Source organism: Lissotriton vulgaris, chromosome 3_1 (assembly GCF_964263255.1).
Source record: "Lissotriton vulgaris chromosome 3_1, aLisVul1.2, whole genome shotgun sequence".
Classification (NCBI taxonomy): Eukaryota; Metazoa; Chordata; class Amphibia; order Caudata; family Salamandridae; genus Lissotriton; species Lissotriton vulgaris.
The window spans coordinates 419,026,342-419,170,520 of record NC_141689.1 but is presented as its reverse complement, the minus strand read 5'-3'; the positions used below and the strand labels follow the sequence as shown (position 1 = coordinate 419,170,520).

The 144,179-nt window shown below is 44.8% G+C and overlaps 1 protein-coding gene across 1 annotated transcript; it reads right to left on the bottom strand.

Annotated features, from left to right (window-relative positions):
* Nucleotides 1-28,889: 28,889 nt before the first annotated feature.
* Nucleotides 28,890-131,161, bottom strand: LOC147726529 (granzyme A-like). The gene is made up of 5 exons (XM_086962947.1): nucleotides 131,093-131,161; nucleotides 127,082-127,226; nucleotides 105,554-105,698; nucleotides 29,954-30,226; nucleotides 28,890-29,574 (listed from the first exon to the last, which is right to left on the bottom strand). Exons 1-5 carry the CDS (start codon nucleotides 131,154-131,156, stop codon nucleotides 29,419-29,421), a joined length of 783 nt encoding a protein of 260 aa, XP_086819073.1. The 5' UTR covers nucleotides 131,157-131,161; the 3' UTR covers nucleotides 28,890-29,418.
* Nucleotides 131,162-144,179: the final 13,018 nt, after the last annotated feature.

The window sequence follows — 144,179 nt, the reverse complement described above, 5'->3', positions numbered from 1 at the left end:
AAGCTGAAAATGAAAGCATCGCTTCACAATTTACGTGCATTAAACACACCTGCCCATGTGGGCGTGGGACTCCCACTGCCTGATGGTGCCTGTAGTCTTGTAACCCCAAGTGGGGGCGATGTGATCTCCTTCCATTCAGCGAACAATGTTATTCTCCAAGTGGAATGATGCTCTGCTTCCGAGGGCCAGACCACCCCGCTTTACAGTGCTCGATGGCAAACTCTGCGCACAATTCAGTCCTGAGTTGCACTGTGCGTCGCTGTCTCTGATTCTTCATGGCTTCGCACGAAGCCATGTCAGACCCGCATGGTCGCGGTGGATCTTCCTTGTTAGCCGTGCAGGCTCCAAAAATCCATCAAACCAGGAAGCACAAATAAGGAAGACCGCAGTCAGCTTAACTTGAGTTTTATTCATAATTCGAACACTTGCCAGCTGTCTTTAATCCTTAGGGCAGGCATCTTTGTTAATTTTCATCGGCCAGACGCGTTTCTGGAATACAACATTCCTTCATCAGTGGCATTAAACTGAAAATGAAAGCATTGCTTCACAATTTACGTGCATTAAACACACCTGCCCATGTGAGCGTGGCACTCCCACTGCCTGATGGTGCCTGTAGTCTTGTAACCCCAAGTGGGGGCGATGTGATCTCCTTCCATTCAGCGAACAATGTTATTCTCCAAATGGAATGATGCTCTGCTTCCGAGGCCCAGACCACCCCGCTTTACAGTGCTCGATGGCAAACTCTGCGCACAATTCAGTCCTGAGTTGCACTGTGCGTCGCTGTCTCTGATTGTTCATGGCTTCGCACGAAGCCATGCCAGACTCGCATGGTCGCGGTGGATCTTCCTTGTTAGCCGTGCAGGCTCCAAAAATCCATCAAACCAGGAAGCACAAATAAGGAAGACCGCAGTCAGCTTAACTTGAGTTTTATTCATAATTCGAACACTTGCCAGCAGTCTTTAATCCTCAGGGCAGGCATCTTTGTTAATTTTCATCGGCCAGACGCGTTTCTGGAATACAACATTCCTTCATCAGTGGCATTAAGCTGAAAATGAAAGCATCGCTTCACAATTTACGTGCATTAAACACACCTGCCCATGTGGGCGTGGCACTCCCACTGCCTGATCTCGTTGTACACCAACATAGACAATGAGATGGGCCTCAACGCCTGCAAACATTTCCTTAAAGAACGGAACATTCATTACCAAAGCCATAATGACATGTTAATGGAAATGATAAACCACCCATTGACCAATAACATCTTCATGTTTGGAGACTCATTATACCGACAAAAAAACGGGGCTGCCATGGGGGTTTCCTTCAGTCCTAACTATGCTTGTACAGCAATGGGATGGTGGGAAGAAACAACAGCATGGAATGACAAATACCAAACGTACACACAACACATCATAGTCTGGAAAAGATTTATCGATGATCTTTTCATAGTGTGGAACGGAGGCAAAGAAAAATTCTTGGAATATTTCCAAATATTGAACAATAGCATGCCATGCATAACATTCACTCACACCATCAGCCAAAACAGAGCTATTTTCCTTGATACAGAGGTGTACATAAATAACAATCACGTGGAAACCACACTCCACCGGAAAAGCACTGCAACTAATGCAACCTTGGAGGCCACGAGTTTCCACCAACAGTCCCTGATATCAAGTATCCCCTATGGGGAATTTCTTCGCTTAAGAAGAATTTGCAGTGAAGAACAAGAATGGCACAAGCGAAGTAAAAATTCAATGAAACGTTTCCAAAAAAGGAAATATAACCATCGCATCATACAACAATGCCGGGAGAGGGCTAATCAAACAACAAGAACAGATTGTTTAGAGCAAAAAGAGGTTTCACCCCCCACAACAGATGAACCAATCAGGTTAATTCTGAACTACAGTAAAGAATCCAAACAAATAAACCAAATGTTGAGAAAAAACTGGAAAATCTTGCAATTAGACCCAATCATAGGCAAAAAAAATGGGCAACCACCCTGTAATAACATACAGAAGGGCCAGAAACTTACGGGACCAATTAGTCCACAGTCACTTTAAAAAAACTACAAAAAAGAAACAATGGTTACAAACAAAAGGTTTTATAAAATGCTACAACTGCAAAGTGTGCGAAATTGCTAAGCCTACAACTGAAATACCTATGCCGAATAACAAGATCTGGCAAATTAAAGAATGCGTAACATGCAATAGCAGGTATACTATATACATGGTTGAATGCCCATGTAAATTGAGGTACATCGGCAGCACCATTTGTGAGCTGAAAAAGCGCATTCTGGAACATGTACGAGCAACGGTACACAAGGACAGGGGCAATGCAGTTGCCAAGCACATGGAAGCAAATCACAACGGTGACTGGAAACAACTACGCTTCTGGGGCATGGAAACAATGAACCTATCAGCAAGGGGTGGTCACAATGAAAAACTCCTTAGACGCAAAGAGTCCAGACACATATTGAACTTCAGGACTATGACTCCGTATGGATTAAACCAATCTGAAGAATTGTATATACATCTTTGAGAATTAACATGACTTAGACTAAAACTTGATTTCCCTATATCATCCTGCTTGCCATATGAATTAATTTTAAATTTATGTACCCTTTAAGTTTTCACCCCTACCACCCTTTCTCACTTGTGATATGCTCACAACTTAAAGAATTTAATCAAGCCATGAATTGGTTAAAATCGCCCACTGGAGGGCAGTACCTCTTGTTTTCGCCCACTGGAGGGCAGTACTTTTTGTTAAAAGTGGACAGCAGTTTCAAACATTTCAGATCGCATTGCAAAGGTTTCTAATGAATTGTTATTCGAATGCAAACAAACTTGCTTAAAAATTGTTTTTTCTTGATTGACCATATGTAAAACTACAACTCCCAGAATTCCGATCATTATCACGATATACCATGTGACCTGTAAAATGCTTTGAACACACCCACAAGGGTGTAGCTATTATTGTTTAGTTTTGTTCCTTTAAAAACTTGTGAGCTTTTGAGCACAAACTAACCGTGATCAAGACAGCGGACGCTGTCAAAACGCGTTGGTTGTTTTTGTTTTGATACCCCCTGGATTGATGGAATAAAAGAAACACTTTCACTATAACAAGCGAACGATTCCAATTCTTTGCGACTCCACGCCTCCCCGAGATCGGGGAACTTTGTTGAAATTGTCAGCAGTTGGGCTCAACTGCAGGAGTAACGCGGCCAGAAAGCAAGCAGCACCTAACGGGAGAGGAAGGGAGCTGGATGGTAAATGACAAATGCAGGCTTCAGGTGTGTGTTTTGTGTGCCCAGGAAGAAGGGGCTGAGAGCCCTGAAACACGTAGGCAGTGTTACTTTGTACACGAAGGAAGCAAGCAGGCTGCATGGTGAGGCCGGAGGGCAGAGCGAGGTCGAGTTCATTCCCAAAGCTACAGGGCTAATTTGTGGATTATATATATATATATATATATATATATATATATATATATATATATATATATATATATATATATATATATATATATATCGCATAACTTCCCTCCACAACAGAAGAAAAGGAGGCCAGAGGGGGTTAACAGGTAATACCAAGCTTTATTCAGCAGCATTCAGTACTGGCGGCGAATGCATTTCGGCTCCTGGCCTTCCTCAGCGCCCTGCCATGCACAGTAAGTCCTCCACTCAATGTCCCAATCCTGCAACCCTGTAATGAAATGTCCGGAAACTCCTCCCCCAGCTGATTGTTCTCACCTGTTGGTGTCCGGAATAGAATAGCGGACTCCAACTGCCAGAATGCACCCTGGGTGTGCAACTGGGTCGGCGATATGGGTAGTGCCTCTTGATGGATAAATGGCTTTGTCTGGATTGCGCAAGAGGGTAGTGGGGGTCCCCAAGGAGCGATGCCGAAGTCTTCAAGGCCTCCCTGTGTCCCCTCGGTCCGCAGCACCGCGGCGTCCACAGAGGAAATATCAGCAAGGACAGCCATTGCGCACAGCGTCCTAAAGGAGGCAAGTGCCTCCAACCGCCTCATACCTCCTGGACAGTGAGGCGGACACCAGACGTCTCGGTCCCCCGAGTGTTTGAAATCGCTGAATTAACAACAACGTTTGCCAAATAAAGTCCGGATCTCTTGGTGCTGCAGGGCCATCCTGACTGCCCCCTTGGCTGGAGCAGAAAACATCGCATAACTTCCCCCCCCAAGCAGAAGAAAAGGAGGCCAGATGGGGTTAACAGGTAATGTAAAGCATTATTCAGCAGCATTCAGTACTGGCGGCGAATGCATTTCGGCTCCTGGCCTTCCTCAGCGCCCTGCCATGCACAGTAAGTCCTCCACTCAATGTCCCAATCCTGCAACCCTGTAATGAAAGGTCCGGAAACTCCTCCCCCAGCTGATTGTTCTCACCTGTTGGCGTCCGGAATAGAACAGCGGACTCCAACTCCCAGAATGCACCCTGGGTGTGCATCTGGGTCGGCGGTATGGGTAGTGCCTCTTGGTGGATAAATGGCTTTGTCCGGATTGTGCAAGAGGGTAGTGGGGGTCCCCAAGGAGCGCTGCCAAAGTCTTCAAGGCCTCCCTGTGTCCCCTCGGTCCGCAGCTACCTCGGGGTCCACGGAGGAAATATCAGCAGGGACAGCCATTGCGCATAGCGTCCTAACGGAGGCAAGTGCCTCCAAACGCCTGATTCCTCCTGGACAGTGAGGCGGACACCAGACGTCTCGGTACCCCGAGTGTTTGAAATCTCTGAATTAACAACGACGTTTGCCAAATAAAGTCTGGGGGCCCGATGTAGGTACCAAATACCGGTCGGAAACGGCCGATTTCGGCCGTTTCCGACCGGTATTTGGCCTACTGAGATGTAGGGGACCTTTTTTTGTCCGATTTGGTATTTTACCGATTCGGTAAAATTACCGAATCGCAAAAATACCGAATCAGTAATTTTACCGATTTTTTTAATTTGGGATGTAGGTGGGACTACTTTCAGTCCCACAGGCCCTTCAAATTCGGTATTTTAACACCCAATCCAATTGGGTGTTAAAATACCGAATCCAGGTGTGCATGCACATGTGTGCATGCACACCTATGCCATGTGACAGACAGACATGCCCTTAGGGCATGTCTGTGTGCCACATGGCTCACATGCCTTTTTTTGGGGTGCTGGAGGCTGTCAAAGTGACACCCCCTGCACCCTTGCACAAATCGGTAATTACCGAATCGGTAATGCCCATTGATTCCTATGGGCTTCAAGGCCCATAGGAAGCAATGGGGGATACCGAATCGGTATTTACAGAATCGGTAAATACCGAATCTTACAGATTCGGTATTTACCGAATCTGAAATACCTACATCTCCCCCCCTCTAATTTACCACTTCATAAATATCGATTCGGTATGATTCGGTATTTATGAAGTGGTAAATGTAGATTTACCTACATCGGGCCCTGGGTCTCTTGGTGCTGCAGGGCCATCCTGACTGCCCCCTTGGCTGGAGCAGAAAACATCGCATAACTTCCCTCCACAACAGAAGAAAAGGAGGCCAGAGGGGGTTAACAGGTAATACCAAGCTTTATTCAGCAGCATTCAGTACTGGCGGCGAATGCATTTCGGCTCCTGGCCTTCCTCAGCGCCCTGCCATGCACAGTAAGTCCTCCACTCAATGTCCCAATCCTGCAACCCTGTAATGAAAGGTCCGGAAACTCCTCCCCCAGCTGATTGTTCTCACCTGTTGGTGTCCGGAATAGAACAGAGGACTCCATCTCCCAGAATGCACCCTGGGTGTGCATCTGGGTCGGCGGTATGGGTAGTGCCTCTTGGTGGATAAATGGTTTTGTCCGGATTGTGCAAGAGGGTAGTGGGGGTCCCCAAGGAGCGCTGCCAAAGTCTTCAAGGCCTCCCTGTGTCCCCTCGGTCTGCAGCTAACTCGGCGTCCACGGAGGAAATATCAGCAGGGACAGCCATTGCGCATAGTTTCATAACGGAGGCAAGTGCCTCTAACCGCCTGATACCTCCTGGACAGTGAGGCGGACACCAGACGTCTCGGTCCCCCGAGTGTTTGAAATCGCTGAATTAACAACGACGTTTGCCAAAAAAAGTCTGGGTCTCTTGGTGCTGCAGGGCCATCCTGACTGCCCCCTTGGCTGGAGCAGAAAAAATCGCATAACTTCCCTCCACAACAGAAGAAAAGGAGGCCAGAGGGGGTTAACAGGTAATACCAAGCTTTATTCAGCAGCATTCAGTACTGGCGGCGAATGCATTTCGCCTCCTGGCCTTCCTCAGCGCCCTGCCATGCACAGTAAGTCCTCCACTCAATGTCCCAATCCTGCAACCCTGTAATGAAAGGTCCGGAAACTCCTCCCCCAGATGATTGTTCTCACCTGTTGGTGTCCAGGACGAGATACACGGGGTTATCAATTGTTTTGTTTGCTAACTATGCAATTTACAAGTATAGATAGCGGGTGGGCTATCGAAGGCATTTGATCTTTATAAAGTATATGCTTTACTGTAAAGTACTCCACTACAAGATGTTGGTACCTTTTACAGACATGAAATTATGTACACACGTTCACTTTTAAGTTACCTCTTTTATGTTTACATTTTGTGTATAACAAGCCAAACTTACCTGGGTGGTTCACGTGTGATCAAGACACATGGTGTGTTGAAACGCGTAGCGTGTAAACTGAAAATCAACCATATCTGCTGAAAATAGATTCCCGAGTGCGCAATTTTTTGCTTTGAAGCAAACGTTGGATTTAAACTTTAATTCGGCTTGTGTGGTCCGCCGATTTGTGTGCGCCACCTGACTCGGGAGGAAGGATCCCAGAAGGACCCTGTTTTGCCTCTTTGCATATATATATATATATATATTACCTACTGGCGGTCGCCAGTAGGTAGTTATAGTTAGGACCTAGTTTCCATAGGAAATCCTCAACATTCTATTTGGAATAACTTTGGCCCTGGTTGAAGAATCTTAGCGAATTTCTCAAAGAAGATGGCTCGGTCCGCTGCGGCGCTCCTTCCCTAAAAGTTTGGGGGGGATTGGTCAAGTGGGGGCTGAGATAAAAGGGGGGTCCCAAAACGTGTTTTCGCCATGTTATTTTCCATAGGACCTTTAGACTCGGCTACAGGTCGAACGGGTGAATGGATTTATAAGAAATTTGGCAAAACTGTACAGTCCGGCTCGCAGATTACGCTTTTTTTGGAATGGTGTAAATCCGTTCAGTAGTTGCTGAGGAAATTAAAGTTAAAGTCAATTATATATCTATACGCGCGCACATGTGCGCGCACCCAAACGGCTGCGCGCGCGAGCGGAATTTTGTTGCGTGACGTCTGTTAACGTTCGATTCGAAGGAAATCAGGAAGTGTTGACCGCCATTTTGTCATTGCGAGTAAATATATTGTTGATTTCAAAGCGTTGGAATATGGAAAGGGGAGAAGGTAGAGATTGTTTTGCTGCGTAGGTTTTCTCAGGGTGTGCAGTAAGGCCCTTAAAGGCGAAAATATATATATATATATTTTTTTAAAGTTGCGTGGTGCGCGCACTCGGTCGCGCACACCTTTTTACAAGAGTGTGAAAATGGAGATAAATCAGAAGTTTGAGTGCTTAGATATAAGGTGGCTCTGAAAAGAGCCATTGTGTTAATTGAGTGTTTTCTGCATTTATAAGTAAGTACCGATGCAGAGCCTGATGTTGCAGAGGAAGATTCTGTTTCCCTCATTCGTGAAATGAACACCGTCTCTCCTATAGACGTCTTGCATGTGGTAACGCAAGTTGTTGTGGTAAATAGAACCCATGCTATAATCTCTGAGGAACGCAGAAACAGATTTATTTACATGTCTCCTTGCTTTCTCAAATTGTGCACAATGGTGATTGGACCAATTCCATTTCTGTCTTTGGCATATATTGGAATATACCAAGGCAGATCTAGGAAAAAGTGTCATCAATTGTCGAAAGGTGTCTTTTAGAAGCATTTCCAGACCTACCCCAGTGATTGTGCCTAGATCGTTCCCACCACAGTGCACAATTATAAGGTCTGGTTCTGGGAGATGCATAAAAGTTTTCACCAATGGAATCAATTGGTGACTTTCAATCCTCTTTTGGAAATCCATGTTATGTGTACATTTGGTAAGCTGAGGTTGCAAATTCGTCTGCTTACTGCATATTTTTCACTCCAGTGAATATAACTGTGTCCTATTAGCCAGACCTTCATTTTCAAGGGATTTGTAGTCGTCCTCCGATCAGTTCTGGAAGTGGAATGGTAGTTAGAAGTTGAAATTCTAAATAAAGAAAAAGGAAGAGGCTGGGTGTGGTTTAAAAAATAAAAATGATTGGTTGATTGTAAGAAGTGGAGATTGAACAGTACGTTGCATGTTAATGTTTATGTTAAACGAAAAGTACTATTGGGTGTGAAAAAAAAGACATGTAACAGAGCTGTGGATTGGCAGGTGTTTCTGGAGGGAAAACAGTGTTGTTACTTTGCTGTAGAACGTTGAGATATGAACTTTTGACCTGTGCCTTCAGCCAGGTGCAGAATGAGGTGTTACCATGGAAACAGCCAGAGATGGCAGTGGGTGATGGGTGACTTTTATGTGACATTGAAAATATTGTGAGGGAGAACCAACTGAAATGTAATTGCTTACGTTACGCGCTCCGCATTGCTTCCGGGAAGCTGCGCTTCGCGCCTCGCGCACCGGAGCACTTCCGGGTGCGCTAACGCGGCGCGTCATATGACGGATTACGCAAGAACGCGATACGTCATTGGGGCTCCACCGGAACTGATCGAATTGGTAGTCTACAGTGTTTCTGGATGTTTCAGACTGAAGCTGGCGTCAGCATGAGAGCACCCCGTGGCTACGTCGTGGCCATTCCGCAAGCAATCATGGCAGTCGCTCCCCACCGGAAGTCTGCAGGAGTCCGGGGCCTCGGTTACTCTTGTAGAATCTTCAAGGCTGACGGGACGCTTTTGGGAATGGGGCTCATGCCCTAGCAGTCAAGCGTCCGAGTTCCAGGGTTGCCCAGAGCCATCCTTGCAGGCCAGGCCCAAGTCTGTGGAGCCGACCGCCATTTCCTGAGCTCCGTGGCAGCCGCCTGTCACTGTATCGGAAGAGTGGGTGCAATTCAGCCGGATGGCGGGTGAGACGGTGTAAATGTGATGGTTGGACCAGGGCACCGCAGGACGTGTCTTCAGGTCAAATGGATTGTGGGACAAGGTCCAGAATGGAAGAGGCATCAAAAGGCAAGAAGTTCCGCCTGACCCCGGGAGCCGGCCGCCTATGTCAGGGGCGATCTTAGGCCATACCAGGGGAACAAGACTTGGGGAGGGGGCAGGAGCCAAGCGCCCCCTCCGAGTCCGCGTTTCTTGGACCCTGAAGTATGGCACTCAACATTCAGAACTTATGACATTTGTGCAAGGCAGGGACATCGAAGCCTCTCAGGGACCAAGTATATCGAGAGTCCTTCCTACAGAAGGTGGTGGGGGTGGCGGCATTAGCAAGGCATCCCCCCACACAACTTGTCGGACCCTGAAGTATGGCTCTCAACATCCAGAACTTATGACATTTGTGCAAGGCAGGGACATCGAAGCCTCTCAGGGACCAAGGATATCCAGAGTCCTTCCTACAGAAGGTGGTGGGGGTGGCGGCATTAGCAAGGCATCCCCCCACACAACTTGTCGGACATGACCTCTGGATGTACTGGGTGTTCAATTTCAGAATTGAAACTACTAAGAAGCAATTAGAAGTGTTGTTTTCATGTTGCAGTAGGTTCCATGTAAATAGTTATTTAATAAAACGTTTTATCCTGTTACTTTGCTGGTGTGTTGTATATATTTATAATATTTGCATAGTGTTTGTCGTTATTTTGGGCGGGGTGGGTGGCGGAGCCGAGCTGTCTTGCAGCCATCATGGCGTCGAGCTCGGTTCCTCTCTCTAGTTTCATGTTTTTTCTAACGATTTATATGTTATAGTTTGCTAGCACGATACAGCGGATAGTCCGCATTTTATATATATGTCCTTTTTATTAGGGGAGTCCTCCGGTGGAGTCGGACGATCTACCTCTAATAAACGGTCCGGGTTGCACCAACTACCAACAAACGGGGCAGAGATAGGCATGACGGGTTACAAAGGGGACAAAAGTGTGCACTACCTATCCTTCACTATCTGCAAAAACTAAATAGAGTATTGCGACTTTATGCTTATTTGTGAACAGAGAATGACCCAAAGAGAACCAATTTCGAACAATCATAGGCTATTGGCAGTGGGCAGAGAGGCCATGACACAGAAAATGGCTGTTACTTACGTGCATGATGGGGCCTAAAAGGGACTAGATGGCGTGGCCACTGTTTCGCGACTTTCACTTTACTTTTAACAATGGCTGTGGTGAACATAAATGAACGCCGCTTATGTATACCTAATTTTAGTCATTTTCCACAAAAAAGCTTTTGATATTTGCTATTAAAAAACCAAAGAAAATCACTGAAAAAACCATAGGTTATAGACCATATATAGTTAAATATCTGAAGTCCATCTCTGCACTCCATGGAGATACAGGTCGTCGATCAGAAGATGTGCTGGCCACCTCTAATGGTAATAGCGTGGCCAGGGCTCTTGTCGTTGCCTCTGCAAATTGCAGAGGGTGCACTTGTTTGACAAGCCGCACCATGGTATGTATGGAAAAGAAATATTTTTTTGCTGGATTTCTTCTTGAGAGAACCAAGTCACATATCGTGCAGGTTACTTTTGGTGCATTCACTTTCTTTTGATCTTCAGGATAAGTGAAAAATTGCCAGATGAAAGATTTATTTTTTCTTATTAAAGGTAGTCGATCATTTTGGTCAGATTCGGAAGATGAATGAGATACGGTAGCCATTTCACCAAAGTTTTCCGAAAGATGTAGGACGTTGTTGTCTCTTGAGAGTAGAAAAGATAGTGAGGGAAGTGGGTGGAGTGCTGCGTGTAAATTCCAGAATTGAAACTATTAAGAACCAATTGAAAGTGTTGTTTTCATGTTGCAGTAGGCTGCCATGTAAATAGTTATTTAATAAAACGTTTTACCCTGTTACTTTGCTGGTGTGTTGTGTATCTTTATAATATTTGTCGTTATTTTGGGTGGGGTGGGCGGCGGAGCCGAGCTGTCTTGCAGCCATCATGGCGTCAAGCTCGGTTTCTCTCACTAGTTTCATATTTCTCATGAGGGGTTGTTCCTAATTTTTCTATTTTAGCGAGGTCAAAAAAAGATCTCATCAGTGGCCTACTGATTTTGCTCGATTCCTTTTGTTTTTTCTAACGATTTATATGTTATAGTTTGCTAGCACGATACAGCGGCTAGTCGGCATTTTATATATATGTCTTTTTTATTAGGGGTGTCTTCCGGTGGAGTCGGACGATCTACCTCTAATAAACGGTCCGGGTTGAACCAACTACCATCCTGATTTTGTATATCTTCTGAGCTGGATTTAAGCACACAATTGTTAAAGTATGAAACGTTTTATATTTCTAAAAAAAATACCAAGGTGTGTACATCCGGTAACGCACGAAAGTTTAAAAAGACATTCGGCTCCATTTACTGAAAAGTTTCATAAGAATAAAAAAGAAGTCTAGGTACAGTCTCTTTGACGTACTATAAGTTCTTTGAGGGGTGTATGAAGAAATTCAATAAGTTCAAATCGCAAGGTTTTTACGAAATATATAGGCCTGTGCGCGCACTCGGTCGCGCACGAAAGCCTGGAAATGCGATATCCATTTTATTGACAACTGTTGCCGAGAGTGCGCACACCGGGTCGCGCACGAAAGTTTAGTAAGGCTATTTTTATTTACAGACAAATTTTAATGTGTTTAAAAAAAGGCAAGGTACAGACTTTCGAATTCTGTATTGCTTTACAAGGAGTCTCTATGCAACTTGAACAGTGAAGAAAACGGCTTGTTTTCGAAAAAAATATTGCCAGAACTTTATTGCCAAAAGTATAGGTTGCATACACGACATTTTTCTGAATTAGCATTTTAAAAACCAATGAAATTCACAGAAAAAACCATAGGTTTTACACACGTTATAGTTAGGAAGTAGCATTTAAAAAACCTATGAAATTCACTGAGAAAACCATAGGTTTGACACATATTATAGTTAGCTGGAAATTTTACTGACATAAAACCAATGAAATTCCACGTTATAGTTAGTTGGACTCACTATAACTTGCGCGTGCAATGCACTGCTGATGACGTCACATATTACATCACTCATGACATGGTCAGTGACATCACTGATGACACCATCCTTGTGACATAGTGACAGACCTCCTTTCACTGTAATGTAACTCTTGAAACACATATTCAAAAATAGAAACTGAAATTTAAAAAAAAATGCAGATACCCATATCAGTTACAACAAGTAATTCAGTAATTCCACCATCTATATACACATCCACTCATACATATACTCACTCATCATATGAAATGATACACCTATACATCCTGTTACACACCGACAATCATCGAAAAGTTACTCACAGACATACTCACACGTGCAAATAAACTATTGAACATCCATTTATTTGAATATAGAGTTATACACACACTTCCACCTTACTTCTATTGAAAATTACACATATTTATTCTCTTAAACAATCACTTATAGAAACACATACTTATTTAAACAGGAACTCTTTCAATCTCTTACTCTCACATATACTCACTTATATACATCAATATTCACATATACTAGATTAAAACATATGTCGTTACTGATAAAGACACTAGTGAGACAGTCATTCACTCACTAACAAACACATATACACACTCATCCACCCATACAGTCCTGCACATATGCTGTCTTCAAAACACATACAAACAGAGAGTCAGTCACTCATGCATCTATGTGCTAAGTAATACCCCCACCAAACCATATAGACTCACCGTGGAGAGGTGTGGCTCACTGGTTAGAGGCGGCAGACCTGTAAGCAGAGAACGGCCTGGGACCAGGGTTCAATTCCCGACGCGGCAGGGTTGTGGGCCAGGGGTCAACGGACTTGATAATTCTCGCCTCAGTGCCTACTCTAACCTGGGAACACACTCGGTAACTCTGGGCATTAAGCTTGCCTCATCTCTACAACGGCCCCCCACAGACGCCAGGGATGCCTGGTTTCGCCCTGGAGATACCCAGTAAGGGACCATCTCCCAGGGAAAACCAGGACGGGTTCCCCAGCGGTCTACAGCGCCAGGACACTCGGGTAGAGTAACAGTGCGCTTTACAAATATCCCACATTTACATTTACATACTGATACTAAGAGAAACATCTAATAACCCATATACATACGCATGTAGCTACTTACCAACACATGTAGCCACTTATACACAAAGTGAAACACTAATATATATATTTAAATATTTAAACATTACTCACTAATATTTATTTTTCAGAAAGACACATATTCACTGGATGGTGTCATCAGTGATGTCATGAGTGATGTCACTGACCATGTCATGAGTGATGTAATATGTGACGTCATCAGCAGTGCATTGCACGCGCAAGTTATAGTGAGTCCAACTAACTATAACGTGAAATTTCATTGGTTTTATGTCAGTAAAATTTCCAGCTAACTATAACATGTGTCAAACCTATGGTTTTTTCAGTGAATATATATATATATATATATATATATATCACCTACTGGCGGTCGCCAGTAGGTATATATAGTTAGGATTTTTTCTCTATGGGATTTTTGAAAATTCTATGTCTAATAACTTTGGCGTTTGTGGACGGAATTGGCTCAAATTTTCTGGAAAATGGAACATTTTGTTTCTGAGCAGCCCCTGACAATTTGGGGTGGTTTCATCAAGGGGGGGCCGAGAAAAAAGGGGGGTCCCAAAACACATTTTTCCCATGTTAATTTCCATAGGGCGGTTGGCCTCACTTTTAGCTCGAACGGCTGAATGGATTTGCACGAAACTTGGCAAAATTGTAGGGACTGTTAGCCCGATGTGCCTTTGCTAGGTCTCAATATATGTGCTCCAGTGGATTTTGAGTAATTTAGGTTCAAAAAAAGATATATATCTGGGCGGAGCCTAACCACACATCTGATCTGATTGGCTGTCAGCACTTCATCCAAGAAGTGTTGGCAGCCATCTTGGGACCAATATACATGATAGCACCTCATTAAAAAGCATTGTAGTTAATAGAGGGTTTTAGGACTTTAGTTACATTATAAATCATTTGTTGATGGTACCATACTCGTTTTAGGAATTGTGGTGGGTTCTAAGGTGATTTTACCATGTGAAAAAACCTTCTGCTGTGATATCATGAATATTGTTTGAAAGAAAACTAATATCTCATGATTTTCCCACAGTGGTTTGGAAGGGGATCTATAAGCTAAACTGAAAGCATATTTTCTGTAAATTCACATTATCTTTCTCAGTCATGTGAAAATGAAGTCTGACATTCTCAGTAAAACATGTACATCCAACAAGGACAGAGACTGTCAGTTGATTCCTTTGTGTTCTACTGCAGCCTCCTAGAATGTTCTAAAGAACAACTAGAGCGCTAACAGTCCTACTTATTACAAAGGTATGGCACACCTGAAGCCATCTTGATTGGAATAAAGTGGTAACTCTTAAAACATTTAATTTAAAAAGAAACAACATGAGGGGGTATATTTTGCCATAGAAAGTATGATTAGTGCTGCAGAATGAAAAATTAGGGCACATTTTGAGTGACTTCTCAAATCCTTTTCTATTTCATTAAAACATTCTGACATGCAGTCTCCCAAAATGGCCACCAGAGACAAAAGAGCCCAAATGTAGCCCAAATATCACCCAGATGTAGCCCAAGTATAGCCCAATGACAGAATGTCCCAGAGTGTTCTAAAGAACAACTAGAGCGCTAACAGTCCTACTTATTACAAAGGTATGGCACACCTGAAGCCATCTTGATTGGAATAAAGTGGTAACTCTTAAAACATTTAATTTAAAAAGAAACAACATGAGGGGGTATATTTTGCCATAGAAAGTATGATTAGTGCTGCAGAATGAAAAATTAGGGCACATTTTGAGTGACTTCTCAAATCCTTTTCTATTTCATTAAAACATTCTGACATGCAGTCTCCCAAAATGGCCACCAGAGACAAAAGAGCCCAAATGTAGCCCAAATATCACCCAGATGTAGCCCAAGTATAGCCCAATGACAGAATGTCCCAGAGTGTTCTAAAGAACAACTAGAGCGCTAACAGTCCTACTTATTACAAAGGTATAGCACACCTGGAGTCATCGTGATTGGAATAAAGTGGTAATTCTTAAAACATTTAATTTAAAAAGGAACAAAATGAGGGGGTATATTATGCAATAGAAGGTATTATTAGTGCTGCAGAAAGAAAAATTAGGGCACATTTTGAGTGACTTTTCAAATCCTCTTCTATTTCATTAAAAAAATTCTGACATGCAGTCTCCCAAAATGGCCACCAGAGACAAAAGAGCCCAAATGTAGCCCAAATATCACCCAGATGTAGCCCAAGTATAGCCCAATGACAGAATGTCCCAGAGTGTTCTAAAGAACAACTAGAGCGCTAACAGTCCTACTTATTACAAAGGTATGGCACACCTGAAGCCATCTTGATTGGAATAAAGTGGTAACTCTTAAAACATTTAATTTAAAAAGGAACAAAATGAGGGGGTATATTTTGCCATATGAATTATGATTAGTGCTGCAGAAAGAAAAATTAGGGCACATTTTGAGTGACTTCTCAAACCCTCTTCAATTTCATTAAAAAATTCTGACATACAGTCTCCCAAGATGGCCACCAGAGACAAAAGAGCCTAAATGTAGCCCAAATATCACCCAGATGTATCCCAAGTATAGCCCAATGACAGAATGTCCCAGAGTGTTCTAAAGAACAACTAGAGCGCTAACAGTCTTACTTATGACAAAAGTATGGCACACCAGAAGCCATCTTGATTGGAATGAAGTGGTAAGTCTGAAAACACTCAATTTAAAAAGGAACAACATGAGGGGGTTAATTTTGCCATAGAAAGTATGATTAGTGCTTCAGAAAGAAAAATTAGGGATCATTTTGAGTGACTTCTCAAATCCTCTTCTATTTCATTAAAAAAATTCTGACATGCAGACTGAAACATGCACTTTGAATACCAGCAGCAGACGTCCCTGGTGAGCAGTAGCTTTACTACAGTGATCTAATGTGCAACTAGAGTGCTAACATTCAGAATTTATGGCAAATGTGTGACACATCTGAATGCCTTCTTGATGGAACCAAAGTAAACAAGCATTGAAAATGCAATAGATCTCGCCCTCGTTTAAGTTAAAGCCATTCTGTTTGTAATGAGGTGGCTTTTTAGCTTTGCTTTTATTAGTGTTTTTTCAACTTTCATGTAAATAACATGCATCTGTATGCATATAAGTATATGTATGCATGCATTTATGTTTGTATTTATATAGATATACAGATGATATATGTTTATATATGTATGTATATATATATATATATTCACTGAAAAAACCATAGGCTATAGACCATATATAGTTAGGAATTCGCATTTACAAAACCTTGAAAATTCACTGAAAAAACCATAGGTTATAGACCATATATAGTTAGGAATTAGCATTTACAAAACCTTGAAAATTCACTGAAAAAACCATAGGTTATAGACCATATATAGTTAGGAATTCGCATTTACAAAACCTTATTTTACTCACACAAAACCATTGAAATTCCATATATAGTTAGTTGCACTAACTATATATCGCGCACCCGCAATCCACTGCTGATGATGTCACATATTACATCATTCATGACATGGTCAGTGACATCACTGATGACATCACTGATGACATCTCAAATGACATCACTGATGACATCACTGATGACAACATCCAGTGACTGTATGTTTCTGTAAAGTTAAAATATGTCTTACATATTGAAGAATGAGTGGATGTATAAGTGTCTGGATGAAGGATTTAGTAGGTGCATGACTGACTGTATGAGTGAGTGATTAAATGTGTCTCACTGAGTGCATGGGTGAGTGACTAAACTGTCTTAATTTGTGCATCATTATGTCTGTTGTTCTGTAAACTGTTGCATGTGTTGATGAGTAGCTATATGAGTAACTATATGGGTTATTGATTGGTTGCCCAAGTATTTGTATGGGAGACTGAGTGTGTGTGTGGGTGGCTGGGAGGTGTATGACTCTGTGCATAGATGTGTGAGCAGTTGATTCACTAGATGTATGGTTTCAAAAGTGCATGTGGAAACAGCTGTATGGGCGGTTGACTGTGTGCATGAGTGTATTGGTGAGTGAATGGATATCTCAGTGCTACATGTCAAAGTAAGTACATATGTAAAACACAGTACATGTGAGAGTTGACATATAAAAATAACTGTGCATAAGAGCCAGTGAATGTGTGAGTGGCTGTATGGATCATTGTGAACTTGTATCAGGGATTGTATAAGAGAGTAAATATGTGTTAGTATATGTTTGAATAAGTAAAGTTTGTATAACTGTATAGTTGAGGAAACTGAGGTGTGATTGATTCTTTGCATGACTGACTAGGTGTGTGAGTAACTCCATGGATGAGTGACAGTCTGTGAGTGTCTGTTTACACTGATTGTATCTAAGGTTATATTAGAGTCTGAAGAGGTTCATCGTATTATCACATGAATGATATCATCAGTGATGTGATCAGTAATGTCAAATGAGATGTCATCAGTGATGTCATCAGTGATGTCATTTGAGATGTCATCAGTGATGTCATTTGAGATGTCATCAGTGATGTCATCAGTGATGTCACTGACCATGTCATGAATGATGTAATATGTGACATCATCAGCAGTGGATTGCGGGTGCGCGATATATAGTTAGTGCAACTAACTATATATGGAATTTCAATGGTTTTGTGTGAGTAAAATAAGGTTTTGTAAATGCGAATTCCTAACTATATATGGTCTATAACCTATGGTTTTTTCAGTGAATATATATATATATATATATATATATATATGGAAGAAAGAGTTGCCCCTAGGTGGGAATGCACTTACAGGTAGGAATGAATGCCAACGCAAGGGCGCGAGCCGCGAACAAAGTCCTTTTCCTGCCAGACGCGTTTCGGGCCAACTCTTTCTTCCATTTGTTAGCGGCCAGCCCGGTCGCGGGTTTGCACTACCGCTGACAAACTGCGGGTCCACAGCTACCTCATTTGTGCAGCTTACTGTGGTACGGGAGGTGCCTTTTACTTGCGGGGTGCTTGCGGGGACATTGGCAATCCTTTTAATACTTTTTACATGTGAATGGCGGCGGCGACCCACTTGGGTTTTACTAAACCACCAGTCCCAGAAAGCTTTGCTTCAGGTGTTACACCTGTGTATAATTGCTGTGGGTATTTACTGGTGCTTGCAGCTTGCCGTCATGTCACATGGTCTGCCACTGAAGAGGGCGTTGGCCCGAAACGCGTCTGGCAGGAAAAGGACTTTGTTCGCAGCTCGCGCCCTTGCGTTGGCATTAATTCCTACCTGTAAGTACCTTCCCACCTAGGTGGCAACTTTTCCTTCCACACACACATATATATATATATATATATATATATATATATATATATATATATATATATATATATATATATATATATATATATATATATATATATATATATATATTTATTTTACCCACTGGCCAGTAGGTAGCTATAGTTAGGATCTACTTTCCATAGCAAATCCACAACATTCTATTGGGAATAACTTTGGCGCCGGTGGACGAATCTTTGCGAATTTCTCAAAGTTCGTGGCCCGCTCTGCTCCGCTCCTTCCCTGGAAATGTGGGGGGGATTCGTCAAGCGGGGGCCGAGATAAAAGGGGGGTCCCAAAACGTGTTTTCCCCATGTTAATTTCCATAGGGCGGTTGGCCTCACTTTTAGCCCGAACGGCTGAATGGATTTTCACCAAACTTGGCAACATTGTAGGGACTGGTAGCCCGATGTGCCTTTGCTATGTCTAAAGATATGTGCTACAGTGGATTTTGAGTAATTTAGGTTCAAAAAAATATATATATCTATAAGCGCGCCCCAGTACGCGCACCGCGGAGCACACCGGGCGCGTCACGCGACTTGTGCACGGAAAGCTGATTGGCTCTCAGGTGTCTGTAAACATTCCAAACAGTCTGGAGCAGCCGCCATCTTGTGTCTCGGTAAAATCGAGACAAAAGAGGGGGCAAAAACAAAGGGGGAAATGACCATAAGGGGGCAGAGTAGACCCCCCCTGACCCCCTAGATTTTATGTGGGGGCCATAAAAGGGCCCTGCGGGGCAAAAAAAAAATTCCTTTTTTCGATTTGCGCGGGGGGAGCGCCCGGCACGCGCACCGGGGAGTGTACCGGGGAGCGTACCATAGGGAAAAAAGAATGACAGAGTTTTCAAATAATGTAGCTTTTTTTATAAATTGGAGGTAGTTCTAAAAAGAACTGTTTTTTATTCTTTTTGTTGTTTTATATGTTTTTATTGTTTTTTGGAACATTTTTTACCTTTTTGGGCTTTTCCTGACACTTTTATATTTTTTTTGTATTTTTTATGGGGAGAAACAAAAAAACAGGGAATTGTAAATGGCTCAACTGGAGCAAAAAAAAAAATCAGGAACATTTAGGGTTTTCTTGGACACTCATGGTTATCACCAGCAACCATGATAAGTTCGATACTTTGCTCACCATAGCAAAGTGTCTTGTTACAATATTTGCACACGATTTTGTAATCGGCCAACTTAGGGTGAATAGTAGCCAATGTGTCTCTTGCCCCCGGACCCGATGGAGTGGGTTGTTTTGATGTTGAGGGTCTAGACGTTGATGGGGGTAGCTTACTGCAGAGGTCCCTTGACTCTGCATTAGAATAATTGTTTGGATGCAAACGCATCATGTGGCGAATCATTGCATGATTCCCGAAGGAATACTTTTTGTTAGGGTTCACCCTGGACAACTCAGCACCACAAATTAAACAAGTCACCTTTGCAGCGTTTACTTTTTTAAAACCCCTTGGGATTTTGTAGAACTCCCAAATAAAGTGCTCTTTTGGTTGGTAGGGCTGTTTATTTTCAGGCAGGAATTCCCTTCTCTGTTCCTCTTCATCATTCTCCTCCTCATCCTCTTGTAATCTTCTGGTGGTCTTTTAGATGGTGGTGGTGGTGGGGCAGATCCTCCAGCTGCTGCTGCTAATGTTGCCATTTCAAACTAGTAAGGAGTAGAGATAGAACTCCAAAAAGGTCTTCCTCAGTCAAAAGACTTTGGGGCAGATTTATGTTAACTGGCGCATCCCCAGGGATGCTCCAGTTAACGTGCGCCACAGCTCCGCCACCCATGGTGCGCCGCATTTATAATGCGGCGCACCATGGTGCAAAAATGGCACAGATGCGTGATGCATCTGTGCCGGAAATGTGGCGCATTGCTGGAGTTGCGTCGCAAGCGCGACGCAGCTCCAGCAAGGCTCGGGGGTGCCGCATCTACACAATGCTGCATCAAGACCTACGCCTGCTTCAAGCAGGCGCAGGGTTTTGACGCAGCATTGGCCTGAAAGTGACTGAGTGAAATCTCATAGATTTCACTCAGCCACTTTCAGGAGGCGTTCCTGCACAGGAACGCCCCCCCCGCGCAGGAACGCCTCCTTATGGCGCAGGGCTTTACAACGTGATGCATCTCCTAGATGCGTCAAATTGTAAATAGGGCGCATTGTTTGCGCCGCAGTTGCGTCAAATAAAGTGACGCAATTGCGGCACAAGGGCATCATAAATCTGCCCCAAAGTCAGAATAAGGAAAAAAGGTGGGGGCTTTCATCATTTGGAAAACAAAACTGTTCTGGACCAATGAAAAGTGTTATTTTCAAGTCACATGACCCAGGCTTTCATCATTTGGAAAGCAAAACTGATCTGCACCAATGAAAAGTGTTATTTTCAGATCACATGACCTGACGCGCTTACGTTACGCGCCACGGGGCGCGCACCGGGGCGCGCGGCGTAAGCGCGTCGAGACGTTGTGCGATCGGTTGTGATCGCGTGCTTCCGGGTGCGCTTACGCAGTTCGTCATATGACGCATCACGCGACTGCGCGAAACGTCACAATGTTGTTTTCATTCGCGGCAATAGCGCTAACGGGACGCTCCCCGGTACGCGCCGCAAAATTGCGCTCCGGGGCAAAAAAATAAAAAAAAGTTTAAAAAAATAAAAATATAAAAAATATTATTACATAATTATGCAATATAAAATTCGTTATAAAAAATAATACTTTTCATACCTATAGAGATTTGCTATTAAAAAAACATTGAAATTCACTGAAAAAACCATAGGTTTCACACCAGTTATAGTTATCTGGAAATTTTACTTGCATAAAACCATTTGAAATTCCCATGTTATAGTTAGTTGGACTCACTATAACTTGTGCGTGCAATGGACTGCTGATGACGTCACATATTACATCACTCATGACATGGTCAGTGACATCACTCATGACATCACTGATGAACTTTGCAAGTATGATATACAATATGCATATGTAAATTGCAATCTTCATTTATGTTTTGTACTTTTGTGAAGCCCTTAATGTGTAAAAAGTTCTCTTATAAGCATCTAATCCTAACAACAAGCAAGCACACACCGGTTCTTTGAATAAGTTCCAAAATATGGGCAAAAATATCCAATCTTTCATAACTTAATCATTAGAGTAGAATAATATAATCTACATCAAGTCATAGATTATTCTACAAGGATCAAAGAAAGGGCGCAGGAAAGGGCTGTAAACTGAAATGCTTTCTGACCTACACAGTGACTGGTTGTGCAGCTGGGCCACCAATTGTTTTGAAACTATGACAATCTTCTTTATGGTTTGGGTGAACGACCAGCCCCATTTCTTGAATTCGGGCAGTTTCTGTCCACCATGCCGTTCTCTTTCTCACACTATTCCCCCAGATGGTAAACAAACTCTACTGATTGCCTCTATGGTAGCCTGCTAGCGGAGGAACTCTTGATTCTTCCCTCGAATTTAATATAGTGTCTACCTTTATTTTGAAACTGTTAGTTAGCCTCTGTTTTTGATTTTAAAATTGAATGTGCTTATAATTGTGGTTTTAAATTTCTTTGGCACATATTCTTATTGCACTCACTCTCTGTGTTCTGTGTACCGACCTTTGTTCAATGCTCGTGGGGGGTCTTTAACGCACAGTCGTTCCCGCTTTGGTGGGCATTTTTGGTCAGCGTTCTAGTAGCTGAAACCCAACCTAAGAGATAAAAAGACCAATGAAGCGACCGCGCAGTTGATGCGCGCAGCGGGCGCACCGTTGGCGCAGCGGGTGCACCACTGGCGCAGCGGGCGCACCACTGGCGCGCCTAAGGCAAGCCTGCCTGCGACGGTCCCTGGTCCCTCTGCCCCAGTAAGGTACTGTTACAGCCCGGCTCAAATATCTCTCTATAACTTTATCCCTGAGATGAACTGCCTTCACTCCCTTGAACCCTACAGCTCCATCTCGACTTGCCAGCATTGCCCGTTTGGGCTACGGATATCTCTTCCCCCTCCAACCTTTGTGGAATTGCCCGTAAAAACATTCAAGATTCTTTTACTTAATTGTAGATCTCTACCTAAGCATCCCACCGAGCTGCACATATCATTGAATACTGAAAATCCAGATATTTTATTTCTCACTGAAACCTGGACTAATTTCTAACTCTGGCTCTGACATCATTCAAACTCTTTCTCCCGACTACCTAATACAAAGGTTGGACAGGATGACAGGGGTTGGAGGTGGAGTAGCCATTATTTATAAAAACTATTTGACGTGTCGAACTTTTGGAAGTCCTTTGAATGAGTGTGAGAACCTCCATTTCTCTGTAGGTTGCACCCCTCTGTTCTCTCTCTCAGGTATCCTCATATACCGCCCCCTGGACCTTCGGCCCAGTTCTCATCTTCCTTACCCAAAGCAATAACTAATTTAGCCAGTATGGCCTCCAATTTCGTTATCCTAGGGGATTTGAATATCCACTTTGATGACTTGACATCTAAAAGTGCTGTAGAATTCTCCACCAATCTCGCAGATCTCCAACTCTTGCAGAGAGTACTTAATGTTACTCACGTGAAAGGACACCTGCTTGATCCTGTCTTTTCAAATCTGCAGGAGCTGCACTGCTTGAAGAACACACCTGTAAAGAAAATTACCCGCTGCTGGCAGAAACTACAGCTAAAAGAAGGGGTCCTCTCCTTAGATTGTAGTGTACCTTTAATGAACCCAGATACACAAGTAGCCAACAACCAATTTAAAAACTGGATGAAAGACACTTTAAAAAAAGACCTATAAAGTGAATGTAGGCCCCAATAAAATCTGCCTGGTACGCTCCTTTGTTACGTAAATTAAAACAGATTTGTAAAAAAGTGGAAAGAACGTGATGGAAAAATTTCTCCCCCTCTAGGAAAAAGAATATAGAGACACTGTCAAAGCTTACAGAACTGAAATTAAAAAAGTCCAAGTTTGCTATTATAGCGAAAAAATCTCTTGTGCAGCCAACTCACTCTGTGAAACCTTCTGTATTGTTAAGGAACTCACACAAGGCATAGTTGCCTCTGACGTCCACGAGCTAACTGATGAACCTTGTAACAAGCTTGCGTATCACTTCCATAACAAAATTCAATCTATTTGAATTCTGTTCACAGAACCTGACTTAAACTTCTTTTCTGAAGTAACTACTAGCAGGAGGGAGATTCACCTACTGGAAGCATTTCCTTCCCTAAACAAAGAAACATGCCTTACTATCTCTGCCCTGGTCAAGAGTGGATCCCTTCTAGATCCTGTTCCCCCTAAAATTCTGAGATCCGTAGCTGGCTCGGTGGGTCCTTTCCTCATAGATATGATCAATTCCCCATTGTCTTCTGGCAGGGTCCCTTCCTCATGGAAGAAGGCATTGGTAAAGGCCTTGTTCAAGAAGTCGAGCCTAGACCCCGACTGTCTTGCAAACTATCGCCCGATATCTCTCCCACCTTGGGTCAGCAAAATTGCTGAGAAGTTTGTCAACATGGTTCTCTCTAAGAACCTGGAAGTGGGTAAACTCCTACACCCATCCCAACCCGGGTTTCCTCCCTTGCAAGGGACTGATACGGCTCGATTGGCTGTCGTAGAGGACTCAAGAAGAATCCTCGATGCAGGTGGCTCTTTAGCCGTGATACTGTTAGACCTCAGCGCTGCATTTGATATGGTGGGTCACCATATTTTAATTCACCGATTTAAGGAGTTGGGTGTAACAGGAACAGCCCTGGATTGGTTGTGTTCCTTCCTGGAGGATAGATCCTACCGGGTTTTTGGGGGTGAGGCCATCTCAAGTCCGATACTTCTGCATTGTGGAGTGTCTCAGGGGTAATCCCTGAGCTCCACTCTTTTAATGTCTATATGGCCCCCTTTGCAGAGACTGTTTCACCATTTGGGGTACATATAATCACGTATGCCGATGATACCCAATTGGTGGTGGCATTCAATCATAAAAGCGGTCCTACAACCTTCCTGGGCCCTAGCCGCGAGGAGGTGATAAGATGGATGCGCCCTCAGATCCTTGCATTACTTCCTATCCAGGAAAGGGTTCATTTTAAAGCACAGTGCACCACCCAAAAGATGCTTGGAGGTAAGGGACCGGATATCATTTCATCTTTTGTCCAAACCCTGCACAGCCCACAGACAGTTTCGCTCAAATGACCTTCATTTGGAATCTGTTCTCAGAATTAGGAGGTCCAGAAGTGGCGGCTGGCTTTTTTCCTATAATGCCTCCAAACTTCTGCATAAAGAATAAGACCATTCCATTTTCCATAAGAAGCTTAAGACCTGGCTTTTCCACACTGACTGCTACAGTTTATTGCTGTTTGGCTCTAGCGCTGGGATGCCTCCGGGTAACCTGGCACTTTATAAATGCTTTTTCATTTAATTTCATATGGTATGAGCACAGGCATCTGGATGGCCCTCATTGTTATATTCTGATAATGAATTTCTTACTAATGCATACGTTTAAAACATTAACACTTGAACGAACAGATGAGGGGGCATATTTTCAGGCCCCTATCACCACCACAGCGTCAATTTCAGTGACGTTGTGATCGTAATAGGGACTTCTCCTCATTTACCTGGCAGTGTTAAGCCACTTAATGTGGCTTAACAGAGCCTTCTAAATAAGGCACCCTTTCACGCTGTACTTAGCATGAAAGGTGAAGGCTATGGGTGTTGTGGTGGGCGTTCCACCGCAAAACCCATTGATTTTGACACTGCCCCCTTTTTACAAGGGTGGCATAAATAGGAGGCTGCAAAAAAAAATGAAGACCAGGAAAATCTTGTTGTTGCTGTTTTCATGTGTGCTGTATTTGGCAGCACATATATAAACACCAAAACAACAATGATTGTTTATGTGGAGGAATAGACCATTTTCAAAAACTGACGTTTTGCAACTTTTAAGCAGCACACATTAAAGTTACAAAACGCCATTTAAAGATTGTTTATGTGCAGAAGGGAGACCTTCCTGCACATAAACAATCACTCCCATCAACTTAGGCACCCTTGCAACATAGTGCAAGGTTGCCTGCATTGGTGCTAGGCAGCTAAACTTGGCACCAGCGCAGGGGGAAATACTGAGCTGCACCATATTCTTGTGGGCAGCCCTGCGTTTCTAAAGCGATGGACCTTGTTCTTAGCCTTGTAGGCTTCCCAACACACTCCGCCACTGTTTCTGTAAATATGCCCCTTGTTTTTTTATTATTTAATGGGGCACCATGTAGTAACAATTGTATACCCAGTTATGTTACTCTAACCCAACTTTGTTCCTTTGTATATACACACCCATACTCACTTTATATTATTAACTGGGTATCATTGGGGGCACTGAGCACCTGATCTACAGTCTAGTTGAATGCACTGATTCTCTCTTTTGATTTCCCAAAGCATCAGTGTGTACTACTCTCCATATTGAAAATAAGTTCCTCTGTCATGGCTTCCCACAAGCATCACGTGCTGTAGAGAAAATAAACAGCATGAGCAAACTTAAAGTTGCCAAGGCGTGTCCCTCCACAAATCTTAAGTGGCCTGATGCACTTCTTCTTGTTCTTATGAGAAGTAAAAGTACTCCACACAAAAAGATTGGTCTCTTCCCCCTGAAATCTTAATGGGCAGACCCATGAAAGTAGCATTCATACCTTCTGCAACACTTGTATCAAAATCTGATGACATTCTATTAGATTACTTTAAAGGTGTGGCTGATGTGGTAAAATCTGTCAGGTTACTTTGGCAACAATACGGACGAAAAAACACAGTGCCACACAAAATTAAATTAGGTAGCTGGATTTTTATCAAGAAGCACATGAGCAAGAACTGCCTAGAGCCGAGAGGGAGGCTGCCACATCAAATTGGGCTGGTGACTCACTGTGCTATAAAGACTGTCAGAATCCCACAGTGGAATTAGAGTGAGGTAATGCAAAGTCTTGTGTAACAAGAGGAAACAATCTGATCTAGTTTGTGAAAAAGCTAAATTAAAAATTCAAGCCTTGCGAGTGACGCATCTAGGTAGATGCGACACTTTTTAAACCCCTGCGCCACATTATACCTGCGTCAGGTATAATGTATGCAGAGGGGGCGTTCCCCCGCAAAAAGCCTCGTAATAGTGATGCAGTGAAATCTATGAGATTTCACTGCATCACTTTTAGGACGCTGTTGCGTCAAAATCTTGCGCCTGCCTCACAGCAGGCGTAAGACTGATGCAAGCCCTTTCATATGGGGCTTTCCCATGTGAAAGGACGCATTGCTGGAGTTGCGTCACTTTTGTGACACACTCCAGCACTGCGTCACTTTTGCGCTTACAGATACGTCAGAAATACTGACGCATCTGTAACTCCTTGCGAAATGATACGTCATGCATTAAATATGACGCATCAGGAATGTCGCAAGGAGTGCGCAGTGAAAAGTGACGCATCGCTGTTTTCACGCAGCGATGCGTCACTTTTCATAAATGAGGCCCCAGCAACTGAAGAGCTGGTCCCAGAGTCTTAAAAAACCTATAGGCAAAGGGAATATGCTGGAAGAGCAATTGGTACTGAGGCCGGCAGGGAAGAAAGAAGTATCTTTCTTTCATTGGTCTATTGAGAAGGTTATTGAAGGGGATTTTAGACTGGTTGAAGAATTGTGGGGAGCTTCCATACCAGATATAGACTGGGTATATCTGTGGCAAACCTCTTTTAATACCTTATTTACAGTTGTAAAGCCAGCCTGGTTTAGGAGAAACAACTACTTTACTACACACAGGGCTTACCTGTCTCCGGCTAGACTCTCTAAAATAGCTAAGGGGCCTCCTGTCAGTTGTATGAAATGTGGCATGGTGAATGTCTCTGACATACATATGTTTTGGGACTGTCCAATCATCTCTGAATTCTGGGAGAGAGTAGGGACTACTCTAGCTGATATTTCGGGCACCCCAGTTCATATCACTCTCGGCCTCATCATTTTTGGTGTAGCAAGTGGAGTTACAGGCTTGATCAGGGGTTTCTGATTTTAACGCTATTTTGCTGGTTAGACGAGAAATATGTAGGAGATGGGTTGTCGCTACACCCCCCACATATTCATACTGGTTGTCCTCCTTCTACAAAACCTCCAAGACCGACCTGGCCAGATTGAAGAGTAATAGAAAGAAAGCCATTCATGATTGTTGGATAAATTGGTCTTGTTTTTAATCACCAATTATTTTTCTTTAATGGGATTAGGTGGGTGCACTATCATTTTGAAATATACTCCTTGATCCTATGATTATGCCTATCGGGAAGCTCTCTGACTGTAATAGGCCTCGCCTTTCTTTGGCTCCCAGCTCCGATTTCGGGTGGGCCTTCAGCAACAGTCATCGGTTACGATCAATCAGAAGAGAGTGCAACCACCCTCTCCTTGACAACGAGAGGTCAGCAACATGAAGTGGGTTTGTTTGCTACCGGTAGGCGAGCAAAATCCTCTGGGTTTCACCTCAATGGCCTACGTCTCCAGAAAAAAAGCAACAGCAACGACATCCTATTCTTCTAGTTGTCTGGGGTCGGAGACAAATGAAGATAAAAATAAAACAGAAAATAAAGATTGAGAATTGAGAATGGGAGATAAGATGAATAATGTTTGATGTCTATAGGACTTAAGTCTAAGAAGTTTGTTGTAAATTGTGAGTGTGAAAGGAGGTATATCGTTAGTGGTTAATTTCTGGTTGGTGAGGAGCCAATACATAGAGAAATCGATTATGTGTGTGAATAAACTGCTTATTTTAACCTGCCTTGTAATTGGGTGGGCCCTTACTACCTTGCTATGGTTTTCTCAAGGGTATACCATGTGTAAGAAATGAGTGGTGATGCTGGTCTGAAGATAGTGTAACAAGGATTCAGATAAATTGTGTTGGATGTGTTAGAAACTATGATTTCCTCTATTGCAGTAGCTATAAATGATGTGAAATTTAAAAGATTATCTACACTTGTAGATTGCCTTTCTACTAGCACTGCTGGTGTATCTATACTGAAAGCTACCTTGGATCTCCAAGCCCCCATTAAGGCACTCAGGTCTTTTGCCTGTATGTGGCCATGGAACTCCTCCTTGACTGTCAATAGCGTTGTAATGTACAGGTGAGCCTGCATTAGCCAATATATACAGACATCATTTACCAGCTGTAATAAGAAAGTTACAGTTACTCTACCATAATAACAAATTATAGTTGTGTTGTGATCTTACAATGGCAACTGCCAGAGCCTGCAGACAGACTGAAATATAGACGCCTCAGCTAAATACAACTTCTTCTTACATAAACAAATGGAAGATTCAGATTTTCTATCCCGTTCTTGTTAAGTTTTTCCTTGGAAACTCACTTCCATTAACCACTGAAGAAAATATTTATGAGAGTATGCTGTTTTATTGTACAAAAAGCAAGAATCTATCTATACATTATTACATGTGCTAACCTATATCTGTTTGCGACTTACATTGGAATGCTTTACACATGTCTGCAACAAGTTACACAATGCAGGTTATTTTATTTTATTTTCAACATAAAAACAGCTAAATGATGTCTTAAATAAGGAGAAGTATGACACCAAGAATTTTAATGTCAATTTGAAGGAAGGTAATAGTGTGGGCTAGCATGTACTATAAGGAATAAAACACCCCCTGTGATACTTAAAAATGACATTGTAAGTCACATCAGTGTTCCACTACCTTAAAAAGGAAATTTGCATTTGACCTTGCTCATCTATAATATGTGAGAACTCCTCAGACACTTGCAATATCCTTATATCTTAGAATATAGGTCATTTTTCCCATATATTCACCAAAAATTCATGTTTTCAGTTTTTGAAATCATCTACATGATATGTAGGTATTGATATACCCTTAGATGCACACTACCTCACTTACACCTTAGTACTAATTCAGAACAAAATTAACATTACAAATCTCCTCCGGTCATTTTTCTTATCCAGTTCAGATAGTCATCTGTGAGAAGTGTGTACACAGCGGGCTTCCAAAGGCCACATCGTAGAGGGCCAAATGAGGTGATGCCTCTGAGTTCCCTATTGCAGATCAATGGGCCGCCGGAGTCTCCCTATGAAGAAAAATGTAAATTGCTGAATGATGTAGAAAGACTTAGTAACATTCTAAAAGACCTGCTTTTCTTTAAGTCAATCATTTGTCAACATTTAGAGTTGCTTAATGTGGAAAATTACTCAACCTATCTGCAGTGAAGATAAGTTTTGCTTTTGGATGTTTGGTGTGTGTGTATGTATGAATATAAGCATGTGTATTTGAGTGAGTGTTGTGAATGGGTCTGTGTGTGTGTGTGCATGTGTGTGAATACATGGATGTGAGTGAGTGTGTAAATGTGTGTGTGACCCCCCACCATGCTAAAGTTACTGTCTGCCACTGATTTGAAGTGTTTTATTTGATTGTTTTATGGTGACATAACATTGAATTAAATTACTTACAGCACATGTGTCTTTCCCACCCTTCTTGTCACCTGCGCACAGCATGTTTGTTGTTATTTTCGGCTTTGAATTGTAGTGTTTCCGGTCATTGCAGGTGGCTCTGCTTACGACAGTGACATTGACTACCATTAGCACTTTAGAAGGATTTTGATCCACATTGTTTCTCAGGCCCCATCCTGCTGCTTCACACACTGTCCCTTCCTTGACATCATCACCTCTGCTTGGAGGTGGATATGGAGATACAGCTTTTTTGCGCTTCACTTTCTTATTCAGCTGTAATAAAAAACCCATAAAATTTAAATGTGGTTATGAAAAACTGTTGAGTTTCGCTGTTTTAAATTTATAGAGTAATTTACATTATATGGACTGTGTACTTTTAACTTCATTTTCTTTTAAGAGGTAGAGATTTGCGTTTTTTGCAAAACTACAACCCCTAGATTTATTGGAGTCATCCTATAACTTCTTTGTAGCTCTGGATTGAACCTTTTAAGAGGTTAAAGTCACCTGTTGCAGAAAAAAGAATTACCAACAACCTTTTGAAAGCTGCACAGTGCCTTGCAATGCATCCCTCGCAGCAGCTGCTGTGCAACTGGCAATGCTTATATGTTTGCTTTTTGCTGATGAAGATGTGTTAGTGAGTTGATTAGTAGCCATATTCCCGAAATTTCGTATACCTGAGAATGCATAAAAAGCTTATGCCTACCCAGGGGAGATGAAGGGAGGCACAACAACGAGAAATATCTTTATTTCCCCTTGTTTTTCCTTTTTCTTTTTTTAGGTTATTATAGTTAGTACCAAAGATTCCATAGGAAAAGTTTATTTTGTCTTGCCAATAACTTTGGGACAAGCAGCACACAGTGCCCACACCACAATTACTCAATGCGTATTTTGAAGGGTAAGAAACCAATTTATTGTCGCTTCCCTAGACCACATTACTTTGTGTTCATTATTTTATACCTTTTTCAAGTTTTCAAAAAATTCATAGCAGAAAAAGACAATGAATTCAAATATTTACAAGGCTAATTAAACTTTCTACAAACATTAAAAGACAAACATTATTTACACATTAGAAAACATTTTGACATCAAGCATTTACAACAAAATTACAAAAAAATGATAATGGTTTCATCACAAACAACAATTATTACAAACGACAAATGAGAGAAACTAAAGTTGGGAGGAAAAATATAACTAACTCAATGACTTATGAGTTTTTTTAATACTGGACCAGCCGGTCCTAGTGTTTTTTAACAATGATGTTTTTTAACTCCGAAACAACACTGCTGACACGTTTCTAGACCAAAGAACAATGGTTCCTGTGGCATATTTATTTAACACAATATTTAATATAACAGCTTAGATAAGCACTATTAAATTGTAACAGAAAAGGGTCTGGCAAAGAAAGATGCACACATATATACCAATTTTTTAAGAAATTATTCTTTGTATTTCACTCAGTCTAATAGTTATAACAGCGACATATTTACAAAAAATTGTGCAATGTGTCCCCAGTGGTTTGTGAACAAAAAACAGAACATAAAATAATAAGTGATCTGTACAACTTTGTTATTATGAATATTTACAAAGGGAAAATGACCAAGCGCAATAATAAAGCAATTCTTAACAGTGACTATCTACAATCATAGAACACTGTGCTTGAAAAGGTTCATTCCCTATGGCGTCGACGGCGTTTCGACCTGCTCAGTAAAGGTCTCGTCAGGACCAGACAGTGAGGGACATCTACGGGAAAGTGAAAAATGTGTGAGTATGTGTAGTCGCAATCATTAATGAATATGTATGAATTAAAATGAACGGATAATACCTTGTGGTGTCTTTTATTAATGCAACCCATGCGTGATAAAAAATTGGAATTGACTTACAGTGTACCCAGCCGGGCACTGTTTGGAAGCAAGGTAAAAAGACAGGTGTTATAAACGTACTATAGGGTGGGCAAAAAGTGTCTTCAAGGCCACAGCTTAGACTTATATGTAGCGCACACAGCAATAGCCACTCACCACTGTCGGTGGATACCGTGGTAATCTTGAATATAAGGCTGGCAATCGGTATTTGGCAACAGAAGACAGGAAAATGCCTGGTAACAAACGGAATTATATTAAAAGAGGGCTAATTTATTGCAGGAATCGATGTACGGGGCAGTATTGCTAAAGTGTCTACAAAAGCCACCCCTTGGACTTATATGTCACAGGGAATAGCCACTCACCACTGTCGATGGAATCCGTGGTGAACTTGAATGTAAGGCTGATAATCGATAATTGGTAGCAGAAGACAGGAAAATGCCTGTTAATAAACGGAAACTGTATTAAAGGAAAGCTCGTTTGTTAAAGGTAGGCTCGTTTATTATAGGTATCTAAGCGGGGGGCAGTCGTGGCGCTCACCTGCTCTGAGAACTCGGAACGCCTTCATAGAAAATCAACAGAAAAGAATACCTTACTATCGTATCAGAGTCAACATCCCAGGGCATTGAGAGATGGATTGCCCTTTGGGCAATTCTTAAGGATTCGTCGAAATTGTGCTCAATATTGAGAGAAAGAAGAACCCATCAGTATCGAGCAGTGGCTAAAGCAGCAGGATGGTGATAGTGATACTCCTTTTTCCTTGAAAATAAGAAAACAAAGGAAGATTCAACCTCGATGGTTACGCTGCCAAAATTGATCCCGCCGTAATTCGGCAGTACTCAAAGAATAAGACTATTTTTTTCCTGGGACTCATTTGATTCATTTGCTAGTTAGTGCCATTGTGAACTGTAAGCAATCGGTACACCTTAGGGGCATGGGGAAGCGGAAGTCTACGGAAGGGGGGGAGCGGACTTTGTTAATCCCCCGAAACATAGGAAGGGTAGGAAAGATAAAAAAGTGGCTAGTCACGCTGCTGTTAACTGTGTAATTGACCGAATCGGCATTCTTGTTGATGATTGTGAGGAAATCCTTGTGGCCTGCCAAGAGTCTACTAAGGGTGTGAATCATAGAGAGCAGAGCAGAGCTCCATCAGGGCCTGTAACTGAGGTTAAAGAATCGCCTGTATTTCCAGATATGTTTCGGGCTAAACTAAGAGTGTTGGAGGAAAGCAACAAAGACAGTAGTAGGCTGGGTATTTTAACGGGTGTGGCTCCTGTTCAAGAGGGTCATGATAAGTTTCCTATTACTGCTGTAGAGAATAGTTTAACTGACTCCGCCCCTCCAATATCCTGCTCTAATAGATACGCGTTTTTGGCTGCTGTACACGACAAGCCCCCTGTCATACAAGTGCCGCAAACTTCTGGGTTCTGTGTCACTCCTGTAACGAATTCTTTATCCAGTTCGGTGACGGACCTTGATATTATTAGGGGTAAAATAGCATTAGAAGAAGTTAGTACCTTAACAAACTTGGTCACCCTTTTGCGAGACGAAATCGAGACGATGAAATTATTGATTGTAAACCTAACTTCAATGGTTGGCAGTGTGCTCGAGGGGGGGTCAAGTACTTCATCTAATAATACTACTACAAACACTAACTACTTCCCCTTGAGACCTCGCATAGTAAATAAGGTGCAGCAAGTACAAGTAGGGGCTAATGGCAGAGGTTTAATTCCGGTACCTGTCATAGCTGATAGGGAAAGCTGCCACTCAGTCCCCAAAGTATCTAATGACAGGTCATCAACTGCAGTAAGTAGGCCAATGGGCATCAACTTAAAACAAGGCCAGAAACTTGGAACTACTAATGTAGGAGGAAGTAACACTACACCTAGGGCATCTTTCAGAATGGTAGTACCAGATAACAACGCTCCCAGTAGAAGGGGGAACGTGTATCCGAAAAACGACGATTATTGCCCAAATAAAATGTATATGACTAACGTCCCCAAATTAGGTACAGGGACTAGCGTTAATAGAGAGAACGCTGATCCCCAAACTAACAAGGCAATTCACTGGCTGCATCACGTTAGAGGATGTCACTCGGTGATCAGGGAAGATATTTTAAAGGCAATAAGTTTAAGTTACCCACACTATGAATATGACTCAATTGAGCTAACGTTAAATTCAGTATCCCTTGCTGAAAATGTGTTTGCTCTGGAGTTTAGAACCAGACCGCCAGCGCATTCACGGATCCAGCTAAGAAAGACGTGCTCTTCACTTCAGGTCCGTCCTATTCATGCACAGAGCCACTGGGGAGGGAGTCATGGCTCCGGGCTTGATAACAACAATTGACTTATATCAGACCTGAACCTAGGACCAGCTGGTAATATGGGGGGCAGTCCAAGCGATGGAGTGACTGGGGAAGTAGCATTGGTTAGAAGTATAAATATTGGTGCCGACCAACCTGTGGATGGGAACCTAAAGTTAAGTGGGGAAAGTGAGGCGCATTCTGCCACCCATCCAATGCAAAGACCTATCGCCGGAATAGAGAGAGAATTATGTACAATCTCTGCCACTGCTGTATCCTCATACCCGATTAGCAGCAATAGACCTGGAGGGGGTAAGTTAATTTCGTGGAACATTGCAGGCTTGCGTTCCAGGCTGCAGTCTCCGGAATGGCTAACATTCATCAATGAATTTGATGTGTGTATCTTCCAGGAGACTTGGCCGTGTGAACCACACTTCACCCAGGGCTACTTAAAATATTTTGTCCCGGCAATCAAAGGGCCAAAGGGGCGTCCGATAGGAGGTTTGGTTATCTGGGTCCGGCAGAGTTTATTCCGATCAAAGAGGTAGTCACTAAAAGTAATGACATCCAGCTCATTAGAGTCGATCTGGGCCCTTTAGGTTGGTTGGATATTTACAATGTTTATGCTAGGGGTAATAAGGGAGGGAGATCCCAAGTTATAGCGGCTTTGGATTTGCTTCTAGATACTAACTCTGTAAACAATAACATAGTTGTAGCTGGTGACTTAAACCTAACCTTTGAGCCCTTGGTTACCCATGATCAGTATCCTGGGGATGAGGAAGACAGGCAATGGGGTGTCCCCAAATCGGACTTGAAACCTGTAATTAGATGGTCTTAGGATGTCTTATGTATAAATGCGATCTGCTGTGAAAGGGGATTAAGGGCACTAAATGTTAGAACTATGAGTGACAAGATAGGGGCTAATACTTTTGGCAATGGGCGCTACAGCAGCAGGATTGACTATGTCCTTTGTAGTATGAAATTGTGGAAACTGGTAGGTGATACGGAGATTAAGGGGCGAATAGAAAGTGACCATAATCCGCTGTGCGTGGTGCACAAATGGTGGAAACTAGAACAAACAGACATGGATATGGTTGTGGACTGTTTACCTACAAGTGTTCCCTCAAATGATCTTCGTAGGCTGAAATGGGTGCATGTTATGGCCAACCAACAGGTCGTGGATAATATTGGTGAAGAGGCCGATAAAGCCATACTGGCCCTTGAGCAAATGAACAAATCAGATGTAGGTTTGAATGAAGTAACCAAACTTCATGATAGTCTTTTTTTGGCCATTAGGGATCATTTTTTAAAACCGGTTAAGAGGAACATTGATGCAACCCCTAAACCGCTTAAGTGGTACAACACAGAATGTAGGAACGCTAGACTTTCCCTAGGCATTGCTATCAAGGGAAGGCATATGGAGACCATTCGTATTGCCAGAGAGGATTACAAGAGGTGTATACTAAAAGCTAAGAAACTGTGGGATGATCTTCATTGGCAAGACCTAAAGGAAGCCAGTGCCAGAAAAGATTTTAGGAAATTTTGGAGCATAGTCGAGTGGGGTAGAGGGGGCTATTCAACCCTCCTGAATATAATGTCTCGCAGGAGGATTGGGTGAATTATTTTAAACCACAATATGCCCAAAACCAGTTGGATAATAAGATGGTTGACTTTAGGCCAGTTTTTTATAAGGGTAACTTTTTTAACATTGGTGAAGTTCTAATGGCCCTTAGTACAATGAGGAGCGGAAGAGCACCGAAGCTAGACGGGGTCCCTGCGGATGTTTTCCTTAACGACAAATAACGCTGGGGCAAGTATATCCTGCTTCTTGCTAATGCTGTGGCTGAGGGAGCTCCAGTCCCGGAATCATGGCAGGGCGCAGTGATAATCCCAGTATTTAAGAAAGGCGACAAATCGCAACCTGGAAATTATAGGCCCATAAGCCTTATCGATACTATCCAAAAGGTGGTTGAGAGGATGGTTGTGAATAGGGTACTTGATTGGGCTGAGGAGAATAGTGCTTTGTCACCCTTTCAAGCAGGGTTTCGAAAGTTTACCAGCACGGTAGATCAGGTCTTTCGGTTTACTTTACTGCAATGGAAGACTGTGTCACTGGGCAAAGGCAGTCTGTACGCGGCATTTGACGAGTTGCGCGCTGCCTTTGACCTAGTCCCCAGTTCTCATTTATGGGTAGTTCTAAAAAACCTGGGCCTACCCGTAGTTCTGTTAACACTATTGATGAGGTTGCATGAAGCAAACTTCGCTAAGATACAGTGGGGAGGGCAGGGAATGGTTACTTCTGACTTCCCGGTGCAGCGTGGTGTTCGCTTTTTACGTTGTATATCAATGGTGTTGTCGCTCACATGTTATCTGCAAACACGGATGCTCCCTCTTTGGCCGGCATTAAGACTCCAATTTTAATGTTTGCAGATGATACGCTGATTTTATCAAAGACCCTGAGCGGCCTGCAGCATGCCCTATCTATTTTTGAAAAATTTTGTGTGGACCATGGCTTGGAAGTTAATGCGGCTAAAACCAAGCTCATGGTTTTTAATCCTCATCGTAGTTTTAAAAGTAAACTTATTATGAATGGACATTCATTAGAGGTGGTCAATGCCTTAACGTATCTAGGGATTCATGTGGCAAAGGACAATAGATGGGCACAACACATAGATGTAGCGGGACTAAGGCATAGGCAACTTGTAGGAGCCCTTAATTTGGAGCATAAAATATCTTTAACCAAGCCAATGAAGTCGTAATCCTGGTGTATGAGGCTAAGGCTCTCAGCTCAGCGCTTTACGGCGCTGAGCTGGGGGGGTTTGATAAATCGAAGCCTCTGATAATTTCGGAAAACAAGTTTCTTCGAAGTATTACCGGGCTTCCTGTGAGTACTCCCTTGCTGCCACTTAGGTATGATCTTGGCAGGAAGGCTATTTTGGATTTAGCAAGGCTCCGTCCAATCTTATATTGGCGCAGGCTCTGGACTACTCCAGAGCTCCTACACTATGCGGTAGGATTCCTGGACATTATCAAATCCGATGTTTTCCACAAAGTAAGTTGGCTGAATGAACTCAGAGATACCTTAGTTGGCACAGGTATGCAAAATGCTGTGGGAAAATCCAGAGACAGCGACATTCCCATCAAAAACAGCTTTAAAGGAAATTTATTGGGAGAAGGTGGCTCACCGAAATTGGAGTGGTACTGGCTCCTCGACTATGGCTGGAGGTTTTTTAGAGGCAAAGCTTAATCCCAGCTTAGAGCTTTATTGGGATGCAATTACCAAACTAGGGGAGAGAAAGCCTTTTTTCCAACTTAGTGCAGGTTCCCTACCCCTTAGGTCTTTAACTGGCAGGTGGGGTAGTCTGACTTTTAGCAACTGCCCTGCATGTGGAGATCATAAGGAGACTATTGGCCACTTTTTATTTGCTTGCCCGGCCTTTGAAACTCCAAGACAAGCCTGGTTAACTCCACTGTGTAAGTCCTTAGGTACTATTAGTAGTTCTGAAGCTTTAAGAATCATACGCACTAGCACTTTATTGCCCATCTCAATAGCTACGGCTAAATACTTAGGTTGGGCATGGGTGGTTAGACAGAAGCTTTTAGGCATTGATCGCTGATTGTGTTTTTGTCGAAAAGGAATATTGATTATGTTAGTCAATGTACAAAATGAGTATTTGTAATCTATAGGTCATTTGTATATAGCAATCGAGATGAACTTTTTAATGGTTGTTTATGGACCATGTTTTTATTTATCTGTTTGTAATTTATATTTTAATTAATTTTTTAATTGATTGTATATCCCTGAAACATATGGAATTCTTTATGCTTTTATGAGTGAACCACAAATAAAGCTAACTTTGAAATTATAGCTCTGGGCACCCTGGAAGCGTGCAGAGAGGGATCAAACACTGACCTAAGTTCAGACCAAGGCTTGATGGACAAGTTTAAACGAACAACATTATTTTTCCGAGGAGCTACGCCTCGTACAGATGACAAAAGAACATTTCACCAAAGGGAAAACAAGAGGACGAGGGCGTAGAACAAAATACAAAACTGGAAGGGAAGGGTCAGAAGGAGAAAATGTAAAGAGAAATGGCATGGGAACACGAGGCCAATTGAGCAAGAAACCGTAAAGGAAGACAACAATACTCAGCTAACGGTAATAAACCTTACTGAGAGAAAACTATGTACTTAAACTAGGGTTTCCTTTGTCCAGACATTGGTTTTGAATTTGCGCAAACAAGAGTTGATCTCTATAAATTTCAGAGGAAATTAACGCTGTACAAATTACATATCGATAAAATACAGAGACAGGGAGAGTTAGACACAATAGTCCAGAAACCAGACTTACCATTGAGGACATACCCATGTTAGAGTTACTGACTGACTTGGAAGTTAACACTGGAGCAAACACCACAGACGAAGTAACTGATCCCTTTAATCGCATTTGCGTACAAGAGATAATATGCAGATTTGGGATAGAAACACAGGAAACCGTGAACACGGGGTTCAGAGCTGGGTCTAAATTTGTACTGATGACACCAAAAGACAAAATTTACATTTTTTGCGACATTTTTTGCGACTTAGTGGCCACGGATCTAGAGAAACTGGTACATATGATCCCACAGAACAGGAACATGACCAAATCCCAGAGGGAGGCGGTCAAGGGCCTACAAAATGACAAAGATCTGATAATAAAACCATCAGACAAAGGCGGCAACGTCGTCCTTTTGACTAGAACCATGTACACAAAGGAGACCTACAGACAATTGAACAACCTTCAATGCTACAGCAAAGTGAACAAGAAATATCTGACTGATTTACAACACAGATATCATATGAGACTAGACGATTGACATGAGGGTGGCCTTTTGACTTGGGATGAGAGGAAATTCCTTAAAAACAAAACACCACCCCAACCTTTTATCTACTGCCTAAGGTGCACAGAAATACCCAAGAACCTCCTGTCAGACCAACAGTTTCTTCCAAAAACAGCCTACTCGAAAAGACATCAACATTTGTTGACCACTTCCTATTCCCCTATGTAAAAGGCTTGAACTCTTATATTAGGGACACAAGTGATTTCCTGGGGAAGATTAAGGACGTAGCCATGACGAACAACCATTGGCTAGTAAGCTTAGACGTAGAGTCACTTTATACTTGCATAAGACATGAGAATGGACTCAAGGCATGTAACTTTTTTCCTAAGTAAAAGGGATATCCATCTTTTACAACATACGCATATGCTCATAAAAAATGATCAGTACATGCTTGAAAGATAATGTTTTTATGTTTGAAAAAACCTATTACAGACAGTTGCAGGTAACTTCCATGGGTACCTGCTCCATCCCCAGCTATGCCAATCTTTTGGTGGGCTGGTAGGAGAAGCAGGTGCCCTGGAACGACCATACGGAAAAAGGGCATTGTAATGTCATGAAATGGCTGAGGTATATCGACAACGTCTTTTTTGTGTGGGAGGGGAGTGACAGGAACTGGATTTGTTTATTGATCTACTGAACGGAAACAATATTAATTTGAAATTTACAAGAAACTACAGTAAGGAGACACTAGATTTTCTAGACTTGAAATTGTCAGTGGAAGAAGGAATGATTTGCACTAACCTGTACAGAAAGAAGACTGCAGGGAAGTACATCCTCCATGCAAGTAGTAGCCACCCACCCAGCTTCAGATGGGGAATATCTTATAGTGAATTCCTCAGACCAAAGAGGAACTATAGTAGACAACAGCATTTGAACAGACAACATTAGGAATGAAAGCAAGATTCAAGGAGAGAGGGTACTCAAATAAAGCACTCAAAGAAGCAGAAGCGAGACTCAAAGGACCCCAGAGAGAGGATTACATTCTGAAAACTACAGCGACTGCTACCGATAGGCAGACCACTACCAAGCCAGTTCGCTTCATTATGAGATACAGCAGTTCGGCTGCACAGTTGTGTAAAATTCTGAAACACAGGTGGGGGATTTTAGGACAGGACCCATACTACGGAACATAGGAGTCAACCCCTCTATGTCATACAGAAGGAGCACTTCACTGAAGGTTATGTTGGTACACAGCAACCTGCAAGCCAAAGAATCCAATTGGCTCAAACAAGAAAAGGGCTTCCGCAAATGTGGAAACTGCAAGGCATGTAAATACAGTAACAACATAACAGAGATCACATTGGGAAGGGTCAAAGCTCATTGAAAATCCCCAAACTCATAAAGTGTGACACAGAGTTTGTAGTGTATGTCATAGTTATGTTATGTTAATAACATTTCTATAGCGCACAGCTGCCCCAGCCAAGGGGTATTGTGTGGTATATTTGTTTCACAACATTTCCAGTGCAGAAGAGAATACTCAAACACTGGAGAGCAATACCAAACAAAGACCATAGTTACAGCACAGCAAGACATTTCACAGCAGAACACAGTGGGGAATGGACCAAGGCTAAATTCTTTGGGGTTGACAGTGTAAACCAGAATCCCAGAGGTGGCAAAAAGGTAGGAGCTCTCCGGAGACTGGAGTCACGCTTTATTTTGCAAGCAGGTAACATGTTCCCAGGAGGGTTGAATTTAGATGAGAAAATGCATTTACATCTCTGATAAAGTAGCAAAAATAAGGACAATGTATACCTGGCGTCACAAACCCACCCCCTTCCTTCCCCTCTGCCCCCACTTACCCAGTCCACTCTTACCTACTAGTCTTACACATATATATAGTTGTATAATTGAATGTTGCAACAACGAGGGATGTTTAAATTGATGGCATTGTTTTTTCATTGGATTGTTTGCCCAAGCGTCTGCCATGCAAATATAGAAATGTGTTGAAGTGTTAAAGTATGGTTTCTATGACAGATATAAACGTGTGAACTTCTACTCTTCTTTACAGAGAGACATCGTGGATGGTGCTCGAGGGACTCACACACCAGCAAGAAAAGTATGCGCACTAGGAGTGGAAGGTTGACCCTATCTGCTTCTCACTCGTTGATAGTCTTAACCGTAGCTACATCCATAGAGCACCATCATAGAACTAGTAAATTGCTGGGACTGTGAAAATGGTACTAAACCGATTCTTTCCCATAACAAAACACCAGTTTGGATCAAGTCACGTGACAAGACAGATGTGCATAGACACTACACTATAACATTCTAGGCACACATCACTATTGTACATATTGTCACGTGACATGTTAAGCACACAAGGGGGCACTAGACCCGAAAGTACAGCGCAGAGAATGGGCAACACTAGATCAAATGCACAGCGCTTAGCTTGTTGTTTATTATTTCCATTAGACACCCTAAATGTGAATGTAACATCCCTTAGTTATCCTTATAGTTTGTATTAAATAGACATTGAGTTGCAACTTTTCACTCACAGTAAGGACAAGTATTTCTTTTATGTTTATTGACACATGGTATGTTTGACCACTCATGAACCTTCAAAGAGTCTTTGACCTAAATGGGGCCAGGTGACCAAGACCACAGACATATATATATATATTACCTACTGGCAATAGCCAGTAGGTATATATAGTTAGGACCTAGTTACCATAGGAAATCCCCAACATTCTATTGGGAATAACTTTGGCGCCAATTGAGGAATCTGTGTGTAATTTTCCTTAAAATTGCCTCGCTCTGCTCCTTCCTTAAAAGTTTCAGGGGGATTCGTCAAGCGGGGGCCGAGAAAAAAGGGGGCTCCCAAAACGTGTTTTTCCCATGTTAATTTCCATAGGAAACTTTAGACCCGGCTACAGCCCGAACGGCTGAATGGAATTACACCAAACTTGGCAAAATGGTAGGGACTGGTATGGAGATGTGCCTTTGCTATGTTTGGTGAAAATCCTTCCAGTAGTTTTTGCAAAAATGTAATGTGAAATGTAGCCCAATGCAATTTTCCATAGGACCTTTAGACACGGCTACAGCCCGAACGGCTGAATGGAATTACACCAAACTTGGCAAAATGGTAGGGACTGGTATGCAGTAGTGCCTTTTTTATATTTAGTGAAAATCGCTCCAGTAGTTGTTGAGAAAATTGAATTTTCCCAAATTATATATCTATGAGAGGGACACCGTGAGTGCACTGTAAGCTTACTGTACTCTGTACCTTCCCGAGTAGGAGCTGCATGCTGTTTGGCTGCCACTGTCTGTCAACACTCCAAAACAGAAATTGTTGGCAGCCATCTTGTGCCTCTGTAGACTGAAGCACAGGGAAGCAGAAAAACAAACGTGTAGAAATTAAAAAGGGGGCAGGGTAGAAGCATCCTGACCCCCTAGGCCTGCTCAGGAGGTCCCACAAGGGCCCGCCAGGCCCCCAAAAATATTTTTTTTTCGGAAAATGGCGGGGGTACGCACACCGTACACGTACCGTACGCGTACATTAACATATTTAAACGTTATCCGCTAATAGCATTTAAAAAACCTTGGAAACTGCACTGAAAAAAACATAGGTTTCAGGCCTTATATAGTAAGGAATTAGCATTAAAAAACCTTGCAAATTCACTGAAAAAACCATAGGTTTCAGGCCTTATATAGTTAGGAATTAGCATTTTAAAAACCATTGAAATTGCTCCTATATAGTTAGTTGTACTAACTATATTTCGCGCACCCACAATCCACTGCTGATGATGTCACACATTACATCATTCATGAAATGGTCAGTGACATCACTGATGACATCACTGATGACATCTCAAATGACATCACTGATGACATCACTGATGACATCATCCAGTGACTGTATGTTCCTGTAAAATTTAAATATGCTTTACATATTGAAGAATGAGTGGATGTATAAGTGTCTGGATGAAGGATTTAGTAGGTGCGTGACTGACTGTATGAATGAGTGATTAATACAGTCAGTCACGCACCTACTAAATCCTTCATCCAGACACTTACTATAACTAACTATATAAGGCCTGAAACCTATGTTTTTTTTATGTTTTTTCAGTGAATATATATATATATATATATATATATATATATATATATATATATATATATATATATATATATATATATATATATATATATATATATATATATATATATATATACCAAGATGTATTGAAAAATGAATGGGTGTATAAGTGTCTGGATGGAGGATTTAGTAGGTGCATGACTGACTGCATAAGTGAGTGATTAAATGTATCTTACTGAATGCAAGCATCCGGAGGTCGGGCGGTGCACCAACAAGTTCCAGCAAAAGGTCGCCATGTGCGCCTCAAAGGGATTTCTGGTCAACAACATAATGAAGTATCTGCTTTTTATACCCATCAAACTCCCCCCTCCCCCCCAGTCACCACCTGATAGAATCATTCACCCCGTACGGGCGACGCCAGGACCCTCGGTATCTGCGTTATCAGGTCACCGCTAGTGCACTCCTATGTCGACTGTTTGTTAGTGCTTAACAACATCTACACAACGGGAACCCATGTGTGCTGCCCTGCGCCCCTCTCCTGTAATTACCACCTATAGATCCCTTCGCCGGCATCCCTCCTGTTACTATCGGGGTAACCTAATAACGCCCCTTCACCCCTCCCTCCCCCCAACTGCTGCTGATGTGGGTTGTGATTGTGGGTTTTTGACAGAAGGGCTCGTTATCAATCGAGGTCATGCATTCGTTCCTCCAAGCCTCATGGAACCTCATTCTCCAGATGTCCCTCCTCCTCATCCTCCGTCAAGTAGTCGCTCAAAGCCTGCAAAATCATCTCCCAAGCCCTTGCCATCTCCAAGCTCTTCTCATTACCAGTTCTGGTAGCTTGTCGCATTCTAATCACACTCTCACATCTGGACCATTTCAACAACTCATTCGTCATTCTCCTAACTGATGGGCCCTCCTTGGATTTCCAGCGCCATGTAATCTCTCTCTGGGCCAACATGAGTCGCAGATCAATAAACTTGCTGGTAATTTTCGTCTTTGCTTTGTGGGGGAACCAAGCAGCAGGCACGCCGCCATGTCGAACTCCACCTCTCTATCCGTAATCGCATTCAGAAGCTCGCCCACCTCGGGCCAGTATGTCCCCAACCTTGGGCAACCCCACAACAAATGATCCAGCTCAACCTCGAGTGCTGAGCATCTCGGGCACACCGCATCCTGTACCTGAAAGTGCCGTCGAAGTTTCCCCGAGGTCAGATAGGCTCTATGCAGTATGAAAAAATGCACCTGCTGGAAACGGGCGTTCCTACTACCCTTCCACGTCCGTTTCATAATGTGGCCCCAAACTGTGTCTGGTATGGGTTTACCTATGCTTTCCTCCCACTTTACCTTCAGCGCAGTGAGCGGTTCTAGTCCCTCGTTCAACATTCTCGAGTGGAGACAAGTCACGCCTTGACTGTGACCGCAGCCATCACCACATACTGGCATGCCATAGTCGTGTCCGGTTCCACCAGTCCTACCCTCCAGTGTTTTTGTATTGCTGCGGTGACTGCCGAATGCATGAGGTAGCTCCCTTCCGGGAGACCGAATTGGTCTTGCAGTAACCCAAAGGGAGCCAGCATCCCTTCCACATATAGATCCCCTACCACCTGCAGACCCAACTCCTCCCATTCCGACAACGGAGACCAATCGCCTCCATGCGGCAGCACCGTCAACATCCCGAGAGGTATTCTCTGGCGCATACGATTGTGTGGCCCTTGCCCTCTTCAGGCTCCTGTGCCTGCATCACCAGAGGGTTTTCTCTTCAATGGTGAGCTCACTCACTTCCAATTTCTGTTGCATAACTATGTAGGATAGGACGTGTCTCTGGATACCTTTCCCGCGTTCCTGGTCTGGGCCTCTAAATTCTCTCGCAACGTTCTGTGTCAAAACCTGGAGTTGGGCCGCTAGGTAATACAATTCAAAATCAGGAACCGCCATCCCTCCCTCGAGTTTGGGTCTGGTCAAAGTGTGCAATGCCACTCTGCGTCTGCCATGTCCCCAAAGGAAACCAATAATCATCGACCTCAAGTCTTTGAAGATCCGCTTAGGGATCCATATCGATAGTGTTCGGAAATAATATAGCAGCCGTGGTAGAGTCACCATTTTTAGCAATGCCACTCGGCCCTGCACCGATAGAGGAAGGGAGGCCCAGAAGGACATGCATCCCCGCAGCGCCCTTACGCAGCGACCTATATTACCTTCTAGCAAACTCGCAGCGTCGTGGTAAACTCGGACTCCTAGATAGGTGAAGCACTTGTCTTCCCAGGCCACATCCACTGTAAGAGGAGGATATCGCACATCCGCCCGCAGTGGAAAAACACAAGTTTTATTCCAGTTTACCTTGAGGCCTGACAATCTACCAAAGCGTGATAGCATCTCTACGGCCCCCCTAAGAGCCACTTCTGTATCCTCCAAATATAGCAACAGGTCATCCGCATACAGTGAGATATGATGAGTATCTTCACCACATCCAACTCCATTATACAATTCTCCTGTTCTCGCCTGCGCCGCCAGTGGTTCCATTGCGAGAGTGAACAGGAGGGGAGATAGCGAGCAGCCCTGCCTCGTCCCTCTGTGCACCGGGTAATCGGATGATATAACAGACCCCAATCGCACTCTGGCAGTGGCAGAGGAGTAGAGAACCCTTGTCCATCGCCCAAAGCCTCCTCCCAAGCCGAACTTCTCTAGCACCCCATCGAGATAGTGCCACTCAAGGCTGTCAAAAGCCTTCTCAATGTCCACTGATAGTACTGCTGATTTATGATCCAAGCCTAAGGCGCTGTGTAGTATACGGATCAGGCGACGAATGTTAATGGATGTGTTCCTAGTAGGAATGAACCCTGCCTGGTCCTCGTGTATCAGCCTGGTCATGTGTGGTAGTAATCTAGTGGCCAGAATACGGCTCAAGATCTTATAATCCACCGTCAGCATAGACAGGGGTCTATACAACGTCACATCCAAGGCCTCCCTACCAGGTTTCAGCAGCGGCACCACTAGCGCTTCCCTCATTGAACGGGGCAGGTGCCCTAGGGTCATGGCTTCGGAGTACACCACTAATAGCTTTGGTGCCAAAACATCTATGTACTTCACATAAAATTCAATCGGCAAGCCGTCCATCCCTGGCGTCTTGTTTCTAGCCATCTGCTTAATGGCCACCCGAATCTCCGATAACGTTATGGGGCCGCCCAGGTCCTTCGCCGTTTCGTCATCTAGTGCCGGGAGCTGAACAGTGTCGAGGTAGTCGCCTATTGCAGAGGTTTCCACCTCCAACTTACTCTCATAGAGGCTCGTATAATATGACTGAAAGCACGTCAATACCGCAGTTTGTGAGTAGACCACCTCCCCTGATTCCATTCTAATGCTCATGATCGGGCAACCCCTAGGCTCCGGGTTAGCAAGTTTAGCAAGTAGTGTGCCCACCTTATCCCTTTCCGCATGCACCTTAGTGAGGTATAGCTTGTAATCATAACATCGCAGTCTCTCCGTTTCCGTCACCACCAATTCTTTCGCTTCCAGTAGCCGGCCCTGTAGATCCGGTCGCTCAGGCCTACGCTGCTCGAGATCCCTCAACACACATTCCGCCTTCCCCAAATCGGCCAAGACAGTCGTCCTTGCATTCGAAAAGCTGCCCATACAGATATCTCTCACCACCACCTTCATCGCATCCCATTCTATCGACCTCGTGGCGGCTGACCTCTCGTTCTCACCAAAGTAATGCTCAATGCCCTGTTGGGCCGTGTCACTAAACACCAGGTCCTCTAGTGTGTCAGGCCCAGCCTCCATGTTGGGACCGCAGACCTCATCCGCTGCCATCGCACTGCCATCAGTAAAGGATTGTGGTCTGAGATGGTTCTGGCAAGGTACTCCGTGTGCGTTGTCATAGCAGCTAGGGGGCCACTACACAGGATGGAATCTATCCTGACATGTAATGCATGTAGTGTCGAGAAGAAGGAGTAGTCCCTAACATCAGGATGTTGCTCCCTCCACACATCTATAAGGCCCCACCTCTCTTGCCAATCCTTCCTGTGTGTGGCTAGCCTACGCACTGGGGAGTCGGCCAATGGCGGGTGCGATCTATCCCGCGTCACATCAATGATCGAATTAAAGTCCCCACCCAATATGATGGGGCCCATCAGGAAGTGGGCCAGCGAGCCTGTGAGACTATCAAAAAATCGGGCTTGGTCAACATTGGGGGCATATACACTACACAGGACCACCTCACGGCCATATAGCCTCCCCTCTACCGCCACAAACCCCGACCCTCAGGGTCCACCAACTGATTCGTGGCCTGGAATGGGACCCCCGCTCTCACCCATATCAACAACCCCCTGGCAAACGGCGAGTACGAGGTGCCAAACACCTGGCCACGCCACCTCTTCTGCAATGCATTGCATTCTGGCTTGGTCAAATGAGTTTCTTGCAACAGTGCGATTTGGACGCCTCTTCTCACCAAATAGGCGTGCACCTTGTATCTCCTTGACATAGTTCGGAGTCCACGGACATTCCATGTAAGGCATTTCAAGTCAGGTAACGTCCCCATTGCAGCCGTCACCCCACCATTTTGGCAGTGCCAGTTGACCCCCCCCCATCATTGCAGTAGTCCCCCCCCTTCAAAACACCCCAAAAAACTTCCCCAACCCCTCTCTCCAGGACAGGACCTAATAACGCAACTTCAACCCCCAACCAAACCTGTAACATCACACACAGTTCACTACTCCGTAGTCGTCACCACAGAGAGCCTTAAGGGCAATGAGGGGGTACTTCAGAGCCGATCCGGGGCAAGCCAAGCCCTCGCCCCAAGCCCATGATCCCATATGATAGTTACAACAGAGTACCTGCTAGTTCACCAAGCATCAGGAATAAGCTACTCCAAATACTATTCGTTAAATAGTCCATCCGCCGTCTGTGGTGTGACAGTCGGCCCCGCAGAGCTATCCGCTTCCGAAAGTTCTCCTCCAGATTTTCTCTCCCTTTCTTCCGAGTCCGAGTCCATCGATAACTTCTCCTGCTGTGACCCTGTGATGATCGCAGTTGCAGCCAGTGCTCCCTTCCTGTCCGCCGCCATCTGGCCCTCATTGCTCTTTTAAGTTTGTTACGCTTGCGGATGCGTTGGGACTTTCGGAGCTGGACCGGCCTTTGTTTCTCCTTTTCCCCTTTACTCTGGCGATCCGTACCAGCACGGTACAACTCAAGCCATGACCACACCTCGTCAGGGGTCTGGAAGAATTGGGTCGTTCCATCCAAGATCACTCGCAATTTTGCTGGAAAGAGTAGGGAGTATTGTATACCCTCATCTCTCAGTTCCTTTTTTACGGTCAGAAAGGATGCCCTGCTCTTCTGGACTTCTTGTGTGTAGTCTGGGAAAACCGTGACTGAGCTATTGTACACCTGAAAGGGGCCTGCTGAGCGCGGCCTTTGTATCAGCAAGTCTTGGTCCTTGAAATGCAAGAGTCTGACCACCATTGGTCTGGGAGGCCGGCCCTGCATGGGCGGGCGGGCCGGGACCCTATGCGCCCTCTCTAGTGAGAAGAATGGAGATAGACCCTCCGGAGCAATGACGTTTTAAACCAGTTTTCCATGTAGGCCACTGCATCGTCCCCCTCAACTTTTTCCGGCAGGCCCACCACCCTTACATTGTTCCTTCGGTTGCGGCTTTCGGAATCCTCCGCGCGTTTCTCCAGCATCGCCAGTTGGCTGAGGATATCGGACAGTTTATGTTCTGCGGTCACCACCGCCGGTTTTAACTCCTGGAGCAGCTGTTCATTTTCCTTTACTCTATCGGAAAGTTTGGAGTGATCTGCCCGCAGGAGACCCAGTCCCGTAGCCACCTGCGCTATATCTTGGTGTAGAGACTCCTTGGTCGCAGTGATCGCCTCCAGTATGCCATCCAGCCGTGCATTCAATCTACGTTCTTGTGCCGATGTATCCGGGGCCGCGTGGAGTTCGCCATCCGTGTCCGGCATAGTCGTCTGGCTATGCCCCTGCTTCACATTCAAGTCACTGCCAGTAGCGGCCATCTTGGTCGCCGCGTGCGCCGTGGCAGGTTTTTCTCCGGGGGGATGGTCTGCCCCAACTTCCAACCGCCGGGCGGGAATACCCCTCGTTCCCTCACACCACTCAATGGTCTTAGCGTCCCTCCCGGGCAATGACCCCCACTTCCAGGGATCAAGTTGTCCACCTCTCAAGGGTCTCACTCCTGCGCCCAAAATGGCTGTCCACCGTTCATTCCTTCTGGCAGTGGCCCACCCAGCTCCACACGGCCCAGGGAGCCCCCCCCGCAGACTGGTATTGGCCGTCCCCGGCGCGGACTCAACGCATCCCCACGCCAGATTCGGGGAATGCCCAGTTCATATGAAGGCCCAATTCAAAGAGAAAAGCGTGGGGGGAGCTAAGCGTGCGCCCTCAGTCAAGTGGGAAGGGACTGGCCAGAACTGGATGCTCGATCCGTGCGGGGGCGCCGCTCCCCAGCAGCCAGGCGCGGTGATCTCCTGTGCCACCCGGTTCTCGTGTCTGCGCCGTCTGTCTTGTTCAGTACCAACCATGTGCTGTTGGTAGCCGCCGATCTCCGTCCGCCCCAATGGGCTTACAGCGCTCGCCTGGGTGTGCTCCCTTCAGCCGCTACCACACCCCTCCAGGCACGGCGCTCCTCCAGGGATCCTGTGCGGGGCAGCAGGTTAGTCCTTATTCCGGGTGCCGGGTCCTCCAATCTGCGTAACCACTCCTTCGGCCACATCCGCCGCCTCACAGCTTGCTGGTGTCACGGCGCCGCCAGTTTCCCATCCCCCACGGGATCCCCAGGCACAGCCGCGGACCAGCACCCCTCCTAGATGGCCGCCGAGACCGGTGGTGGGGGGATGGGCTCCCCGATCGTGAGTCTCCGATGCGGCAGACAGCGCTCTGCTCTGCTCCCACAGCTGTCAGTCCCCACAAGGCAAGGACCCCACTCCGCAGTTTCTGCCAGGCAGCAGCCTCCGCTACGCCGCAGCCGCGGACCGACGTGTCCCGCAGGTCAGCCTCCGCAGTTCGGGGCGGCCACCATCTTGATTTTTTGCTCGCGGCTCCTCGAGGCTCCGGTACCGGGTCCCAGCACAGCCGCCGGCCACCCGCTGGCCCACGATTGTATTCCTCTGCCAGTCCGGTGCTGTAGGGAGAATTTCCGCGCTTCAGCCGGCTCGGAAGCGAGGGTTCTCAGGATAAATGCGGGATCTGGCACGGAGCTGCAGGCTCACTCCGCCATCCCGATCGGCGTCCAAACCACGCCCCCTGTGGATTATTGATTGGTTATGTGAGTATTTGTATGGGTGCCTGAGTGTGTGGTTGGATGGGAGGTATGTGACTCTATGCATAGATGTGTGAGTGCTTCATTCACTGGGTGTATGGGTTCAAGAGTGCATGTGGAAACAGCTGTATGAGTGGGTGAGGGTGTCTATGGGTGTGTTGGTGAGTGAATGCATATCTCAGTGCTACATGTTCAAGTAACTACGGGGCATATTACCAACAACTAGCGATAATTTTTGTCTCTAACTTGTTTAGAGACAAGAATTATCGCCGCACATCGGCGATTTTTATCGCAGATAAACCTTGCTATTAGCAAGGTTTATCGCAAATGCGATAAAAAACGGCCGCAATGCATGAATATCGCTGAAAAGTCAGCGATATTCATGCATTATCGAGCAAATGCTCTTAGCCATGTTATCCACCTCCCATTGGATAACATGGCTAAGAACTGCTCAGGGCAGGTGTTAGCTTTTGGAGGTATTCACGCTTAGCGAGAATATCTCCAAAAGTTGGTAATAGGAGATAGCGATGTTAGGGACTGTTTCCAGTCGCTAACATCTTGGCACGCCCACTTTGCATGTCATTAGTGATAAATATCACTGACATGCAAAGCGGGGCCCAAGATGGTCGCTATCTCCTATTAGCTGTCACTAACTGGTGTTAGCGGCAGCTTGGTAATAGGGAGATAATTTTATCTCCGCTTTCTTGGCTTTTAAAGCCAAAAAAGCGGAGATAAATCCCCTTGATAATATGCCCCTACATCTGTAAAACACAGCGCATGTGAGAGTTGGAGTATATAAATGACTATATATGAGAGCCTGTGATTGTGAGAGTGGCTGTATTTGATCAGTGTGTACTTGTATCAGTGGTTGTATAAAAGAGTAAGTATATGTTAGTATCTGTATGAATAAGTGAGGTTGTATGTGTATAACTGTATAGGTGAATAAATAGAAGTGAGATTGATTCTTTGCATGACTGACTAGGTGTTTGAGTACCTCAGGATGAGTGGTGGTGTGTATGTGCCTAATATAGTACTGTACTGATGAGTCACTGCATCTATGAGTGACTGTATGGATGAATGAGAGAATGTGTGTATAGACCTAGGAATCCATGAGTGCGTACGTAGTAACTGGAATTGGTGTCTCTATTCTTTCGAAAATGGTAGTCTGTATTTTAGAGTGGGTGTATCAAAGATTTTATTAAGGTATAAGGAGGCGCATTAGATTGTCACGTGGATGATGTCATCAGTGATGTCATCAGTGATGTCACCGGCCATGTCATGAATGATGTAATGTAAAATGTGACGCCATCAGCAGTGTATTACGGGGGCGCGAGTTATAGTTAGCTCAACTAACTATAACAGCAGAATTTCTATATTTTTGTATGAGTGAAATGTTAAACTAACTATAATGTCCCTGAAACCTATGTTTTTTTCAGTGAATTTTAAAGGTTTTTTAAATGCTAATTTCTAATTATAATCTTCTTTAAACCTATAGTTTTTTCAGTGATTTTAAATTATCACTTCATTATGAACCTAGCAAAAACAGCCTATATTCCCAGTTTTCCAGGAATAGTTTCCACTAAAAAAAATGTTTGTCCCAAATGAGAACAACTACTAAGGGTAATACACGCTGAGCGCCAAAGGTACTACTAACTCAGTGCACCGTAAGTCATCGCCACATGGCGTTATTGGGGCAGAATTCAATAGACAAAAAGACATTGATCTGAGCGTGACTTTCCTGGACCATGCATCATTGCAGGGTACGTATACGCTAAGCGCCAAAAGTACTACTAACTCAGTGCACCATAAGTCATCGCAAGAAAGCGTGAACAGTTTTATGTCAGCAGTGATGCATACTATCACTGGAAAATCACACAAAAATACTTATAATATAAAAAGAACAGAAGAATCGAAGTACATTAATGATTACAATCCAGTGATTTTGAAGATGTGGACATACAATCTGCTGCAGATAACTCAATTGCTGTTGCTAGCTATGTCAAGTCATATATTACCAAGTCTGAGAAGACAAAATTGAAAGAAATGTGGGAAAAAATTTCTCAGGAGAAGACACTTAGCAAAAAATTGTACAGCTTCGAGAAATTGGATCCTACGAACGACCCTGAAACCTACATATTTTGACAGTGTATTCCATAACTGTTTCATAATTTGTTCCATACACCTACACTGCGGTCAGAAGAGCTCATAATTTAAATTTAGACATGTTTTATTTATTACAGAAAGACTTGTACTCTATCTCCTCGAACTTTGTCAAGAGGAAGTGACTAAAAACATTCCTTGATGTCTTTGCTCACTACTGCACCCAAGAGGTGGAGAACATTACGATGCCAGATGTGATGTGGCAGAGATCGTAATTGCACCTTCCTTTATAGCTGGACAAAGTTACCAATAAATTATCTCTGACATTATAAATACGTCTGTCGAGTGGTCACTACAACCCTTTATAATAAAATATTTTGTGTATAATTTCACATCTGCTGCCCTACCTCAGTGTACCACAAGTCATGAACCCTTTACGATAGAATATTTTCTGTATTATTTGATATTTGGTGCTCGTACCTTGGGACAGCACAGTTCATTAACCCTTTATGATTGAATCTCTATGTCTGATCCAATGATTACTGTTGTACTTCTTGCCAGCACCAACCATTCCCGGAGGGTTGGCTTACAATCACCCCGCACGCATCCACCACAGACGTCACTGCACATGTGACCATGGTAATAAAAAAGAGTCGAGCGCATGTGCCCGTACCCAGTTCCACTATCTATCTGTGTCCGTGTGTTCATTGTGTATGCAACATGCTGCCCCTGGGCCCCATCCAATTACATAGTGCTCTGGACAGCGTATGCAACCATCTTAGCTTTGACAGTGGGGAAAAACTTTAGTTATGTAATTTTGTCTCGGTCATTGTACAAGTACGTACGTAGAGACTGCCTCATTAGAGTAATGCAAGGAGAGTGTATTCTGAATTTGTAAGTGCCTGAATATCGTCGCAGTGATTTTATAAGTACATATGTTGAAGCAGCCTAACTCCGACAACGACCTTGTCTCTAATTGGCTGCCCTCCATGTGCCAAAAACTGAAACTTCAACTTTCCTTGGCCCTGTATTGCTACAGCTGCAACACTCCACTGAATGTGCAATAAACATTCATATCCACACAGATATCTTATGTTCACCATATTTCTTGTGTGTAACTATGGAATAATATAGGGTCAGTGATTCCCCGTACCTTACAAGTTGTTGAACTTGGCTCACAGAGTGACACTGACTTTTGCAACCCAGGTGACGGTAGCACTCCAACACGGACACCCACATCCAGTGTTGTCAGATTTTTAAAGCTTTCTATAGTCCAAAGCCAACCAAAAAGTAGCCCAAAGTAGCCAAATATTGCTACTTTAAGGAAGGAGGGGCAGGGACAGAGTCAAGCAGGCGGTGAATGCATTGGAATTGATGTTGCAGCAGTATGCTAAGTAAACATTTGTCTATTAAAGCTCTTTAACATACTACTTTGCTGGAGCATTGTATATATATATTTATAATCTGCCAACTAGCAGAAACCAAAATATTACCACAAAACCGTAAAAATATAGCCCAATTGTGCGTGATGTAGCCCAATCTGGCAACACTGATGCCACAGCCACTCCCACATGGCTGGTATACACACACCACACCCATCCAGCACAGGCATCACAGGACACATGATCTGCTAATATAAAAGACCGGGCACATGTGTTCTGCGCCATTTTAGAGTTTAGAGTACGTGGCCTCACTTCTTACTGAGTTAGTAGCACAGCAAGCACTGAGCGGGTGTACAACCTGCGATGATGAAAGGTGCACTAGTATGTCCTCTGCCATGGCCAAATCAAGACTCAGTAGCAAATGTGAGACCTATTACCTTACATAACAGAGCTGCATGATGTGGAGGGTGCCGTGACTGTGAAAAGGTGAGCAGTGAGGCCTTGGTGCACAGCATCGGGCAGATAACTCTGGGCGGCTGGAGTGGATGGGGTACAGCACCCTGAATGCAGAAAGACGGCAGAGCGATTTAGGCATACGCACTCCTGTATACTCTTGTATACTCTGCCACAGCGTCGGATTGGTAATGCGAGCACTGGTGCAATGCCTGTGGGGCTGGTGCTGAGTTCCAACTATGGGCTCTCACAGCTTGTGGCTGCCTCGCGCCGCTTTGGGAATGTTATGTATTGAATGTGAAAAGGTTGGAAGGTAGAAGTTAACGGGGTTCAGTCATTCTTGCTTTAAACTTGCTGCTTACAAAACATGTTCTGAGGATTAAACCACATCAAGAGAATTACAGTCTCTGACTTTTCATTCCTGCATACTGGTCTTTCCTACAATTACTATTTCTGTACTATCTTTTAGATGTGGGAGCTTGAAGGTGCACTATGTCCCGGCATGTGGTTGGAGACACACCTGTGATACAAAGGTGAGCTGCGAAGATTTTCTCCTGTGTCACTCTCTCACTCTTTCTCTCTCTCACTGTCTCTCTCTCTCCTTTGATGGACGTATGACGCACAATCTTATCTTGCTTTTTATCTAACAGGCTCTGATTCACAAATTGACGTCCCCCCAAACACCACCAGAGCTGAACACGTGTAGAACCTGCGATGATGCATGGCCATCCTGGCAATCAACACCCAGTCTGAATTGTGAACTCTGACTGTGTGTACTGAGGCTGAGGAGGTTTCTTCGGCACATGGACAACTCTCCTTGACACACGCCGGTGGCGGAAGGTGAGCAGAGAGGCTTGTTTGCGCAACAGCGGGCACTCACCTCCGGCCAGTGGGAGTGGATGGGGTGCAGCAGCCTGAATGCGCAGTGGCAGGCAGTCAGCTTTCTGCTTAAGGACGCCACTCCACGAAAAATAAGTTCACAGAACCCTTCATTTTTTGAAACCAGCTCAGCTTTCCAATTGTTCATTACCTTCCCTGACGCGTTTCAAAGCAACATGCTTCTTTTTCAAAGGGAAAAACACAATCTGTCAGCCACAGATCTGCGCAGCACATTCTCCAGCCTTCAATCCGTTTTTTTCATCAATTAACCTCCCCAGAGGCCTCACTTTATCAGGGGTGTAAATTTGTGTGCATTCTGGGGCTGGAAGTCTTTGTGCTGTGCCCAATTCTTCCCCACCAGTGGGGTCCTTAAGCAGAAGGCACTTTTGTTGGAATTTTCATACACGGCAGTCTCACCGTGGAGGATGCACCGCCATTAAATGATGGGTCTGCAAGGTTGGAACTGTGCTTAACCTGTCTGCAGCAGGAGAAATATAATAAATAAAAGGAACCGGCATGCTTTTCTAAGGCCCACTGGAGGGCTTGAAATACAACCGGATAATGAACACTGTTTTAAATTTCATCTGCAAGCAAATACACAGACCCCACTGGTGCGGAAGAATTGGGCACAGCACAAAGACTTCCAGCCCCAGAATGCACACGAATTTACACACCTGATAAAGTGAGGCCTCTGGGGAGGTTAATTGATGAAAAAAACTGATTGAAGGCTGGAGAATGTGCTGCGCAAATCTGTGGCTGACATATTGTGTTTTTCCCTTTGAAAAAGAAGCATGTTGCTTTGAAACGAGTCAGGGAAGGTAATGACCAATTGGAAAGCTCAGCTGGTTTCAAAAAATAAAGGGTTCTGTGAACTTATTTTTCGTGGAGTGGCGTCCTTAAGCAGAAGGCACTTTTGTTGGAATGTATATATATATATATATGTATATATATATATATATATATATACATATATATATATATATATATATGTATATATATATATATATATATATTCACTGAAAAAACCATAGGTTATAGACCATATATAGTTAGGAATTAGCATTTACAAAACCTTGAAAATTCACTGAAAAAACCATAGGTTATAGACCATATATAGTTAGGGATTAGCATTTACAAAACCTTATTTTACTCGCATAAAACCATTGAAATTCGCATATATAGTTAGTTGCGCTAACTATATATCGCGCACCCGCAATCCACTGCTGATGATGTCACATATTACATCATTCATGACATGGTCAGTGACATCACTGATGACATCACTGATGACATCATCCAGTGACTGTGTGTTAAAATATGTCTTACATATTGAAGAATGAGTGGATGTATAAGTGTCTGGATGAAGGATTTAGTAGGTGCATGATTGACTGTATGAGAGAGTGATTAAATGTGTCTCACTGAGTGCATGGGTTAGTGACTAAACTGTCTTAATGTGTGCATCATTATGTCTGTTGTTCTGTAAACTGCTGCATGTGTTGATCAGTAGCTATATGAGTAACTATATGGATTATTGATTGGTTGCCCAAGTATTTGTATGGGAGAGTGAGTGTGTGTGTGTGTGGGTGGCTGGGAGGTGTGTGACTCTGTGCATACATGTGTAAGCAGTTGATTCACTAGATCTATGGGTTCAAAAGTGCATGTGGAAACAGCTGTATGGGCGGTTGACTGTGTGCATGAGTGTATTGGTGAGTGAATGGATATCTCAGTGCTAAATGTCAAAGTAAGTACATATGTAAAACACAGTACATGTGAGAGTTGACATATATACATTACTGTGCATAAGAGCCAGTGAATGTGTGAGTGGCTGCATGGATCATTGAAAACTTGTATCAGTGATTGTATAAGAGAGTAAATATGTGTTAGAATATGTTTGAATAAGTAAGGTGTGTATAACTGTATAGTTGAGCAAATGGAGGTGTGATTGATTCTTTGCATGACTGACTAGGTGTGTGAGTAATTCCATGGATGAGTGACAGTCTGTGAGTGTCTGTTTACTCTGAGTGTATCTAAGGTTATATTAGAGTCTGAAGAGGTTAATCGTATTATCACATGAATGATGTCATCATTGATGTGATCAGTAATGTCAAATGAGATGTCATCAGTGATGTTATCAGTGATATCATTTGAGATGTCATCAGTGATGTCATCAGTGATGTCATTTGAGATGTCATCAGTGATGTCATCAGTGATGTCATTTGAGATGTCATCAGTGATGTCATCAGTGATGTCACTGACCATGTCATGAATGATGTAATATGTGACATCATCAGCAGTGGATTGCGGGTGCGCGATATATAGATAGCGCAACTAACTATATATGCGAATTTCAATGGTTTTATGCGAGTAAAATAAGGTTTTGTAAATGCTAATCCCTAACTATATATGGTCTATAACCTATGGTTTTTTCAGTGAATTTTCAAGGTTTTGTAAATGCTAATTCCTAACTATATATGGTCTATAACCTATGGTTTTTTCAGTGAATTTCAATGGTTTTTTAATAGCAAATATCAAATGCTGTCAAATGTCAAGTACATGATAGGTAAAAACATTTTCGTGTTTATGCACGCTGATGTGCTTTGAACGCTGCCCCCCCCCCCTCTTTTCTCTTAGGAGTACTCTCTCTTTGCAGATAGTGAAGGGTAGTTAACGCAGGCCTTTGCCCCCGTTGTAATCCGTCGTGCCTGCTTCTCTCTCCATTTGATTGATTGTTATCCAAGCATTTAATATTTTTGAATTGGTTCTCTTTGGTTCATTCTGTATTTACAAACAAGCACAGAGTCTCAATACTCTGTTTAGTCTTTGCAGATAGTGAAAAATCGTTTAAAAAAACAAAAGGAATCGAGCAAAATCAGTAGGCCACTAATGGGATCTGTTTTTGACCTCGCTAAAATAGAAACATTAAGAACAACCCCTCATGAGAAATACGAAACTAGTGAGATGAACTTAGCTCCACACCATGATGGCTGCAAGACAGCTCGACTCTGCCGCCCACCCCACCCCACCCAAAATAACGACAAACCCTATGCAAATATTATAAATATATACAACACACCAGCAAAGTAACAGGGTAAAACATTTTATTAAATAACTATTTACATAACTATTTTATACTTTTTGTTGCCCGATCCGGCTAGCTCAATCGATCGAGCATGAAACTCATGCACTCTGATAGCAAGCGTTGCTGTTGATGCCATGCAGACAAAAACTGGTTTTCAGTTTGTACATTCTTCAAGATTTTTCCATCCAAGGCTGGTTGAGAGTTTGTAGAACGATGGCTTCAGATTTTCAACATACGGTGTGGTGGCGCGGACTGGGAGGGGGCGCTTGGCTCCTACCCCCTCCCCAAGTAAGATTTTCATACGTGAGTGTACGTTCATGGTTTTGGTCCCTGAGTTGCTTCGATGTCACCGCCATGCTCAAATGGCATAAGTCCTGGATGTTGGGTGCCATAGTTCAGAGTTCTGAGCAGCGCTTGTAACACTGTCTGAAGCTTATTTGCACCTGCTGCAGCTTCACTATTCTCAAAGTAAGTGAGGGCCGTTTGTGGACCTGACTGCATTGGAAAACAATGTGATGCGGTGCCTCCCTAAACCGCTTGACGGAGGCCCCCGAGGGGCGGTGAGATGGCGCGGACTGGGAGGGGGCGCTTGGCTCCTGCCCCCTCCCCAAGTCGTTTTGCCCTGGTGTGGCCTGAGATCGCCCCCGACATAGGCGGCCGGCTCCCGGGGTCCGGCGGAACTTTTTGCCTTTTGATGACTCTTCTATTCTGGACCTTGTCCCACAATCCGTTTGACCTGAAGACATGCTGTAGTGGGGCACCCCTTTACCGTTTCAGTTGCCATTCCGCCCGCTTTTGCTACACTGTGCCTCTTCCGCCATTCAGCTGTTTACCGCCCGCTCTTGCGACTACAGCGTCTCGCTCACCATGTAGTTGAGTTGCTCCCGCTCTTGCGATGCAGCGATAGGCGGCTGCCACAGGACTCTCAAAATGGCGGCCGGCTCTTCAGATTTGGGCGTGGTCCACTAAAATGGCCCTGGGACACCTTGGAACTCGGACGCTTGTCTGCTAGGGCTTGGGTCCCATTCTCGAAAGCGTCCCCTCAGCCTTGAAGATTTTACAAAAGTCTTGGTGGCCCCCGACTCCCGCAGGCTTCTGGTGGGGAGCGGCTGCCATGACTGCTCGTGGAATGGCCACGACTGAGCTACGACATGGTGGTGCTCTCATGCTGACGCCAGCTTCAGTCTGAAACATCCAGAAACACTGTAGACTACCAATCCAATCAGTTCCGGTAGCGCCCCAACGTGACCCGGTAGAGAAGAACTTGCCCTCCCCTCTTTGACTGATGGTTCTTGTTGCCTGTCCCTTCTGTTGTCATTTAACAGAACTTTTTAGACTGCTGAAAGGGGTTGTGTTCCGAACGCTGGTTGGTGGAGACATTTTGACTATATTCTGGACCTACGTTGTCGCTCATACCGGCGCCGGCCTCAGTCTTCAAATGACCAAAATCCTGCAAGACTACCAACTAGATAAGTTCTGGTGGGTCACCAGTATGACCCGGTAGGAGAGATTTTTGCCTCCCACCCCTCTTTGACTGATGGTTCATGTCGCCAGTCCCCTCTACTACCCTTCAACGAAAACTTTTGGACTGCCGAAAGAGGTCCCGGTCCAACCACGAGTTGGTGGAGACATTTTGACTATACTTGGACCTTCCTGACCTCACCCAAAATGGCGCCGGTACAAATGAAACTCTCAACTCCTTATTGTGCCCCGATTGCTCAGCCTTGATATCATGAGATATGTATGCAGTTTTTAGCACATGAATTGATATGGGATAAGACTGATTATATGTTCGGACAATGAATTGATCCAGGATGGGTATTGATTATACGTTCGAACAATAAATTGACATGGGACTTGTACTGATTACACATTCGGACAATGAATTGATATTAAGTTCTAATGCATCATTGATTACTGTATTTATTGAAGGTTAGAATTGTCGACACTTTTGGTACTTGCTCACAATGAATTATCGATATGATTTTGTTGCACTTGTCGCACTTTTTACTGATTATATGTTCGGACAATGAATTGATCCGGGATGGGTATTGATTATACGTTCGAACAATGAATTGACATGGGACAGGTACTGATTACACGTTCGGACAATGAATTGATATTAAGTTCTAATGCATCATTGATTACTGTATTTATTGAAGTAATACTCATCTCTCCGCATGAAATTAATTTTCCACATGCTACACAAGTCAATCTCATCTGCCCAAAGTTCTTTTGCAGATTTGAGACCGTTTCCCTTGCCTCTGACTCACTTATTGCTAAGTCATTGGTGGATGTTTTTGCCGGTCGGGGGTTATCCACCAAATCTCGAAGTTGTGCTTTAGAATAATTAAGAGGGTGCCACCTCTCCATGTGCCGATGCATGGTATGATTACCATAGCTATATTTTTTTTCGGTCCCTCTCGAGAGTTTTTTTTTTACAGATGAGGCAGGTAACAAACATGGCATTAACTTTCTTTTCATAAGAAGGAAAAGAAAAAAATTGCCAGATAAAATTCACTTTCACATGGGACGTTCTTGGCATTTCTTTCAGAAACTTTTACATCACTGTGTCATTTCTTTGTCTATCCTGATTAAAGCAATGTCATGTAAATAGTTATTTAAAAAGTTTTTTTTTAACGTGTTTACTTTATTGGAGCGTTGTATATATTTATAAGTTATTAAAGTTTGATAATCCTACTACTTTGTTGGAGTGCTATATATTTTTAATGTGACACATAATTGTAAAAACTTTGATGTACAAAAAGGCATCCCTGGAATCTTCCGCTTCAGGCTCGGACCCACACACCCTCACAGTGAGAATCCCCTCCCCAATCACAATACAGGATGGTTATCAGATAGTAGGAATGCGTGTGGTGTGACGGATCTCATCGGGTGGGGGCCTTGATCTACTGTAACTTCTTTGAAGAGGGGTGATTCTTTACAGCTGGGGCCATAAACTACATCTGCAGGGCTAGGTGATAGCCTGGGACGGGCCTGGACAATCGGACACAGAGGAAGAGGAGTGTCAGAGGGTGCGGTAGTAAATAGGGTGAAAGGCAGGTGTCGGGCGGGCACAGGGTGTGATTCTCAGAGAAGAACAGCGCAGATGGGAGGAGGTTTCTAGCCCATGCATGAGAGAGGGAGCGGGGGTGACTAGTGCGTGGGGGAGATGCTTGCGAGGGTGGGGAGCCATGCTGAGGATCGGCGGCGTGCAGACAGTGGGTCTGGTCAAGGCATCTAAAATGGCTGCTGTGCTCGACAAAAGTGTGGCATTGCAAAAAAGGCAAGATGGCGCAGACAATGTTTATCAATAATGATTTATTTATAACAATTATTTTTAACAAAATATTTACTCGCAGTGACAAAATGGCGGTCAACACTTCCTGATTTCCATCGAATCGAACGTTAACAGACGTCACGCAGCAAAAAAAATAAAACGCTCACGCACAGCCGCTGGAAGACATGTATCAACATATATGAGCCTCCTCAGCCACCCTCAAAAAACATAAGGGGTCAGGATACGTCTCCCGTCCCCCCTTATACCCTGTAATTTAATTAAAACGAAACACAAAATGGCGAATTCCCGTTTCGCTACCAGTTTGCGGCCCAGTTCGCGGCCCGGAAAGCGCTTCTACCGTGAAAAATCAATTTTTTTTTATTTTCCCCACGGGACCCTTTAATAACCCCAACATCATTCCTAGGGGGTCAAGAGGGGTCTACCTTGCCCCCTTTCATTAAATTTCCCCTTCGTTTTTCTCCTCCTCTTGTCTCTCGATCCTACCGAGAGACAAAATGGCGGCCGCTCCGGACTGTTTAGAATGTTAACAGACACCGGAGAGCCAATCAGCTTCGCTTCGAAAAGCTCCGTTACGCGAAAAGTACGCGATCTGGAGCGCTATCTGGGACGCTGTCACAGATATATAAATTTTTTAAAACATTAATTTCTCAAAATCCACTGGAGCACATATATTGAGACCCAGCAAAGGCCCATCGGGCTAACAGTCCCTACAATTTTGCCAAGTTTCGTGTAAATCCATTCAGCCATTCGAGCTAAAAGTGAGGCCAAACGCCCTATGGAAAAATGAATGGGAAAAACCCTAAAAAAAAGGGGTCAGGATACGTCTCCCGTCCCCCCTTATACCCTGTAATTTAATTAAAACGAAACAAAAAATGGCGAATTCCCGTTTCGCTACCAGTTTGCGGCCCGGGAAGCGCTTCTACCGTGAAAAATCAATTTTTTTTATTTTCCCCACGGGACCCTTTAATAACCCCAACATCATTCCTAGGGGGTCAAGAGGGGTCTACATTGTCCCCTTTCATTAAATTCCCCCCTTCGTTTTTCTCCTCCTCTTGTCTCTCGATCCTACCGAGAGACAAGATGGCGGCCGCTCCGGACTGTTTAGAATGTTGACAGACACCGGAGAGCCAATCAGCTTCGCTTCGCAAATCTCCGTTACGCGAAAAGTACGCGATCTGGAGCGCTATCTGGGACGCTGTCACAGATATATAAATTTTTTTAAACGTTAATTTCTCAAAATCCACTGGAGTACATATATTGAGACCCAGCAAAGGCACATCGGGCTACCAGTCCCTACAATTTTGCCAAGTTTCGTGCAAATCCATTCAGCCGTTCGAGCTAAAAGTGAGGCCAAACGCCCTATGGAAACTAGCATGGGAAAAACGCGTTTTGGGACCCCCCTTTTTTCTCGGCCCCCCCTTGACGAAACCCCCCAAATTTTCAAGGGCTGCTCAGAAACAAAATGTGCCATTTTCCTGAAAATTTCAGCCGATTCCGTCCACAAACGCCAAAGTTATTAGACATAGAATTTTCAAAAGTCCCATAGGAAAAAAATCCTAACTATATATACCTACTGGCTATCGCCAGTAGGTAATACATATATATTAATATATATATATATATATATATATACATACATATATATATATACATATATATATATATATATATATATATATATATATATATATATATATATATATATATATATATATATATATATCATCCAGACTCAAAGCAGCATTTATTCGTCTTGTTGTGTAGTGTAGTTCCTATTTTCCCAATAGGCCCTGCGCATTGGGATAACATAAACAGTAGTATGGACGTAGAAGTGCGGATCTTCCAGGTCTCCACTGACTATGCTAAACTTAATTGGGTTGTTACCAACTAGCTCAGAGGTCACTGGAAACTTTCTTGACTGAATAGGAAGTGATCAGCTTCCCTGGTACAGACAAGAAGGGATTCAGTTTTCCAACAACCGCATAAACATGACAACTTTGCTCCTTAGAATAAGAGTCAATCTCTAGAGTCGTGTGAAACACTAGACAGTTATTTTACTCAGTCAGTTTTGTGCAGATTACTTTCACCAAAGTGCAGAGAATAGAGAGAAGGCGTTTTCAATAAAAAGGTATTATTTATTGAACAGTCTTTCTTCTCGTGCAAGAGAAATGAATTGCCACAATTGCAAGACTAGTTATTATAAAAAGTGCGTACAGTAAAATGAGTATTGCGAAATAATACTGTAAAAGCATTGATATGGTTTCTTAGCCATACAATGGTTTAAAATGAATAAAACATATATATATTCATATATACATTAGGCTAACATACTCAACTGGTGCTTCTAACTACGCCTACCCCCGTGTACCTGACCTAAGTCTAATACTTGGAAGTGAGTAAGTAAGTAGCAGTTTTAGTTAAGTTGGTTTTGCCAAGGTTTGCTTCAATAATTCTCTCTAAGGGTTTAGTCAACACCATACCTCTGGAATAGAATGTTGGAGGTCTTTTATCTCCTTCCAGGACTCGATATCCCAGTTACTCGCAAGAGTAGGCTGGAAACGCCGGAGCTGGATTTTCTCGGCAAGAGAAAAGACAGCGTCTCTCTCAGCACGTCGAGGAAGAGGAGGAGGGGCAGTGTCCGTGGGCAGCTTGTATCTGCTGGGCTCTGCAGGGGACAGCTGTTCTGCTCCTATGTTCACCACACCATCGCTATCACCGATGTCGTTGAGACAGCAGTAGCGGCAGTAGTAACATCAGGGTTTGCTTAAGGCAACATTGGTAATATTTATACCTGAAAGGTGCCTGGTTTGACTTAAGTTTTTGGACATAAGACGTCAATAAAGATGTCACTAGGAAGTGATCATCTCTCAGTGCTCATTAGAGTTCTATTACTAATCAAAACATAGCAAGCGGGCTTTCCCAGGTTGCTGAGTTTTATCTTGTTGAAGAACTCAGAGTGTAATCTAGGAATCTTAGATAGTGGCTTCTGCTGTGTCATTTGCTCTAATGAGCTGCAGAGGAAGCTGCAGAGGAAGAGATTCTGAAATGTGGCTCTAATAGTGTGAGGCCAGAGACGAGTTTCTGAATATTGCTCTTGATCGTTTATGCCAATATAGGGGTACAAAGGGATTATAGCCGTATAGGGGCATAAGGTCACAGTATTGATCGGGGTCCTAGATTAGAACGCGACAGTTGGCAGCACATCAATGAACTCCTGACGCGCTTAGGTGCAATACCTTAATCATAGGATTTTAGGCTCCACGAGCACCAGGTGTTTTATGCTAAAAGTCACGTGTCATGTATTTGAAGGCTCAATGTCCCATGATACACTGTTCATGGCAATACAATGTTCGTTATTCCAAGTGGAGTTTTGGATATTGCAATGAAGTTACTCACTCATAACAGTCACGTAACTCTGCATATTTTAAAGTGCCAGTGAAGTTGACGTTCACACAATGATGCCAAAATGTAATTAAATTCATTGCTGGTTTGTCTGTAGCTTACGAAGATGAGGCAGTTACCTCCCTTGTCTCCCTTTCGTTCCTCGAGCCTGGAAGTGTTTGGAAAATCCTTTTCTCCATCACGAGGAAAGCGGGTCATGCCCTCCAATTTAAACATTTCAAAAAGGTTCCTTCGTCGAGGGCCCCCAACCCTGCAGGGCGGCCGTGGGGGACGGGGAAGGAGATCCCGGTAATTAATGCAAAAGACAGATTTGCCACTGCCCAGCCAGACTCAAAGCAGCATTTATTCGTCTTGTTGGCAGCACATCAGTGAACTCTATTGGCAGCATTGTGTGAACGTTGACTTCACTGGCACTTTAAAATATGCAGAGTTACGTGACTGTTACGAGTGAGTAATTTCATTGCAATATCCAGAACTCCACTTGGAATATCGAACAGTGTATTGCCATGAACAGTGTATTATGGGATATTGAGCCTTCAAATGCATGATACGTGACTTTTAGCATAAAACACCTGGTGCTCGTGGAGGCTGAAATCCTATGATTAAGGTATTGCACCGAAACGCGTCAGGAGTTCATATATATATATATATATATATATATATATATATATATATATATATATATATATATATATATATATATATATATATATATATATATATATATATATATATATATATATATATATATATTCACTGAAAAAACCATAGGTTATAGACCATATATAGTTAGGAATTAGCATTTAAAAACCTTGAAAATTCACTGAAAAAACCATAGGTTATAGACCATATATAGTTAGGAATTAGCATTTACAAAACCTTATTTTAATCACACAAAACCATTGAAATTCGCATATATAGTTAGTTGCACTAACTATATATCGCGCACCCGCAATCCACTGCTGATCATGTCACATATTACATCATTCATGAGATGGTCAGTGACATCACTGATGACATCACTGATGACATCTCAAATGACATAGAAATCCATTCAGCCGTTCGAGCTAAAAGTGAGTCTAACCGCCCTGTGGAAAACTCAATGTTAAAAACACGTTTTGGGACCCCCCTTTTTTCTCGGCCCCCGCTTGACGAAACCCCCCCCAAACTTTCAGGGGACGCTCAGAAACAAAATGTGCCATATTCCTGAAAATTTCAGCCTATTCCGTCCATCAACGCCAAAGTTATTCAACATAGAATTTTCAGAAATCCCTATTCAAGAAAATATATATATATATATATATATATATATATATATATATATATATATATATATATATATATATATATATATATATATATATATATATATATATATATATTGATAGGAGATGTGGATACTCTCAAAATAGGTCTCTCAAAATTCCTGTATCAGACTATGGCAATCAGATTTCTAACATCCGTCTATACACATTAGCTTAAAAGTGTGCCAGATACCAGTACTAACAGACTAAGTAAAGGCAATAGAAAAAAGAAAAGGTTCCTTTGAATGTAATTTCCGATTCATCATTAGCTATAAGAATTGAAGGAATACCCTTAGCAGTTATTGGCAACATAAAGCCTGCCCAACAGTGCATGTTTTAAAATGTCTTGTCATTTGGGAATAGGCAATATAATGCATTCCTATCAGTCAGTGAGCCATGAGATGCATGCCCTCCAGTCAATGGGCCACATAATTTATGACCCTATGACACCTGACCATTTGCTACTGGGCCACGGGATTGCTGGCCATCTGCTTCTGGTTCATATAAGGCATAGTACCCACCAATCAGTTCCTGGGTTTTTTGATACCTGGACATCAGTTACTAGGCAGCAGGCTGTTTGCCCATCAATGTCAGAACACAGGAAAATCAGTTGCTTTAATACCTGTAGTTGGCCACTAATTCTATATTCTCCCTCTCTTTCAATCTGCTTCTTTGTTCGGCTTTCCACTCAAACTCTGCTTCTTCCTTCTGTTTTCCTTTAATCTTCTTTGCCTCCCTCTCCACTCTCTTACTCCATCATTCTCACTCTATCATCAGTGCTCTTTCACACTTACACATGCTCATTCACAATCGGGCATATTTACAAGCCCCTATCAAAAATGGGAACGTCACTTTTTGCCATGTTCCCGTGCTGATAGGGGCTTCACCTTATTTACAAGACAGAGCTAAGCCACTTAACTTGGCTTAACGCTGCCTTGTAAATAAGGCCCCCTTTCATGCTGTGCTTAGTGTGAAAGGGGTGGGCAGTGGATGTTGCAGTGGCCGTTCCACCGCAACACCCATTGATTTTGACACTGCCCCCTATTTACAAAGGCAGTGTAAATAGGAGGCAGCAGCAAAATTAGGACCAGGGAAAACCTGGTCTTAACTTGGCGAAATGAGGAGAAATGCTTTATTTCTCCTTGTTTCTGCTTTTTTATGTGTGCTCCCTTGTGCAGCACACATGTAAAAAGCAAAACTCCTTGGACCTTCATGTACATGAACAATCTTTCCCTGCAGGCAGATACCCTTGCACTATGGTGCAAGGGTGCCTGCATTGGCGATACACTGCTAATCGGAGGTCAAAAATAGATTGTAGTATTCATGGTCCAAGAGGTATATGTTCTTTGCCTTGTTTCACTGATTCAAGCCTCTTGGTTCTTAACTGAATCAATCCCCTTTTTCTTGACTGTATACACGTGTAGGCCCCATGCCTACGAGGGATCTCTGAAAAAAGAAAAATTCCAGAGACTATTGCCCCACTCACAGTGGATCCCCCATCCACTGTAGGTATATTTAGAAAACAATTACCGCTTTCAGCCACAGCACCACCCCGAATCCCCAGAACCAAAACTCACTAAACACCTACTTACCCATACGCTCACAACCCCTTTCTTAAAACAAACACACGGGTCAGAACCAAAAACTTCGAGGTATTAGGAGGAAAAATTTGAGGAGCTGTTGAAAAGGCTGTCTAGCCTAAACCCAGGAAACACATCATCTAATCCACAACAACAGTCGGAAATGGAAAAGATCACAAGATTAAAGAAAAAATGAATCTGCACTGCCTTACATAAGGAAGTACTACTGGAACACTTAAGAGCAGGCACCATCCCCGTTGGCCTCCAGGTCAAAAATGTTCCGGTGATCTTTGTGGATCAACCATCATATCTGGGAGACATTTGCCACATTGGAACAAAGTGCTCCAGAGACTGGATGTTTCTTTCAGTTTAAACAGCTGAACGCATGAGCCAAGAAGAATTGGAACAATCTAAAGAGCTTGAAGAAGCTGTATTGTTGAACGACGTGGTCAAAAACGCAAAGGCAGCATCAACAAAATTGGAAAAAGAAAACGCAACATTTAAAAAGAATACCGAGGATTTCAAAGGAGCAAAGTTACAAAAAGACATAGCAAACTTCAGTAAGATAAGAACCTATCCCTACCTGGATGAGGAGTAAAATAAACAACCGCCCAACACCAGGATACTCAGAACCTTCGAGGGACAAAGCAAAAGACAATTCACAACCTTTTCCGATGCCTCTTCATACTCAGACAGCCCAAGCGACCCTGAACCTACAACAAGCACAAGGGGCAAACAACAAGTACATTGCTATCAGGGACCACCTCTTTTTTTAGATAGAGGCAACGGCCAACCCAGGGGTACGAAACTGTGCCCAACAATGGTTCAACCCCAACCCCAATCCCAACCAGTATCAGGGAGACATACCCACACAGAGGAACACCTACAGGTGGTAAAAGCTGTACAAAGCCTGATTTACAACCTAACAAAGTACGAGCTCACGCCTGAAGAAACTCAAGTCTTAACCAAGGGACTTTCTTTCATCCCGGTCAGTCTGCGAGACATGAGTCAGACGAAGGTAGAAATGATCCAGCTCTTCCGCAAAATGCATCTCAAATCATTTTTTGCTGAAAGGCCACACTTTCCAGAAAGAACTTACTTAGGACTCAAAGACCAGTCACTGTTCTTTCCTCCCACAGGCAGTACACCAATAGATTTACTTTGCTTTGAAAAACATGTGATGAGAGACCTAGACCTCCTAGACAACAAACATAAATATATGAAATGGAACTTGACCAGGAAAGAGAAAACAGCACTTGAAAAACTTACGAACAACCTGGACATAATTTTGAAGCCCGCGAACCAGGGCTGGGAAATTGTTCTAATGGACAGAGTACAGTATGAAGCAGAAATCAGCAGACAACTTGATAATAAAGACCATTACTGAAGATTGGAACAGGACCTTTCACAAATGGTAAAAAACAAATTGATGCAACAAATCCAAAGGGGAGAAGACAATGGGTAGTTGTCCAAAAAAGAAGCAAAATATCTACGTAATAAGAATCCTCGGACACCACTCCTGTACGTCCTCCCTAAGATACATAAAGATCAAAAAAATCCCACTGGCAGACCCATAATTTCAGGAGTGAATTCACTACTGGAAAGATCTTCAAAATACATTGACACCTTTCTAGAACCACTTGTCAGCTCCACCGTGAACTACCTTCGAGACACCATACAGGCAATTAATATCCTGGAACGGCACCCATTTGATGGACAAAATGAACTTCTGGTCACCTTAGATATTGTAAGCCTTTACACCAATATCCCGCAAATAGCTGGCCTGGAAGCCCTTCATTACTTTTTAGAAAAACGGACAAGACCACAAAATATTCCAACTGAGTACTTGGTGGAAATGGCAGCAATCTGTTTGAAGTATCATTTCTTTCAATTCAATGACAAACAATATGTACAAATCAAAGGTACAGCGATGGGGTGTCCATTCACCCCAGAAACTGCAGTTATTTTTATGGCACTCTACGAAGGTCAATGGGTATACAACCACAATCCATATGATGGTCACATAATAATGTGGCGCAGGTTCATAGATGATGTTGTGATGCTATGAAGGGGCCAACTAGAAATACTTGAAGAATTTAAAGAATGGCTAAACCAGAGTAACCCTAACATTCAGTTTACTTTGAAAGCAAGTAATGAGAAAATCAACTTTCTTGACCTCACAAAACCACACGATGAAGGCATCATCTATACTACACTCTACACAAAGGAATCAGACAGAAACACACTTTTAAATTTTTCCAGTTTTGACCAATGCAATCTGAAAGAAAATCTGCACTTCAGCCAATTCTTGAGAATTAGGCGAAACTGTTCGAAGAAAGAAGACTACTTTGAACATGCAAAAATATTGATCGAAAAACTGGAAATTACCCAAGAAAATTAACCAAACACCTCTGGTTTGCATGACAACATTCTCAATGATGACAAATGAGATAAAGAAAATCATAAAAAAAGAATTGGAACACAGTAAGAGCGGTGGAAATCATTAAAGAATTACCAGTCTTCACTTTAAAGAAAAATACCACCTGGTACGGGCAAACACACAAATAAAAAGACACCGGGCCACGCTTTAGACAATGCTGGCCCTTCCACCAGAAATAGGGCACCACAAATGTGGGAACTGCAACTTGTGTTCCAGTACTGTAGAAGGAAGTCTTTTTAATTATGGGAACAAAAACATTCGCCACAATGAGTTTACCAACTGCAACACGACAAACGTTATATATTGCACCATGTGCCCCTGTAAATTAGCATATGTTGGCAACACAAATCAACAAGTAAAGAAACGGATCACGCAGCCTAAATCTCGAATAAAATGCAAAGTGCAGAATGCACCAATGGTCAAACATTACCTCCAGAAGGACCATGGTCCGGAAGACATTCAGTGGACAATCGTGAAACATGTCAAGGATAAAGATGTAGACAGACTGCTGGCCCGATTTGAAACAAAATTAATATTGAAACTGGGGACAACTGACAAATGGTTGAACGAAATGACGGAAATTAGGCATTGCTGTTAACAAGCCTAAGCACTTCCAGAGATATGTAAGTCAAATCATCTAGTTCTGAGATGAATATGACAATTGTTTTAAAGCGAAGATGTTTTCAAATTCAATTTCAGTTTCCTCAAGGTGTAGACGCCTCTTCTTTTAACCCCACCGCGGCGTCTCTGTTGCCCCAATTATAAAATTCGAAGCTAAACATCCTACTAAGATAGGCACAACCCGTAACATAGTGACCTGGCGTCTGTGTTGCCACAGCAACGAATCACGTAGCCAGACATCACACCAAGATAAGCATCCGAGAGTCAGACAGCAAAAACTAGACATTTGGCATGCCCCCTCGAAAAGACGCGATGACGTCACAGGACGCATACGTCTAGGTTTTGAACACGAAACTGGCCGCTCAACTGACAACGCAGTTGGTCAACCAGACGCACCAGAAATGCAGAGGCGGACAAAGAGATTAATGGAAACCCAACCTAACTCACTGCTTAAAACGGAGCAACTGCATGCTTGATCGTAACTAGCATGCATAATGGACTATGGTTACAACTGTGCACCCGGTATGAACTAACCCACACAATGGGCAGCAAACTTCAAACGGGGGACACGAAAAAGCAATGATAAAGTACACAGTCACAGTCTTGCAAGTAATGTTGGTATTGTCAATACAACCCCCTAAAAAACCATAGGCACACCCCTAAAGGTTCTCCCTGTATGAGCCAAACACCAAGGTGTAGAACTACAGCTCTATGGATAATTGATCAACGCTCTTCAACTCGTCAAATTTCTGCCACTTCTGTCTCTCCCCTTCATGGGCCTCATTTATGAAAAGTGACATATGGCTGCGTGAAAACAGCGATGTGTTACTTTTCATTGCGCCCTCCTTGCGACACTAATGATGCGTCATATTTACAGTATGACGCATCATGTTGCAAGGAGTTACAGATACGTCAGTATTTCTGACGTATCTGTAGGCGCAAAAGTGATGCATTGCTGGAGTGTGTCACAAAATTGACGCAACTCCAGCAATGTGTCCTTTCACATGGGGCAAGCCCCATGTGAAAGGGCCTGCGTCAGTCTTACGCCTGCTGTGAGGAAGGCGTAAGATTTTGACACAGTTGAGTCCTAGAAGTGGCACATTGAAATCTCATAGAATTCACTGCGTCACTTCCATGACCCTTTCTTGCGTCAATACGTCCCCCTTGCATACATTATACCTGGCGCAGGTATAATGTGGCGCATGGGTTTACAAAGTGACGCATCTACCTACATGCGCCACTTTTTAAATATGGCGCAACAAGGCGCATTTTTTACGCCACTGGTGCGTCACAAAAAGAGACGCACCAGCGGCGTAAAAGTGACGCACAGCCTCATAAATGAGGCCCCATGTTTTTAGAATTTTTTATAACAAAACAGAAGAGGAGTACCAAGCAACCAGAGCCTAGCACCAGGAAATTCGTCCAAGATACTTGATGATACTTACAAAGTATTGGTAACCCCTATAATTCGTTCACAAACATGTGATTTAACTGTGTTGTAATGAGTATTCCTCAACACTGTTAGACTAATTTGTCCCTTTGGCCCACCACAGAGTCATACACAGAATTTCCCAGCCCTGACGAAGATCTTCTGAAAATCCTCTACACGAAGGTCCAAAGCGTTGGGCACCCCCCACACTGAGGCCAAGGGCTTCCCTGTTTGCAATTTTTCATACACCAAAACGACTCTCACTTAAGCTGGATTGAGACAGTTTACAGGTTTTTGATTTTGACAGGTTCTCCGTGACCTCCCCACCTTAGACCTATGAATTCTTTTGTATAGAGGTCGTATAAACTAAAGCGACCCAACACTATGGAAATACAGTAGGACTAACTAAGTGAATTAGATTAAGACAAATGAATTTTATGTAATACATGTTTTGTTTCCTTGTCACTGTATATAGACCCATTTGGAAATTGTTTGTCGAAAAGTCTATTGTCAAGAATGTACAATATTTCCGTCGTTGTGAAAAAGAAAACAAAAGTGAAAACTAGTAAAAAAATCATTCCTGATAAAATCACACTGTGATTTTTGGTGTTATCAGTTCAGTTCAAAATCTTTATTCGATTGTAAGTTTTACAATCATAAAAGTACATCACATAAGTAAACAGTTAAAAAACAATCCAGATAGTTCATTTCATGTAACATATAAGAGACACAACATACAGTACAAGGTAGAAAAAAGAGAGCAACGGGCAATATAAGTATAACCAATATTCAGTGAGTAATAAAAACATAAATTACTATATTGATTAAAAGTACCTAAAACATTCACAGCATAATTAACCATCCATACTTTTCCTGAAGGAGATGGCTTTTTAAAAAAAGTTACAGACAAATAAAGTGCAGTCACAGTTCAGTAATTGGAGGTAGTAAAGTGCAGGTTTGATTTGTGCAAAATGCAATTTTTTGAGACACGGTTTAAGATATAGTTTCCGTGTAATAGTGTAATAAGGACAAATAAAAAGAAAGTGTGCCAAGTCTTGAGGAGACTTCCCGTCGCAGCCACAAGCTGGCAACACTTCACCCCGTTGAGCCCCACTTGGGACTGCCAGTAGGAGATGAAATAGGTCAAAACGGAACCTTGTCAGAAGAAAGCGTTCATGGCCAGTCATAGGCCATGATAGATAAGGTTCCATACGTGGGCAGGTTTTAAGTAGTAGGTGTTTCCTGACACTGACCTTCTGTATCTCAACCTCTTCTCGGTCTGAACATCTTAATAATAATATGGCATTTTTTACCAAGATAACATCAGGTTTTGTAATCAAGTTCGGAGCAAAAAACAGATCGGGTCGGCCGATTGCCGTCAAACAGTCCTTTATATACTTCAACCACGGAACTTTAAACCTCCCATCTTGTGTTAAGGCTTCTTTCAAAATAGCGTGGGTGAGCGGAATATCGGTGTTGAGCCAACAATTCAGCCAACACAGAACCGGGTTTACTGCTATTCTATCACTTAAGTGGGGAACCCCCAACTCTTCGTGTACAGAGAAGTTCCCGATACCCCTTGGCAGCCTCAGTATCTTTTTCAAAACAATATTTTCTGTAACCTCTAGGTCCTTTGTCTTGCAGTAGCCCCAGAGCTCGCTTCCATAACAGGCGACAGCGACACTTTTTGCCTGATATAATTTGAGCAAAGCGGCCATTGGGCAGTTCCCGATTTTTTTTGCAAAGCCAAGTATGGCCGCATTTACCCGTGTTGCTTCGCCCTTCTTTTTGGAAACTGCGGGGCCCCAGGATAGTTTATGATCTTAGAGGACCCCAAGGTATGAAAAGGTGTTAGTAGTAGGGATTTTCTCCCCATTTATACTGAAGGAGTTAATTTTCCGTGTACCTTACCTATTTTCATGACTTAGGACTTGGAATTGTTAATGCTTAGGCCACGGGACTCCATAAATTTAAAAAAGGAATTTAATAATTTCTTAAGACCGATTGCTGTTCTGGATATAAGGACAGCATCGTCTGCATAAAGCAGCACTGGAACCCCTTCGCGCTCAACAAAGGGGTAGTCTGCTTCAGTATTTAAGAGAAATTCCTCCAATTCATTAATATACAAATTAAAGAGGAATGGGGCCAAAATGCATCCTTGTCGTACTCCCCGATTTATTCTAAATTCATCTGTTACTTTAAGATCTTGGGTGTATCGGACATTAGCTCTTGTATCCGAATGCAGATCGGCTAAGAAGTTGACAAGATTCCTCTCTACGCCCATTTTCAACAAGGTAGCCCATAATGTGCCTCTGTCCACACAATCAAAAGCGGACGACAAGTCCATAAATGCCATGTAAACAGTTCCTTGTCTAGCCAGGGTGTATTTACTTAAGATCAGGTATAAGTTCAGACACTGTGTAATAGTCGAGTGGCCGGGTCTGAATCCATACTGTATAGATGATAGAATATTGTTATCTTTAGCCCATGTGGATAGCCTATTTAAAATTACCCCTCCTACCACTTTAGCTACTGAATTAATTAAAGATATCGGCCTGTAACATAATGGGCTGCTGCGATCACCCTTTTTAAAAACAGGGACTATGGTCGATAGCCCCCATGCTTTTGGGCACCCTGTAATCACTGCTGCATTCACTACCGCCGTGAGAATGGGAGCCCAAAAGGGAATATTAGACTTAAAAAGGTCCGGAGGTAAACCATCCGGGCCCGGGGCCTTATTGCTAGTCAGGCCCTGGATACCCCTTACAACCTCATTAACTGAAAAGCACAATGGGTTTGCAGATGGGGTTAAAAAAGCATTTTCTGCCCGGTGCTCGTTACTCTTAAAAATTGTACTGAAGTGAGTCACCCACTCCCCCTCTGGAATATTAGTACCAAGGGCTACATCATTGGGGTTATCAAACAAAGGTTTGTTGATAATTTGCCAGAACCTGCCGCTGTTCCCCAGCACTGAGGGATCAAGGAGGGATTCTATGGTGTTAGCCTTGATTTCCTTTTTCCGTTCAGCTAATGCCTTTTATAGATCAGGCGAAGATTTTTTATCAGATCAGAGTCTCTAGGTTTAATTTTTAGGGCATTCTTCAGATCTCTACTTGCCTTTGAGCAGTTATGGTCAAACCATTTAGAAATTTTTCCGTTTTGACCCTTTGATGGAGCTGTTAACATGAGGCCAATTTTTGAAACTAACCCCGCAAACCCGGTCAAAGTGTTCACAGGGGATGAGTCAAAAGATGAACATGCCGACAGCTCCTCCTCGCATGCACTGTTTATTTTAGTATATAAATTGTCTTGATTTATCAGTGTCCACTTAGTGCGGCGTCTGCCATTTATACAGCTCATCGTGCCCAGGTCATTACGAGACGTTCGTTTTGTGAATAGAGACCCACCCATTGGTGTTATCAAATTGACGTAGATATGATGGCTCTAATATGTTTCACCGATAATCAAAATGTATCAAAAGTACTTAATTAATCAAAATGTACCTGCAGATAAAAGATATTCTGAGGTTGTAAATAGATTGTAGCATTCATGGTCCAAGAGGTATATGTTCTTTGCCTGGTTTAACTGATTCCAGCCTCTTTGTCCTTAACTGAATCAATCCCCTATTTCTTGACTGTACACTGCTAAGTGTAGCGTCAGTGCAGAAGGAAACACAGGGCTGCACCATATTCTTGTAAATATGGTTCAGCACTGCGTTTTTAAATTGGCTGAGCGTGTTGTTACGCCAAGGAGGCTAACGACACGCTCCGCCACGTCTGTTGTAAATATCCCCCAAAGTTGGGCTGACCACCAGAGTTCTATAGTGCATTCTACCCAGTCGGGTCTCTTGAGGCTAATCTTACCGAGCCTTCCTAGCCAAACACGCATTTTCCTAAAACAAGGACTGCAGCTGCCAGCCTGTTGTCTAGAGGGAACATATTACACACCTTGAGAAATTCTGCTGGAAAAAATGGTTCAACTTTGTGAGGATAAATGAAATTTGGGTACTTTAAGAATAACCTTTTTAGATCGAGCCTACAAAACAGTGCAAACCATCTGGTTGCAAACGACCTGTTGTGGCCTTGCTAAGAACTTACAGGGGCTTCCAAACTCGTCCAATACTTACCATTGGATGGCTTTTTTTGTCACTCTTATGTGCTTGCTTCTTATAGGATGACTTTCCCTTGCCTAGATTGTCCATCTTGTATTTGTCCCTCCCTGCAGCATAGCCTCTAACATCTCTATGATTGACTGGATTCCAATCTTCTCACTGCTCACATTTAGGAGATTTTCTTTTTCTTTTTGTTAAAGCACTTAATTTTTTTGTTCAAATCTGTTTTATTGATTTTTCCATTTTTTGTGAAAGATAACAAATGCATGTAGAACTTTTTTCTACAGTAAAAGCCTAGGTTGTAGTGCATGCATAGTCATTAGCTATCATTATAATACAAAATGTGGTTTATAATACACAGTTTGTAACTTGTAGAGTGTATGTATCTAACATTCACATCTTTGAGAAGGCAATAATAACCTCTGTCTTGCAACCATCACCACATATTGTGCAGAGATACAGCAAAATACAATGGAGTGTGAATGGGACAGCCATGGCATTACATAAAAGTCCTTTCAGTTCTTCCATCTTGGGCTTTTGAACAGATGAGGTAATAAATAACAAAAGCATTAACAGTGACCTGCCCATGTGATCTTTTCCCCTTTGTCCCCACACATGCCTACATCGCATTTCCTAGTAGATCCAGCACCTCCCATCTCCTGTCTGTGGTGCCCATTCCTGTGCGGACACTAAAGTGGTCTATATGTGGTTGTGGAATACAGCAGTGCATCCCCTATTGGAATGCACTGGTCACGTTGCCTTTTCCCCCTCCACACAAGTGGTTAGGTCTTCAGGTCCCTTCTCTTCAACTCGCTGCAGCACATACAAGAATGTCCCAAAAAGCTGCTATGGGTTCCTTACGCAGCCCTAATGTTTCTTCGCGTCTGATGGCGATGATTTCTGCTTTGGCCCATGCTAGTAGCGATTGACGCCATACACGCGCGTGTGGTGGGTCCTCTGCTTTCCACCGATTAGTTAGAAGCTGCTTAGCAAATACTAATCCTTAATCTAGGAACCTAGATATTACCTTAGTGGCAGGGGTCCTCTTAAAGTGGTGTAGTAGATATACTGTCCATTCAAAAGGCAGTTCGCGGCCAGTTCATATGTGTAACGGCCTACCTACTGTGAGCCAGAATACACTTATTCGGGGGAAGCTCCATAGCATGTGTATGGGCTCAGCTGCTGGTTCAGTACATCTCGGGCACGTGACATCTGTGTGGTTAAAGTAGCGATAACGGCAGGCGTGAGGTAGGCCCTGTGGACAATGTATAGCTGGATTTGCCTAAACCTCATGCTTCTAGGTACGCGACCCAAGCTCTTTAGTATCTATGTCCATTCTTTGTCTTCTAACTGTCGTCCCAGGTCTAGTTCCCATTTACGACAGAGGGGGTCTAGGCTGAATCCTGCATGGGTCCTGAGGGATGTTCCGAACCAGCATATGAGATGTCGTCTACGGCCCATGACATGTAGATACTGTATGGTGAAATGGGTGCTCGGTTCTGTCGCCATGTCCCCCATCTGGCTGTTACTGTGATTGTCAGTGAACGGTATGAGCGTTCTATCCCGGTATGGGTCTACCAGCGTCTGGAGACCCCCTCCAGCCACTCCCCGATTTATTGCGACGTGGGCACTGCAGGCCCTCCAACGGTATTTACGGCGCATTGGGCATGACACCTCTGGTGATTTAGAGGCAACTGCGGTAGCATTTGTATGCCACCGCTAGTAGTAGTGGCCAGGGTGTTTTAGGCCTAGTAGCTGGGTGAAAAAGTCTGACTATTTACTCCAGCGAGTGGGACAGATGTGTGGTTGCCGTGTCTGCACGGTACCTGTCTGCGAGCCAGCGGCTATCCACCTCAGCTGTGCATTGGTAAAGCACTTCAGGAGAGTGCATATGTATTCCATCTCCCTCCTTCTCTCCACCCAGTGGCTCCCCCCAAATGTCAGCTCTCATGCTCAGAGTTTCCCTCTTGTGCAGTTCTCCCCCACTCCTTGGATTGCTTTCACTTTCATGTGTTTCTGGCTTTCTCATGTATTTGTCTCCTGATGCTGTATGTTCCTTTCGCTATCTGTGCTTCTCCCCATGCCCCTGTTTTGTTCTCCTCCTCATTCAATGCTTTTCCAGAATTTTGGCCCTACCCGCTCCGACTGTTACCCCTCCACCATAGCGGCCCTTTAAAAAATAAAAATGCGGGGGGCGTGGCTTGGCGCCCGGCGAAGACGGCAGCGCGAATGTAGGCGCTCCCGGTCGTCGAGGGATTTCGCCGTTTCTACGGACGCGCCTATCCCTGCAGCACTCCTTTCCTGCCACCGGAGACTGCAGAGACATCGAGGCTCCTGCCGGCGGTCCTTTTTAGACGGCGGTATGGCCGTAATCCATGTTTACATCGCGGACGCGGCTGACTGAAAGTCGCGTCCGCCATTTTATGTGTTTTCAGCGCGGACTGCGGCGCTTCTGCCTCACGACGATGCACAGCCACTAAGAAGCCCTGCGCACCGCCAATTACTCTTGGTGAGATGATTTTTGGCTCCTTTTTCTCACCGCTGCTTATGTATGCTGCGAGCTGCCTCCACATGAATTTTGGCAAGTTTCCTTTATCCTCCTTATTGCTCTGGCGGCCATTTTGAGTAATTGCTCTTTCATCTCCTCAGCTACCCTGTAAGAGTATTCAGACTGACTCCATTAATCATCAACTGCGCTGTTTTCTCCCTTGGTTGCACATCTGGCGCTATTTACAACTTGAAGCAGGGCTGAACACAGTTTTTTGTGCATTCTCCTTCATTTGCTTCCCTTATATTCCTGTGGTCTTTTATTGACGGACTTTTTTTGCTCCACAAGGTGCCACTGCTCTGTACTTCGTCCCCACGATGGCTCTCTGCTCTCGTCATTTATGTCCTACCTCCTCCAAGTAGAGACTTGATTGTTGTTTCATCAATTTTCCTTACTTCATGGCATATCTGCACCTTGCGCAGTATTTCACTTGAAAGCTCAGACGCATACTGTTCACTGCCTCTGGACTAGTAGTGGTCATACTTATTCTACATCTTTATGGAAAAAAGGGCATTATCTCGCACTTCCAAACCTCCACGTCGCATCTTCATTAAAAATTCCAAAGTCTTCTCCGCACTGGCGCACCTTGAGGCCTCTCAAGGAACAATCACTCAAACGTCGCACTCTAACTCGGAGAAGCCCATCCAGTCTCCAGGGAAGGTCACGTCGAAACGTCCTAAAAAAGATCCTCCATCGCCAACGGGGTCCACTTCGGCTGTCTCCATGGAACTGCTATTGGAAGAAATACGCGCCCTCAGACCCTTCATGGAAGAAACTAACTCTAAATTGCAGGTTCTTACTGACAATTGGTCTCAAATGGATGCCAGAGTGACTACAGTAGAACATTCCCTGACAGCTCTTCAGGAGTCATCCTCTAAAGTAACACATATGCAATCTCAAATCTCTTCTCTTCAAAAGCAAGTCGAAGAATTGGAAAATCGTAACAGGCGCAACAACCTTCGTCTTTACGGCCTTGCGGAGAATTGCGAGGGATCTGATCCCATTGCCTTCTTTAAATCATTTCTGCCCAAGCTCCTACGCCTACCTGAGGACACCACGCTTAACATTCAGCGTGCACATCGGCTGGGTCGCCCCCCTTCAACTTCCTCTCCCTCTTCACGGCCAAGAGGTGTCATCATGTACTTCCTAGAATATACTGACCTTCTCAAAGTTATTTCAGTGGCCCGTGCTTCACCTCGATTGCAATGGTCAGGCTCCAACCTTTTCTTTGCACAAGATTATGCAAGAGCTACAGCTACTCGACGCAAGGCCTTCTTGGACATGCGACCAGAACTCCGTGCTATTGGAGCTAGATACGGTCTTTTCCATCCATGCCTATTCCGAGTGACCTACAACAACAAAACCACGACGTATGAAGATCCTGTTCGCCTACGAAGCTTTTTGAATGCAACTCAAGCCTCTGATATGGACTTCTCTAGCTCTTCATCGGCTTTTCCACCATGATTTCTGCGTGTTAAAGCTTTGAAATTTCAGTAATTTTGCATGCTTGCCGTGCATGGTTGAATGTAGTTTTGCTCATTCTTGTTATGTTTTCAGGCGGCTCCTGTTCTCATGTTCCCCTGTTCTCCCCCTTATTCCCCTTCGTTTTTCTTCTCTCCTTGTTTGTTAATTGATATTGTTCGCTGCCGCCTTTTTCCGTATCTTTTTGCTATTTGATATTGTCTTGTTGTCACCCTCTCTCATCCGTCTCATTTATTATTGTCTTACTTTCCTTCTCTTTGCAGGTTTTACAACATGTTTGGCGTCATTCCCTTGACCTGTTGGTTCGCTTGCATCGGACGCTTGCTCCTTTGCCTGGCGCCCCCCCCCTCATTCTTCTCCTTGCGTACCCTCCCCCTGGTGATCAACCCTCCCCATCTCTACCCTTTGTAAGTATGTTTTCCTTTTCCTCCCAGATGTTCACTTTCCTCCTGGCATCTTACTTACTTTTATGTCCCCCGATTCTCTTTGCTTCACAGGTGTCTCTTCTTTTTAGTTTTCGAATACTCTTCTACTGCTATCTCATATCTATCACTCTGACTACTTCTTGGACTACCTTACCCTCTCCTCTACACAACTCGCTTCCATCTTCATCTTCCTCACGTCTTTTCCCCCTCTTTCATTCTCTCGCTCATTACTACCATGTATTGACGCTCATTGACCTTCTCACTCTTCTTGCCTTTCTTACTCCTCTGGGTCTTACTCGCATTTTCTTACCTTCTTCTGCTTTTCTTTTTTTCCTCTTCTTTGCTATGATATGTCTCTTAAAATAATCACTTGGAATGTTAAGGGCATTAATTCACCTATCAAACGACAGAGAATCTTGTCTCATCTTTCGCGTCTAAATGTGGACATTGCTTTTTTGCAAGAAACTCATTTATCTGCTGAAGAATCTACTAAGTTGAAAAGAAGCTGGGTGGGTGATGTTTATTTTTCCCCAGGGGATGGTAAACGCAATGGAGTTGCTATTCTATGTCACAAAGCTCTTTCCCCCTCTATGATTGCTCAAGAGTCAGATACTGAGGGCCGTTGGACTTATGTTAAACTTTCTATTAAGAATGTTCCAATTTCTCTTCTAAATGTTTATGCCCCTACTACTGGTGATCCCACTTTCTGGCATTCATTCTCCCATCACGTCACCAGGTTCATTGATGATAATTTCATCTTAGCGGGAGACTGCAATCAGCCCTTAGATCCTTTTTTGGACAGGAACTCCAAAGCACATTTCATTCCTAACAAGCCTCACAAGTCCTTCTCCCAAACCATTTCCCAACATAAACTCACTGATGCTTGGCGTCTTTGTAATCCAAGTCTCCAAGAATTTACTTTCTACTCCCCATGTCACCACTCCCAATCTCGAATCGATTACATTTTTGTCACCCACAATATCGCCCAAACTCTCTCTTATGCAGAAATAGGTCCAATTTTACTTTCTGATCATGCCCCTACACTAGTTCAATTGGATCTCTTACCCAAGCCCTCAGGCCCTAAACGTTGGCGTTTTAACAACTCTCTTCTCCTAGACCCCAAATTTACTGCCGCCTTCATTTCTTTCTCCCATGAATTCTTTGCCCTAAACGATAACTCCCCTGTCCCTAAACATACTATTTGGGATGCTTTTAAAGCGGCAGCAAGGGACTTTATCATTGGTTTTGTTGCTAAAAAACGTAGAGCTGCTCGAGAAGCTACTAAAACCATCCTTCTAGATATTAAGAAATTGGAGCATTCTTATTTTACCTCCCGCTCACAGCAAACTCTAACTGCTCTTGTGAGTGCTAAGATGAAATTTAACAAAAAATCTACAGATGATGCATCGCTATATTTATTGAAATCTAGTGCCAAGTTTTATGGGGGCAAAAATAAGGCTGGCAAGATCTTGGCTAATTATTTGAAAGTGAAACACAACAAATTGAACATTGAATCTATCTACGATACTGATTTGAACCTTAAACACACAGACGCAGACATTCTCACTACATTCTCTACTTTCTATAAGACTTTATATTCTTCTGAAACTCAACCATCTTCTCACTCACTAGACACATTTTTCTCCACCATACAAAAGCCATCACATTTTCCACTTGACCTTTCTCAATTAGAACACGATATATCCCAACAAGAATTACTCAAAGCACTCCAAACCCTCCAGAAAGACAAAGCCCCTGGGCCTGACGGCTTCACGGTAGAATTCTTTCTCCACTTTTCAAAGCTTCTTATACCCAGACTCCACTCCCTTCTTGGCACCTTCCTTTCCTTGGGTTCTTCCTCCGGCTCCTTTTCAGACGCTCATATCTGCCTCATACCCAAGGAGGGGAAGGATCCTCAATACTGCAAAAATTATAGGCCGATCTCTCTGGTCAATATTGATTACAAAATTTTTGCAAAATCCCTAGCAGCTCGACTCGACCTCCTCCTCCCAGACTTATTGGGTGAAGAACAGTCCGGCTTCGTCAAAGGTCGATTTATCACCGACAACACCAGACTCTTATTTGACATTCTCTCTAAATCCCGCCCTTTATCTCACCCTCTTGCGGCCATTGCTTTGGACGCTGAAAAAGCGTTTGATAGGGTTGAGTGGACTTATTTGTTTCATACCCTCCAATGGTTTGGTTTTGGTCCTGTTTTTACGTCCTTAATCTCTCTTCTTTATTCTAACCCACGTGCAGCGGTTTGTGCTAATGGTCAAATCTCGTCATTTTTTGATTTAAAAAGGGGTGTTCGTCAAGGATGTCCCCTATCCCCTTTTCTTTTTAACTTGGCTTTAGAACCTTTCCTATCCAAGCTTCGTCAAAACCCCTCCATCCATGGCTACCAATTATTAGATTCCCACATCAAACTAGCTGCCTATGCGGACGACATTCTGTTATTTGTTTCTGACCCCTCTATCTCCATTCCTGCTTTTCTTACTGAAGTCCGTGCTTACTCCCAAATCTCTGGTTATAAACTTAACGATGACAAATGCGAGATCCTTCCTCTAACCAAATTTACATTCAAGCCAGATTTTGTCGCTTCCAACTTCACATGGAAACCTTCCCATATTAAGTACCTTGGTATGCATATTGCCCCTGCCATCCCAGATACCGTTTCCCTGTGTATGTCCAACTGTATTCAAAAATTGGCAGATCTCACGTCCAAATGGCATCCTCTTTACCTCTCTTGGTGGGGCCGCCTAGACACTATAAAAATGATGCTATCTCCCATTGTTTTATACACGCTTTCTAATATTCCGGTCCCTATCCCATCCAAATTTTTCAAACAGATCAACTCCATTCTAATCTCCTTTCTTTGGAACAAAAAGAAACCACGAATGTCCTTGGCACGCTTGATTCGTCCTAAATCAGAGGGTGGAGTTAACTTCCCTGATTTTCCAGCCTACCACAAAGCGTTCCAATTGAGACAAGCCTCTTTTTGGCTGCAAGATCCTGACACCCCATGTCCCTTATGGGCCAAACTTGAACGCCTTCTTCTATCTCCCTTCTCTTTTTCCGAATACCTCTCCTTCTTTCGCAAACCCGCATCTGTCTCTACTCCGATTCATAAGTTCACCACAAAAATACTCCTCTCTTCTTCTCATCCACCCCCTACCACTATTGCCGATTTCCTATCTTCCCCCATATGGCATAACACCTCCCTACTCATCCGGGACAGACCCTTTTTCTGGAAATCTTGGCATACTCGAGGTCTGCAATGGATTTCCCAACTCTTTTCCAACTCCTCTTTTCTGTCTTTTCATGAACTTCGCATTCTTTATGACTTACCCGCCTCCTTTGCACGCAAATATCAATCCCTTAAAAACGCTGTTTTATTGAAATACGATCTCCTCACTCAATCCGATCCTCCTTCCCCTCAATCCACTCTTACTTCCTCACTCCACTCCTTCTTACGCACTGCACCAAAAGCTACTGCTATTTATAAGTACCTTCACACTAGTGAAACTCCAAGACCGAAATCCAAAGTTGAGGAGTCCTGGGAGCACGACTTATCTGTCTCCTGGTCAATCTCCTTCTGGGACAAAATCTGGACCAAACTACGCAAATCTTCAAGAGCAGCAACACTCACTCAGACTTTATTTTTTATTTATAATAGACTTCTCTTCACACCTTCTGATCTGCACAAACGCTTTCCTACCACTCCTCACACATGCTGGTCTTGTTCATCTCCACAAGCTGATTTATTTCACATGTTATTCTTATGTACTCATGTACGTAGTTTTTGGTTACAGATTTGGGCTCAAATTAATGTGATTTTCCACACTTCTATCCCTTTCTCCCACACACATATTTTTATGGGTAGCCTTTCCCCCTGCTGGGATGATGTTGACTTGAAGCCCCAGATTGTTGACCTTTTACTTGCTGCTGCTTTTCAACAATTAACAGTTAACTGGAAGGATTTCTCCAAACTCTCTTTCAAAGCATGGTGGTTTAATGTTTGCCATAACCACAGGCTCGATACCACCCATGTTTTCCCGGCATGTTTGGCTGTCAAACGCATGGACTTATGGACTCCAGTTACACTTTATTTGGATTCTTGCAGTAAACGTTTGTTTCATCCTCTGCCTCCACAACAAGAAGTTCCTAAACCCCCTTAATTGCCCGATACATTCCATTTATCCTTCATTGTATCATTCCCTCAATTTTCCCAATGTTTTTATGACTGCCATATTTTGCGCTCATGTATTTTTCCCATATCTCTTCATTATTTTTTTTTTATTTATTTTTTTTATTCTGTACCCAGATTTCTCTCTTATTGCAAATGCATTTGTATAATTATGTTCTCTTTTTTTTTTCTTTTGCTTAAGAGTCTTTAACTCAGTACTCCATTGTAACTTGTTTTGACACCTGTTTTTCTCTTTTTATAACTATCAAATAAAATTCTTCTGAACTTAAAAAAAAAAATAAAAATGCACTTTTGTGCTAAAAGCCTGGGGCCTCATTTATGAAAGCCTTGCGCTGCCGGTGCGTCACTTTTTCCCATGTTAAAAGTGACGCACCGGCGGCGCAAGTCCTTCATAAATAAGCCCCTGTTATTTTCTTTATTGATCCAAGTGGAACCTATCACGTTTGATGACTACGGAAAAAATCTGAGCAAAAGGTGCCCTATCAATCCGCTGGTGCCTCATGCTTTATGGAGCATGCATGCGCCAGTGGAATGACGTGACCGCCAGTAACTGTTTTGATGCTGCTGCACACTGACAGTGAAAAGAGCATTGCCAAAAGGCATTGGCAATGCCAATAGTTCCTAAAACAAGGTGGATTGGCTTTTTCAATGCTTCTTTTTGTAATGAAGATCGCTGGAAGGGAGAAATGGCCCAAGGTTAGCAGTAAGGTCGGGTGAGGCCAAATCGATAACGCACTTGAAATCAAGACGGGCACATTTTAAATCCGCCTAATCAGTGAAAAAAACCTGCTGCTTTGGGCACTGGAATGTAAGAGTGTCACTTGCTTATAATTGGGGAATGCTAGCCAAGTAGCCGTTTTTTGTGGCACGGCTGTCAGTTGACACTTTCCAAAGTAAACAGGGCTTTTCACCTAATGAACCTTATTTTTGATCAACTTTTCTGTTTCAACTTAGAATGTCTGAGAATATATTTTAAAAGACGTTGACATATGGTTTTTTAAGGTCCTTTTTAATTCCCATTCTCCGTAGAAAATCACCAGTAAACATGCCTATCAGTTTAAAAAACACCCACGCTCTCCTACCCCAATATACTTGCCTCCCCTTTCAAAACAGATAACCTGCACTACTCTTAAAAAATAAAAGTAAGGCCTGGGCTAAGGTCCCTAGTAGGTGGAGCAAATTATTTCTATAGAGGGGGGAGCGCATGGCTCTCTCCTCTCTGTGAGGCCCCTGGGACCACATCCTCTGGGGCTGAAGTGAAAATGAGAAGAGGGGACAAGTGTCCTCGAGTCTTATTAAGACCCAGAGCCGGCCCTAAGCCTTCTGAGGCCCCGGGCGAAAGAGAAGATGTGAGGCCCCTCTAATTACATATTGCGTCGCAAGAAGTGACTTCACAGAAAGTGACTTCGCATGACTTTTGATCTTATTTATTTGGCATCACTGAAGCAAACGAATGTGGATATCAGTATCTTGCAAAGCCCAATCTTTATTGGACAGTGTCAAACTACAACTCCCAGCATGCATATTTGCCACATAATACATAATCTGCTGCATAATATGAGGATTTTAACTAATAAATTGTTTATAGCTCAAACGGATCAAAAGTTTTAAAAAAATGTGACTTGTGCTGCTGTGAAGTCGAGGGCCCTTTGCAAAGGTTGATGGGTCACCTTTCTCACTGCTGCATTTGTATGTTCCACTGGTACTAATAAGGAGAAATCTTTGCAGAGACTGTTAGAATGCGTAAAAAATTCAGCAGCTCCCTCTGACCATAGTGCCACATCCTCTCCCCCACTGAACATAATACTGCCCCACTGTGAGAAACTTGCACTTCACTGACCCGCCATAAACACCTGGATGTGGCTCAATTTAAATTACGCACTAGACAAGAGCAATATGCTGCCTAAAAAAAATTAACATCCTAGAAAAAGCAAACACTCATAGGGAATACAAGATTAAGTAAAGCATGTGAAATGTAAGCAGGAACAACATGGTTACCTTTTTCTTTTTACACTCATGGTCTCACCACTGTGTTAACTTTGGAAATACTTCACCATTCTACCACAGAATGTCCCTCTGCAATGTTCTTCCTAGCCCCGCTCGTCAATGGCAACCACTCCACCACTCCACCAAAATTCCAATTATTTCTTGATAATTAGAAAAGTGTCAACTTTCACAGACCGTTCTCACCTTGGCTCAGGGCAGAAATAAAGTGTATCTGAAAGTTTCAAACTGACAATGAATGTTTATATATATATATATATATATATATATATATATATATATATATATATATATATATATATATATATATATATATATATATATATATATATATATATATATATACATATATATATATATATATATACAGAGACTATCATAGAACATTAGAAAAGAGTACTAGCAGAATGCTTAATAATAATTAGTTCAATGTATTTTGTTTTGGTGCATTAATAAGTTGGTATTTTGTTTCAAACAACCATAAAAACTACAAGGACCAGAATCCTTGATTTAACATGTGACAGGAAGTGACACAATATTGAAAAAAGAATGTTTATAAATGTACATGGGTGGGGCAAACCCGGTGATCGTGAGCAAGGTGGCGACACACCGAAACGCGTAGATCAAATGCACTATTTGCCCTGTGTCTTTTGAAAAATAAAAGGAGATTGCTGTTAAAACTCCAGTTGGTTTTGCGACCCGTTGTTTCCCTGGTGGGAAAAGTTGTGGAGAAATTGAGCGGCGTGGTTCAGCCGCAGGATAACGCACATGCACGAGCGCTGCATGAATCCCGAGCAGGAACCATTGTAGAGGTGATTTGAATTCGGGAAGCAGTGAACGCCGACTTTTTGGATTACAAACAGAATCCTACGGAAGGAAGTGAACACTGACAACTGCATCAGGATTGTAAACGCGGAGCAGAACACACGCTGAAGAAACCGGTAAGCGTGTGGACTGAATGAACGCGTGTGAATGCAAAGTGTTAAATATCTCAAATCGGCTTGACATCGGGAAACCAAGTAACTTAGTTGCAAAACCGCAATGAATTCTAAAGGAAAAGCGGGACAGTAGCACTACTGAATAGTCACTTTGGGATTACCGGCCAACACAGGGGTGTGACAGCAAGGCTAAAACAGCGGAAAACGATCTTAATTGAAGGGGAAAGTGATCAAAAAGCGCAATTATGGAAAAACGTGAAGCGAAACGCACAGCACGAGTTAATGAGTTGTTTGACAAAAGCAACCCAAAGGAAAAGACTGGTGCAGCATCAACCTCAGGAAAATCTGATGCCAGAAGTAAATTAAAAAACTGGGAGAAATTGAGTCGAAAAGAGATCAATAAATCATGGGAGATCATCACGTTGAAAAAATACTTGGAGGCAAAGATGGTTCCTAGAGGACTTAGGATCTTATTTATGCCCAATAACAATGATGCATCCAACGAGTTGTTAGAGGAGGGGGGTTCATACTGCAATCCTCATTGGGATTAATTGTAATCCTAATCAAACACATTGTCAGTCAGTCAGTCAGTCAGTCAATTATCTTTATTCGATTATTGAAAATCATAAAAGAACAAGCAAAATTACATATCACCATTTCATCAGAGCACACATTTTTACAAATTTAAAACAGACAATCATTATATTATGAACAATAGATTTACAATGAAACATACATAAATATTTAAAAAAGGTAAAAAGAAGGGCTTATTAAAACACAACTCATTCTAATAAATGAGAAAAGAGGAAATTCATTTTTCAGAGATAAAGTGCCTGTGCCTTATGCGGTGCTTATTTAAACGTGCTCCTGCAACTAGAAAACTAGCGACAGAAAAAGCTACTTTAGCATTAGGGAGAAGTTGCAAAAACAACAGGGCTGGTTTTACCTGAATAAAGCCCTGATTACGTAAAATAGGGAGCAGATATCTTTTCCTAATCTCAATATAATGTCCGCAAAACATGATAAAGTGCATCGTGTCCTGTGTTGAAAAATGGTCACAGTCACATGGTTCAGCATCATCGGGTCTAATCCAGGTTCTAAAGTTGCCCAGTATAAAATGAATTAGATCAAAACGAAATCTCGTTAAGAGAAAACGATGATAAGAATTTGTTACCTGAAGGAGATATAGTTCCATTCCTGGAACAGAGGAGAGCATACAGTGTTTCCTTACCATGGGTTTTTTTTTAACTCTGTAGCTTCCCTCTCCAGGGCATATAAATTTGTCAGGGTATTTTTGACTAATTTTAGATCTTCATAAGTTATTCCATCTGGAGATGAGAAGAGCTCCGGACGGCCTGCTAAAGTTAGCTGAGTTTTCACATATCTTACCCATGGGATGTTAAGGGCTCTATCCAGGGCTAAACAGTCTTTTAAAATAATATGATTTAAAGTAAGCTCCTGGTTAAGCCAGGTTTTTATCCAACCGATCACTGGGGCTAGTTTTAAGGTGTCAGATATATAGCCCAAGCCTAACTCTGTATGCAATGCAAAGGTCGAGGTTGATTGGGGAACAGAAAGCAGAGATCTCAAAGATTTATTTTCTACATTCTGTATTTTGGCGGGACTAGTATGTCCCCAGATAACAGAACCATACTGGGCGACTGACAGACATTTTGCTTTATAAACTTTGATGATGCTTTCCATGGGACGGGCGCCCAGTTTTTTAGCAAATCCTAGCAGCCCTGCAGCCGCTCTAGCAACAGCGCTGCTTTTGACCAAAAGCTGGGGGCCCCAGGTGCCCTTTTCGTCAAAAGTCACTCCTAAGTATGGAAAAGAAGGGACTCTCTTGACCTCCTTCCCCGCACAGTAAAATGTTAACGACTTTCTTTTCCTGCCTGCGGCTCCAGCAATCATTACATGTGATTTTTCTGTGTTAATTTTCATGTCCAGTGATGACATAAAAACTCCAAAAGATAAAAGAAGTTTGTTTAATGCAACTCCAGAGCGTGCCAAAAGGACGGCATCATCCGCGTACAGGAGGACAGGTATCTTTGTCTCTCCTGCACGCGGGATGTCACTATGGGATGTTGTCATTACTGCCTCAAGGTCATTAATGTATAGGGTAAAGAGGAGGGGGGCAAGTATACACCCTTGCCTAACCCCCCTCTCTGACTTAAAGTGACAAGTGCATCTTCCTTCCCTAGTGACCCTGACTGATGTCATGAGATCCTTGTGTAGCTCAGCTAAGTATTCGACCAAAGGGGGGTCAAGGCCCATGGCCAAGAGGATCCTCCACAACTTTGCCCTGTTTACCAGGTCAAAAGCTGATGAGAGGTCCATGAAGGCCATGTACAATTTATTTATTTATTTATTTGTGGGTTTGTAACGCGCCGGAATCACACCCGAAGGTGTATCTCCGCGCAGTGCTGTGGGAGGAAACAGGTCTAAGCAAGCGCTAATACTGAAATAAGGTTGTCTTAAGACTTTTCCTGAAGGCTAGATGGCTAGAGCACTGTCTAAGGGAGAGGGGGAGGTTGTTCCACAGACGTGGACCCATAACAGAAAGAGCACGTCCTTCCTGTCTGGTCTTGTTATGTCGGGGAATCTGTAGTAACAGCTGGTTACTGGACCGTAAATTATGAGGGGGGTGATGATGAACAAATTTTTCGGCCAGATAGAGCGGCCCTAAGTTATGGAGACTCTTGTGCACCACACAGCAGGTCTTAAATTCCACCCGTCTCCGGATAGGAAGCCAGTGGAGCAGTTTGAGAAGGGGCAGAGATGGTGTTCTTGGGGGGGCATTTGTCACCAGGCGTGCCGCGGTGTTCTGCACCACTTGAAGTTTGTTAAGCACTCCTTCATTGGCCGCTAAAAGTAGACCATTGCAATAGTCGAGGCGACTCAATACGAGGGCCTGGACCAAGGTCTTCCTTGTGCTGTCAGGGAGAAGGGGGAACACTTTCCGGAGGAGGCTGATGATATGGAAACAAGACCCCACCGTGGTGTTGGCATGATGTACAAGATTGAGGTCATGGTCCAGACGGACCCCCAGATTTTTCACCACCTGTTTGGGGGAAGGGGCCTCTCCCAAACTTGTAGGCCACCAGTCAGGGGTCCACAGAATTTTTGCTTCCCCGAACAGCATGACTTCCGACTTCCCCACATTGCACTGGAGAAAGTTCCTGGCCATCCAGCCGGCGACCGCAGTCATGCCATTCGAGAAAGCTTGCCTTATCTCCGGGGTAAAGGTTTTAAAGGTAAACAACAGCTGTGTATCATCAGCGTATGAAGTGGGTGAAAACCCAAAAGACCTCATAGTATCTGCTAAGGAGGAGACATAAACGTTAAATAACGTAGGGCTGAGACAGGAGCCCTGCGGGACTCCTCTGGTGATTTTGGTGGAGATGGAACTGAAGGCGCCCATGTTAACCTGCTGGGTACAATCTGCAAGGAAGCTGGTGAACCACGCCAGGGCAGATTTCTCTATGCCGATCTCCTTTAATCTTGTTAGGAGAATGGTATGGGATATGGTGTCGAATGCTGCGGACAAGTCCAACAGCACCAACACCACAGATAGACCTCTGTCCAGAGACATACGTATAGTATCCGTGACAGAAAGAAGAGCCATCTCGGTAATATACCTAGGTCTGAACCCTGACTGAGAGTGGTCCAAACAGCCGGTCTGCTCTATGTAACTGGAGAGATTGAGATTAACGTGTTTCTCCATTATTTTGCCGACAAACGGCAGAAGGGAGATAGGCCTCAGGTTGGTCATATCCGACCAGGGAATGGAGGTGTTTTTCCTTATGGGCTTGACCAGGGCCTTTTTCCACTCCAGAGGGACCAATCCTTCAGAGAGGGAGCGATTAATCACCATCTGAATGGTGGGACTCAGAGCATTCCCTATAAGATGCATCACTCGGGCGGGAACAAGGTCCGCCGGGCTGCCCGATTTAATCGTCCCAATCAGTGAGTTGACATCATCCAGACTGATCTCGGGGATAGCGGAAAGTACCGGAGGGCCAAGGCCAACTGTTCCGAGTTGTGGGCTAGGCGAAGAATCCTTAATATCGACCAAAGTGGTGGCTTGAGCAATATTTTGGTAGATAGTGTCGATTTTATTTGCAAAAAACCCAGCAGTATCATCGCACAATTGTTGGGACACCGTCTCTGGGCTGTCGCACGCGATGGGGTTAGTAAAGGTTCGAAGAACCTGATACAATATTTTAGGGTCATTACCTGCCTCAGATAATTGGAAAACAATATGGGTTTTGCGGGCAGCTCTGATATTTCTATGGTAGGATCTCAAAGCAGAGTGATAGCGGGATTTATCTACTACACTATGGGAGATCCTCCAGGCCTTCTCCAACTTCCTACATGCTTCCTACATGCTTTCCTACAATGAACCCTCCTTGGCGATTACATATTTATTTAAAATTAATTCTAGATTTAGGCACTGATCTAAGGTTCCTCTTTTGGCTCTGAAGCCATATTGTGCGTTAGATAAAATGCCCTTACTTTCTAAAATCAGGGTCAGTCTACCTAAGAGGACTCTCCTCAGGATTTTAATACTCGAATCGATAAGGGAAATTGGCCTATAACAGGCCGGGTCTGTCCTCTGTCCTTTCTTAAAGATTGGCACTATGGTCGAGTTTGCCCAGCTAGAGGGGAAAATTAATTCCCCTTTAGCATTAAAAATGTTAGTTAGGATCTTTAAGCTTAGTTCAGGAGCGCTCTTAAAAAAGTCTGCGGGGACCCCATCTGGCCCCGGTGCCTTTTTACAGAGTGTGTCGTTAATTGCTTGTTTTACCTCCTTCTGAGTGAAAGGAGGGATATGAGTTGACGATTGTGAAAGAGGTATTTCACATTCTATAGTGGTATGAGTGCGACTATAAATATTGCTAAAATGTGTCACCCACTGTTCATCTGGGATAATGCAGTCAGCTCTCTGGTTGTCTAATCCCACAAAATATGGGTGATTTATAACTGCCCAAAATTTGGCACTGTCTTTCTGTGTCTCAGGCAGTAACAAATAATTCCAAGCCTCGTCTTTTATCTCAGATTTCCTCTTCCTGATAGCTAAGTTGTATTGTTTCCTTAATGACGCTATCAGCACTCTGTCTCTAGGTTTGTTCTTTAGGGCCTTAAGGAGAGTTGAATGGGCCTTAGAACAGTTTGTATGAAACCATTTGGGGCCCTTTGGCTTATTGGACTTTGCCTTTACAGTCAGATCTAAATTGACTTGGTGACAAATAACACTAAAGGCCTCGACCATAGTAGCGCTAGGGTTTTTATTATCTAAACAGATGGCGACTTCTCCTGCGACTTTGGCCAAAGTTTCCTGTAAAAAGGTTATTGGAGTAACTTGGTCCCATTTGAGCCTCCGATTTTGATCTCTTAGCACAAGATCTGTCGCACACAAGGCGTCAATCTTCCTATTTCCCAAGACTCCCTGAGCTAAAACCTCTAAAATCACAGGATTGTGATCGCTAAAAACAGAAGTTTCTACCTTGTAAAAGAATACTTGCAAAGATGGTTCCTAGAGGACTTAGGATCTTACTTATGCCCAATAACAATGATGCATCCAACGAATTGTTAGAGGAATGGGGTTCATACTGCAATCCTCATTGGGATTAATTGTAATCCTAATCAAACACATTGAAATAGCCCTGGAAAAACTAAAAGAGGAGTTGCAGGAAGTGGAGAAGGAACTGGCCACCCTTAAGTTAACATCTGAAATGACAAAATTTAAAGAAGATTTGGAAACAGAAATAGACAAACACGAGGAAACTGTGATGGGCCGCAAACACTCAAAATTCATCAGAGACACAAATGATTATGCGGAAGGCCGCATATTCTCTTTCGCAAGGAAATTTGATGGGTTAAAAGAACAAATGGCCTGGACAAGCATGTCAAGTATGTCTAGCTCGGCATCTTCTACACTATCCAATGAACAAACACCTGGCAATGAAAATGATGCAAATAGAAGGGTTCCTTTTTTAGGGGACATGCGCCTCATGCTGCAACAACGATATTGGGAGCGGAACCGCCCAACCCCACAATTCCAACCACGGAGAGGAAGGGGAAGAGGAAGGCAATGGCCGGGAAGAAATACAACAGAAGAGGAAAAAGGAGCAAGTGGTGGAACAGAGAGAACAGGGGTGGAAACAAGGACCATGAGGCAGAGACGGAAATAACAACTGACGAACTGCAAGTAATAAATTTATCAAGCAGACAACTGACAACAACGGAAACATCCCTACTGAAAAGGGGAATAAATTTCTGTCCGAAAAGCCATATGAACCTAGCACAGGTGAGAATCGATCTATACCTGTATATCAGGAAAATCAAATTAGCAAAAGCCTTCAAGGAAAAAACATTGAAAGGGAAAAACACTACTCAATTAGAAACAACTGAGGAAAACTCACAACTTAAAGACGCAGACGGCTTTCTGACTTTAATAAACATTGATCAAGACCCAATGGATGAAATGTCTCTATCACAGGCCGTACCACAATGTGGGGCAGGATTAAGTGGGAAAAAACCGAAATCAAAATTCTACCCACAACTAACCCCTGGAAACAAAGTGGATTTGTTTCAGGAAGCTGTAATACAGGATTTATACAATCTTAAATGGAATTATGGCCAAGACAATCTAACAAAAGAGGAAAGATTGGCATTAAAGAATCTATCGAAAGATGAAAAAATAGAAATAAAAGTCGCCAACAAGGGCGGAAACGTGATAATCATGGACCGAAGCGCATACATGAGAGAAGCTCATCGACAATTAAGGAACAACATGCATTATGAGAAATTAAAACAGAACCCAGTGATGGACATAAAGAACAAAATTGATGACAAATTAAGTGTATGGACAGCAAAAGGATTAATTGATGAAACGGAGAGGAAATTTCTCACTGTAACACATCCAATAATGGCAACTATTTACTTCTTGCCTAAGATACACAAGGACCAAAAAAAAACCCCGGGAAGACCAATAATATCCGCAAAGGGATCAGTGTTGGAACCGATGGCGGAATACATCGACCACTTCCTAAAGCCATTTGTTGCTAAACTAAATTCTTAAAACAGGACACGAGTGACCTATTACGAACACTACTGGATACACCTTGGCAAGAATCTTATTGGTTGATCTCAATGGATGTAATTGGGTTATACACCAACATTGACAACGAGATGGGTTTGAAAGCATGCAATTTTTTCCTAAAGGAGAGAAATTTGGAATTCAGTAGTCATAATCGGATGCTACTGGAAATGATTACAATTTGTTTGGAACAAAACATCTTCACATTTGGAGGGGAAATCTTCAAACAGCGAAACGGCACCGCAATGGGATTTTCTTTAAGCCCATCATATGCATGTCTCACAATGGGATGGTGGGAGCAGGAAATAGCATGGAACTCAACCAATGAAACATCAGTCAATAAAATCGTAAGTTGGAAGAGATTTATCGACGATTTATTGATAATTTGGGATGGTACCGAAGCAGAATTCCAGGAATATTTTCAAACAATGAACAATAGTGTGATAAATTTGAAATTCACTTACAACATGAGTAGAGACAGAATCCTTTTCCTGGACACTGAAATCTATATCAAGGACCAGCATATACATACAACTCTTCATAGAAAACTAACATCGACCAATGCTACACTTGAAGCGACCAGCTTCCACCAGAAAACATTATTGAACAGCATACCGTACGGAGAGTTCTTGAGAGTCCGGCGGAGATGCAGTGAACAAGATGAGTGGGACAAGAATAGTAAAAAGACAATGGAAAGATTCATAAAAAGAAAATACCCAGCAAAAATAGTCAAAAGCAGTTTGATAAGAACCAGCACAAAGAACAGAGAGGAATGTCTCAAAAGGAAAAGACCTGAGGATGACACAGAAACAGGCAAAATCCGTCTGATCATGGATTTCTCCCAAGAAAGTGATAAAATATCCAAAATTCTAAGAAAAAATTGGAAACTGCTACAGTTGGACAATACAGTGAAGGAAATTGTGGGAACTCATCCAACTGTAACATATAGACGTGCTAAAAACTTGAAGGATCATCTGATACATAGCCATTTCCAGAAAAAACGACAGGACGATTGGCTCAAAACCAAAGGCTTCGTGAAATGTCACGGTTGCAAAATGTGCCAAATAGCTAAGCAAACTAAGGAAATAACTTTGGCAAACAAGAAGAAATGGCAAATCAAACAGTGTATCACATGTAAAACCCCATTTACTGTTTACGTAGTGGAATGTCCGTGCCCAATGCAATATGTGGGAAGTACGACTGCAGAATTAAAAAATCGCATTTTGCAACATATGCGTGCAACAATTCACAAGGACCGCTCCAATGCCATAGCGAAACATATGGAACAATCTCACCAAGGAGACTGGCAAAAGTGGAGATTTTATGGCATACAAACAATCGCAAAGGGAGAGCGGGGAGGTGATCGAGAAAGAAAATTAAGGCAAGCAGAATGGAGATTCATTATCAACCTGAGGACCCTGCACCCAAATGGGTTAAATCAATTGGAGGAATTATATGTGCACCTTTAAATAAGCAGCGTAATGGAACTTACAATGAACAGTGAACATTGATTTACAATGATGATCGTGAAGTGTGCCTATTTGCAGGCAGAACAATGGTATATACATCAGCCTATTGGAAGGCGCTGAGAGACTATCATAGAACATTAGAAAAGAGTACTAGCAGAATGCTTAATAATAATTAGTTCAATGTATTTTGTTTTGGTGCATTAATAAGTTGGTATTTTGTTTCAAACAACCATAAAAACTACAAGGACCAGAATCCTTGATTTAACATGTGACAGGAAGTGACACAATATTGAAAAAAGAATGTTTATAAATGTACATGGGTGGGGCAAATCCGGTGATCGTGAGCAAGGTGGCGACACACCGAAACGCGTAGATCAAATGCGCTATTTGCCCTGTGTCTTTTGAAAAATAAAAGGAGATTGCTGTTAAAACTCCAGTTGGTTGTGCGACCTGTTGTTTCCCTGGTGGGAAAAGTTGTGGAGAAATTGAGCGGCGTGGTTCAGCCGCAGGATAACGCACATGCACCAGCGCTGCATGAATCCCGAGCAGGAACCATTGTAGCGGTGATATATATACATATATACATATATATACACACATTTATATATATATATGCATATATATATATATACACCCACTTTGAATCAGGAGAAGAAAGCAAAACGAGGGAGGCCCCTTTCCTGCTCTGTCTTCAAAAGTGCATGTGCAAATTCTACTCAGATCGAGTGGGCCCGGTGGCCTTCATTTACAGGCACTAATTCCTTGCACAAAACTTCACACTTGAAAAATACCCCCTGGTGACCAATGATTGGAAAGAAGGCCTCTGCGTCATCTTTGGTGAGCTACAGGTTTACTTGTCACCAAATGAAAGATGGTGCACGAAACACAGATCAAATAAAATAGAGTTGCTGTAAATAACTGACAAAGTAGTATTTTCTGTATAATAAAAGCATGGCTCAGGCCCTCATGCTTGACACCAAAACATACTACTAGCAACACCAGACACGCTGTCTTCCATCCGAGCTGCACAATGTATCTTGCCACAGACGTGCAAATGCGTTCAGCACCTGTCTCATTCGTGGTGTGAAGAGCTTTATAAATACAGCTATAGTATAGTATACAACATTGTGTGTTTCATTTGGCAGTATTGTGCCAAGCAAAATGTTGTACTGTAAAACAAAACCCTTCTCCAACTCAAGGTGCACTCCCAAATAGCCAGGTCGCCCACTCTAGCCTTTACCCATAGCAGATATGGGTGCACCCGACCTATGGACTCAACCCCCTGGTATTCATCGGGTGTTCTGGTGGATGTGTTCAACTTGTTTGCAAGCATTTGGAAGCATTCCCGCCATATACTAATAGAGGCGGGTTGACGGCCGGGGAGACAGAGTGAGAAACTGACAAAATTAGGAGCAACGAACTGGACTGGTCTCAGCCCTTCCATTTCCTTAACAAAGTGAAAGTGGCATGGGCCGTAACTTACCACCTATCTCTGTCACAGTCTGAAGACGTTACGCCTACGCCAACGCAGCCCGCCCGGGCTCGGCCGAACAGACTCCCGACTCCCCACAGGCCAGGGAGCGCGTGCGGCGTGCATTCTGCTTCACTGCATTTTAGCAGCACAGCGCACAGCGCGCTGGGCTGGCCAAAATGTATGTCCAAGGCGGTCATTGGTAGCGCCTTCGCGCGCTACCAGATTGACAGCCCTGGGAACCACATCAAAGCGATACGCCGTAACGCCGTAGCGCCGTCTGCGCACAGCAGCACCACCACTAAGCTAGGTGGTGGTGCGTGCGTGCACGGTGACGTGCACTGCCACTTTAACTGCCTGTGCGAGTGTGCGCAGCGCTTCTCATTTTCATGTCGGGCCCAGGGGCCCTGCTCTGCTCTGCGGTCATCCACGTCTACTCTGCGGGGCCGGCGGCGGCGGGGCCCCCTGAGCGCGAGGCCCTGGGCAGCTGCCCATACCGCCCATGCCTAGGACCAGCCCTGTTAAGACCTGGGGAACCCACCCCCGGGCTGTATTCTATGAAAAAAGGGGAGGAGGGCTGTGCTGTCTCCCTCCCAAGCCTTAAAAATCCCGGGGGACTCTACCCCCCAGGCCAAACAAAACTTAAAAGGGAGGGGGCCTGTGAGGCCCCCACACTGAGCCCCTTAAAGCCCTGGAGACCACATCGCTCATAAGCTGTATCCCAGTGAGCCCGCCCCCAGGACACAGTAGTTTTCCTGCTCACAGCAGTACGGGAAGAGGAACATATGTTTGCTCTCATCTGGCAACAATATTTTTAAATCTCCCACTGGATTGAAGCAAACCTGTCTTCCCTGCCTGCAGGTGCACTCCGGTCATGACTGTCCTGGAACAAATCCTGTGGTAAACATGCAGCTCTGCTAATGCTGTTCTTCCATCCTGCGAAGAAGGATTGCAATCCAACTTCTGGCCACATCATTAACGTATGGTGTCTAAGGCTAACCTAAGAGATTGGGCAAAGGGTACATCCATGTTATACTGTTCCCACTAGAAAAAGGAGGCCTGCATTTTAGAACAACAGTACTTCAAGTTGTAGGGACTTAATCCATCTTCACCATCAGAGACTGTTGGGCCAATCCCTAGCTAGTTCACAGTGCCTCACCCGAACTCCTGGGGTGGGAGGTAATTTTGGCAACCTCAAATATGACACTCTGATCCCCAGGGTAATTGGGGAAACAGATCTTACCACTTTCATTGTTTACTTATTCATGCCCATGGTAAACACAAGAAAGCAACGAGTAAAGGTTTTAACACATTTATTGACACAATCATAATCTTGCATAGAAAGAATGTGCTGCGATTATTAGGCAGATAAAACAAAGCAATGTAGCCCGCATTATGAACATGATGAAAAGAATAAACAGTCCAACCGTGGCAGTCGGATTTTGACCTATTCCAACCTATCACTGCCCCTACTCTGAGAGCACAGTGGGTGTCCCTGGAACCGCTATTGGCTCAGGAAGGAGGGTGGTGTGCCTCCCTAAAGATCCCAAGGGTTATGGTCCCCAGGGGCGCCTTGTGACTTTTGGAGAGGAACTAATCAACCCCTCCAAATATCTTTTGGCCCTGGGTGACGGGGACCCTGAAATGGCCCTGGGGAGCTGCACGCCCACTCCCTTTAAAAAAAAAAAGGTCTCAGGGATGGGGTCCCTCGGGCCTGAAGTGCCTTAGATGGAGGGACCAATGGGTTGGATGCAATCCCCTGCCATGCACGGTTGAAGGCCATTCACTGTGTGAGGTTGTCTTTATGTATGATAACAAAATATTATTTTTTTTAAAACTCAGAATTAATTGAGAACAACAAAAGGTAAAGTAACGCTATAGTTAGGAATTTCAGTGACAACGTAACATTTTGAACATACAACAGATGTGGCTGAACAGCTAGAGTGGTCGACCCCAAAGCTGCTGAACCTGGTTCGAGCTTGGCTGGGACACTCGACATCCTGTGATTCTCGGAAAATCACTACATTCAAGCGCACTACATACCCGCCAGGGTCTCAAGGCGATGGGGGGGGGGGGGGGGGGTGTGCTACTGATCGTCGAACAGCCAGGTCTTGAGTATCCTCCTGAAGGTCAGCAGGTCTTGGGTCTGTCGTAGGCTCAGTGGGAGGGTGTTCATTGGTTCAATTGGTGCTCATGTAAATTGCTCCGATACCTTTGGGTCGAGTTTGCGCTATATAAAACAAATAACAAGATCACTGAAATTCACCAGTTATAATTATCTCAGGAAACTATAACTAGTACCCTAAGGTAACTATAATTTGTGCCGTTGCCATGCACTGCTAATTACTCAGCATATTACTCCAATAATTACATATTCTATGACATCATTGATAATATCACTGCAACATTTGTAATTAAGTTATTGATGACAAAACTGTGCACGGCAGGGGTACAAGTTACTGTTACCTTAGGGCATGAGTTATAGTTACTTAAGATAACTATAACCGGTGAATTGCAGTGTTTTTGTACATTTAAAACGTTACACTGTCAGTGAAATCATCACCTAACTATAATGTTACTTTAATGTTGTTTTTTTCAGTCAATTATGAATTTAAACATTTTTGTCTACCAGAACATGTAAAACTAAAATGTACACATTTCTAAATATACTGCACCCTACCCTATGGACTTCTTATGACCTACCATAGAGGTGACTTATTTGTATTAAAAAGGGAGGTTTAGGCCTGGCAAAGGTTTATTTTGCCTTGTCAAAATGGTGATTTAAACTGTACATACAGGTTGCAATGGCAGACCTGAGACATGTTTAAAAGGCTACTAAGTGGGTGGCACAGTGAGTCCTGAATGCCTACTAGTAGATTTAATATACGGACTCTGAGTATTTGTAGTACCTCTTTACCAGGGACCTACAGGGGAACTAAATGTGCCAATTGGGTGTAAGACAATGTTATCATGTTTGAAGGAGAGAGCTATAGCACTTTCGCACTGCTTAGCAGTGGTAAAGTACACAGAATCCTAAGGCCCACAAAAACAAACTCAGCAAAAACAGGAGGAGTCCGGCAAAATGTTTGGGGGAAGACCAACCTATGGCTGACAGGTCAAACAGTAGGTGTCACACACTTCTGAAAGTGTTTGTCACTGGGCTACATAGCTCTGGATTCCTCACCTTCACCAATCCACATTGCCCCCTTCTAAGTAAACTTACTTATTTAAACTTTTCCCTGGTTTAGAAATGGAAGGCACATCGAGTAACAAGGCACTGTTGCAACGGCCCACATGAAGTGCATACTTGTTACCTTTGGCAGGGATTTAAGTAAATACACTAGCAAAATTCTGAGGATAACCCTTTGGAATGTGCCTCAAGGTGTGCTGGACTCCTCAAGCCATGGAACTGACTTTGGTTCATCAGAGGCCTGTGTCCCTGCCAAGCTGCATGTAGCAGAGTGGCGAATGTGCATGCCTTGGAGTGTGACACCTGTAGGGTAATAGGTTAGGATTTATAGAAGAACAGATCTTAATGAGCAGACTGTCATATAAGGGCATATTTACAAGGAAAGTGATGAAGCATGTCATTAGGCCTAGGAGGCTAACGACACGCTCCGTCACTTTAGAAATGCAGGGCTCACCATGTTTACAAAAACAAGACAACCCATCAGTGATGCTGAGAGGACCACCACACCTTCAACACCGACGACCTACAACAACTCATGGACATCCCAGGCAACCCACCCCCAGGGCAGAAAAGCTACATGGAGGAGAACCCAGCCTCTGCACAGACCACACAGCAGGAAGCACCCGCAAGCACAGCTTGCACCCAACACGCCACTGAGGCACACATCGCAGTCAAATGCCAGGTGTCAGAATGCCATAAAGGAGTTGGCCGCACAGGTGCGGGTGGGGTTAGGTCTCATGGAAGCCGAATAACATTACTTAAGGGGTCTCCAATTCAGGGCAAACCTGTACCCCACAAAGTCGACCCGCACTGCGACAGAGACACATGTGTTTGCACATTTCCTGTACCGAACCACACCCAGAGCCCTGGAATTACCATTCACACACCCAGACGGGACCTCCGTACGACCGCCCAGTACACCCCCCTTACGTAATGAGTGGCTGGCGACAAAGCTACATGTCCAAGGACTGCCTGCGAGATCATGACTGCGTCCGCTGTACAAAGCACAATGTAATGTTTTAGGGCCCGGGGCCCTCATGCACACATCATGACCACACAGACACATGCAGATAGTTCATGGAACTGGCTACGGGCACCAGCCCCTCTATTGGCAGGGTCACATGTACTGTGACGCCTGTGCTGGATGTGTGTGGGATTAGTGTAAGCCAGCCCTCACGGAGTGGTTGGTGCTGGCAACAACTTGAGCAGTGAACACTATGAAGACGGAAATAGTAAACACCAGCATTACAGAGACAACAGCGGCGCATTACAGTGGTAGCCACATCAAGTACAGAGGCCACCCAATGAGCATACAATGCACTGAGGTTGGGGCACTAGAGATGAGCCCGCTCATGTGAACAAAATGTCTAGGATTGGGTCCCTTCGGGATATACTTGATGCAGCTGCCGTGGGGAGAGTCACCCCTGCATCGTCTTACCTAACATCGCCCCGGGTCTACCACACTGCCTGAGAAGACATTGCTGCGTGAACTCACCACAGCACATAACCAAAACAGTAATGGATGATGACTTGTGGTACACTGAGTAAGTGGCACCTGGAGTGCTGAGCAGGGTATCAGGCAGAGGATGGCATCCACGACAGGTGTGAGCAACTCTGTTAGTCTGACAGTGCGACCATTTCGACACTTGCATTTGGTGGTAGGAGGTGGTGGTGGCGTGTGCCTCCTGCGGTGATGCAACATCCATGCCAGTCTGGACTCGATTTGATGTGTGGCCCTGGTGGGCCGCAGTTGAGGCTGGAGGCAGCGGACAGCGGAGGATCACATACACATGGCGTCGACTCCAACGTCATCATCTCAGAGGCCTTCCAATATCTCAGAAGACATGGTCTCTGACTTGAGCTGCACAGAGTTAGTGGCCCCGGATGCACAGCGGCTGGCACAGGCACCCCGCCACTGGATCGTGCCTTGCGGTTCACTAAGGCAGGGCCACGTGGAGCGAGCGAGTCCTCATTGATGTCCGAGGTGAATGTGGTGGAGGGTTGCAGGGGACAGTGGAAGATGTCCCCCAGGGCATGATGCAGAGGGCATAAGCATCTGGAAGCAGCAAATGGAGGTGTGGAGTGCTACAGCCTCGTTTCGACCAACATTTCGGTACCAGCTACATGAGGATGAAGACAACCCCCCAGTCCATTGACTCAGACGCCACTAAAGTTCAACCAGAGAATGTCTATAAATGTTGGGGAACAGACTTAGTGGCACCGGAGCTGAGAGGGGATGCAGTCTGCCATGATGCCTGTACAAGGATATGAACTCCACTATTGATAAATCAAGACTCAGTCCAAAATGTGTGATCTACTTGACTGCAGTGTAGGCCAGAGGCAGCAGTCAGTACTGACCCACAGACACGTGTTGTTGGAATGCTATGCACAGGCTTGGTGGCACCACATTGAATGGAGTATAGTGTCTTCAAGTCAGCGATCAACATCGTCCTCTGCCATAGTGTAATCAAGACTCAGTTCTAAATGTGTGACCAACTAGTCTGCTGTGTCAGCTGGTAGAGTACGTCAACGAGAAAGGAGTACTGTGGGCCTTGCTCACAGAGGCCATCATGGTTGTAGCAGGTTGCCAGGGTCTCGGGCCTCAGGCTTGGAGCATGCACTGGCATGTGGTGGGCCCTCTTCGACACACGCAGTGTTGACAGGTAGGAATTGAGGCCTGGGTGCGCAGGGGAAGGCAGGACTGGTTCGGGACCAGTGTCCCGGGGTGCAGCAGGTGCACAGGATCGCAGGCAACCCTGCTCACGGTGATGGGGTCAGCCTCATGGCAGAGTAAGAGGTGCCAACCTGGCAGAAACGTTGGGCATTCCAGAAGAGGACCACGCCCAGAGTCATGTGCCTTTTATTCATACCCCTACGGTGGCCTGGCGTACGCTGGGCCCGCCCACGGTGGGCCCCCCTACAGTACGCTGGGCCCCCCTACAGTGGCCTGGCGTACGCTGGGCCCGCCCACTCAGCTCATGCCTACGGGGGGTGTAACAGGCTACAGTTCTGCGATCCTCCCCACTGGCTGGAGTGACATGGTTGCGTCCACTGTCCACTGCACTCCAAACACCAGCGGTGTATGTCGACATGGATATGTGTGTGGTCTGCATACTGAAGTCTGGCCATCACATTCATGCCATTGTGTACATTCTCACTCATCGGCCACTTGCCTCCTTTGCACATGTCTGGTTCCCTCCTCCTCCCCACAATCTGCTGTTGTGTGGCTGAGGTGCCATGCCGTTGATGGCTTCTGTGCATGGCTGGCCCAGTTTCCCACAGTGAGTTGTGCTGTTGTGTCTGGTGGGTGGGCATGTTGTTTGGCATGGTGTATGTGAGTTGGTTACATGTGCATTCCCAGTGGTGTGCGTTGCATGATTGAGGAATCGAGGTGTGTGGTGTGTTCATTTGGTACCTGCCAACGAGAAGTGCATTTCCTTAGGTGCCATCCTGGTAGAGCTGGTTGATAATGGACTGTCGGAAGATGTGGGAATCATGCACACTGCCAGGGTGGTTGGCGTCGATGTTGGTGGAGATTTTTGGGTGGTCCACTATTGCCAGTACATTGATGGAATGCGTGTGCTTTTTGTTGCAGTTATGTTTGCAGTGTTTCCAGGGGGCACAAATAGGACATGTGTGCAGTCAACTGCCCCCTCACACGTGCAGTAAGACAGCCTCGGTGTTGGTCTGGAGGGGTGGTCCGGGGGGGTTATGGGCCAGTTGGGGCTCCCATCTGCATGGTCAGTGGCTCCATGGCATCTGTTGCTTTTCATGTGTCACTCAGGCTGCCGTTCGACTTTACACCAGGTCAGAGCAGGTGTTAATATTCTGCTGCTAACGTGCCTTATAGCACGTTTTGAAAACTTATCGCCTATCTGGCTGGTCGTTGAGAACATTGAGAACGTTGAGAACGTTGCGGAGTGGTGTTGTCGCGGCTTTTGGCACGGGAAAGCCTACTCTGTATTTCATTATCGATAGTTGCGGGGGTCATCTGTGGTGATGTTTTTTGCTGCTGCTATCGCAGGTAAACTGGTGATATGGTCTGTGAGCACCAGCTTGTGACTGGGACGATAACTTTATTGCCACTTTGGCTGCGATAAAGTGCAGTTATCTCACGTTTAATCCTTGAGAATATGCCCCTATCGTTACTTATCTTTCTCTGCACTTATCTTTCTCTGCACAGAATTGGTTCACGGTGTTCCAGGATGACAGCATTTTTTAACTTGCCTGTTATGGATCAGGGTGATCAGGGTGACAAGATCAGATCTAGAGGAAACTGAGGAACATGGTTAAACATTTTTAAACAAAAGGACATCAACTTTACCTGCAGAAGCATGATGTCATTGCTACGCGTGGGCCAGTTGAAATGTGGGTGTGGAATAGATTGTTTGATTCTGAATTTCTGTTGCTTTGCTTCTTTCTTAAACTGGAAGTGAACTCCAAGAACAACTCGGCTTGTTTTTTGTGTTCTGAAAGTAAATTAATATGTATTAATAATGCTCTGATGGGTGCTAAAGCTCCCGAAAGACAATGGGTTTATAATTGGAAATTATTATACTTGGGTTCACTCTGCATAGACAAAGGGTGCAGTGTAGGATTTTGCAATAACAACACTGTGATGTGTGTGTGTCTCAAGCCACAAAAACACGAAGCCCCCCATCCTTTCTCTTGCTTTATTTTTTTTTAGTGATAGTACCACTGTCGACGATTCCCAGTTGTGCTATTACTGCATGTGACAAGTAATCCCTCTAGGGAAATAAACATGTAGACATCAGTGTGATACCACCCATTTCCACATGCGTTTCCTCCAGGTACAACCTGATCCTGTTTATATTTTATGAAAAGGATGACTATATGCTATGATTTATTTTAGCTCTTCTTTTATAGTATTTATTTTTGACACCTGCTACTGGTACTTCTGTTGCAACACTGCAATCAGCACTGCTCCTTTTCATACTAAAGTTACTTTAAATAATAAAAATATTAGAAATTCTAGCAATAATAATAAAAATAAGATTAGATTTTTATTTGGCAGTCAAATGAAGAAGTGACAATCGTCATATAAATAATCAGGTGATTCAATATATAATATATTTGTATGGGGTTTAATTATATGTCAGGTACTTTAACCCCTTCACTGCGGCGGCTATTCCACCGCAGTGCTAAGGGGGTGGGGGGGCCGCGCGGCGGTCCCGTGCTCGTGACGGAACCGCTCCGTCACGGCACGCGGGTGAGCTGTGCTTCTGACGGAACGGTTCCGTCACGGCGCCGCCCGCGCTAGAGAACGGAATTCACGCCGCGCAGGCGCGGCGAGAGTGCCGTGACGGAACCGTTCCGTCACCAGCACAGCCCACCCGAGGCTCCTGACGGAACGGTTCCGTCACCAGCATGGGAGGGGTTAAAGTAATTTTTGCTGTCATCTAATCAATCCAACTCCCAAACAATAGCTCCCAACAGCATAAATGTACTCCAATATTGTTAGACTGTGTGTGATCCATTCTGGGAGGGAGAAATGATCACTTTCAACTGACTGACTAATGCACGTTGGCATTTGTGTGACCTTTGAATTGTTTCTAGAACCTTTAACAGAATGTTCTAATGTTGGGAATCCCGTAGGGCTGCCATTATGACATCAACCTGAGGGTCTCAATGGCAGAACGCAGCATGGCTGGTTTAGTCAGTGTATACTCTAGATCTAAAGGCTACAAAGTTGAACTGACCCAAGGTGTCAATAGAGCTGCATTAAACATAGAAAGTTATTTTTCAGTATGATAGTACAAGATCACCTCCACCACCCCTAACTGGATCAACAACTTCTCCAGATGGATTACAGTCTTCCAGTCCAGACACATAGGAGCCTGTGGCTTCTGGTGTAGAGTGTATATGGTACGTGAAGCAGTCGGGCATTAATATAGTATCATAGCCGCTGTGCTATATGTGGTATAAATTAAGGAAACAGGGGCAGGCACAAAAAATATTTCAGCTTAAGCTTTAAATGCTATCTGGTCTTAAACCCTACAAGTTCTTAATAAAAAGGTACTTTGCAAATGCAAACAAAAGCTTGAGAAAACTTTAAAAATGAAGATTTAGAAATGGTGGAGTCCCTGATATTGTGCACGTGTTATTGTTATTGTTAGGATCTTATATAGCGCAGACTGCCACCTTACAGGCATCCTGGTGCTTAGACTTAAATATGACCACTATAAAAGCAGGCCAGAGTAGCCACGGGGAAAACTAAGGCTCAGACTTTGGGAAAAAGGCAAGTTTTCAGGAATTGGCTTGTTTAATGCTCTGGGGCAGCTCATTCCATAGGTGTGAAGCAGCCATACTAAAAGCTCTGCCCCCCATCCTAGAGCGCTTCAACCTGGGAGTCGTCATCAGATTTGCACTGGAGGAACAAAGCTACCTCTTTGGATTGTACCAGTTGAACTTATCCTGCAGTGGAATTGGGCCCAAGTCATGTGCTGCTCTGTACATGATGCAGAGTGATTTGAAGCAAACCCTCTCCTTAACAGGCATCCAATGAAGATCTTTCAAGGACAAAGTTGTTGAAGTCCTACACTGCCTATTTAACATCAACTTTGCTGCCATGGACTGGACTTTCTGAAACCCCTGTAAAATGTATTGAGGTGCTCCCAAATACAGGGAGTTGCAGTAGTCCAGCTGACTCAGCACTGTGTTTCTTACTACAGGAGAGCGTGAGTCCTTTGGGAGTAGCGGGAGAATCTTCGGTAGCATGCGCATCAAAGAGAAGCACACCCTAACGGTTTTGTTGGCCTGTGACTCCATTTGGAGATTATTATCTACCAAGACCCCCAAATTACGCACGGTATTGACTGGGACAAAGGATTCCTCCTCTGGAGTGAGCTTGAACTCCAGTGGTAGATGCTGGCACAATCTGGCAATAGAACAGTACACCACCTCCGTTTTCCCCCCATTAAATTGTAGTGATTTTTTCCTGAGCCATCCAGCAGCCTGACGCAAACACTCCTGGAACGTATCCATGGATACCGCTTGTTTCCCTTCCAGGAAAAACACCAGTTGAGTGTCATTGGCATAATTAAACAAGTCAATTCCGATGGATTTGATAATGGGGAACAGGAGCCATGAATAGATATTAAAAAGAATCGGGCTGATCGCAGAGCCCTGCAGTACCCCCTGGTGTACTGGAGATTTATTGGAGGTGAATAATGTCTTGGTCACCACCTGTTGTCTTCCCCATAAATAGGGTTGTAACCACTGTAGGGCCTGTCCTTTCACCCCTATCTTCTCCAGCCTTTCCATCAGTACTGTATGGCTCACCGTATGAAATGCGGCCAACATATCTAGTAACACTAAAACGGTAGCATTTCCATTGTCGGCTCGCAATCGTAAGTTGTCCATTACGGTTGCCACAGCAGTCTCGATACCATGACTTGGGCAAAACCCAAATCGGTCCCTGTCCAGCAGATGGTTGTCCTCAAGATAACATGATAGGGTTTTACTGACTGCCTTCTCCAAGATTTTTATTGGATATGGCAGGAGGGAAATAGGTCTAAAGTTAGCTGGAATCGTGGGGTCCAATGAGGGTTTCTTAAGCAGAGGTGTCACTACTACCTGCTTCCACACCTCCGGTACCACACCTTCTTCCAAAGATTGCCTGCAGATCTGTTGCAGCCAAGGGAAAGTTTCTTGACCGAATGCTTTCCAAATTCTATGTGGAAGGGGGTCAAGAGGGGAGCCAGAGGACACACTGTGAGCCAGGTTATTGAAAGAGTCCTCCATAAGGACTTGGAAATTTTCCAGACAGGTGTTCACCCTAGGTTCTTCATCCAGCTTCTGGAGGAGATTGTCATGATCGCTAATGTTGTTGGGATAGAAATCTCCTACAGTCTGAGCAATTTTTCCCTCAAAATAAGAGGCAATCCCATCACAGAGTTTCTGGGATGTAGCCACCCTTTTACTCGTACAGGATTGGCTAGAGAGATCCTTAAATATATTAAAAAGGGCTTTAGTGCTATTAGGTGCTTATAAAATATAATTAGCATAAAAGTCTGATTTAGTCTTTAAAATAGCCTCTTTATATTTAACTTGTGCCAGTTTCAATTCTTTCTTATCCAGCTCTCGATAGTTCTTTCTCCATTTCCTCTCAGCTTTCTTGCATGATGCTCGTAATAATCTCAATTCCTCATTATACCAAGGGGCTGAGGCTTTGTTCCTATTTTTGAGTCTCTTTACTGGGACTAACAAGTCCAGAGTGCCAGCTATATGACTACAATACATTTGATAATTTTCCTCTACGGAAATAGAAGGGGCAAAGAAATTTACATTTGGAAAAGTTGGTGGGTCCTATTTTTTTCAAATTTAGCCCACTTCCTTCCCTTTCGATATGTCACCGGACATTAAAATTAACAAGATAATGATCAGTCCAACTTTGTGGCAGTATATCTATCACGTTGGTCTCAGTTTGATTGGCGAACAAGAGATCTAAAACATGCCTCCCTTGGTGGGTTGCTTATTGTACCAATTGCTGTAGGTTGAGATTTGCACACGTGTGCCCTAAGTCTCTCAGATGGTTACCTAAATTCCTATTGTCCCATAAATTAAAATCCCCCAATAGAATCAGTCTGGAGTGGGTTAGGGTCAAATTAGTGATGGTGTCCAAGAGTACTTGGTATTGGGTATCTTGTCCTGGGGTCTATAGCAGACCATTCCTGTAAGTAGCCTTTCCTTGGCCTCCTGCAGCGAAAAATCCAGGAGTTCGATCCCTATGACATCATCAACCTTTACCGGAGCGAATTTCTATGTTTCCTTGAAAATCACTCCAACCCCTCCTCCTCTTCCAGCAGCCCTCGGTTTATGAAAGATTTTATACCCGTCAGGGCAAGCAAAACCCAATTCTACAGAGGAGTCAGTACTGGTCCAAGTCTCTGTTAGAAACAGGACATCCAAATCCATGTTCTCTATCATAAGAGACACCTCCAGATGATGTTTAATTAGGGATCTACTACTGATCAGCCCACAGTTTAAGGACTTCTTATCATAACCCGTGTTAGATAAATGATGATGGTATCCCCTGTTCTTTCTCTTACCTATGTCAAGCAGCTGTTCCCTGGCATACGTTATCCAACCTTGATCTCTGTCGGAATGGGCAGCTTGGCTGGCGCTGAGCGCATCCTGGGCGCGGACAGGCACAGACAGGCTTGCCTCTGGCGGGCCTCTGCGTGCCATACGCGTGCCCGCTGCGCGCTTGCATTGCCTTTCTTAAATAGGCAGGCAAGTGCAGTCAGCCAGACACTAAAGCACAATCCAAAATGGCGCTAGTAAAGTGGGGAGTAGCCTCTAATCCCCACACCCAAGATGGCGTTCAAAACAAATCCAAGGGTCTCAATTCCCGCTGAGCAGCGAGTGAATTGAAGTAATTTTATGTGCGGGTAAGCGGACTTTCAAACAATTTTATTTTCCCGAGTGAATATAATACAGTCAATTTTTTAAAAAGACGTTTACCCATTTTAAAATGCAGCAGGGCGCTTGCAATATTTCCACCAAAGCTTCCCCTCAAGCGAATGCTCGGCGTAATATCAGGTCAGTCAATTAAAGTCTGGTTCGCTGCATGCTTGCACTGCCTGTCTTAAACAGGCAGCCAAGTGCAGTCAGCCAGACACTAAAGCGCAATCCAAAATGGCACTCGTAAGGTGGCGAGTAGCCTCTAATCCCCACATCCAAGATGGCGCTCAAAACAAATCCAAAGGTCTCAATTCCCGCTAAGCAGCAATGTGTGAATTATTTTTCAAATGTTTCATGGTAAACATCAAATTAATGTTATGCAATACTAAGAAATGAAGTTCCCAGTGCCCATCCTCAGACCTAAGTGCCCTGTACTGAAGTGAGTATAGATATCTGACTACATACATGTCACCATCAGGGCTGGTGGAATGACTGATCCCAATCATTCAGAAAAGGGGGGTGGTGATGGACAGAGTTTCTGAATAAAGCAGAATACTCTTACCCAGTCAAGAGATCAGGGCTTGATCCATCACCGTTTTTTAGCTCACTGCACCATCCCAGCTCAGAACCTGGCTACATGCAAATTAGTCTGTCCCTGGCCCAGTGCATCATGGGAACAGGGCAGACCAAACTACCAAGCCAATTCTTTTACCAGAAAGGTTTCTGGAATTACAGCCGTCTTCGGCCCGGCTTGCTTGAATCCTGATGGTGCAGTGAGTTCATCACCACCCCCTTTTCTGAATCCTGATCCCAATCATGGCAGATTTAGATGTGAATTTTTCGACACAGGGCTAGTAGGCATTCTACCCGCTAGGGTTAGAAGTAAAACTATGACCACTATAAGTAGAATAGTTTTCACCAACCAGTAGTCGAGAGGTTGACAAGTCTCCTTCACGAAAGAGATGTGCACTCCAATCTCCTGCAGAGTTGAGCATGCTGGCCGAGAGCACAATTTTCCAGAAAATACTTCTTAACGAACATCACACTTTATGTCTAGTACTCTTTAGTATCTATTTTCAGATAAAGTGAGGTGCAAAGCTTACATTTCTTTATGTTATTAATAGTCGTTGTACATACTCCATACCATGAATTATTTCAAGTTTTACATGCAAATTTAATAAAGGTATTTCTGGAAACATTCTCTGCCCTAAAACCAAGTATACAAAACAAAACAAGTATAAAAATCAGCAATGGAGCCAATGCTTGAATTAATCTCAACCTCTGTTAATCACTTTGGGCCTACATCCCAATCCATTGTACTGCCCTAAGTCGCATGGGTATGGCCAGACGTTGGTTCCGTGCTCACTATGTCAATGGATCCAAGCTGCACCTGGATGATGAGCCCATAATTAGGGCAAAACCGGTCCTGGGTTGCTTGTGTTCTGGTTCAGGGAGGATGTGGCTTGGCAGTTCGGCGTGAACTGTTTCCATGAGGATCATGGTCAAGATTAATTTGCCCATGGCTATTCCAAACTAAGTGGCATGGTGAGCAAAAGAACACTGGGTTGAAATGCTACCCCAAGCTATTGCCAGTAGTTAGACCTATTGCAAGTTGACTCCCATCACCTTTTGAGAGTTTCATGTGCCTTTCAATCAAGTATTTCAGAGTCCAGGGCTAAGATTTTTGTTACAGGCCCTGGCCTCATGACAAAGCAAAAGGTCACAGCTGACTGTATCTTTATTTGGTTTGGCCTTGAAGTTATTTGCTAATTTTGTGAGACATTCCTGAGTATTTCTTTTGGATTTATCACCACTAATAATGTTTGCACCACTTACCCATAGAGGGTGGATGGGTGGAAGCAGATTTGAGAAATAGTTTTCCTTTCACGGGAACACCAAAATGTCCATCTTTTCAATGCTGTAATATAAAGTAGTCCGTGCCCGTCTGCTCTAACAGGCCCCAATATGGAAAAAAATAGAAAACACTCAGAAATATCTTTCAGGATTTATGCCTGTGTCTCAGCAGATAATTCTGAATTCATGGAGAACGCTGGCATTAAGAACAAAGCCCTTGACTGGTTGAAGAGTTTCCTATCTGATCGCACCCAGAGAGTCACCATGGGTGCGTATCGCTCAGCGGAAATAGAGATTTCTAAGGGGGTGCCACAGGGCTCATGTTTGAGCCCCACTCTTTTTAATATCTACGTGGCACCCCTGGCAGGAGTATTGCGTAGGTACGGCTTCATCCCCGTATCATACGCAGATGATACACAGCTCCTCTTCCCTTTTAAAACTCTTTCCGCTGAGGTTAGGAACTCCTTTTCTTCAGGCATGAAGGCAGTGGCAAAATGGATGTCTACCAACTATCTCCAATGTAATGTCAGCAAAACGGAGGTCATGTTGTTTGGGGAGGCTAAAATACTATGGACTCCGGAATGGTGGCCATCAGAATTAGGAGCAGTCCCTGAACCTAAACTGGTCGTGAAGAATCTGGGAATTCGATTTGATCACGACCTGTCACTAAAACAACATACAAGCTACATCTCAGGGATATGCTTCCATACCATCAGTCTGCTCCGCAAAGTCTTCCCACTTCCACCCGACTCTGTTAGGAAAACACTTGTCCAAGCACTGATCCTTAGTCGGATCGATTATTGTAATGGCTTGCTGCTCTCTGCAAATAAGGGAGTGTTGGCTAAGTTACAAGTCATTCAGAACACGGCAGCCCGCCTTGTTTTGAATGCTCCCCCGAGAACTGCCTCCAAGCCCCTCCTTGAACAGCTGCATTGGCTCCCAATTCGACAAAGAGCCAAATTTAAAATATGCTGCCTGATCCATAAGTGTTTGAATGGACAGGGGCCGGTTTATCTTGAGCGGAAATGTGTTCCTTACGTTCCAGCACGATCCCTCAGATCAAGTAACGATCTCCTCCTCGTGGTCCCTCGCGTCAAAAAGTCCAGACACGGAGGTAGAGCCCTGCCCATCACTGGTCCCAAGCTGTGGAACAAACTCCCTCTGTCTCTGAGACAATGTAAAGAACACCTTACATTCCGAAAACATTTAAAAACCATCTTGTTTAAAAATGAAATCTAATTCCATCTCTATTCCACGCCCGCTGTCTTACCGGTTCCAAAAGCACAGAGATACTCCAGTTGGAGTGGATTCAAGCGCTATATAAACCAACAAATAAATAAATAAATAAATGGTCATTTATAGAATCATTTGAATGCATGGAAATATATAAAAATTATAGATTTCCTTTTTGTGCTCCTCCCCCACTTGTGCAAATATGACCCAAGGATATCAGAGCACTGTACATATGATAGATAAACATAAACAAAGATCTGATATATAAAAAGAACATCTAATAAAAATATCAACTTTTAAGAACTTCAGTAAGATATGGTATGAGGTAACAGAGTTATTTACAGACAATCTCCATTCTTTATGCATTGTTAGAGTAGGTTCTCCAGGGTAGAATTCCATGATTCTCCTTTGCGTTGGTTCTATTTCAGGATCCCAGGGGACAATGCTTGTGCTTGTTCCACTGAGCATTGATGTGCTTTAACCCTGTAATGGTATTACAGTCATTGTAGCCGCCAATGAACCCAGGGGACGGGCTCATTGTTACTTTTGAGAGAGGAATCTGTTGATTAGGATCTATCTTTTTCACCTCTATTTTGAAGACTTCGGTCGGTGGGTTAGAACTATCCTTGGGGTGTAGGGAGTTCCAAATCCTTGGAGCTGAACCAGAAAAAAGAGTGTGTGTAGGTTGTTTGTTAACACAAGGAGATGATGGACGGAGGGCTGAAACTTTTCGGTAACTCACCCTCAGTCACAGATGTAGGTTGAATCCATCATCGTTCTTTAGCTCATTTCGCCACCCCAATTCAGTCACAGCTATATGCAAATCAGTCTTGACCCTATGCCTCATGGGAACAATCCAGCCTGAACTGCCAAGCCAGGTCTTCCCTGGACGAGAAGCTAGGATCCTGGGACTGGCTTCAGGTTAACAGCCCTCATCAGACAGGCTAGCTTGAATCCAGTAGTGAAGTGAGCAAGGGATCCACGCCTGGGCATACCCTGCCAACTTAGGGCGAACAAAGCAAACACAAGGAGATGATGGACGGAGCGCTTAAACTTTTCAGACACTTACCCCCAGTCACAGATCTGGGTTGAATCCATCATCGTTCTTTAGCTCACTTCGCCACCCCAGTCCAGACACACCTATATGCAAATCAGTCTTGACCCTGTGCCTCTTGGGAATAGTCCAGCCTGAACTCCTGAACTGCCAAGCCATGTCTTTCCTGGACCGGAAACAAGGATCCTGGGATTTTTTTTTTTTGTGGATTTTTTTTAATATTTATTTTTATTAAGTAAAACAAGCAAGGCAGACACAATATACATAGCGCTTCGTTCACATGAGGTCAGGTAGACAGTACATCAAATAATAAGCAATCGTTGTAGGGAGGGAGGAGCATAGGGGAGAGACCATAAGCAGACGATATTACAAACAGTGAATGTGTGGTCAGGGGGACTGTCGGATATCGATATCATCAACAGCAGGTGGTGTACATATGTCACCTCAAAACCTATTCCATTGCCCCCAGATTTTTCCCCATTTCCGGGGACGGCCCCGGGCCAGATACACCGTTTTTTCCCGAAACAATCACCAATCCATGTTTTCCTTCCACATCTCAACTGTAGGCGGTCTTTGGGACCTCCACAGTTGTGCGATATCACGTTTAGCAATCATGGCCCCCAGGTTCGCCCACCAGGTCTTGGCCACGTTATAGTCTGTGGGTTCCCAGACGTTTAGCAAACAGCGTTTAGCCTCCGGTAGGAGGGGGACGCCCGTAACTTCTTCCATTACATCATACACCCCGTTCCAATAAGCCACCATGTCAGGACATTCCCAGATAATATGTAGAAATGTCCCCACCAGACCACATCCCCGCTTACACAAACCCTCCTCAGAGAAGCCCATGCGAACCAGACGAGGGCCCGTGACGTACACCCTATGAAGGATTTTAAGTTGAACCAGCCGAAGTCTCGCTGGGATCGCGACCTCCTTGGGAGAGGAAATCGCCGACTGCCAATCTTCATCATCTAGTTCAAGACCGTCCCAGACCCAGAGTTCACGCAAGGGCAACAGAAGATACGATCTATCATTAATCAGCTTTTTATACACAAGGGAGATTATACTATCCGGAACGTGGCCATCTAACAATCTATCCTCTAGCGGGGACGACTCGGGTATCGTCTCTCCCACCAAAAAGACAGACAACAAAGCATGGCGGACCTGAACATAGCGAAAATATTCCGAGTTCCCCAATTCAAACTCCGTCTTTAACGTATCAAACAATTTCACTTGTCCTTTGACCCATAGGTCTCTCACCTTGCTAATGCCAATGAGGTCCCATCTATCAAACCCTTTTGTCTTCCACAGAGTACCAAGCCTATCTGATTCAAAAAGTGGGGTCGCTAAAGTCAGGCGGTCCTTCCAACCCATAGAAGCAGTTGCATCATGCCATACACGAACCACTGTCCTAGTAGGCCCTGACAATGACCTGACCGCTGATTTCGAGTACAGTGCCCTATAGTAATTGCCCCCCGACAGCAGCCATTTGTCCATAGCAAACGCGGGATTCAGTTCAGGACCATACATACCATGATTAATGGCCCCCAACTGGGACGCTCAATAATATCGCTTGATGTCCGGGAGGGCGATACCCCCATCGTACCACGGGAGCGTTAGTTTAGACAGTGCAATGCGAGGTCGACCGTCCCATATCAATTTGCTCTGGAGACCCTCGATGCTACGAAAATAACTGGCAGGGACTATGTCAAGCGTATTTTGGAGGGTGTGTAAGAAGCGAGGCAAAGACATCATCTTAAAAAGGGCCGCGCGTCCCAACGGCGAGAGCGGAAGCCTTCGTCATCCTGCGGCATCCTGCCGCAATAAAGTTAAAGGTGGGAGAAGATTGAGCTCATACCGGGCTACAGGGTCTATAGAGACCCAAATACCCAGATATTTAAATCCCGTTTGTGTCACCTGTATGGGGCAGTTACGTGGGAGGAGGGGGACATCGCCAGAAAGAACATATAAGTATGATTTTGCCTAATTAATAATTAAACCAGAATTCCACCGAAGGAGGCCAGGACATCACAGAAAACCATCAACGATTTTTTGGGTGAGGTGAGATATAGCAAAATGTCATCAGCATAGAGCGAAATGCGATCTTCATAATCAGTGGACCACCGAATACCCCTTATCGAGGGCTCCCGGCGGATCCAGGCGGCAAGGGGCTCCAGGGCCAGGGCAAACAGGAGCGGTGATAGGGGGCATCCCTGACGGGTACCACGCCCAAAGCTAAACGGTACCAAAACTCAACCATTAACTACAATCTGGGCAAGCGGGTCTTCATAGAGAAGCCAGACCCAACCGATAAAGCCGGGACTGAACCCAAATTTAGCTAATGCAGCCCACAATTAAGGCCACTCAATGGTGTCAAAAGCCATTGTGGCATCAAAGGACGCCAAGATGGCCGGCTCGCGCAACGTCCCAGCCCTCGTGAGAACTCCATGCAGACGCCTGAGATTCAATGCAGTGTTATGATGGGGAATAAAACCGGACTGATCTGGATGGACCAGGTCACTAATGACAGTGATCAAGCGATTGGCCAACACCTTTGCGAGAATCTTAGGCTCGGCGTTCAAAAGAGATATAGGACGATACGACCCACAATTGTCCCTTGGTTTCCCTTCTTTATGTATGACAATAATCGTCACAAGTCACTGGTCTCGGGGGAGAGAACCACACTCACGAGACTCCAAAAACATATCTCTCAGATAGGGAGCTATCTTATCAGGTCGCAACTTGTATAGCTCTATCGGCAGCCCATTAGGACCCATGGCCTTACCAGACCGCAAGGAGCGGATCGCAAGGGCAACCTCATCGGCGGTTAGTGCACTATCCATTCGCTCTCTATCAACGTCCGAGAGACTCAGCAGTGCAATGTCACGCAGCAACAAATGAGAGTCCTCCTCCAGCCTATCCGACATGGGGGAGTATACCGTCCAAAAGTGATTAGCGAAGCACTCAACAATCTCTACCGGGGAGGAGCTTCGCGGGCAACCAAGATGGCCGCGTAAGCTCGGAGCTCCGCGGACCTTCCGATCCTCCGCAACTATCCTGCCCGTAATCCTGATCCACGTGGGTGGATACTCGTTGCTGAGGGCCCACTGAGGCGAGAACCGTTTTCAGATCCCGAATCGGTGTCTCCTACGCTGAGCTACGTCGAGTGGGACTCAGTGCCATTGTCTCTGCGGACTCCGCCGCTACGCACTGCCGATCTGCGGAGTGCCTGCCTGCCTTCACCAGCGGCGAGGTGTACTGGACAGCGGAGCTATCCGGACAGCGAAGCGGACCTGGGACAGCATTCTACGGTCTCCCCGGACGAATTTCCGACTCTTTGGGCTTGGGCTTGCCTGGCATAGCCCTTTGTCTTCTTGGACCTAACATGGCGGGCAAGAGGGACCCCGACAAGCCGTCGAACAGAGGCGTCGGCGGTAAATCGCAACAGCAGCAGAATAGGATTGAGCGCTATACTCAACCGAAGACGCCGCCTGTCACTGGGCCCTCTGCCAAGGACATCCCGCATTCGGGCTCGCCGGGCGGCTCTGAGCCCACTCTGAGTGACATTTTGGGAGCCATTACAAACTTCCGGGCGGACATGCAGCAACAGCATGAAGTCCTCACACACAAGGTGGATGGCATGGCCGTTGATCTGTCCCTCATTAGAGCCGACTTGGGCAAAACTAATGATCGGGTCAAGAATTTGGACATCAAGACGTCCAGCCTGACGGGAGACGTCTCGGACTTGCAAACTGAGGTCCGGAACCCGCAGAGGACGGCGGAGCAATTCGCGAGACGGCTGGATGACTTTGAAAGCCGGGCCAGGCGGCAGAACGTCCGCATTGTCGGTGTACCGGAGGGTTCGGAGGAGGCGGCGACGGACCTCCTCGTTGAAGACCTGATCAGGACTCATCTGGCCCCGCCTGGCCTCAGCAACTTTTTCTCGGTGGAGCGGGCCCACCGAGTGCCGGGTGGCCCGCCGAAGTCGGGCGTGGCACCCAGACCTATCGTAGCCCGGCAGCTCAATTTCCGTGACAGGGACGCTGTCCTACAGGCTTCCAGACGGCATGGACCGCTTAAATTCCAGAATGCCGATGTCCATTTCTACCCAGATTTCACCAGGACGGTTCAGCGACAGCGCCAGAGCTATGTAGGGGTGAAGCGAAGACTGCGGGACCTGGGCTTCAAGTATTCCATGATGTTCCCCGCTAAGCTCCGGATCGAGCACGAAGGTCGTGCCCTTTTCTTTGACTTCGCTGAGAACGTTAGTGACTGGCTGGACACTCTACCGACGCGCCGAGAAACACAAGAGGACCATGAAGGTGGCGCAGCTGGCGGGCCGGACCTATGAGACTTGGCTCTATAGTGGGTGATTCCTTGTCTATCTTGCTTGCCTCAGTGGATTGTCGAATGTAGCTTTGTGATGCCGTACTATCTTTCCTATCAGTACATGGAGGGTGGCGGGAGGTGTTCGCGGAGATTCCTCACTCCTCTGGGTGTCTTCTTGTAGAGTAGTTATGGGGCGACAGGCACACTGCTGGTTGGGGGGGCTTTTTAGTCACATGCAGGGGTGCAGGGTGGGGGGTGCAATTATGCAAGTTTTATTGTTTGTTCGTTCTATCTCTTTTTCTTCTTTGAGGCAATGGACTGTGTGTTTTACTGTACACTTGACGATTGAGTTGGTTGGAGTCGGGTGGGGCGGATTGTTGGGTGATGGGGGGTAGGAAGTTGAAAGTGCTTAGCTGGAATGTCAATGGACTAGGAGACCGAATCAAGAGAGGGGTGGTGATCCAATTGATAAAGAGACACATGCCTGATGTTGTACTTTTGCAAGAGACGCACTTGGTGGGGAACTCCTGTAGGGCCCTGAACCGTAAGGGTTACAAAATGGTTGCCCACTCTGGGTTCTCCTCGGGCTCCCGGGGGGCGGGCGTCCTTGTGCGTGCGTCCCTTCCTCTTGAAATAGACGTCACGCTGCTTGATGATAGAGGACGCTACGCAGCTGTGGCGGGAAGATGGGAGGGGCGTCCCTTGGCTCTGCTTTCGATTTATGTTCCCCCTGGCCTCCAATCTAGCACCTTCCAGGACCTTGGTAGCGCCATCTTGTCCCTACCTTCGGGCTTATTGATCCTAGGGGGTGATTTCAACTCAGTCTGCTCTGGCACTATCGATCGCCAGCCACCGAGAGACCTCCCGGGTTCCCAGACGTGGCTGCCGACCTTCCTTGACTCCATGGGTTTGGTGGACTGTTGGCGGTTACTGCATCCCGCGCTCCGCCAATTTTCGTTTCTCTCCGGTGCCCATGGGAGCCTATCCCGCTTGGATTATGTCCTCACCCTGGCGGCGCAGTCACATGCCATCTCCGAGGCACGTTTTCTGGCGAGGGGCGTCTCCGACCACTCACCGTTGTGGGTCTCCTTTGACTTCGGTGTCACCCTGTCCAGCCGCCCGGCTGCGGTGAATCCCTGGTATTTTCGCAACCATAACACGCGAGCACTCCTTGCCAAGGCCATCGACCTATATTTTACTGAAAATGCGGGTTCTGTTGGCTCTGCGGTCACCCTGTGGGAAGCGTTCAAGACTGTGTTGCGGGGCGAAGCCCTAGCTCTTATCGCAGAGGCTAAACGAGTTCGTGATGCTGATATTCTGCATGTGGAGGAGGAGGTCTTGGATCTCGAGTCCCGTTTGGGGCCTGGGCCCGACCCTTCTCTCCTGCACGAACTCTCCCTGAAACAGTCGGAGTATCATGATCTCGCCACGAACGCTGCCCTGGTCTTAGCGAAAGAACAGCAGGGCCGCATCTACGATGTCGGGGATAAGGCTGGTAGGCTGCTGGCCTGGTTGGACAGGCGGGAGATGGCAAGCCGGGTGGTCCCGGAAATCCTGGGCGAAGACGGAGTGGTGGTCACTGATCCGAGTGCCATTGCCGAGTCTTTCGCGGACTATTTTCGGGGTGTTTATACTTCCGGCTCGGACCGCTCCGAGGCCGACTCAACTGAATTCCTCTCGGCGATTGACCTTCCTCGTCTTTCGGAAGAAGACAGTGCCGATATGGACCGGGACATCACTGCGGACGAGATTGCTCTAGCGATCCGCGCCCTGCGTGCGGGCAAAGCAACCGGACCCAATGGCCTACCGGTTGAACTGTACAAGACCTTATCTGAGAGGTATGTTCGTCCGTGCCCGTGAAGAGGGTGTCCTTCCCTTGGACCAGCGACTGGCCACCATAGTGGTTATCCATAAAGAAGGCAAGCCGCGGGATGTTTGTAGGTCCTATCGCCCCATTTCTCTCCTTAACGCTGAGCCCAAGATCCTGGCCAAACTGCTGGCCAATCGGTTGGTCGGGGTTATAGGCGACCTGGTGCACCCGGACCAGTCCGGTTTTATTCCCCGCCGCAATACTGCCCTCAACCTGAGGCGCCTGCACGGGGTTATGGCCAGAGCGCACGCCCTTACGGAACCAGCGGTACTTGCCTCCCTTGATGCCACGATGGCCTTTGATTCCCTGGAATGGAGCTATTTATGGGCGGTACTGACAAAGCTTGGATTTGGACCGGGTTTCCTGGGCTGGGTGCAACTTCTTTATGCTAGCCCTCTGGCTGCTGTCACGGTTAACGGCCGCATGTCTGCTCCCTTTGCGCTCCATCGCGGCACCAGACAGGGCTGCCCCTTGTCTCCGCTCCTGTTTGCGCTGGCTTTGGAGCCGCTCGCGGCTATGCTACGCTCGCACCCTGACTTGCATGGGATCTCCTGGTCCCCGGGTTTCGAGGACAGGGTCTCCCTATACGCAGACGACATCCTGCTCTACCTCACCTCCCCTTGTAAGTCGCTTATTGTGGCGTGTGACGTGCTCAGGTTGTTTGGGCGCTACTCCGGCCTGATTATTAACTGGGCCAAATCCTCCCTCTACATCCTCAAGGGTGACACGCCGCGCCTCCCCAGAGGCTGAAACATACAACTGGCCGGGCAAGGCTTCAGGTACTTGGGGATTTACATCTCGAATAACCCTAAAGCGAGGTATGACCACAATCTACTCCCCCCGCTCCACCGGTTGCGAAGGGATGTGGAGAGCTGGCGTAAGCTCCCTCTCTCTCTCCTGGGCCGGGCGGCATTATTTAAAATGATGTCCCTGCCCAGGTTCCTGTATGCCTTGCAGAATACTCAGGACCTTGTCCCGGCTCGTTACTTCAGGGAGATTGAGAGCCTGCAGCGTGCCCTGCTGTGGGATGGTCGGCCTCGTGTCGCTGTCCAGAAGCTTACCATGCCATGGTACGACGGGGGCATTGCGTTACCAGATGTGCGGAGGTACTACTGGGCTTCTCAGCTTACCGCTATTAACCATGGTTTTTACGGTCCTGTGGACAGCCCGGGCTATGCAATGGATAGATGGCTTTTGCAAGGGGCAACTACTACCGCGCCCTCTATTCTAGATCCTTCGATCGGAGCCTCACGGGTCCGACAAAGGCGGCGGTCCACACGTGGCGGACGGTCAATAGGATACAGGGTTGGCAGGGCAGACTGACGAAATTCACCCCTCTATTTGATTCCGACATTTTAGGCAAGCTCTGGCACACCAAGGGTTTCGACAAATGGGACCTCATAGGTATTTCGAAGGTTGAGGACATGCTGACCAGGGGGGAAGTTAAGACTTTCCCGCAGTTGCAGGTGGAATACCAACTGAGTGGAGCAGAGTTCTTCCGTTATGCCCAACTCAAGCATGCAATAGCCGCCGCCAGACCGGAGGAGGGTGACATCCCTGAGAGTTCTCCCTTGGAGGACAGAGTACTGGACGGGCATATGCCGGATAGCGCCATCTCTCTGTCCTACAAGAAGTTGATTAATGTTCAGGTCGACCTCCTCCAGCGCTTGCGGGAGCAGTGGGTGGCCGATGGTCTGGAACTGGACGACGAGGACTGGCAGAGTGCAGTGTCCTCCCCTAAGGAGGTCGCCATCTCCTCGCGTCTGCGGCTGGTCCAGTTCAAAATCCTCCACCGGGTGTACGTCACCGGCCCCCGGCTTGTGCGTATGGGCTTCTCGCCAGATGGCCTTTGTCGTCGTGGCTGCGGAGCCCTTGCTACCTATATGCATATATTATGGGAATGCCCCGCTATTGCCCCTTATTGGGAGAGGGTACATCGAGTGATGAGGGAGGTGACTGGGGTGGAGTTGGCTGCAGAGGCGCGTAGGTGCCTCCTCAATGTCTGGGAGCCGAATGATTACAGCACGGCGCAGACCCGATGGGCTACACTGGGCAACATGGTCGCTAAGCGGGACATCGCGCAGAAATGGGGATCCAACGTGGCCCCCCTGGTGGTACAATGGAAGGCCAACATGGATTGGTGTATGTTGCGTGAAAAGACTGTATATACTGCCAGGGGGCGGCCTCAGACATGGAATAAGGTATGGGGGGCTTGGAACGCTTACAGAGGTGATCTGTGTCTGCCACCTGAGCCGATGCCTCGCGATGAACGCCTGTCACCGTAGAAGTTGACATCAGCTATGCTACTCATGTTCTGATTCTCCTGTTCTTCCTTCCCCCCCCCCTTTTTTCCTACATCCTACTTAAGCTCCTTTCTAAATCTTCTCTAGCCTCTTGCGCCTCCTACTGACTCATAGCCACTTCTCCCTTCCATTGCCTTTTTTGCGCCCTCGGGCGCCTCTGTTTACGTTTCTGTTTGTATATAAAATAAAAAATAACCTGCACTGTCCTGATATGAATCGCTTTGCACTATAACCATTCTGAGTCCTTGCTGCCTTGCCTCCGGGATGTTAGGCTGAATAGCTGTGTGCATCATTACAATAAAGGTTTTCAAAAATTTAAAAAAAAAAAAAAAAAACAATCTCTACCGGGTCTGCGACCCGTATACCACTCACCCTCTCAATCTCAGGCACGACCCGACTAGCCATGTCATTCTTGTCCAACCATGCTATCAATTTACCTGCTTTATCTCCCATGTCGTATAGACGACCCTGTTGCTCTCGACTCAGGGCCTTAGCAGCATCTGTAACTAGAGCCCTATATTCCAACTGTTTAAATCTTAACAGATGTGTCTTCGCACGGGTTACCTCCTGCTCCAGGTCCAACTCAAGGTCTGCTATTTCAGTTTCGACATTCACCACCGCCTCATTGTTCAGTTTTTTAAAGCCAGCAATCAAAGACAGGGCTTGACGCCTGAGAAATGTTTTAAATGCCTCCCAAAGCGACACTGCTGACGACACAGAGCCCTCATTTTCTGAAAAATATAGATAAAGTGACTTTATCAAATTGTTACGAGTTTTAGGATTACGGAGATACCAAGGGTTGATCGGGGCCACCAGCCCCTCGGTCCCCGAAGATATTTCAATTCGAAGCCACAGAGGAGAGTGATCAGAAATTCCTCGGGCCATATGTTTAACCTCAGCAACAGAAGTCGCCTGTGCAGCAGGCACCAGGACGTAGTCAATCCTCGAAAGGCTACCATGGGCACCGGAGTGGAACGTGTATTGCCGCTGAGTGGGATGCAACAATCTCCAACAGTACAAGGCCTAAGGTATCCATGAGACCACAAAGCCAGTTCTGCGCCCCCTTAAGGTCTCTAGGTGAATGTCTATCAAAAGTACCAGACACAACCGCATTAAAATCCCCACCCAATATCAATGACCCCTCGGGGAGAGCCAGGAGAACCCGCTCCAGATCTGCGAAGGTAGTGGACTGCAAACCGGGAGGAACACATACAGATACCAGGGACAAGGTCCTACCCTCCCAACGACCAGTAAGGACGACATAGCACCCTCTATCATTGAGAACTGTTGCATCCACCTCTAACGGGAGTGAACTCTTAATAAGAATACCCACCCCTCGGGAACCCGAGGAAAACCCTGCATGAGCGGCCAAACCATACCCCTTTCTATTCATAGCGTAGCATGTATTTCCTATCAAGTGAGTTTCCTGTAGTAGGACCACATCTGGGGAGTGACGTTTTAACTGTTGCAGCACCACCCCACGCTTTATCCTATCCCCAAACCCATTCACATTCCAACTAAGAAGTCTCAACCCCCTACCCCCATCCCACACATGAAAGAAAGTCCAACCTCAAGAGGAACCCATTGTTCCGCTCAGAAAGTCTTGCGATACATTGCCTTGCAGAAAACGAAACTGAAAGAACAACACAACCCCCCACCTCCCCACCAAACAACCGTTTACAACACCCCCCACCCTGCACCCCTGCATAAGAGTAGAAAGCCACCCCAACTTGCAGTGTGCCTGTCGCCCCACATCTAAACTAATCTACAGAAAGTAAAGCAGAGGAGGAAAACGACCCCACAATAGCCCTGCAACCCCCCCGAAGCGCCTCACAAAGTCACATTACATGAATTAGTGCACTACAGTTCGAAGCTTCCAGAATACCCCAGGAACCAGGCTTATTCCTGGTCCATCGATTCGCTCCCCGCGCCACCACTCTGCCCGTCCCAAGGATAGTGAGCCGGAAGAGTATCAAGCCAGTCGGACACGACGTCTGGTCTGTCGAAAAAATAAGTCCGCTCTGCATGTTCGATACGCAACTTAGCCGGAAAAAGCATGGCATATTTGAGGCCCATCTCTCGGAGTCTCCTTTTCACCCCAAGAAAACCAAGTCTCTGTTTCTGCACGGTTTGGGTAAAGTCCGGATAAAAACTGATGGTAGTATTTTCAAACTTTATGGGACCGCCTGCACGCAAAGCCTGTAGGATATTGAAAATGCGTGCTATTATAGGCCGAGGCGGGGCACCCGTCTTGGGTTGTCCACCCGGAATTCTGTGAGCTTGTTCCACAGTAAAAATATTGCTCAGCCCCTTGGGTGCAAGGTGATTCATGATCAGGTTCTCCACAAAAAAATCAGTTGCTGAATCCTCCGCCTTCTCCGGAACTCCTATAATACGGCCGTTATTCCACCTAGACCTCCCTTCAAAATCCTCCAGCTGTCGTGCAAGGAGGTCATTGGAAGCCCTTAGGTTGCGAACCTCCGTCTGCATCTCAACGGCATTGTCCGTCAGGCTAGAAGTCTTAATATCCAGCGATTTAACCTTTTCGTTGGTTTTCGCTAGGTCCATGCGGATCAGATTCACATCAATCACCACAGTGTCAAGTTTATGGGCAAGAGTCTCCATTTGTCCCCCGAGGGACGATCTGATCCCATCAATGGCGGCCATGACGTCTTGCAGGGGTAGGCCCCGTCGCTGAGGTCAGTGGATCTTTCGTTCCCTCCAGCGACCTACCCGGTCCACTAGGTGACACCTTAGCCTGGGCATAGCGGTCCATAATGTTAGTTTGGGTATAGCTGCCCCGTCGAGTAGCTTTTGATTTCTGCTTGTCCCCCTCTGGCTTCCCCGCCATCGTGAAGACAGTGAAAATGATTCCGAACTGGGGCGGGGGGAGAAAAACACAATCAAGGGGCTGAGTGGAAGGCCATGCCCGGCAAAGGTAGACTGTGGTAGAAAGATGGAGATCTCTGAGGTCCCTCGGGCAGCAGTGCTGAAACCGCAGTATTTGATCTTCCCAGCAAACGAAAAACGAAAGTGAAAGTGAGCCGGACCAGTCGTCTCCGCCACCTCAGGCCGATGTTGTTCAACTACAACTCGGGCACCATGCCAACTCCACAGCTGGGCATCACGGAGGCGCAGGCCGCGATCTTCAAATCATCATAACTCCGGCTCCCGGGGTCCGATTCGGATTCTGGTTGCAGTATTCGCCTCACCAGCGGTTCGTCTTCATGGGGACATATATGAAAGTTAGGATAAGCTACAGGATATATACAGGAGGTTGCGAGGGTCTCGGGAGCCCTGTGCTCACGCGGCCATCTTGGTTGCGCGCGAAGCTCCTCCCCCGAGGAATGGCTGTGATTTATTTAAGTGAGTTAGTATTGTGAGACTAATGACTGCTTTCATGAACCAGGAGTCTGTGTGACTGTCCTTGGATTGCCTCACTTAGTTTAGAGCTCGTTTAATGCTTCACTGACAGGCAGCTGACAGAACTATCAGAACAATGTGGATCCTTGGTGACTGACACACTGTTGAGTTTTACCCCCAATCCACCTGGACAGAGTAAAGTTCTTAAGTCAGAACCTACTTGCTGCCTGTATGTGTATGACCCTTGCATGTGAAGGTGCTGGTTCAACTGTAGTGCTAGGCACTCACTACACACTGTAAACACGATATAAGCTTGGACATACCCCCTCAACCTTTTGTAGACAAACTCTGAAGTACACTTTTAACTTTCATATCTATCCACTGTGTTGAAACACATTGCTGTTTTGTAATTAAAGTACTTACATATTGCAGTGAGCAGCTGTTAAGACCCATTTATCCTTGATCAAAGTTCCTCCACAAATGAGGAACCCTTTGTCCCTTATCAGAGCCATGTAGGGTCTGGAATGTGGAACCACTTCTTTCCCACCAATGATTTCCATGCATTGATCTGCGAAAACACAACCCAGTAAAACATGGTTAAACCTCAGCAGCAATCTTCACAAACATGCTCTACCAAGCCCTGTATTTTACAAGCTGCTGCAATAAAGTTGTAAACTCGTGGAAAAAGGCATGCATGCAGAGCCTGGGGTGGACTGTGGGAACAAGGCTTAGACTGAGGCCATCGAGAACCTCCCAAATGTAGCCCTCAGTCCTAAAATTCAGTTTGGAGGCTTTCTGATATTTGTACTTCCTCTCTGTTCCCTCCATCTAGATATTGTTTATAGTGCTCACTTGAACATATACGTAAGGAGACTCCCCCGATAGTCTTATCCCCTTTTGTTTTCATGCTGTTAGTTAGTTGCCAACAACCAGCATAACCTGAAAACCATTGCGGAGTAAGATCACTTGATTAGCATCTACCATTGTATGTGGCCAATAAACAGGCCGTGGTCTATATTTTACGGGTCTGACTCTGGGGTTCGGAATTTGAGGGACAACGAAGAAGCCTGAGCGGGCCATGAAGAGGCATGGGCGAGAGCATAGCTTCAGGAGTAACTACTGCTTCAGAAATCAAGAAATTTGGTCCAACTTTGGCATGTCTAAAAATTCAAATGATGTGTCTTTGGTGAAGTTAATTCTGATGAACACATATTTTGTAGGGCCATATTTATGTTGCTAAACATTTTTAGATGGTAACAGCACCCTGGGTGGACTCTAGGAAATAAATGTCTTCTTGAAATATCAGTGCCCACTGGGTACTCTGAGAAAGTGTTCCAAGCAAGTCCATGGGTACAGAACATGCCTGTGCCCACTTGGCAAGTACTGGGAAGAGGATGACAGGCACAAGACAAGGGTGCAGCTAATGCCCTTTGCCTAGTGGCAGTGCCAAAGGGGCACAGTAATGTTCAACATTTATTGTTTAAGCAAGAACAATTCCCAACAGGTTTTATTCGAAGACAGTTTTAGTAGTGTATGCAATATGCATTACTGGAAGGGAAAGAACCAAGGAGTCAATAAATGTTCAACAGAAGTGGTATTGTTTACCAAGAAGCAACAGGAAAGTCTCACATGACAATACAGTTAAAACAGCACTGTACAGAGTGGATCATGTGACAACCCAGTGACACTTGGTGCTAGGTGCTATGTACAATTGGTGATAGTGAATGTGCAAGTGCTAAAAAACAGCAGCGTGGACGGCGCAAGAAACAAATTATTTACATCAAGTAATGGCTTCTTAAAACAAGTTGTAATTACTTAAAATACAATTATTTGAGTAGAAGCACAAAACGTGGTATGCGTCGTGTCATTCAAGCTGTACAGTCGACGGCGTTTCGATCCCCTTTAACTCGGGATCGTCATCAGGACAGGGTTGTCGATGGGAACAGTGAATAATACCCTGGATATTGAGTATGGGTATATGAAGTCCAGGTGGTCGCTCAAAGTCAAGGACTGATCGAAGAGTTATTGGATCAGCGGCGGGACTTGCTATGCCTGACTTAAGCAGGGCGGCAGACAGCAAACAGGGCTCATCTGGGGCAGCATTCAGACACTGGTAGCTGCAGCATTCATTGCCTGGAAGCCGAACCCCCAGATGAGCCCTGTTTGCCGTCTGCCGCCCTGCTTAAGTCAGGCATAGCAAGTCCCGCCGCTGATCCAATAACTCTTCGATCAGTCATTGACTTTGAGCGACCACCTGGACTTCATATACCCATACTCAATATCCAGGGTATTATTCACTGTTCCCATCGACAACCCTGTCCTGATGACGATCCCGAGTTAAAGGGGATCGAAACGCCGTCGACTGTACAGCTTGAATGACACGACGCATACCACGTTTTGTGCTTCTACTCAAATAATTGTATTTTAAGTAATTACAACTTGTTTTAAGAAGCCATTACTTGATGTAAATAATTTGTTTCTTGCGCCGTCCACGCTGCTGTTTTTTAGCACTTGCACATTCACTATCACCAATTGTACATAGCACCTAGCACCAAGTGTCACTGGGTTGTCACATGATCCACTCTGTACAGTGCTGTTTTAACTGTATTGTCATGTGAGACTTTCCTGTTGCTTCTTGGTAAACAATACCACTTCTGTTGAAAATGTATTGACTCCTTGGTTCTTTCCCTTCCAGTAATGCATATTGCATACACTACTAAAACTGTCTTCGAATAAAACCTGTTGGGAATTGTTCTTGCTTACACGATATCTCCCATCCCAACGAGGTCTATGGGTTTTCTCCTGTTGTTCTTACACAACATTTATTGTTGGCAGGGGTATCACGTACAGGACCTTTCTGGGGTGCATGATTAGTGACTTGTAGTGTGCCTTGGTAAAATACACAACCATGGCTGCCTGACATCAAAGTCAGGTTTGGATCATAGCCTGGAATATTCTGTCAGCAGTGGTTTCAAAACCAAACTTCATAAGAATGATGCAACACTCATGAATAAATGATTCACCATAACTTTCAGAAATTATTATTATTCCTAGGAATAATGGATGCCAAATATTAAGAATCCTAGCAAGTAGTGCTACACTACAACATGCACAGTATTATGCTTCACTACTTTCAAGTCCATTTTACCTATTTCAAAAAACAGTAATAATAGAGACCTAATAACTGTCAGGATATGGGGTGTTGGCGACATTCACAAACCACTCAGGCTCATGGTTTGCCACCAGAACATCCTCACCCCTCAATAGTATTTTGGGACTGAAATATACATCTCCCTGTTACACACGTCCCTTACAGATACTTATTATTACAGTGCAGTAGCCTAGGTTAAGTTACACTTTCCATAAGGTTTTCAAAATCCATTGGGGTTCTAACATTTGGAATCTCTCACCAATTTCGAATAACCTCATAGGACGTTTTTTTCCTTACACGTGCAGTTTGCTGCACATTGCTCAGGTACTGCATAGACACAAATCTCTAAAAGTTGTTTGCAACAAGTTTAATAAAATTGTTTTCAGGTTTAGTTAGACTTTACATAAAGAAGTTGATACGAAGGCCACTTAATTAGTTCTCTGCAACACATTGAACTTGCTCTAATGATTAACGCACAAACAATTGTAAATGATGTCTAAACAATGTACACCCTGTTCATCAAAGTACTGTACTATCTGCAAATAACAATTGCAGCAAAAAAAGTAATTGATATCAATGAATGTAGATCGACTGAACTAAATGTACAGTTGCAGCACTAAGAGCACAATATTACATTTACAGGCTTAAACCGGTCATGTACATATTGTACAGACCATTAAATCAATTATGTACAAGACAAGACAATAATTTATGAACACTCCCTTTACTAAAGAAAACGTGTAAAGAGGCATATTCAGACTGCACCTCTCTGGACTGTTCACAGTGCACTACATAACTCACTGTCAATCATGTTATACAACGTTTCCAATTAGTGTTGAGGATACATTGGGTGCAAATCGTTAACGATATATCTCATAGGTATTAAAATAGAAGGAAATATTATTTTGAGGAAAGCAAACAGGTTCCTATATAAAAAATTATTAACGAATTCAGAATGCTCACCAGTACACACCGAAACATGTTTTCAAGGTATTTATATAGTTCTGAAAAATAAATAAGCAAGTCTTCCCCAGTAGACAGAGTAAACGTCTTAATATTTACTCCGTGCAGAGTGATAGCTTGCTTATGTCCATCAGTACGTATGTGCGCACACGTGGGAGTGAGATTGGGTGTGGGTGAGCATTGTTGTGTGTGTGCGTTTATGTGTACTCGTCTGCAAGTACGCATGCGTATGTGCACATTGTGAGTGTGCATGGGTAGTAGGTACGTGCGTGTGACAGACTGCGTTTGTGCGTGCCTGTGTGTATTCGAGAAATACTCACCTCCAGGAATGATCAGAAATACAAGGGCTGCAGAAGCAGCAGCGAGGCTGACTGAAAGACGCATCCTTCCGGACCTCTCTTCTGCCCTCGCGGCGGCAGGTGCCCTCAGTTATAAAGCCCACGGAAGCAAATTCATAAAATAAAGGGGAAAAGATTTTTTTTTCCTTTTAATGCCTCCTTTCCAGCTTCATCAATATTTGTCATCAAACACCGTCTACTAATGTTTAGCGACTGGGGTACATTAAGGTGATTAAGCGTTAGAGACACAGTACCCAATATATTATAAAAAATGTTTTTTAAACAAACCAAAGGTGCACCACCCAGAAATTTTATCAGCACAAGCAGGTCAATTGTCCATAACCAAAAAATAGAGAAGTCTTCGGTCTTTCTTTTCTTTTTTCTTTATTTTTATTCCAGGAAGAACACAGCGTTCAACACAACGGACAGCCTGCGCGTTTCGTCTATTTACAGGACTTCTTCAGGGCATAGAAGAAGGATAGGGTCAAGCTCTTCCAGGCGTTTTGGGAAAAGCGGGGGATTTCTTACTGGATGTCGTTACCCGTCAAAGGCTGTATTTTATTCAGAGTAGTAACCTTGTACGTATCTTGATAAGTAAAATTAACCAGCAAGGCCACGTCCAAGTTTGAAGGCGTCGTTCCCTGACACAGAAAGGTATTGTATTAAGAGATGTTACCCTGAATATATATCTCAACAGCTGTTAAAAATGACCAGCAGGGCCCCGTCCAAGTTTAAAGGCGTCTTAATCAGCCAAGCTCAAACAGGGTTCAATTAAGGGACAGCGGCGTGAAATATCTTACAAAGACGGTTCATTTCACATCCCGTCACGTTCATAAAATGATCCCTTGAAACAGGATGTGTCCTAGTATAATGGGAACCATTTTACACCTTTCAAAAACGATTCAGAATTCGTCCCGTAGCGCTCCTAAGGAGATTCCTTCTATACGGTGTGAGCCTAATGTTGTCAGTATCTTGTTGCACCTAAAACTATTACATACAGAGCGGGCGCCCCTTAAAGATCAGCTTGTCGGATATTATTCCAAATAGCATCTCAGAACCAGCCAGAATACGGGCATGGTGATGCAGACGGTCGCTGCGGAACAAAACAGCCGTTTTTGTTGATTAAGACGCCTTTAAACTTGGACGTGGGTCTGCTGGTCATTTTTAACACTTATTGCAATATATATTCAGTCACTTTTCTGATGCCGCTGCGTCAAAACCTTGCGCCTGCTTGAAGCAGGCATATGGCGTGACGCACAATGTTGAGGATAGGCCAGGTTGGAACAGTGCTGGAGTTGCATCGTGCCCGCGACACAACTCCAGCACTACGCCAACCTTACGCCGGCAGATGCGACACGCATCTGTTTATCCTTGTGCCATGATGCGCCGCATTGTAAATGCAGTGCACCTGTGGTGACACAAGGGTAAACTTGCATCACACATCTTTCCTGGTGCCTCCCTGCTGATTTGCAGTATTCCGCCAGGAAACGTAAATCTGCCTCAGTGTGTTTCCCGACCAATTCTCAGTATACAGTGTTGGTTGGTGGTAAAAAAATAAACTTACAACATTTGAAGCATAACATCAGCTTATTCATTAGGGTGCATTGATATGTATCATGCCAAACACTTCTAAAGCACTAAACTCTTGATTGCCACCACCCAGTGTATAAACGGTATAATTGTGTCGTAAGTAAAGTACAGTATTATATTAATGATTGTTGGAAGTAGGGGTCCTTATCACTTACCGCCGCCACCAAATTTTGGAGGCAGGAGTCCCTGACCCCTCTCTTCAATGTTACGCTAAGTAAGGACACCGTCTGAGATAGCCCTGCTCACCCCCTTAGTAGCTTGGCACGAGCAGCCAGGCTTATCTTCAAGGCACAAGTCTTCAATATGTGCAACCAAGCTCACAGTAACCCCATGATGTCACCACAAATAGACTCCACACAAGTTTTGATAAAATGAGTATAATCTTTATATAAGCAATTTTACGATACGGCCACACGGTACAAAATCAACATAAAAGAATGGGTAGTATTCTTTCCAGTGGGTTGGTAGGTTCTAATCCCAACCACAGCTCCTAACCAACAGTTAAGTTCACTTCTAACCATTTCCAAAAGGTTAGGCCAGTTGTATAGCTAGTTTCACACATGTTGCAAAAGGAAACAAATACTGCCATCCGTAACAATATTCTCTTATACTGTGCAACAGAGAAACAACGCCAGCCATAGTGCCACAGTCATGTACTTTGCAATTGAAGAAGTAATGCAAGGCGTATCACCACCAGCATGCCCTGTATCAGGAAGAAACAAAGCAATGCATCACGCTACAATCCTGTACAGTGCAATGACGAAATAATACTCTGCACCATGTTATAGTCAGATACTGTGCACTGAAGAAATATTGCAATGCGCCACATTACAATCAGGTAATATGCAAGGGAAAAATAATGCATTGCATAGCGCACCAAGCATGTAGTTCCTCAGGCCTAAAGGAGGTCAGGCATCATACGACAGTTCACTAGTTCATTATCAGCAGTAATGCAAAGTGTAATACAACAGTTTTACGTGCTCCGTTACCCGTGCCCCGTTATGGATCAAATGATGACACAAAAGTACTGCTTCCCACTCCGGCCCCAGCACTGCCCATCCTTGGGTCAGCACAGGCCGGGATCCGAGCCGAAGCAACGGCTCGCGCAGCTGGCTGAAACAGGAGGCCGAGAGAGTGTCCCTCCGGGTCCGCACCCCACCCCAGGTGTTGATCCACGTTACCTGGGTGGCACGACCCCACTCTCCTCCCTGATGTCAGCGACTTGGGCCATGATCCAGAACTCCATCACGGGGTGTGGCGGACTTGGGCCTGCAGCTCAGCTCTTCCGTGGCTGCCGTCTGGGGAGCTGCGAGTGACTTCAAGGGCCCAATGACTTGGCCCTCCTTACGGCGGTCTCATTCCACACCGAATCTGCCCTCAGCACTGTGGAGACTTTACTTCCAATTTGGTGAACCCTTGCTCAGGCACTCCTCACCAGCGCCTCAGGTTGCACTTCAACACGCACACTGTGTGTCCGACACTCGCCTCTTCTCTGGTGCTCACAACGATCCAGCGTTCTTCACCAACGCTCTGCTTGCACCTCAACACGCACCCTGCGCGTTTGAGTCTCTCCTTTTCTCCCGGTGCACACGATGTCCAGGCGCTCCTCACCAATGCCCTGGCTACACCATGACACACACCCAGCGCGTTCGAGACTCACTTCTTCTGTTGGTGCCTACGAGGCCCAGGTGCTCTTCACCAACACCACGACTTGCTCACTGTGAGTCCCAGCCTCACCTCGTATCCCCATGAACACCACGACCAGGAGATCCTCACCAACACCCTGGCCTGCACTTTGACACGCACCAAGGGCGTCCGAGACGTAGCTTACTCCTGTGTGCCCACGATAACACAGCACAACTTCTGAGGGACTCATGCTGCGGAAACGTTCACACACCGCATTGCTTGGGACTTCTCCGGAAACTTTTATGGTCCTTTATTTCCAAACAGGGAGCCAGTTCACCTTTGGCCCTTGGGGGTTACAGGACACAGCACAAAGCACAGTCTTCTTCAAGCAGGGGGACCCAGCGCCTCAAAGTACAGTCCCAACAGGCTCTCTCTTAGTTAGAACAGCAAACTGCAGACTAGTCAGAGATCGTGAAGCAAGGATTGGTATTTCCACCACAGTCTCTTCAGTTGCTCCTTCCTTAGCAGAGGTAACCACAGAATGGGTCCAAGCCTTTACAGTCTCAATCCGTATCGGTTTTATTACCGCTTTCAGGGGTTTCAACTCTCCTAGTTATACCCCTTAATGTCTTTGAAGTTCATATATGCTCAGGGGTCCCTGACCCCTCCCTAATCAGTTCTGGGTGTCTCCCTCCCAGTGGCACCCCTCTCTCTTTGATACTGGGGGTCTGGATCCTTAATCACTCAGCAGGAGATGGGTCAATTGGTTTATAGCACCAGCTCAGGCCCTTTCACCTCTCGGGCTTCTCCTCCCTACTCTCCAGATGCAGGGCAGCCTGGTGCCATCTCAACCCCTCCCTGGGTCAAGACCTCTCCCAGCTGCTCTCGCCTTTCAGTTCCAGACAGACAATCCACATTTCAGAGACACACAGAAATGCTCAGAGCACAAAACTCATTCACTTTCTAAAAGAGTGGTTGATGAACACACAGTGACAAAACCATCTTCACAGAAAGTTGTGTTATAACACTGTGTGTTCATACATACTAAACTTCACCTCTCCATTATAAACTGACAGGAAACTAGGGTAACAAATACAACACCCAGCCTCCCCATTCTGTCCTATGGGCAGGATGGCCTTTCAGCAGTGAAAAACTAATGGAGAGATTTTCACTGTCACAACATAGCACACACCTCAGTATATGTTCTGCCTTTTACCTACACTGCACCTGCCCAGGGATTACGTGGGATCTACCTCAGGGGTGCCCAACATGTATGTAAAAGGGAAAGTCAGGCCTGACAAGTGGTTGCACTTGTCAGGACTACATGCTAACGTAGCATTCTGCTCGCAAGGCCTACTCAGAAGGCCTGAGTTCCCTTTTCTGCGTGCCCTTGCATTACTAGCCCTTGCACACACAGTGCACATCACTAGGGACTTTACTAGTAAGGCAGACATACCAATCATAGCCAACCAATCACCATTAGATTTTAAACAGGGAACTCTTGTACTTTGAAACTGATCAGCAGTGGCAAAGTACCCAAAGCATCTACATTGGCTATTCTATGTCTGGAAAGCGGTCTGGGGGAAAGCAAAAAGTTTAGGGAACTTTAGCCAAAAAGGCCAAGTTCTACAATGATATAATACATCTGGTCATGTGAGTCATATATCTTAAACCATGCATCTATAACATGCCAGCTATTTCTGTGTTCCCCACACATCACAATGAATAACCAATGTATGTTGACATTTTCCAATGAGACAAAGTACCTCTGATCCGTAGTTTCATTCTGTAAATTAATAATATGCAATGTTAGTATGTATCCTCACATAATACTGCTATAGTTCCTTATTAATTGCAAAGTCACATACCTCAAATTGGTCAGTAGAAACAAGTGTATGACAAAGGCCCAATTTATCTGTGCATTGTAGCATAAAATTCCCACCTATGAAGTGAATTAGAGGTCTTCTGTCCCTGTCAGACATAAATCCAAACAAACTCTGCCATGTGACAGCGTAGCCTCTATTTACAACATCTGACATATATTCAATATTTATCTCCATATATTCCCAATTTCCAAATCTTACCCGTGTACTGGCCACAGAGATCACCGTCTACTTATCGACGCACACATCTGCACCTGGTAACAAAATATATGGGGTGCGGTTTAGCATTAGATCTGTCCTTCCAACCTAGTTATACCCATCTGACAAGTCTTAAGTTATATGCAATGATGTCCCCCATAGACATACTCCAATATCTTACTGTGTATGGTATAAGTAATTGTGTGCTCCCCTTACTGAATCCATATTGCTTACCTGTGTACGGGTCCGACTGAGCCACTGATTTCCCAGTCTCCGCATCCGTCTCACATATGTGATGGACTCCATTTTGACTGGTACTTTGATATAAACTCTCATGTGTACATCCGTGAGAGCTTCGTAGATGGACCACTGCAATCTGTCAATGGTAACTCCATCTTTGAATTTGTTAGTGTATAACAAATAAATATTCAAAATCTTCAATATGCCACCCTTCTCATTATATGTGCTATCCACTCATATGTACATATCAATCCTGTTTCAGATAAGTATCGATCGCGGTATTATTTTCATGATCACGTATCCCGCTATATTAACCCGTCATTATATCTTTTACTCTACTGGCATGTTCCTCTTTCTATAGCATCGTAAAATGGAAAATATGTTCTCTCTACAATACAATTCAAAATTTGTCAGCTCACGATACTGTAAATCTGATGTAAAAAATAATAAATGATGGGCTATACAAAAAGGGGAGTATCAGTTACGTCCTCTCGTAGTCAGCAATATCCAATAGAGTGTCTGGTTATATACCTTGAAGGTCCCAATACCCATGGAATTTCTACTAGCAAAATCACTACACTGGATATATAGTGGCAAGCAATCACAAATGAATACCTTATCATTGCATATGATGTGTAAATAGATTTTCTTTAGTTAAAAAACAGTACAGTTTTAGGTAATCATTGGCAGAGACATTCATCCACATTGAACGTGTACTGTAAAATTTTCAACAACTTTGTATTCAGTATGCAATTCTATGCTGTTATTCCAAGTTCATGTGAAATGTTGGTATAGAAAGATACCACATCTGAAGTCACCAACCCTATCCCTGACTCCAACTGGATGTTGCTCAAAAGGTTTAACATATGTTTGGTATTCCGGAGGTCGGAAGGTAAATTTTCCACTTATAGCTGTAAGAATATGTATACATATTCTGAAAGCCTCTCTGCTGGACCCCCAATACCTAATAGAAATGGTCTCCCTGGTAGAAAATCAGATTACTTATGAATTTTAGGTAGTGTGTAGAGACAAGGGTATCTAGGACCGTGTATACGGAAATAGTAATATTAAAAAATTGTTAAAAGGCAGTCATCATACCTCTGTTTTAACTTGGCATTACTTTTTTTGGTTAGATCAAACATTGGATTCCTCTCCAGCTTTTTGTAATATGAGGCATCATTAAGTTGGGAGTAGACTTCGCAATTATAATCAAGATGGGACATTAGAATAATTTTACCACCCTTGTCCGCTTCTCTAATAATCAAGTTGCGGTTGTCTTGCAATTTCTTAAGAGCTACACTTCACCCTTCCTGAGGTTACCTTTCCATATGTTTCTCTGCAAACCTTATCCATATTATATTTATCTAAGTCTCCAGTGACTGACTTAAAAAACATATCAATGTTATTGCCACTGGCAGGCTGTGGTGTCTAACATGATTTTTTTTTCAACCAACTGTCTATGATAATATCCATCTGCACATTCAGATCCTCTGTCACTTTAGCTATGTTGATGGGGCCACCTTCTATATTAGTTATAGAGAGCAATACTACTGTATCATGTATATCCTGTATTGAAAGTTAATTGAACATCACATTAGTCTCTTGCTCAATGTTAATTTTATTGTTATTTGGGTTCAAGGCAAATAATGTTTTCAACTTTAGATGTCGAACATAATTGATTAAGTCTGTCTCCTCTTGTGTTTGGACAGAAACCCAACCCGTTTTACAATAAGGAAATCATGTCTGGGCTCAACATTATTGTGGATAAGTTCACTATTGAGACCCTTGATTTTGCTACTCTCACTTTTACTTGTTCCATGATCTCATGTGCATATCCCTCCGTTCGTCTTCTTTTTCTGCCTCCTCTCTTGCCCCTTCTAGTTTTCTTGATTTGTTTAGTCTCAGGCCCAGATTTCGGTTGCCTCTCCTTATCCTTTCTACTTCCTGTAAAAAAGTGGTATTACAGGGGATTTGATTTGATGTGGTCCCACCTGTACTTGACTCCCCATCTCTACTCTGGTTAGTGCTAAGTGAGGTCAGGCTGTTAGTGGAAAGAGATGTTGCATGTGAATTACTTGTTTCACCCTTTTTAGTCCAGTGATCAAACCGTTTCACAAAAGTAAATACCCTGCCAATTTGGTAATCCACCTCATCCCTTTTTGATATCTTTGCCTTCTGTTGTTTAACATCATTTAGGTGTTACTCTAGGATATGGTTAATAATTTCTTAGTTATAGTTCATGTTAGTGGCTTCAACCATTTTCGCAGTCTTAATCTCATCTTCCAAGGATTGAATTACGATCAGTAATCTGGAGACCTTTCTTTCACAGTTCGCTATTAATATTTCCATTAATCTTATTGAGCTCAATGTTAGCTCTTTCTCCCAAATTGCTAACAGATCTTCGTCTAAGTCATCATAAGTTGGCATTAATTGTGATTTAAGACCCCTCACAAGATATTATAGTGTATTATATAGTGTGGTGCTACAAGAGAAGGGTAGTCATCCCTGCATCCTAACAGCAAGGTAAGTTAATTGAAAACAAGTCTCCTAGCACACACAATTTCATATAAACACAAATAAATGTCCTCCCATCATCTTGGTGTTCTTAAATGTTTCAATTTTATTTGAGTTCCGATTCTTCTCCGAGCCAACACATGTTTTATCAACTGGCACCCTACGACTTCCTCGAGGCTGAAAAATGAAATTAAAGCCCAACTTACATTATTATCCAATGTTCACAAATGACCATTTATATAGAGTGTGTTTCCTGACCGATTCCCAGTATACAGTATTGGTGGTTGGTGGAAACATACATACACAACATTTTGAAGCATGACATCACCGTACTCATTAGGCTGCATCGATATGTACCAAGCCAAGCACTTCTAAAGCACTTATCTCTTGATTTTTACTATACCCAGTGTATACATTATATAATTTATGTTGTAAGCTGAATACAGTATTATATTAGTGGTGTAATAAATCCGGCCATGTGAGTTGTATATCGTGAACCATGCTTGCATACCATGCCAGCTATTTATGTGTACCCCCGGAAATCACAAGGAATAGCCAGTGTATGTTGAAATTCACATAATACCGCTATAGTTCCTTATTATTTGCAAAGTCACATACCTCAATTTGGCCAGTAGAATCAAGTGTATTTCAAATTCCCACTTTATCTGTGCAGAATAGCACTACAATTCCCACCTATGAAATGAATCAAGTGATCTTCTGTACCTGTCATACATAAATCCAATGACCGCTGCGCCTCTCACCAGGCCGGGTCACCCCCTTGCTCCTCCTGCCGCCTCCGGCTCCTGCCTAGCCAGCCTTTAACGCCTTTTTCCGCCGCCGACTCCCCCCTGCCCTCCCCGAGCGGCCCAGCCACAGCTGAGCCGCCCGCTCGCCAGTTTTCCCGCCGCTGCTCTCCACAGGCCCCGCCCACCACCGGCCCATTGGCCGACCCGCTCCCGCCACCCAGCTGACACGCCCTCCCGTCCCCCTTCTTAAGGGGACAGCAAGGAGTGCTCGGGAGTGACTGCTGCGCCTCTCACCAGGCCGGGTCACCCCCTTGCTCCTCCTGCCGCCTCCTGCTCCTGCCTAGCCAGCCTTTGCCGCCTTTTTCCGCCGCTGATGCCCCCCTGCCACCCCGAGCGGCCCAGCCACAGCTGAGCCGCCCGCTCGCCAGTTTTCCCGCCGCTGCTCTCCACAGGCCCCGCCCAAAACCTGCCCATTGGCCGACCTGCCCAGCTGACCCGCCCTCCCATCCCCTTCTTATGACGCCCCCAGAGCGACCGCGCAGCGTTGACGCACTGCGGGCGCGCCGATTGTGCGCTGAAGGTGCGCCAAAGGTAAGCCCGTCGGCGCCCGTCCGCGCCTGGACCGCGCCCAGCGCCAGGACCCCTGGCCCCCGCAGAAACCAGCCCACCCGCCGGACCTACGACCCCACCGAACTCAACGCACTCAACTCCGGCCGAATCCCGGGCTGCTACCGAGCCACCCCGAGACGCACCCAAGGACCCTTCTGCTGCCACTCCTGCAAGTTCACCTGCATCCGGACCTGCACTACTCCAGCACCGACCAAGACCAAGACGAGCAACAGCAGCAGCCACCTGAAATGCATCCTGCTCAACACCCGCTCCGTCCACAGACACGCCGTCGAGCTCTGGAACCTGCTCGACACAACTTCACCAGAAACCTGGATGAACGCCTCTTCAGCGCCCGACATCGCCATCGCCATCCCAGACGGCTACAAGATCATCCGAAGGGACCGCATCATTCAAACCGGAGGAGGCATCGCCATCATCCACAAGAACACCATCCGCATCACGACCAACACCGACGACACCCTCGCACCCGCCGAGCACCTGCACTTCCAGGTCCACATCAACCCCAAGACCACCCTCAGAGGCACCCTCATCTACAGACCCCCGGGACCACGCACACAATTCAGCGAAGACATCGCCGACTTCATCAGCCCGCACACCCTCCTCTCCGCTGACTACATCCTCCTCGGGGACCTCAACTTCCACCTGGAGAACAACAACGACCGCAACACCACCACCCTGCTGGACAACCTCGCAAACCTGGGACTCAAGCAGCTGGTGACCACCCCCACCCACTACGCCGGACACACACTCGACCCCGTCTTCTCATCCAACAAGGACATCACCTTCAGCCACGCCGCCGGACTCAACTGGACGGACCACAGCTGCGTCCACTTCAGCTTCAGAAGGACCACGACCCACCACCACCAGCAACAGGTTGCACGCAGAAGCTGGAACAAGATCACAGCCGACCAGCTCGCGACTTCCCTGAGCAAGAACCCACCCACCAGCACAACGAACCCCAGCCAAGCGGCCACCAACCTCACAAAGTGGATCAGCGACTGCGCAGACGACCTCGCCCCCCTGAGGACCCTGCCTAGCAGACCCGGTAGCAAGAAAGCCCCATGGTTCACCGACGAACTCAAGAGCTCCAAGAAGAACTGCCGAACCCTCGAGAGAACCTGGCGCAGAGACGCAACACCGGACAACATGACTGCCCTCAAGCTCGCCACCCGAAAACACAGCCAACTCATCAACGCCACCAAGAAAACTGCATTCAAGGAACGACTGGACAACAACGCACACAACAGGAAGGAACTCTTCAACATCGTTAAAGAGCTCTCCAACCCCAACGCCGGAAACAACGACATCACCCCTTCGCAAGACCTCTGCAACTCCCTCGCCTCCTACTTCCACAACAAGATCGCGGACATACACAACAGCTTCAGCACTCAACCGACGCACACCACGACTGAACCACCGCCCCCCATCACCACCCTCCGCGCCTGGACCCCGATCAGCACCGAAGATACCGTCCGCACGATGAACTCCATCCACTCCGGATCTCCTAACAACCCCTGCCCTCACCACGTCTTCAACAAGGCCGACGCTGTCATCGCACCCCACCTGCGGGACATCATCAACACCTCCTTCGACACCGCTACCTTCCCGGAGAGCTGGAAGCACGCCAAACTCAGCGCTCTACTAAAGAAGTCATCAGCGGACCCCACCGTCCTCAAGAACTACCGCCCCATCTCGCTGCTCCCGTTCCCTGCAAACGTCATCGAGAAGACCGTCAACAAGCAGCTGGCCGCCTTCCTCGAGACGAACGGATCCCTCAACCTCTCGCAGTCTGGCTTCCGGGCCAACCACAGCACCGAGACCGCCCTGATCGCAACCACCGATGACATCCGAGCACTGCTTGACAACGGAGAAACAGCAGCCCTCATCCTCCTAGACCTCTCCGGGGCCTTCGACACTGTCTGCCACCGTACACTAGTGCAGTGACTCAGCAACGTAGGAATCCAGGAGAAGGCACTGGAGTGGATCATCTCCTTCCTTGCCGGAAGGACACAGAGAGTCTGCCTCCCCCGTTCAGATCTGAAGCCACCGAAGTCATCTGCGGCGTTCCTCAAGGCTCCTCGCTCAGTCCAACCCTCTTCAACGTCTACATGAGCCCCCTCGCAGACATCGCACGCCAGCACAACCTCAACATCATCTCCTACGCCGACAACACCCAGCTGATCCTCTCCCTCACCAACGACCCCGCCACCGCCAGAGCCAACCTCCACGAAGGGATGAAAGAGGTAGCCGAATGGATGAAGAACAGCCGCCTGAAACTGAACTCGGACAAGACGGAAGTCCTCATCCTGGGATCCTCACTCGCCGCCTGGGACGACTCCTGGTGGCCCCCCGCCCTAGGCAGCGCACCCAAACCAACAGACCACGCACGCAACCTGGGCTTCATCCTGGTCTCCTCCCTCTCCATGACCAGACAAGTCAACGCCGTCTCCTCGTCGTGCTTCAACATCCAGCGCATGCTACGTAAGATCTTCCGGTGGATCCCCACCGAGACCAGGAAGAAGGTCACCCAGGCCCTCGTCACAAGCCGTCTGGACTACGGTAACTCCCTCTATGCCGGAACCACCGCCAAACTCCAGAAGAGACTCCAGCGGATCCAGAACGCCTCAGCACGACTCATCCTGGACATCCCCGTCGCAGCCACATCTCCGGACACCTGAGAGACCTGCACTGGCTCCCGGTCAACAAGAGAATCACCTTCAGACTCCTCACCCACGCACACAAAGCCCTACACAACCAAGGCCCAGGATACCTCAACAGCCGCCTCAACTTCTACGCTCCCAAACGCCAGCTTCGATCGACCGGCCACGCCCTCGCCGCCGTCCCCCGCATCCGAAGATCCACCACAGGGGGACGGTCCTTCTCCTACCTCGCCGCCAAGACATGGCACTCCCTCCTGACCCACCTCCGCCTGACCCAGGACCACCTCGCCTTCAGGAAGCAACTCAAGACCTGGCTGTTCGAGCAGTAGCGGACCCCCCTCCCCCAAGCGCCTTGAGAACCTCTGGGTGAGTAGTGCGCTATATAAATGCTTTGATTGATTGATTGATTGAATCAATCTCATTTCCAGGTACAGCCATGTGACAACAAAGTCTCTATTTACAACATCCATAATCTATTTAATATGTATCTCCATATGTTCCCAATTTCCAGTTCTTACCTGTATACGGGCCACTGAGATCTCCGCTTGTTTGTCGACCCGCACGTCTGCACCAGGTAACTCAGGGGCATATTATCAAGGGGGTTTATCTCAGCTTTTTTGGCTTTAAAAGACAAGAAAGCGGAGATAAAATTATCTCCCTATTACCTAGCTGTCGCTAACACCAGTTAGCGACAGCTAGTAGGAGATAGCGACCATCTTGGGCCTCACTTTGCATGTCAGTGATATTTATCACTAATGACATGCAAAGTGGGCGTGCCAAGATGTTAGCGACTGGAAACAGTCGCTAACATCGCTATCTCCTATTACCAACTTTTGGAGATATTCGCGCTAAGCGCGAATATCTCCAAAAGCTAACACCTGCCCTGAGCAGTTCTTAGCCATGTTATCCAATGGGGGGTTGATAACATGGCTAAGAACATTAGCTCGGTAATGCATGAATATCGCTGACTTTTCAGCGATAT

Excerpts from the sequence above, each read along its gene's own strand:
- LOC147726529 (XM_086962947.1), bottom strand. The coding sequence starts at position 131,156 with ATGCGTCTTTCAGTCAGCCTCGCTGCTGCTTCTGCAGCCCTTGTATTT. Across the intron at positions 105,699-127,081 it reads ACAGCTGCTCACTGCAATAT|AACACAAAAAACAAGCCGAG; the intron begins GTAAGTACTTTA and ends ATTTACTTTCAG. Across the intron at positions 30,227-105,553 it reads ATGACATCATGCTTCTGCAG|CTGAATAAGAAAGTGAAGCG; the intron begins GTAAAGTTGATG and ends TTTTTATTACAG.